This window comes from Podarcis muralis, chromosome 10 (assembly GCF_964188315.1).
Source record: "Podarcis muralis chromosome 10, rPodMur119.hap1.1, whole genome shotgun sequence".
Lineage (NCBI taxonomy): Eukaryota > Metazoa > Chordata > Lepidosauria > Squamata > Lacertidae > Podarcis > Podarcis muralis.
The window spans coordinates 16,324,151-16,428,057 of record NC_135664.1 but is presented as its reverse complement, the minus strand read 5'-3'; the positions used below and the strand labels follow the sequence as shown (position 1 = coordinate 16,428,057).

General features: G+C 43.3%; 4 protein-coding genes across 6 annotated transcripts; 1 reads left to right on the top strand and 3 right to left on the bottom strand.

Annotated features, from left to right (window-relative positions):
- The first annotated feature begins 1,795 nt into the window (after positions 1–1,795).
- Positions 1,796–35,702, top strand: TUBGCP6 (tubulin gamma complex component 6). Of its 2 annotated transcripts, none has more exons than XM_028747551.2 (26): positions 1,796–2,082; positions 3,540–4,377; positions 5,863–6,026; positions 7,346–7,556; positions 8,339–8,512; positions 10,586–10,707; positions 13,637–13,706; positions 14,184–14,293; positions 15,385–15,476; positions 16,450–16,589; positions 18,140–18,289; positions 19,249–19,330; positions 19,428–19,516; positions 19,655–19,770; positions 21,329–21,467; positions 21,577–21,693; positions 23,577–24,813; positions 25,595–25,650; positions 26,621–26,813; positions 28,065–28,233; positions 29,605–29,746; positions 30,040–30,234; positions 30,448–30,580; positions 32,010–32,223; positions 33,431–33,630; positions 35,243–35,702. In XM_028747551.2, the coding sequence occupies exons 2-26, from the start codon at positions 3,631–3,633 to the stop codon at positions 35,332–35,334; spliced, it is 5,154 nt and encodes a 1,717-aa protein (XP_028603384.2). In that variant the 5' UTR covers positions 1,796–2,082; positions 3,540–3,630; the 3' UTR covers positions 35,335–35,702. The 2 variants fall into 2 exon arrangements, with proteins under 2 accessions (XP_028603384.2, XP_028603383.2); XM_028747550.2 differs by having other exon boundaries at positions 3,537–4,377.
- Positions 35,703–35,820: 118 nt separating this feature from the next.
- On the bottom strand, positions 35,821–46,149 carry LOC114605892 (angiopoietin-related protein 5-like). Its single transcript, XM_077935824.1, has 6 exons — positions 44,241–46,149; positions 43,218–43,242; positions 41,155–41,246; positions 39,787–39,919; positions 38,850–39,035; positions 35,821–37,208 (listed from the first exon to the last, which is right to left on the bottom strand). Exons 1-6 carry the CDS (start codon positions 44,367–44,369, stop codon positions 36,913–36,915), a joined length of 861 nt encoding a protein of 286 aa, XP_077791950.1. The 5' UTR covers positions 44,370–46,149; the 3' UTR covers positions 35,821–36,912.
- A 1,388-nt stretch (positions 46,150–47,537) lies between these two features.
- On the bottom strand, positions 47,538–60,877 carry SELENOO (selenoprotein O). The gene is made up of 9 exons (XM_028747553.2): positions 60,223–60,877; positions 57,528–57,731; positions 56,721–56,901; positions 56,239–56,369; positions 55,250–55,530; positions 54,911–55,061; positions 50,613–50,798; positions 50,038–50,194; positions 47,538–49,745 (listed from the first exon to the last, which is right to left on the bottom strand). The coding sequence occupies exons 1-9, from the start codon at positions 60,765–60,767 to the stop codon at positions 49,548–49,550; spliced, it is 2,034 nt and encodes a 677-aa protein (XP_028603386.2). The 5' UTR covers positions 60,768–60,877; the 3' UTR covers positions 47,538–49,547.
- Positions 60,878–64,532: 3,655 nt separating this feature from the next.
- On the bottom strand, positions 64,533–99,844 carry TRABD (TraB domain containing). Of its 2 annotated transcripts, none has more exons than XM_028745935.2 (10): positions 99,621–99,843; positions 88,356–88,418; positions 86,893–86,971; positions 84,667–84,833; positions 83,482–83,622; positions 80,320–80,430; positions 78,156–78,295; positions 71,767–71,939; positions 70,040–70,151; positions 64,533–67,635 (listed from the first exon to the last, which is right to left on the bottom strand). In XM_028745935.2, the coding sequence occupies exons 2-10, from the start codon at positions 88,377–88,379 to the stop codon at positions 67,458–67,460; spliced, it is 1,125 nt and encodes a 374-aa protein (XP_028601768.2). In that variant the 5' UTR covers positions 88,380–88,418; positions 99,621–99,843; the 3' UTR covers positions 64,533–67,457. The 2 variants fall into 2 exon arrangements, with proteins under 2 accessions (XP_028601768.2, XP_028601770.2); XM_028745937.2 differs by having other exon boundaries at positions 67,499–67,635; positions 70,025–70,151; positions 99,621–99,844.
- Between the last annotated feature and the right edge of the window lie 4,063 nt (positions 99,845–103,907).

The window sequence follows — 103,907 nt, the reverse complement described above, 5'->3', positions numbered from 1 at the left end:
TGTGGTCCTACCCTGTCTTTTATCCGCACATATCTTCTCAGCGGAGGAACCAGCTTCATGAGTCACGGTTATAAGCCAATTTATTATGAAACCACTAAGAATTTCTTTTTAAACAAAGATCTCTGCTTGGGATGTAGTGATAAGTAGAGATGCTTTGAAAGTGAAACAAAACTAAGCAGTTCTCCCAGCACTGAGGCTCATCCACATGGAGACTAATTCTGTACATAAGATTTACAGTATGTTGTCTGCTTCATGTTGCATTTGTGATGTTCTGCTATGTCACTGTTATTTATTGTTTGTAAGCCGCTTTGCGATTCATGCGAATGAAAAGCAGCATAAAAATATACTTTATTGTGCTACAAAACAAACAAATAAATGGGGGAAAGTGCATCCATCGCCTCCACTGCTTGAGTTACACTGCTTGAGTTATCGCGTTTGAGTTACACTGAGCTGCTGGGTCATGTGAATAGGCCTAGGATCCTGCCTAAGTCACAGCCTGTGGAACCGAGCAGGGTTGAGTTGCATCGCGACGCGTCCCCTTCCCAGCGATCGGCCAGGCTCTCCCTGCCCGTCCAGTCTATGTCCTGCCCTTGGGGAGACCTTGCCTTGCCTCATGAGCAGCAGCACAGCTTTGAGCACGGCCGCACACACACACACACACACACACACACTGAAAGGGGTGACATTCGGCGCGCTGCCCACCCGTGACTGCCAATACATGGTCGGTTACCTTTATTACAGTGGTGCCTCGCAAGACGAAAATAATCCGTTCCGCGAGTCTCTTCATCTAGCGGTTTTTTCGTCTTGCGAATCAACCCTATTAGCGGCTTAGCGGATTAGCGCTATTAGCGGTTTAGCGGCTATTAAAGGCTTAGCGGCTTAGCGGCTAAAAGGCTATTAGTGGCTTAGCGGCTTAGAAAAAAGGGGGGGGAGCGAAAAAAAATCACAAGACTCGCAAGACGTTTTCGTCTTGCGAAGCAAGCCCATAGGGAAATTCGTCTTGCGAAGCAACTCAAAAACGGAAAACCCTTTCGTCTAGCGGGTTTTTCGTCTTGCGAGGCATTCGTCTTGCGGTGCACCACTGTATTCCAATTTCTGTATTTGTTATTTTAGATACTAAGTTTTTTGAAACGAAGATGTAATCGATCCTTGAGTAGGGCTTATGCACTGGTGAGAACAAAAATTTCTTTTCTCCTCCCCTCATCACTCTCCAAACATCTTCCATCTCTTTCCGTTATTACGTGTTTCCTCTGGCATAGGATTTGACTTATCCAATCGTTTATCTAATACCATATTGAAACCTCCTTTTGAATATCCTCCATTTCGTTAAACACTTTATCAAAAAAGCCCACCTGATTTTCATTAGGAGCATAAATATTAATCATAGTGTGTTCTTCCCTTGTCATTGTTCCCTGTATTAGAATGTATCTTCCTTCCAGCTGTTTTGGGACTACAGTTCCCATCATCCCTGACTACTGGTCCTGCTAGCTAGGGATGATGGGAGTTGTAGTCCAACAACAGCTGGAGACCCAAGTTTGGGAGAGCCTGATGACACCTTTCCTGCGCGCTAGAAAGGGCTACCGTAGGAAAGGAGTTTAATGCTTTCTGGGCATTTGCTTAGGGCGCACGCCTCTTTTAGCTCCAGCAGCCCTGGAAGTTACTTCCCGTGGTCTGGAAGCACTAAGGGCCATGAGCATGCGCACTGCGTCTTCTCCACACGCCGACAACCACAACAAACTCCCCCGCCGCTGCGTTTCCAGGGAGGAATCCGCGCCCGGGCACTTGCTTAGCCCCGCCCCCTTTCCTTTCCCCTCAGGCGGCGAGGCCTCAGCGTTCTAAAAACCCCGCATTCCCGCCCTCGTCGCTCGCCTGTGATGTCACAAGGCCGCGACTCGCAGAGGAGCGCGTTTTCCCATCACGGCGGCGGCGGCAGCTGAGGGCTCGCCGAGCTCCGCGGGGCGCCCGTTTTTCGCGCCGCCCTTCAGCGGGGATGGGGTGAAGAGAGGCAAATACGGACGGGCGGCAGCGGGCGGGCGGTTCGCGTCGCCGTGAAACACCCCGGAGCGACGGGAGGCCTGTTCGGTATGGGGCGTTGCCATGGAAACCGTGATGGGGGGGGAGCGGGTGCGCCAGGCGTTATGGAGGGGGAAGCGCCCGAGTCTCGACCCAAGAAGCTCTTCCCGCCTTCTTCGTTCTAGGTGGTATGGGGGCCTCTCAGGGTGGTGCAGGGTTGGCACTCAGCACAGGCTGAATTGGAGCCCTGGTGTTACGTCCTAGTGAGCCCTGGCTCCTTTTAAGCTCCATTAACTGCCCCTTCTTCTTCTTCTTTTTTTTTTTAAAGGAAGGTCTGTTTTTTGGGGGGGCAGGGGCGCACTTCGGTAATATGGAGACCAAAAGGAGGCAGCTTTTTTCGGGGGGGGACACACACACAAGGAGCCCCTATGTTGCTTTGACTGTATACTTTATATTTGACATATATATATATATATATATATATATATATATATATATATATATATAGTTTTAAAATGGATACATTTATGCCAGGATAGCAAAGCAACCAACCAACCAACCAACATACAAACAAACAAACAAACAAACTATAAATTGACAAACAGACAATAGCAATATATGAAACAACACAATTCTTATAGCTAACATTATTTGTACTCCCAATGATGTGAATGATTGTAAAACTTGTAAAACAAGAAATTACTTCCAATTAGTCTCGCTGTACTTTATCTGTTGATTATCTTATACCGCACAGTTACATATTTCTTATATAGCTTCTGTTAACTTCCCTACAAGCTTATATTTATACAATGCAAGGTTCAGTCTAATTCTGCCAAGAAGTTTCCTTTTATACCGTAATTTTTAAAGTATTCTTTAAAAATTATCCAATCCTTATAGACTATTTGTTTTGTTTGGCCTCTTATCCTTCCTGTCGTCTTTGCTAGCTGCAGGTATTCTACCATTAGGATTTGCCAATCCACCGTGTTAGGTATTGCTGTATTTTTTACTTTCTTCAGTAATGTTTAATTCTGGATTGTTTTATTGATGTTTTAATGTGCTGTAAACCGCTTTGAGGTTTTTCTTAAAAATATAAAGCAGTATAGAAATGAAATTAGTAATAATAATAATAATAATATGGTACCGTGAGCGAGGAGGGCAAACTTCTCCCCCACCCATTTCTTTCATGACAATTCATTTGGGTACCGTTGCTTTTGAAATGGATTATCTCCGTAGGCGCCCGTATAAATGTAGGTATGGTTATTGGGGTATAGATATAGGTAGGGTTGTTGAGGGTTCGTGGCTCCATTCGAATATTAAAAATGTAGAGATACCGAAATTTTGAAATGTAGAGGGTCCATGGCTTGACTTTTGAAGAACAGGGGCCCCACAGTACTTAGCTAATTGGGAACCACTGATCAAGACCTTTAATGCACAGTTGGTAAGGACGTTGCATTAATAAAGTAATTGAAACTTTATTTCAGTAGGGAGAAGATCATTAATTATTCTCCTTTTGCTTTTCCAAGCAGCGTAATGGATCCCCAGCAGATTCTTAGTACTGGTTATACACGATCTTAACTTCAAGAGGATATCCAGTTAACTGCTGCTGCTGCTGCTGCCATGGAGAGTATTACAAAGCTGTTTGGTGATTTGTGTGAGGCCCACATAGCAGGTTTGTCAAAGAAGGTCCATTTGGGCAGGGAAAAGAACAGCAAAAAAGGATCCAGTAAAAGCCTCAAGAAAATTGCGTATAATGCTTTGTTTTCCACCCTTTTTGTGGATGAGACCCAGAAGGCACAGTCAAATGTTTCTAGACTTCCAGTGAAAAACAGAATTCTAATGCTGTCTTTCAACTTGAGAGTTGCTGGAATGGGGAAGGAAGCTGACCGGCTGGAGGAGCTTGTAGATGATTTGGAAAGGTCTACCTGTTTACCATTCACTGAAATTACTTCTGTTCTGGATCTTCTGATTCAGCTTGCAGGAACAGGACCACCTCAGTGCTTACCACCCAAGAAAGACTACTTTGCAAACAACAAATATGTTGGAAGAAATGTAAAATACCAAGGTTATGATTATTATGATGTTAGTGTGTTTGAAGCTGATATGCAGGCTTTAATTGCAAATGAGGAACATCAGTTTAGTGATACAGTTCAAAAGACACTGCAGATCATGGAGGCAGCACCTGGCACAGGTCTTCCTACTGTGGAATTATTTTCACAAAGCTGCTCGGTCGGTGACAAGTTTGAGAGAGAAACCCGTGTCTCGCTCTTTGGGGCTCTTATTCACAGTCGCACATATGACATGGATATCAAGTTGGATTTTCCACCAGTGCCTGACAGTGCAGATTTGTCTGGACTTGCAATCAAGGTATGGAACATTTTGGGTGACCCTTATTTTATTTATATTTAGCATAGATATTTGTTAGAGCATGCAACTTGTAATAAATTGTGGCATTTTCTTCATAAATGCTCTTGTTTTCAGTTAGACGCTTGTGAGCCAAATTCTTTGTTAATACCGTATTTTTCGCTCTATTGGACGCAGTTTTTCCCCTCCGAAAATTGAGGGGGAATGTGTGTGCGTCCTATGGAGCGAATGCAGGCTTGTTCCATAGCTGCGCGCAACCCCTCTGGCAGGGAGAGGCTGCAGGGGGCTAAAGAGGAAGCCAAAACAGTGAGCGGGATTCTTCCCCCTCGTTGCCCTGGCTTGCTCCATAGCTGCGCACAACCCCTCCGGCAAGGAGAGGCTGCACAGGGCTATGGCTTCTTTAGCCCCACACAGCCTCTCCCGGCAGAGAGATGTTGCGTGGGGCTAAAGAGGAAGCCAAAACAGCGAGCAGGATCCATCCCGCTCGCTGCCTTGGCTTGTGCCATAGCCGTGCGCAACCCTCCAGCATGGAGAGGTTGTGCGCAGCCTGTACGCTGCTCTTTGGGGCTGGGGGGGGGATATTTTTTTTCCTTGATTTCCCCCCCCCCTAAAAACTGGGTGCGCCCTATGGTCTGGTGCGCCCTGTGGTGCGAAAAATACGGTAATTTCCTTGTGTCTTCCTTCTGTTGTCTTCCTGGTGTTTCCTATTCTCTCTTGCTTGTGCATCTGAGAGCACTTGCAGCATTCTGACCCATTCAGCTCCTTTGCAAATAGTAGTTTCCACATGTCACATTATTTTTGAAATCCAAAGTGGTACAATCTGTAGCCACCATCTTGTGTGTCAGATTTATATGTGCAGCAGGGCTTTTGTTGTCTTTTTTGCTTGCTTTTCTTCCAACACCTTGTATACAACAGTATACACCATTGTAAACAACTTTTGAAATTTAAGGAGCAGGGTGAGGGAGAAGGCAGTATTTTTGTTTTAAGGAAATGCTTAATGTATTTCTCTCCTGATGTATCCTGATCTGATCACAATCTGTATATTGCAACAACTTTGTAATATAGCTCATTAGCGTTCACATTTTGAAGAGGGGGCGGGGGAACCACGTCTTATTGTATGGCTAAAGAAGGATTTGAACCCACATTCATGGTCAGTATTGTTTCTCTCTATGCCCTTTAGTTCTTCTGCCTAGTAAAAGAGACAGTACAGACCATCTCAAATGTAAGAATTAATTTATCAAGTTGCTCCTTGCAGTTGGGCAATACATGCTTTGCCACACTTATTTCAGAGTAAATAAAAACCTATTAATCTTGGTCCACCAGGGTGTAGATAGAATATGTAGCTCTGTACTAGGAATTTTTGATTAGGAGATGCATCAGGAACAATCTGAGGAACTAGGGAGGCAGGCTAAGAAGTTAACTCTTTTGGTCACAATTATGGAAAATCACTGTGCTGAAAGATAATCGACTGGGTACATGTTTTTATAGGTCCCCCAAAGTATAGATCCTTCAGAAGATGAGGGATTCCAGTCTGCATCCAATCTCACCCCTGACTCCCAGTCAGAACCCAGCGTCACACCAGATATTGATCTCTGGGAAGCAGTGCTCACCTATGGACCTAGTAAGCGGAGATGTTGGGAAAGGATTGGATGGTACGTATTTGTCTTTAAGATTCAGAATGTTGGACTGTTTTTGTTGGAAGCTTCCATGATTTGTATCAAGTCAATATTTGTCAGTAAATTTGAAACACGTTTCCAAAATTATTTTTGAAATAGCAAAACTCAAGGCCTAGGATGGTATTCAACTAAGTTTTTACTCAGTGTAGACCTATTAAAATGAATAGACCTAACTTGTACATTAATTTCACTGTGTTTTTTTCTGATTAAAACTTAGTTGAATACCACCCCTCTAATGTTCCCAATAAAACTGGGACTTGAGAATGGCAGCTGAATACAAACTGGGATCCATAGACACCTAAGCTGCTCAGGCTTCCTGTTGTATCTTCCAAAACGTTACGGAGCCTGGCAGATGGGGAATCTCTAGAGTGTCATCCATTGTACTATTAAGTGAGGGGAATCTGGAAAACCCCCAATGTGCTCTAGGCATTCCCATGGATCTGCTTAGATCCTAAGAATTGGGAGACTTTGCATGTAATTCGGAACCATGGTTTACCATTATGAAAATCAGCTGCAGTGAGCCTTTGGATCCCAGGCTTTCCTTTCCTCCTTGTGACTTCAAGGAGATCATCTTACAACTGTACAGTTGGAAGGGACCTGAGGGTCATCTAGTCCAACCCCATGCAGTGCAGGAATCACCGCTAAAGAAACCCTGAGAGATAGCTGTCCAACCTCTGCTTAAAAACCTTTAAGGATGTGGAGTCCACCACCTTTTGAGGGAGACCGTTTCACTGTCAAACAGCTCTTCCCATCAGAAAACTCTTCCTAGTGATTCTCCTTTCTTGTCTTTTGAATCAATTGGTTTGGGTCTCTCCAACCCACCTAGCAGCAGAAAACAAACTTGCTCTGTCTTCCGTGTAACGGCCCTTCATATATTTGAAGATGGCTTTCATATCTCCTCTTAGTCTCCCGTAATCCAGGCTAAACATACCCAACTCCATCAACCGATCCTCTTAGGCTTGGTTTCCAGACCCTTTATCATCTTGGTCACCTTCCTCTGCACACTGACTTGTTGATATCCTTCTTAAATTTGCTGCACAGGACCCTAGGTGGTGTCTGGCCAAGGCAGAATAGAGTAGATCTGGACACTAGACTTCTGTTGATACAGCCTAGAATTGCATGAGCATTTTTTGCTGTAACTTCTGAATTGAGGCCATGCAAATCCTAGGCTGGGGCCTGGACTTGATGTTGGGTTGGATGAAAGCCATTCAGAATATCTCTCTTCTACAGGCCTAAGTTTTTCAGTGTGGCACTTTATACATTTGATTGTTATTTGTTTTTCCCCCCAAACACAGTCCTCCTGGGAAGAAAGAGGAGCCGTACCTTTCTGAAGCTGGCAGAGAAGCCTTTGACAAATTTTGCAGACTTCGAGAAGGGGAATTGCAGTTTTTCAGCAGTACCAAACTTCAGCTTCCACAACGTGTTTTAATAAAAGAATCAGAACTTGTTAAAGATGTTTTGAATGTCCTTATTGGGGTGGTATCTACTTCATTCTCATTTAATCAGGTATACAGAAGTATGTAAATAGCTGCTGAGGAGCTCTAACCTTTGCTTTTAAGACCCAGCATGCACACTTGTATTTTATGTCAGCAGAAATAATATTATAATAACATTCATTTCACAGAGAGGATGCATTTTACTGAATTTTGCAAAGCATATGAAAACAAGACTTAAGATGCTCTGCAAGTATCATTTATATACCTGTATGCTTATGAAGAGTTACTAAGCAGACATAAAAAACTAATACGGGTTGTATCCATCATAAGAGTATTCATTAAAAAAAATACACATACAAATCACAAACTGGTTTATAGTACAAAATATACAGTAAAACCAATACCTATATAATAATAACAGTAAATCTAGATTAAGAAGAGACTGACATTAATTGCCAGTATGGACCCAAGCACACAATCCAGGCATGGTAGTTCTGGCAATAAAATGCAATTTGCATTGAGCAGAAAGGAATGTTTTGGGAACTATTCACTAGAAAATAAGGGTTTCCATGTGAATTTTCATTTTATGGATTTAATTTTCTTTACAATTTTACCATGTGTGTATATTTCTTTTTTTACCTAATGCTATAATATTTAATCTGCTGATAAGCTATTAGTGGTTTTTTGCATAGTAGGCTCCCCCCCCCCCAAAAAAAAAGATTTTTAAAAACAAACAGTGCACCTATTTAGTAGTTCTAATTTATGATGATGAGGACTTGTGTATCAATTTTGTAACTACTTTGTGTGCTGTGCATTTTTATTGATGCCTTCCTCTTTTATACAACCCTGTAGGCAGCCGTGCTGTTTGTGGCCAAGCAGGGTCTACATGTATCTGGAACGTCACCTGAAAGCATGAGCAGTCTCCTGTCAGAAGTTGCTGAATATGGAACTTATTACACACGACTCAGCCGCTTCTCTGTCCAACCAGTTTTGGACTCTTCGTACAGAAAAGGACTTGTTTTTCAGGTAGCATGCCGGCAGTTTTGCTATCACTAATCTAGCTTGATGTCCTGCTATATTTGTGTCTTTATCTGATGTCTATTGGTTATATCCAGTTGCATCCTCTTGGTCATGAAAGCAGCTCGGATGCTACAGCTTCACCTCCCAAGCTGTACTGTAGGGTCCCCAACACTCCCGAGCAGAGTTTTGGGAGAAGCAAAGGGGAAAGAAGAACAGAGCACCCTTTTCTATCAGTAGAACCCAGGGATCTCTGGAAAGTACCCAAACTTTTTCAGTGGTGTCCAAATTTTTTTCAAAGAGGGCCAGATTTGATGAAGTGAAGGGCCGTGAGGGCTTACCAAAGGTCTGGCCAAAGTTGTTAACCTTTTTTAAGGAGTGAAGTTGTTGAGTTTCTTTTAGGATTGAAGTAGGTGTTTTTTTTAGGATTTTACCCCAGGAAATAAACTGCCACAGGGGCTGGATTAAACCGTCCAGCGGGCCAGATTATGCCCAACTGCATAATCTGGACATGCCTGCTTTATGAGTGGAAGTGGGGAGAGGTATAGTCTCTCCTTTGTTATACAGCTGCCTAGAAGCCAGTTTGGTGCAATGGATTTGGAGTTGAAATTGGGTCCGGGAGTTGTTGAAATCCTCTTTCAACCCACTGGGAGCAACAGTGGTTTACTACATCGAGTTTTTGTGACGATAGAGGAAGGAAATAAATGTGGTGTGCCTTGGGGCTTAGTGATTAGGTGGGTGGGTTGTGGATAAGAATTACTAGTCAGATCTAGTTAGATTTCCCAAGGTGGATTGCTGGAGTTTGGGACCCGGTTGTCGGGGAGGGAAGTTGATGAAAGGGGGCTACAGGAACAAGTAATGAGAAATGCTGTGTTTATCCAAGCAGTGAGGTCAATCAGTCCAAGTTGTTTTGTGGACAGTTGTTGGCATCTGTCTGTCTCAAGAGATAATTCACCACCTCCAGGGGTGAAGTCAAACTGCTGTGGCTGCAGAAACCTCCAACAAAGATGTACAAAAGTGTCCCAGGCGATTGCTGGAGATGTGGAGAAAAACCAGGCACTCTTTACCATATGTGGTGGCAATGCAAGAAAATTAATGTGTTCTGGGAGGGCATCCATTTAGAATTGCAAAAAATGCTAAAAATCTCCTTTAATAGAAAACCAGAGCCCTACCTTCTGGGGATTACAGATTTGGATATACCCCCCCAAAAAAGGGGGGGGGAATATCTTTTTATATGCTACGGTTGCAGCAAGAGTTTTGATTGCTGCAAATTGGAAATCTGACAAACTAAGATCTGTGCAAGATTGGATCCAAAAATTGACTGAATATACAGAGTTAGATAACTTGTCTGAAAAAATAAAGAATAAACCAAAACAGATATTTGTTTCAAAATGGGAAGTCTTTAAAATATATTTGAAAAACAAAGTTTAAAAAAAATTTAAACTTTGTTGCAGCATTTGACTAATTTCAGTAGTAGCATCAATAATGATGTGAGATCAAAGAAAAACTAAGAATCAGTTAAACCATGTAAATACAAGAACAACATATAACTACAGTAACTTGTCCAGTGGTACATTCTTATTAAGTTTCATATGCAGTACACAAGCTGTACGTTTGTTTGTGCATTGTCAATTCAAGTATCCTCTCCACAGAGATTCTTGTGTTGTGGGTGGAATGAAAGCATATTCTGTCTCATTTATAAAGGGAAAGAATGGAAGCCAAGTCTTGCCAAAAGTGTCTTATCTCCTCTTTTGCAGGCTAAACATACCCAGCTCCTCCAACTGCTCCTCATAAGGCTTGGTTTATTTATATAAATCTTTATTTACCACAAAATCATAAAAAAAATCAAAGCGGTTTACAGCATTAAACAGATAAAAGCTATACAGTGCAAGTGAAAAAAAAGTTAAAAACAAGCGTCTGCTCATAGGGTGTAAATTGGGCTTGCACAGATCCCAAGCATCTGAAGGAGGCTCAAAAAGAATAGTACACCCAGTTGCCACTTTCCTATAAAGCATACACTGAATGTATGCCGTGCACAAACAATTTTTGTAGCAGATCTTCTTCTCACTTCTCTCCTGTCAGGCATTTACAAGCGGACTGAGAAAATACCTGCAGTACTACCGAGCGTGTGTTTTGTCGACTCCTTCCACTCTGACGCTTCTAACCATCAGCTTCCTCTTCAGGAAACTAGGACGCCAGCTAAGGTAATACCATGGCGTTAAAAGTTAATGGAAAGGAAGCCTTGACATCTTACATGCTTGATCCAAACCACAAAGGAATCAAGAGACGTGCCCTTTAAACTGCTGATAGCATTGCTGTAGTTTAGTCCTCATTGGTAAAGCAATTTCAGACTAGATTAGCTAGCATTGCACTGCTTCTCCTATCGTCTGTATTCTGATGAACAGTTCTCTGTCTCCTTCGCTGTTATACCATCTGCTTATGCAGCATAGTTGTAGCATAATCTTTTTAGTCAGTTAATTTAGACGGTGGGTTCATAGGTGAGACATTTTAGGTAACCATAGGGGCTTAGGAAACTGCCTTATACTGAGTCATGCCATTGGTCCATCTCAGCACAGTATTATCTGCCCTGATTGGCAGTGGCTCACTAGGGTTTCAGCGGAAGATTTTCTATTCCTACCTGGAGATGACGGGAATTGAAACTACGACCTTTTGCATGCGAGGCAGATGCACTACCGCTTTATATATATTATTACCTTCCTCAGTAACCCATACAGTGGTACCTCAGGTTACAGACGCTTCAGGTTACAGACACTTCAGGTTACAGACTCTGCTAACCCAGAAATAGTACCTCGGGTTAAGAACATAGCTTCAGGGTGAGAACAGAAATCGTGCTCCGGTGGCACGGCAGCAGCGGGAGGCCCCATTAGCTAAAGTGGTGCTTCAGGTTAAGAACAGTTTCAGGTTAAGAACTTACCTCCGGAACGAATTAAGTACTTAACCCGAGGTACCACTGTATTACTTACACTAAAACCAGGGTTTCCAGCTTCTGTACAGGCAACTCTCCACTTACATGGGGCTTTCGTTCCCGGGTAGCCCTTGGATACGTGAAATTTCGTATAGTGGGGGGAAAGCCTATAAACACCCTCTAAACCCCGATAACCAGTAAGTAGCAGGTACCAGATTGGCATGAATGGCAGCACTGGTGGTTCTCAGTCTTCCTCATCGTCTCCTTTCTCAAATACCAACTTTCCACAGGCCTCAGTGGTTGGTGCAAAGGCTCATGGGATTGCTGGCTGATTTCCCTGCTCTTTTCACCCCCCCCCCCCAGTTTTCACACTTTTTTGGGCTGCTTTTGCCGTTTAACTTGGATTATTTCTTTATTTTCTGGTACTGCATATATATCTCAAATACCAACTTTCCACAGGCTCATGGGATTGCTGGCTGATTTCCCTGCTCTTTTCACCCCCCCCCCCCCCGTTTTCACACTTTTTTGGGCTGTTTTTGCCATTTAACTTGGATTATTTCTTTATTTCCTGGTACTGCATATATATGTGGGGAGCTGGATACTGTTCCAGAACTGTTCTTAGGCAAATTGGCACGTGTTGGAAAGCTGAGATATTGATAGAAAATGTATTGCATTGTAACTGTATTGTAACTTTTGAATAACAATAAAGTTGCTATAGTGTAGCCATAACAACTTCGCAAGTTTGGAGCATATATACACAGTCGTACCTCGGAAGTCGAACAGAATCCATTCCGGAAGTCCGTTCAACTTCCAAAATGTTCAGGAACCAAGGCGCAGCTACCGATTGGCTGCAGGATGCTTCTGCAGCCAATCGGAAGTCCCAGCAGACGTTCAGGTTCCAAAGAACATTTGCAAACCAGAACAGTCAGTTGATGGAGTTGAAAACAAGGCCATTAATTAGACAGTGAAGCTGAAATTGAAGACGTTTTTAAGAACAGCTTGGATGGTGTGGTAAATGTTAGTGTTAGTCTTAGAGTAAGAGTTAGTGTTGATATGGTGTTGCCTACTTGCTTATGTAGCTTTTTTAAAAAAGGATTAGGCAAAAGTATGTAGGCTTGCGACTGGGACGAGGGTGGCGCTGTGGGTAAAAGCCTCAGCGCCTAGGGCTTGCCGATCGAAAGGTCGGCGGTTCGAATCCCCGCGGCGGGGTGCGCTCCCGTTGATCGGTCCCAGCGCCTGCCAAACTAGCAGTTCGAAAACACCCCCAGGTGCAAGTAGATAAATAGGGACCGCTTACTGGCGGGAAGGTAAACGGCGTTTCCGTGTGCTGCGCTGGCTCGCCAGATGCAGCTTTGTCACGCTGGCCACGTGACCCGGAAGTGTCTCCGGACAGCGCTGGCCCCTGGCCTCTTAAGTGAGATGGGCGCACAACCCCAGAGTCTGTCAAGACTGGCCCGTACGGGCAGGGGTACCTTTACCTTTTATGTAGGCTTGATAGCTAAATGGAACCTTCACTAACAGACTGACGTGGGTGACGCTGTGGTCTAAACCACTGAGCCTCTTGTGCTTGCCGATCAGAAGGTCGGCGGTTTGAATCCCTGCGATAGAGTAAGCTCCCGTTGCTCTGTCCCAGCTCCTGCCAGCCTAGCAGTTCAAAAGCATGCCAGTGCAAATAGGTACCGCTGCTTCAGGAAGGTAAACACAGTTTCTTTACACTCTGGTTTCCGTCACGGTGTTCCATTGTGCCAGAAGTGGTTTAGTCATGCTGGCCACATGACCCGGAAAGCTGTCTGGACAAACGCCAGCTCCCTCGGCCTGAAAGCGAAATGAGCACCAAAACCCCATAGTCTCCTGTGACTGGACTTAACCATCCAGGGGTCCTTTTACCTTGCTATACATCTCAACACCAGCTGCAGGGGCCAAATACTGAAAAACAGATAGTTTGTGAACTTCTCAGAAGCATTTAGTTATCCACTGGGGAAGACGGAATTCTAGCCTGAAAGGTCCAGTAAACCGATTCTTAGGCTCTTAAACAGGAAGCTGTGGCTCTCCGGGTCTTAGATTCCACCTCCTATCAGCTCCAGCCAGCATGGCCAATAGCCAGGAGTGATGGAAATTGTGATCTGGGGGCCCACAGGTCTTCCTCCCACCCCATGCTCTTAAAGGTACTACGCAAGTGTAATTTGCTGCTGTTGTGTTTTGTGAAGGTATATAGCTGAACTCTGCGGAATAGGAGTGACTGCGCAGGGAACTGCTGCTGCTACTTCATTTCCAACAGTGAGTATGATTGCGCTTCTCTTTGCAGTCGCAGCCAACCGAGTGGTGTGCATTTTTAAGCATGAAACGACTAGGTGTGATTCAAACATAAGCAAGCAATCTCAGAGCGCTTTGGGTGCTGTTTCTATTCTCTATGCTTCCATTTCTAAGAAAAGTGATTTCCACCACTGAATCAGCTTGTAATGTGTCTCCTCATCAGTATTTTTAAAAAACCATGTCAGATTTTATAGATGTGCCAGAATGTATTGGTTTTAAAAGAAATGTAGTTAGGAAGAGCACACTTCTGCTTTCATTCAGCATTAATAGAAAGGTATCGCCAAAAGTCAACAAAAGGCTTGGATTTTTCCAGCCAAACCAGCACTTCCAGCTGAGTCCTGCCAATGCAATAAAACTATCAGATGAAGCTGAGTCTCATCAGAAGTACCTATATGTGTTTATGGTTTTCCTTTCAAAGAGTGGCTTATGCATTTATTTCAGGGTGTGAAACTACTTTCCTATCTATACCAAGAAGCTCTTAATAACTGCAGCAATGAACATTACCCAGTTCTTCTCTCCCTACTAAAAACAAGCTGTGAACCATATACACGGTAAGTATTTCAGTTTAAAATTGTTCATTGTGGAAGTGCAGTTACAAAGGTGATCTAATGCATTTCCTGTAGATGGAGTTCCTGTGAGTTCTTAAAAGGAGCTGGAATTTCTGGATGGCAGCAGCCTTATTTTAGTGTGCTGAAATAAAGCTAGCAATTCATTCCTATTTGCATATTCTCAGGTCCTATTGATTTCAGTTGACCTTACTTCTTTCATTCAGCATTAAGAGTCAGTGGGTATAGGTCAGTGGGTATAGGATTGTAGCAAAACTCTTAAAATGGTCTATGCTTACTAAATATGTTCTGAGACTTTTAAAAGTTTTTTCTTTTTGCACATTAAAATAATTCTCTGTCTATTTCAGAGTGGCATATTATTATTATTTAAATGCTTATTCAAAGATAAAGACACAGAGATCCTTCTGGAAACTCACTTAAGTATCAAAGCAGAAATCCCAATTAATATGAGACTCTTCTTGACATGGTAGTTAATTTATCTCTTTCAGTACCAGTGTAAAACTGAGCTGTTAGAGCATTCAGGTATCTTCTTTGGGGACAGTTTTGAAGCTGAGCCATAGGTCTTTACAGTTGCTATCTAACCTGAATAGTTATTTTAGTGGTAGTATTTTTATCAGATCTGTTTTCTGTTTGGACAGCATACCCTTATTTAAGAGGGTGTTTATAAAATACAGGGATGCGGGTGGTGCTGTGGTCTAAACCACTGAGCCGAGGGCTTGCCGATTGGAAGGTTGGCGGTTCGAATCCCCACGATGGGGTGAGCTCCCGTTGCTCTGTCCCAGCTCCTACCCACCTAGCAGTTCGAAAGCATGTCAAAGTGCAAGTAGATAAATAGGTACCGCTCTGGTGGGAAGGTAAACGGCGTTTCCGTGCACTGCTCTGTTTTCACCAGAAGCGGCTTAGTCTTGCTGGCTACATGACGGGAAAAACTGTCTGCGGACAAACGTCTGCTCCCTCAACCCGTAAAGCGAGATGAGAACTGCAACCCCAGAGTCGTTCGCGACTGGACTTAACTGTCAGGGGTCCTTTACCTTTTTATAAAACACCTTTTTCAACATTCGACCTTTTGCCTTTAGGTTTATACACGATTGGGTTTATAGTGGTGTATTCAGAGATGTGTATGGCGAATTCATGATTCAGGTGAATGAGGATTATCTTGGCTTTAGAGGTATGTTACAAATGAATTGTCTTCTTTTGAAATTACCCTTTGGCTAGCAGGGAATGGCAGGAATGAAAGCTTTGGAAGCTGGTATCTCCAGTGATTCTCAAGGTCACTTCCTGCCCTCCTTGAATCCAGGCATGATCACTGTGGCTCCCTTGCTTTTTCCTCTGGCTAGTGACTTAAGGGTCTATGCCGGACAACTGGAAAAGTTATGGTTGATTTATTCCATTACCGTTTCCCTGGGAGATGGCATTAACTTTCTTTTAAACGTGACACCATGTTTGTTTTCTTTTTGTGTGTGAATTTAGCTGTTTCTGTGTGTGTTGTTCAAAACACATATGTATATTGTGCCTATTTCCCTTTTCACCACATGCACTCTTGCTTTGTGGACTTAAGAACAAAGAGAAACAAAGAAAACCTTTTTAGAACTAGTGCTAAGTAAATACAGTGGTACCTTGGTTTACGAACTTCATCTGTTCCGGAAGTCCGTTCTTAAAGCAAAGCATTCTTAAATCAAGACTTTCCCATAGCAGCAGGGAACTCAGTTTACAAATGGAATACACTCTCAACAGGAAGTGGAACATGTTCTGCTTCCAAGGCAAAGTTCAGAAACCAAAACACCTACTTCTGGGTTTGCAGCGTTCTTAATCCAAGTTGTTCATAAACTAAGCTGTTCTTAAACTAAGGTACCAATGTATTCTCAAGCAGAGGTTATACAGCTAACAATATCACAAGACACTAGCCAGTAGACATCAATGACACTAGCGTTACCGTATTCCTGATGCCAGTCACAAGGTGCATCATCTGGATGAAGTTGTGGATTTTGCTTGAAATGAAATAGAGTGATTGCAAAGTAAGTCATTGGGTACTGTTCAACAAATAGATAATAGTTGCACTTTTATTGCATTAAAAACTTAATACACCAAAGTACTCTTTATATGCCTCACTTTCTGACCTCTCTGTCCTTTTGGCTCTCTAGACAAACACTACTGGACCCATGGGTACGTTTTAATTTCCAAGGAAGTAGAAGACTGTGTGCCTGTGTTTTTGAAACATATTGCCAATGATGTCTACATTTGTGGGAAAACCATAAACTTGCTAAAGTTGTGTTGTCCCAGGGTAAGTACCCGTTGCTCTTTAAAATCATGGAGTAAGCATTGTTTTCAAGTACATTTGAAGTCATATACCCTTGGAAAAGTCACTTTTAGCTGAAGAGACTATGACTCCCCGATTAGCTGAGAACACCTTCCCTAACGATGACATTCATGCACCACGTCCATATTTTGGGTTAATTTCTTACATAGAAATTTCTTGCTCCTGGACTGTAAGCCACTGCCCCATCCAAATGTATTATAGGACCTTTCTACCAAGATTATTCTGTTATTGGCCAAGATCAAGCTGCTGCTGCTATTATTATTATTATTATTATTATTATTATTATTATTATATATTTATATACTGCCCTATGCCATGAGGTCTCAGGGCGGTCCACAGAAAAGATCAACATAAAAACTGCAATACATATAATCAAAATAAAAACAACAACCCAATTACATTCCCCTCCCCCAATTTACTGGAATCTTTTAGTTTAGAATGTTTCTTAAATTGAAGACTAAATGACAGCTAATTTAAATAAAAAGCTGAATTCTTTGCTTCCCCCTCATTTTTCATACAAAGATAGACTTCCAAGTAGAGCATCTCTTCATAGGCTTAATTATGATTTGATTTTTCTTTTTTTTTTACCACAAATCATTCTGTGCTTGCGCTCTGTCATATCATGAATATGTTGCTTGTCTTCCGTATCACGTTATCGTGGAACGTAAGTTTAAAATTCTCACTTCATAATTGGCTGCCTTATGTTTGATCTAAACTAACCGGACGAACCTTTCACAATGAAACAATCTGAAAGAAACGACAAAGCATATCCCATGGAGGTGTTCACGACTAAACATTCCACAAAGAACATCAGAAATGGTCACTATACAGTCATACCTCGGGTAACAGACGGTTCAGGTTGCATTTTTTCGGGTTGTGGACTGCCAAAACCCAGAAGTACTGGAACAGTTTCCTTCCGGGTTTCGGCGGTCATGCATGTGCAGAAGTGCTAAATCGCGCTTTGCACGTGCGCAGAAGCGCTGAATTGCTACCCGCACGTGCACAGATGCGCCGCTGCGGGTTGCGAACATGCATCCCGCACAGATCACGTTCGCAGTCCAAGCATCCACTGTAGTCACCACAGCACAGCAGTTAATGGAATAATATTATAAATACTGTCACAAGGGTGGGGAACTCTCTTAAGTCCAAAGGCCACAATCCCTTCCAGGGAACCCATGCCAGTGGCACATGGAACAAGAGATGTTACTCTTATATTTGACTAGGGCCAGCTGCACATGCATTTCTACACAAGCAGTACATCTCTGTGGTCAGGCAGCACAACTAGAGGAGAGAGTGTAGCCTGGACAGGGAGGGGTGTGGCCTGGGGAGATCCCTGAGGGCCATTTAGGGAGGCCTGGGGGCCACATTTGTTCCAGGCCCAGGTCATGAGGATTCCCACCCCCAGTCTACAACAGACTTAAGACTGAACGAGACCTTACCAATAGGTTTGCCGTTCTAAAGTGCATGAAAGCTTGGACTGCATTCTTCAGCTGTTTGCTGCCACTCTTTTGCAGCACTACATCTGCTGGTCTGACATCCCCGTTCCTCGGATTTCTGTCATCTTCTCCCTCGACGAATTGAGAGAGATTGAGAGAGATTGTGCAGTGTACGTGGGCCGAATGGAAAGGATCGCACGCTATAGTACCATCAGCAAGGAGGAAAAGGTAAACGGACTCAACCAAATAAACCTTTATTTGTATCAGGAAAGTGCCATTGCCCAGAACGTGGACTCTGCCTTTGTATGGTGCATCGAAAACAACAGTGTGGTCCTTGCGCATGTGTGTTGAAAATAAGTTTCATTAATTTCACTGGGACAAGTGAGAAAGCATGCTGCCTTGGCGTAGGCATTAGTGTCCTACTGGTGCAGCAGATCTTAGGCCCAGACAAATGAAAAGCCAAGCTTTATTTTACCCATCAAATTACAATACTGTAATTGTTTCAGTTAAGACCCTGCATTTATAGGTACGATAGTTTCTTTAAGTTGTTTGCCTGGTAACTTGTTCTTCCTTCATGAAATTGCATACCTGAATACATGCTTTGGGTTTTTGATGCTAGGTTTTTTTTAATCTTGTGCTGTTTTGTGTGTGTGTGTGTGTGTGTGTAGTACTGAAAATTGACTGTTCCATATTTTTGTGTTTATTTCCCCCCACTGTATGAAATAGGAACGCGGGTGGTGCTGTGGGTAAAACCTCAGCGTCGAGGACTTGCCGATCGTCAGGTCGGCAGTTCGAATCCCCGCAGCGGGGTGCGCTCCCGTTGCTCGGTCCCAGCGCCTGCCAACCTAGCAGTTCGAAAGCACCCCTGGGTGCAAGTAGATAAATAGGGACCGCTTATCAGCGGGAAGGTAAATGGCCTTCCATGTGCTGCACTGGCTCGCCAGATGCAGCTTGTCATGCTGGCCACGTGACCCGGAAGTGTCTTCGGACAGCGCTGGCTCCCGGCCTATAGAGTGAGATGAGCGCACAACCCTAGAGTCTGGCAAGACTGGCCCGTACGGGCAGGGGTACCTTTACCTTTACTGTATGAAATCCAAATGTTTGAGGGTTAGTGGATTATTAATAAAGTTGAACTGAACCGAGTTATGCTTGAAAACCACATTAAATCCTGTGAAATTGCTTCCTAGGACTTGCGCATGGAAATTGAAAAACAGGAGCTAATTTTCCACGCTCGAGAAACAGCTACCAAAGCTCTAAAAGCCTTTACTGGTAAGCTACAGGTGTCTTTGCAGTCCAGTTGGTTTTTCTCAGCGACTGTTTTCTTTATTTCTTTTTAACATTGTTGCATCTTAAATTTTTGTTTCAGATCAACAGATATCAGAGAAAATGGTGCTGGATGCAAAGAAGCGTGAGCAGTTTCAGAAATTGAAAGAACAATTTGAAAAAGATAAAGAGGTATTTGCAGCACGCATTATCTGCTAGCAACGTTAAGAGACAGAATCTTTATATAGAACTTGCTTGGATAAAAATATGCAGAACACAATGTGTGCTTTTGGAATGTGGTTTCTAAAGCTTTCTTAAATGTTTATGTAGCGCCGGCGTGCTCTGAAACAGGAGGAGACTGATGATGATTTCAGTTATGCTCGGGAACTGAGAGAGAGGGAAAGAAGACTGAAGGCTTTGGAAGAGGAATTGGAGAAAAGGGCAAGGTAAAAGTGTGGAAAGAAGGAAGGAAGGCTGTTAAAATTGCACATTCAAATTTTTGTACCAAGCAGTTGTATGTTTACAAAAATAGCTTCCAAGCTGGAAAATGGATAGTCCAATTTCTCATCTTTCAGAATGGAAAGTTTTTCTAATAAACTACAAATTCCCCCTTTTGCCCTGCCAGCCTAGCTGCTGTGTATGTTGTGCCAGGAGTCTTTGCATTGTCTTTGTCTTGGCAGCCCCGCTGCTGCATATCATAGTTGGAGCAGTAAGGTGGTTGCGAGTGTAGATACACTTTTATCGGCTCTGCTGATGTGCCTGAACCATGCCAACCTCACCCCGATTTGCAGCAACAATGTGGAAGGCAGCTGAGAGCTGCCACCTTGCTAGTCTAAACTCAGCCCTGTTATTGACTCACCCGTGTGCTGCTAGTTCTGAATGAAAAATGGTATAACTTTGAGTACGTTATAGCCATTGGTATTTAGTGAACAGCCAAAACAATACAGCTTTAAGGTGCTTTTCTTGTGTTTGATCTGTGACAGAACAGCATTAAGCTTGCACAAATATCTGACTGCACAGCAAAGTGTGTGTATCATTTGAAAACACAACAGACACAAAGCTCCCAAATTTTCACCTGTTTAATTTATAATTAAAGGTAAAGGGACCCCTGACCATTAGGTCCAGTCGTTACCGACTCTGGGGTTGCGGCGCTCATCTCGCTTTATTGGCCGAGGGAGCCGGCGTACAGCTTCCGGGTCATGTGGCCAGCATGACTAAGCTGCTTCTGGCGAACCAGAGCAGCGCACGGAAACGCAGTTTACCTTCCTTCCGGAGTGGTACCTATTTATCTACTTGCACTTTGACGTGCTTTCGAACTGCTAGGTTGGCAGGAGCAGGGGCCAAGCAACGGGAGCTCACCCCGTTGCGGGGATTTGAACCGCCGACCTTCTGAACGGCAAGTCCTAGGCTCTGTGGTTTATCCCACAGCGCCACCCACGTGCCAAATAAACAGTACATACTTGCTCATCTCGCTTTATTGGCCGAGGGAGCCGGCGTACAGCTTCCGGGTCATGTGGCCAGCATGACTAAGCCGTTTCTGGCAAACCGGAGCAGCACACAGAAACGCCATTTACCTTCCCGCTGGAGGTAAACCTATTTATCTACTTGCACTTTGACGTGCTTTTGAATAGGAGCAGGAGCTGTGACCGGGCAACGGGAGCTCACCCCGTCGCGGGGATTCAAACCGCCGACCTTCTGATCGGCAAGTCCTAGGCTCTGTGGTTTAACCCACAGTGCTACCTGCGTCCCCAAAATTTATAATTAGGTTTAGATTTATTTATTTTTCAGTGAGCATTAGTTGCTTAGGAACTTCAATATGTTACATGATGCACTGATAAATTATCCGACTTGCTAGCTCACTAAATCTTGAGTTATGTGAGCTACATTTTTACTCTGGATGGTAGCCTAAGTAATCTAAACACCTTCCTGTTGTACTCTGCTCTATCATAGTATATATCCTGTAAAACTACATGGTGAAGTTATTCTACCTTTCTTTTCACTTAGGGAAGAGTTGATTGACCACTATAGCAAACTCTCGGAAGAGGCAGCCCGTAGAGAGAGAAAAGCCCTTTGGAAAATTCAGAGGCACAAATTGGAAACGGCCCGTCTCAAATTTCTGATGGAAGATCAAAAGCGTACTGAGGTAGCTTAAATGCTGCTGCTGCTTTTTTTTTTAGAAAGCACATTGACAGTGGTTATTTATGTATGCACTGGTATGCATAAATCCTTGGTCTTTTCCATTTGATATGTAGGATATGCTTGAGAAACTTACAGATGGAAAGTATAGGAGGAAAGCAGACATAATTGGGGAAGGATGGTGCCAGCAGACTTCTGCCGCAGTTGTGCCAGTCAGAGATTCCAGCATTCAGGTTGGTGTTCCTTTAAGAAAACACCTGTTCCATTATCCTCTTGATTCATCTGTGGCAAGGACTACTTTCCCATTCATTCATTCATTCATTCATCCATTCATTCATAAGTATCCCATTTTTTCAGGTTTTATGATTTAAATAAGGTAATATATTATGTAAATTCTTCAGCTATCTTCTCTGTATTTGTTACCATTAGATTTTTTTAAAAAAAGTGTCACTTCTTAATCTTGTTTTATTTTTTAATGTTTCTTTTCTAACTCCTCTATTTCTTTCATATATGCTTTTCTTAATTCTTTGTTCAGACAGGCTGATATAAGTTGCTCTCATAAAATGGTTTTACTTGTATTCCATTATAGTGGTACCTCGGCTTACATACGCTTCAGGTTACAGACTCCGCTAACCCAGAAATAGTACCTTGGGTTAAGAACTTTGCTTCAGTTTGAGAACAGAAATCGTGCTCTGGCAGTGCGGCAGCAGCAGGAGGCCCCGTTAGCTAAAGTGGTGCTTCAGGTTAAAAACAGTTTCAGGTTAAGAACGGACCTCCGGAACAAATTAAGCACTTAACCCGAGGTACCACTGTATTAACATTTTTGACACATCTGCGGTATTATTTATCTCAAAAACAGTTTTTTAAGTCTGTAACTTTTTTTGCACTATTTCTGGGTCTTTCAGTAAAGAGTTATTTTGTCTCCTGAACTCGAGGTTTATTCCTCAAGCTTTAATCCTATTTCCTTCCAACTCCAGCTATATGGGACTATTGTCTGCATATATCCATGTATTTTCCACTTTTCTTCATGGCTCTTAATATTTCCAGGGATACCAAAAGTAAATCCACTCAAGGGTACAAACTTTTGGGTTAGAGTAAAAGGTAGAGTTCTTCCTTTAAGATTTGGCTGAGTAAAACATTGTATTTTATAGTAAAAGTGGCTAATGTGACCCTCCAGATGTTGTTGGAGTACAATTCTCATCAGCAACATCCTGCATAGTCAGTGGTGAGGGATGATGGGAGTTGTAGTCCCGCAACACCTCGAACTGCTGGTTCGCCACCCCCTGTTCCTCTGGCATTTTGTACTATATGTGTCAGATTTATTAATATTTTGATCACCGTTTAGTCATTTCTGGGCACTCATAGAACTCCCCTTTCTTTTTGCTTTCCTCCTTTTTTGTGATCTGTGCTTTGTAAGATTGTCCTCATGTCACAGTGTGCACAGTAAGACCCACATTTTAGAGCAGGCATCGCTGAACTTGGCCCTCCAGGTGTTTTGGGACTACAACTCCCATCATCCCTAGCTAATAGGATCAGTGGTAAGGGATGATGGGAATTGTAGTCCCAAAACATCTGGAGGGCTGAGTTTGGGGGTGCCTGTTTTAGAGCCCACTAGAACTGCCGTCATACCTGTAAGGAGGGGAGTTTATAAAGTGGCCTGTTATTCCGGTTTCAAATTGGGAGCTTTTGGGGCCATATTGCATGTTAGCGTGAATAGTAGGTATAGAATAGCCTGCCATTTGTTCTCTATGCATATCTTCTTTTTCTTGAGCAAGTGTTACACTGTTGGGTTATGGATTGTGCAATTAAAAAAAAAAATGTAGAAACCAGTGTTTCAGACAGAGGTCTTTGTTTTCACCCGATATCCGAACAATACAGCTGGTTATGCAAGCAAATATCTGCTGTTTCCATAGTGACTGAAGTAGCTACTGGAGCATTTGAAAAGCTTGGTGAAGATGATAATAACCCTAAACTGGTTAAAAAATAAACAGTGATATAAAACTATAAAAAGGTAGTTTCAGAAACTATGGATGAAACAAGGTGAAGCTATCCCAGCTGCATAAGTGGGTTGCATATCTGTTCTAGTAATTAATTTTCTTTCTTTTTTCCATTTCAGTTAACTTCTGCAGAGCCCGAGTGTCCTGATGGTGCAGACATCGGCAGAGACCCAGAATCTCAACTAGTGATATCCCCAGGCTTACTGCAGGCAACAAATATACAGTCTAATGACTATTCAGAGTCCGAAGAAACAGAAACTGCATCTCAGGTTCTCCATACGGAGCAAGCAGCTACTCTGCCAAAGAGTGTATCTGAACTTGGTCTGGATTTTGAAGATTTTTTACCAAAGCCTCAGGAAGAAACGTTTGTTGTCCCCAGTGCCCAAGAGACCAACTTGTTGGATGAAGCCCTGCAGAATATCAGTTCAGATCTTTCCTTGCACGGTCAGACAGATGAAAGTTCTGCGCCGAAAGGTGCGGCAGAAGGGGAAACTGGTACCCAAGTCTCCGAATACGATGGGTATGACTTTAATACTGTTCTCAGGCCTTCAGTCTCGCACAGCCATGTTGCAGCTGGAGAAAACGTCTTTGATGTTGAGGACAGGGTACCTCGCTGGAACATTCACGGCCATGCATCTGATGCAAATATTAAAATTGGAGAATACGTACCTGACGCTGAACTCTCCCATCCGCATTCAAACCCTCATGGCCACTCCTCGGATGCACACATCAAAATTGGACAGTATGCTTCCGAGGTCGAACCTAGCCGCCCACGCTGGAATATCCATGGGCATGTCTCTGCAGCTCATATTCAGATTGGTGAATATGCCTCTGAGTTTGAGCCATCGAGGCCAAGGTGGAATATCCACGGCCATGCTTCGGATGCCAATATTAAGATTGGCGAGTATGTGTCAAATATAGAGCCTGCTAGACCTCGCTGGAACATCCATGGCCACGCGTCGGATGCTAATATCAGAGTTGGGGAAAATACGTCTGATGTTGTGTCCTCGCGACCTCGCTGGAATATTCACGGGCACGCCTCTCAGTCGCACATTAAAATTGGAGACATGGTTTCTGATTTGGAGGTTTCCGTGCCTCGATGGAGTGTCTTTGGCCATGCCTCGCAGTCGAGTATTCAAATAGGAGAGTGGACTCCTTCAACTTTCAGCGATCCGATACCTCATCTGAAAGCAGTCTCTGGCCCCGCATCTGACTCTACAGTTCAGACATTCCTGTATAACGGAGAATTCCCTACAATCAAAGAGCATGATACAGGACAAGAGTCAATGCCTTCTGGTTGTGTGTTGAGCGATAACGTGGATGAAAAGCCACAAAGAAGCCTAGAAGAACAGGGGGGTGAGTGGCAATCAGTGAACAAATCACTTGGTAGACTTTCCCCCCTCCATTATTAAGAGCCCTAAAATAGAAGTCTATTCAGGCCGAGACAAACCAGTTAGGATCCGTTGTCTCCAGTGGAAGTCAGTGGGCTTACATCTGGGCAGGTGCCTCAGTGGGTTTGTGGTCTGGTTATACAGGCCTACCTTGGTTTTCAAACGGAATCCATTCCTGACGTTTGTTTGATATCCGAAAACATTTGAAAACCAAGGCGCAGCTTCCGATTGGCTGCTTCCTGTACTCGATCAGAAGCTGCGTCGGACGTTTGGGTTCCAAAGAATATTTGCAAACCAGAACACTCACTTCCAGGATTATGGCGTTTGGGCGCCAAAATGTTTTAGTTGCAAGGCGTTCGACAACCAAGGTACAACTGTACTGAATAAAAACTTTATTTTAACTTTATTTTAATGGGCACTTCAAACAAATGAATTAACTGTGCATGTTTCCTAAATACTGCTTTCTCTACAAAGGAAACCTAGATCCATATAAATGCAAGAGACCATCGCCATTAACAGACAAAATTCTATTATGGAACAGAAGAAAAGCCTGATAGTTTCTTACTATTACTATATTGGCGCTGAGTAACATGAGTGGGAGACTAAATCATGTATTTGAAATGCTTGTGTTTCTTGTGAGGCTCTGTACATTTCACACTGCTTTTATATTCATTAAGGCTAGACAATATTTGTCATGTTTCTCAGTTCCCTCCAGTAATAATTGCCCTCTTTTGTGGTTAATATAGCAATCATAATGGATGATGCCAAAGATCTCTCCACAGCGCCTTCTCAGGATGTACAGGTGAGGAAACAGCAACTTAAATTTCAAATTACTAGCCCCCTAATCTTAAGTAATGGGACGCGGGTGGCGCTGTGGGTTAAAGCCTCAGCGACTAGGACTTGCCGATCAAAAGGTTGGCAGTTCGAATCCCCGTGGCGGGGTGCGCTCCCGTTGCTCGGTCCCAGCGCCTGCCAACCTGGCAGTTCGAAAGCACCCCCGGGTGCAAGTAGATAAATAGGGACCGCTTACCAGCGGGAAGGTAAACGGCGTTCCGTGTGCTGCGCTGGCTCGCCAGATGCAGCTTGTCATGCTGGCCACGTGACCCGGAAGTGTCTCCGGACAGCGCTGGCCCCCGGCCTCTTGAGTGAGATGGGCGCACAACCCCAGAGTCTGTCAAGACTGGCCCGTACGGGCAGGGGTATCTTTACCTTTACCTTTAATCTTAAGTAGATGAAGCTCATTGTGATACTCAAGTAAAATTACTGAAATAATGGGCACTATGTTCCTTTGAATTATTTTAATTCTCCCCAATGTTATTCCCTATCTTCACTCATTTATATCTTAAACAGAAAATATTACCAGAAAGTATTACTGTCTTTACTCGCTGATTAGCTAAGTGCCCTCTGAATTCCTTATCTGAACCCTGCTTTGTTCTCCCAGGGCCCTCTGACTTTAGGAATTTGCAAAAATCCTGATACCGACTTGACAGATCACTTAGCTAAAATCAAAGTGAAAAGGGCAGATAGAAAAAATTAAGCTTAAGATGAGGATAACTCTAGCCCATTTTCTCATATATCCTTTAACATACATGATTACAAGCAACGCTATTACTAGCAACAACACTAAGGAGGTCTGCTTAAATGACAAGAATCTTGCAGGTTCAGGAAAACCCAAGATGCAATGATAAGTGTGCTTAAGCAAGAGTGCAAAGCCTTCTGGATCAAAAATGAGCCTCCTTTTCTCCAATGTCCATTCCACTTTTTTTCATCAGGTAGAGGAACCTGAAAAATCGACCGAATTGGTTCTCATGACTCAGCAGATTTCTCTCTCTGAAGTCAGCACATCTGAAAGTTCAGAAGGCGTAAGCACTGCTATTGCCAAGTGGAAGAAAGAGGAAGATTATGTGAAAGCCTTATCTGATCAGTATTGCCTTGAAAAATACCAGGACAGCTACGATTTGATGTGTGAGTACTCCTAACAAGAGGTGCATTAAGAGAATGGAACCACTTGATATGCTGTTATCCCTCAAGGAGAGTAGTGCTTGTGGAATTTTGTAGTCTAGAGCGTCATTCACTAAAAACGTTTCTGGCGAGTCTTTTTCCCGCAATCAACTTGGGTCACATTTAAATGATCCAGCCACGTAGGTTGGGGTCTCTTGAGGATGTCAATTCCATGATGGGGATCCGCACAGCAGGCCCCCCCCCCCCTGTGCTGTGGGGACATTTCAACTTTATCCAAGGCACTCAGAGAAAAGCTGCTCACACATGGTATGGGTAACAGAATCATCATCATTATTTATTAATTGAATTTATATACTGTCCTATATCTGTTCTTCTAGACAGAAAGGTTTTTTATTGTGCCATCATGCTGACTTTGCACACTTGGTATCATTAAGGCACACAGAGTTTGTGTCAACCCTTTGTGGATTCCCACAGGTTCAAATAAGTAGCCCCAGACTGCAGCAGTGTTGCGGCACAAGTTTGTGCAGGATTCTGTAGATCTCATTTGGTTAAACTCTAAATTGCATTCACTTGTACCCTTTCCTCATTATTAATTACCTCTGAAATGCCCTGCCTCCAGATATTAGAATATGACTCTCACTTTTCTTTTGGAACATCATTTAAATATATTTTTGTTCACCCTGTTTTGGATTATTATTTTTTAATGGCAGGCACTTCCTTCGCCAATTGAGAGGCTCTTCTGAATGTGTATGGTGTGTGTGATTGAGACAGATATATTTGGGCAGAGTGGGGGGGGGGAGATGTATGTGTGGTCCTGTGTGGTGAGAGAGGAAGGCATGTATATGTCGCTGTGCATATGTGAAGTGAGGGTGTGCTGTGTACAAGAGAAAGTGTGGCCACCACATATTGCACTGGAGGAAGGAATGCTTCCTGTTATTAAACAGCAACAGCATTGTGTGTCAGGGAGATCAGTATTGTTCGATCTCCACAATCAGAACCAGCAGGACATGGGTGGCTTCCACGCATGAGGTTATATTGGGAAATGTGGAGCAGCTGTGACCACGCACTCTCTATTTTTGTGTTTTGCCATGTGTCCCCCTCTGTGACTGCCACCCACCACATTTCCTTAAAATCTGAAATGGGCTCACTGGCCGAAATGGTTGCCTCTCATTTTTATTTTCTGTATAGCGTTTTGTTTTGAAAGTGCTTTAGAAACAGTAATCATTGTTTGTTTTTACCTATGCTCTAACACAGCAGAACTTCCAGTTTCCCATCTTCTGCATCATGTGATACCAAGATCCTACACCTTCCCTGTGGACCCATCAGTGCAGTCAGCAACAGACGAAACAGCTGTACAACTGAGCGAGCTCTTATCACTCCCAGTACTGATGAAACGGTCAATCACTGCCCCTTTGGTTTCTCAGTAAGTAAAATTTAGAAGTGATCGGTCAACATTGAAGTAATAATATAGCTTGTATTGCTGGTCATATTCTTTCCTTAATGGGGAAACACACAGATACAGACATTAACTTTCTTTCCTTTTATTTGGTCAGTAAGGTAAGCAATTCAGTGATTGTTGCAACAAGAAATGTGAACTGATTCAGCAGTATATAGTTCAGATATCTATTACTTGACGGCTTTCTTTAGCGGATCTTTAAACTGCAAATCATATTTCTTTTGCAGTCTTCTCTTTTTTAGGCTGGATGTACCTTGGAGTTCTTATCCAGTGTCCATTCACTTCAGAACGTTGGGGGGGGGGGGAATGTTTTTCAACCTGAGGTCTTCACGGACCCTTCACCAACCTTCTAGGGCGAACCAAAACTCCACATACACGCACAGATACAGTAAAAACTATAAACCCACTGCTGCCATTCACCCGTTATGAAGATCCCCATGTATATTCCTTTTTCTTTCAGTGGAGAATCAGGGTCATACACACAAAGAATAGAGATTTGCTTCCTTCATTGAAACTGATGGCTCTTCAAGTGGGAGAGCTCAGTATGGATTAGTCCCATTAAAAAAAAAAGTGGAAATTAAAGTCAGATTTCAGAGAGTGTGGTGAAAAGCATGCAGAGCCAAGAAGGGACAGAGCAGTCTGAATATAAGGTGCTGGACTGGATAAGGGAGTCTTGTGCTCCATTTCTTCCTCATCGTAATTTCCATGCCCTTCAGGACACTGGGCAAAAAGGTCTGAACTTCTCTGCCTAGCCTAGCCTTGCGCCTTAATGGGGATGCAGATCATTCACTTGATGGAGCAGGGAAGGGAGCAATTTCCATCTGCGTCAAAGCGCTAGGTGGTAGAGGTTTAAACTTCTCTTGTCCAATCCAGAGCCTTGACGGCAACGCAAGTCGCGTTGCCTCTGCTTGGTTCTGCACACTTCCTCTCCATGCACAGTGCAAACACTACCTACCACCAGTGAAATATTGAACGGGGCCTAGTAGTGAAGGTTTGGTGTTCTGCTCTAGAATGAGAAACCGTAAAGCTTCGATTCTGAACAGTGCAGAAAGAATTACTTGCAAGTGTAATGAACAGAGGTGAGAATGGGCAACTTGGATTTCTTTCAAAGGGCGTTTTCTTGACATCCTTGCTGCATCCTGTTTTTTTGCAAGTGACTGCCAAAAGGTACCGGCCCAATAGAAGTAGATTACTTGGAGGGAGCCTATAATTTGATTGCGGGTAGAGGATCAAAACGTTGGCCATTTTTAATTTACCCTATCCATAAAGCTAAAATGCAGTTTTACCTTTTTATTTGCTTTTTTTTTAAGTAACGTGTTTGTTTTCATTTGTTCCTAGTGTTTCACTTGTGAACAAAGCCATTGTTGACTACTATTTTGTGGAACTAAATATTGAGAAGCATTTTGGAGCACTAAGGCATTTTTTGTTGATGGAAGATGGAGAGTTTGCTCAGTCACTCAGCGATCTACTTTTTGAAAAGGTATTTGCATAGGCTTTTCCTTAAACGCCTGATTCTTGACTATATATCCAGTTGCCGGCATGTGAGGAAATCATATTACATGTGTATGTCCTACTAAATATAGGGATTGTGTAGCATTTGGCAGTAGTTTCAATGATCACAACCTGAACAACCTCTCTTGGAAGTTTTAAATATAAGGGACTTTCTGGCTTGAACTGTGTTTGTATTAACATTAAAAAAAATCTTATTATCTACTTTGGAAAGGTTATTCTGACAAACAAATTCTCAGTATCTAATGTGTGTTCTAATTTCAGCTTGGATCAGGACAGACACCTGGCGAACTTTTGAACCCACTGGTCCTCAATTCCATTTTAAATAAGGCTCTGCAATATAGTCTCCATGGGGACACTCACTTGGCTTCCAATCTCTCATTTGCACTGAAGTACCTTCCAGAGATGTTCAAGCCCAATGCACCTGATGCCCTAAACTGCTTAGAACTACGCTATAAGGTGAGAAGACACACAAGAGTTGAGAAGTGAGCCAGATTTTAAGATTCCCCTACATGCATTGCAGTTAATTGATCCTGCTTGTTCTCTGATGCTTCTTAGAAATGCATTCTGTTCTGCTAACTGTGACGTAATCCTCATCTTAAACAGGCAGCGGAATATTCTGATGCCTTGGGAGACATGCAGTCATAATAGGTTTTTTTTGTTTTTTTATAGGTTGACTGGCCCATGAACATTGTCATTACTGAGAACTGCATGAATAAATACAACAAGATTTTCTCTTTCCTGCTGCAATTGAAGCATATGGTGTGGACTCTTAAGGATGTCTGGTTCCACTTAAAGCGAACTGGTAAGATAAAATCTGACTGCTTTTATTTAGCCTGAAAGCTAACCTGTTCAGAAGATTCAGATAAGTGAGTTAAATCTAAAGTCACTGTGTTTCCTATTTCTACCGTATTTACTCGAATCTAATGCTCACCTTTTTTGGCCTAATTACGTTGTGAAAATTGAGGTGTGCATTAGATTTGATGGCACATTCACACTCATCAGCAAATACTTTATTTGGTTTCAAGACTCTGAAAATTGAGGTGCACGTTAGATTCGATGGTGCATTAGACTTGAGTAAATACAGTATATTCCATGAGAGTTTGATTATTCAACCGCAAACCCATATAACTGAAGGTGAAAGCGGTTTGCTTTGACACAACAGAAGAGGTTTTGGATTCTCATCCAAATGGAATAAAAGAAAGGCAAAATGTCTTCCAAGGGTGGTATTCCAGTTTGTTCTGTGAGCTATTAATGCAATAGCAAGAAAAAATAACTCCTGCTTCACCTAGTACATTGTAGGTATTGCACAATACCATATTTGAAATAGTAAAGAGGAAAAACATAAGCAAGCACAAAAAGACAAATGGATATATTGATTGAGGGTGAGTTTATGAAAGCCTGTTTCAAGGAAGATCTATCTGATTTCTAATCTGGTCTCCTAGTACAGTGGTTTTCAACCAGTGTGCCGTGGCACCCTGGGGTGCCTTGAATGATAGTCAGGGGTACCGTGGGCAACACTGGCTTCTGTCCCTCCTCGCATCTCTGCCTCCCAAAGGTTTCCACAGCTGTTTGTTGCAGTGGCCCTGGCTTCGAGCTCGCCAGGAAAATATTACCTCTTGGGCTGGCCAGGGGGTCCTTCCCAGGCCCCTTTGTGGCACGGGGGGCGGGGAGGGGGGACTCAGAGACCTGGGGCTGCAGCTGCCCAGAGGACTCCCAAGGGGCGAGGAGGCTGAGAGAACACTCCACAAGGGAGGGTATTCGAAAAAGGGTGAGAGGCAGCCGGCAAGGGGTGACGTAACTGGGCTCCTGAGCCCCACAGGAAGAATGTAGTTGGTCAAGGGAGCCGTGGACTCAGAAATGATTGAAAACCTCTGTCCTAGTCTTCTTAAACCAGGATGGTGAATCCGTGGGCTACATACTATGACCCCCACGCTAAAAAATCTGACAGCTGCTGTGGGTCACCTACTGTGATGCCATGCTAAGTGTTTTGTGATTTTAAGAACAGTTTAGATTTCCCCCCAAAAAATGTAACTTAAAACATTGGTTTTTTACTGACTGCCCCCATAGGCCACCTGCTACACAACATATTTTTGTGGCTCTTCACAAAATTAGTTAGTAAAAACTGACTGTGCCCGCTTTGCACCTTGGCTGCTTCTGCTTTGGCATGGGGGCCAAGAGTGGCGGTCCCTTTTCCGGCGCTGCGAGCCATCCTTGTCGTTTTGGTTTTTCAGCCCTGGTGAAGCATGCATCCAACTCAGTTCAGTTTCGACAGCTCCAGCTTTATAAGCACGAAATGCAGCACTTTGTGAAAGTTATTCAAGGCTACATTGCCAACCAAATCCTGCACGTGACGTGGTGTGAATTTGGAAATAAACTGTCTTCTGTGGGGAACTTGGAGGAAATCTACAGAACGCATGCTGACTACCTCAACAAAGCCATCTTCCGGTAAGAAGATTTCTTAACAAAGCGTTGCACATTTGCCTTCCCTTGGCTGCATGTAGAGATGGACAATTCTCATGTAACTAGAAAGTTGGGTGGACATGTCTTTTCTTTACGTAGGCTTCTGCCACCAGTTCTGCTGCCATTGTGACGTGGACAGCGGGAGGAACTAGCAGGCCTCACCACTTAGCCCCTTGTCCAAGTGCCCATATTTGCAACGCCTAAGGAGAGTTGCACTTTGCTTTCAACATATTAGAAAGAAAACCAGACCATTTCTCTCACAGACTGCACAGTGCCTCTCCCCTCACCCAGCTTATGGACCGAGGAAGGGAAAAGTGAAGTGGGAAGGAACAGGAAGATGGAGACAGAAATGTCTCTGGAAGTGGTCCCTGTCGTCGGGGGGCCAAAGCAGGGAAATTATAGCACAGAAGAGAGCAGAAAGGCCTAAACCTCTAAGCCCAGCCCCTTGGCGTGGATGCATATTGTCCCTCCCCAATTATCGACTGATAGTTTGAGGAGAGGGTGATAAGATTCCACCCCAGCTGGTCTGCATGGATCATTTATGGAGGGTGTATGTGTATGTCTTTGTGCATTTGCTGTGGGTGGAATGCCACACCCCCCCACTAGCAGGGCTGGGTGATAACTGTGAGCCAGAGGGACAGGGGGTTTGTTGAAGCAGAGGTAAGAACAAGCTATATCGCTGGGGAAACGTCCACCACTTATGAGTCCCAGCACCCAGCTGCCGCTTGTTTTCCCCTCAAGGCACTGGGCTCTGGTAGCAGAGGGACTCAGGAGGTGGCAGTTTCACCAGCGATATACTACTGAGTGAAGCTGTCATCGCAATCTGCCCCTAATACCGGTCGTAGGCGATATATAGGCCAGGCCCACCCCCTGGGCAAATGCATCTCTGACTTACAGTAGCAATCTGAAACAAGCTAAGCCTTAGTAAATGCTAGTAACCTGACTGCGTCTAGTTCACTAAAATGTTATTTAGGATAACTATATCCTAGTACTGAAAGGTAAGAAGATACAAAGGACACAAATTCACTATATAACTGGCATGTTGTCTTTCCTATCCGAAACAATTCAAAAATTGCATCTGCAATCAAACCTCAGCAGGCATGTTCTTTAAGATGCTCCTAAACATTGCTGCAGATGAAAAGTATTGTTGCTTGTTAACTTAATATCAAAACCATCTTTTTTCTTTTGACAGAGGATTGTTGACTGAAAAGGCAGCCCCTGTAATGAACATTATTCACAGCATCTTCAGCCTCATTTTAAAGTTCCGTAGCCAGTTAATCTCTCAGTCGTGGAGTTTCGATACCAGCAAACAAATGGCTGTTCATCCCAACTTTGGCTTAATGCAGCAGTCTTATAACACGTTCAAGTACTACTCCCATTTCTTATTCAACGGTAAGACTTCTGTTGTTGCAAGGATGGGAACCTGGGGGCTCTCCCCAAACTCCCCATCAGCCTCTGATAGCATGGCCAATGGTAAGGGATGATGGAAGTTGTAGTCTAGCAACTTCTGGCGGAGGGGCACAGTTTCCCCAACTATATTGTGATGGTTAACTGGTGATATTTCACGCCCAGTCCTAGTTGTGACTGTGTTCCCATTATTTTAAACCAGCCCTCCCCAACCCAATATGCTTCAGGTGTTGTTTGACTGCAATTCCTGTCAGCTCTGGCCAGCAGGATCAATGTCATGTCTGAACCAGGCCATTGTGTAAAGCTTGCATGATCTTCAACAGGAAGAGCTGCACCTATAGAAGATAACATAGGTTACCTTATATTGGGGTCAGGCTACTTGTCCGTCTTGCCCAGTGTTTGTCTCCTCTGGCTGGCAGTACTCTCCAGAATTGCAGACACAGCTCTTTACATCGCTAGCTTCCTGGATGCCAGAGATTGAACCTTGGCCTGTTGGCATGTAGAGGATGTGCTCTGCTATGGTCCTTCCACTCGGTGTTCTGCTTTCAGTCCTTTCAGTATTTTTCGCACCGTAGGACGCACCGGACAATAGGATGCACCTTGTTTTAGAGGGGGGAGAACAAGGGGAAAAATTCTTCCGCTCTCTGCCCAGCGCCCCTTCAGTGAAGCGGCAGGAGGCGCTGCGCAGAGAGTGGGAGAATTTTCCCCCTCTTGTTTTCCCGCTCTAAAACAAGGTGCCGTTTAAGGTGCGTTCAGGCGGCTACCTTGGAAGCCTGGAGAGCGAGAGGGGTTGGTGCGCACCGACCCCTCTCGCTCTCCAGGTTCCTTTCAACCTGCTCTTTGGGGCTGGCGGGGGGAAGCCCACCACCAGCCCCAAAGAGCAGGTCAGGGAACAGCGGAAAGGCGCAGCAGAGAAGCTCCTGCCATAGGCGCGCGTCACCTCTCCAGCCAGGAGAGGGTCGCGGGGGGCTTCTTTAGCCCCGCGCACGCTCTCCTGGCTGGAGAGGTGACGCGCGCCCATGGAGGCTCCTGCCATAGGGGCGAGTCACCTGGGAGAGGGTCACGGGGGGCTGCTTTAGCCCCGCGCGCGCTCTCCCGGCTGGAGAGGTGACACGCGGCTATAGAGGCTCCTGCCATAGCCCCGCGTTACCTCTCCAGCCGGGAGAGGGTCGTAGGGCTATGGCGTCTTCGCTCCATAGGACGCACACACATTTCCCCTTCATTTTTGAAGGGGAAAAAGTGCGTCCTATAGAGCGAAAAATACGGTATGTTTGCTCAACAGACCTTGCAGCAGTTGTAAGCGAAATCTGTAGAGCGCTGTGCTTAATAGAGTTTGTTAGCATGGGCAAGCGAAATAATATTTACGATAAAAGAGAGAGCAGATGCCTAAAGTGTTCTTGGTTGGAACCTGTAAAAAAAAGGCTCAACTGAAATGAAACCTCTGCTAGGATAAATAAAAGAGGGTAGCAGTTTGCGTACCTCATTGAGCTTGTGCACACTGTTAAGAGAGGAATATCAGAGGGACAGAGATTTGAGGCTGACCGATCTGTATATCTCTTGCCATATTAAACAAGTGTTTTATTTTCTCTTCTTACAGTAGTAACTAAGCTTGTAAACAGGGGGTACCAGCCTCACCTGGAAGATTTCCTGTTGCGAATCAACTTTAATAACTACTACAAAGATAACTGAGCTTTCTTAAAATGCATCACAAACTAGTGATAGAACACAGACTCAGCAACGTGTTTTCAGTAACTGGCACATTGAAAGCTGCCAGTGCCAAGACGCTTCTGTAAAGAAAAGCATGTTTATCAAAGACAATTGAAGGACAGAACGGGATCCATGGAAAATATCATCATAGCTAGGAAGATAACGTCATTCCGCCCTGCTTAGCATGGTAGAAGTTTTTATTCTCCTCTGTGCTGCAAAGCATGCTACCAAGTGCCGATACAGCAATATGTGCATTAGTGTAAATTTGTTAATGTGTATATTTTTCCTAGTAGCATTGTGAAATCTTCTCATGTAAATGTGTAAGAAATAAAAAGCAAAGCAGAAACATACCACTTGGTCGTCAGCAGTGTGTATTACTAACATCATGCTCAGGAAGCAGAGAATAAGAGCAGCAAACCAGTGGAACAGGAAGTTAAAGCACAACTAGCGATGACCACAGACTCAAGGTTATAACTGGAATGAATCAAACGGTTTATTGGTGTACAAAGCTTAACACCCTTATGAAATCTGAAAAAAAGCAAATTGCACATTCTGAAAATTGAAGGAAATAAAGCAACAAAGGAATGTGATATAAATTGCATTGCATAAACCAATTCATGTTTAATGGATTGCGCTAATCATTGCATTGACAACAGCAATCAGAGTTAATGACATTGTCTCCTAAATTCCTCCAGCCCATTTAGTTGTAAAACCCAAATTCTAAATTCTCTTAGCTTTGGTAACAACACACTTTTATTCTATCTAGGGGCAGTAGGTGAGGATTTTGTGGCCTCCCTTCAGCTGGGCAAATCATACAAAGCTGAGCAGATATCAAGCAACAGTAATAAAACACCCCTACCCACTTAAAAAACACACAAAAAACTAGCTTGTGTGCAGTTCTTGTGTGCAGTCCTAGCAGCAAAGAAGCCTGCAATTCTTTTGCCCAGGAAGAAAATGGTGGGGGAGCGAGATGTTCATCCAAGCAGCACACAAAACGGCTGGTTTTTGCCAGGAGGGGAAATTCCATAAACTTTGAAATTTGGTGCAACTATTTGGGGAATAATCAGAGAGAGAAATTAACTGGTGGGGAGCTGTTGCACTGCTGAGGCACAGATGACACATCTCTACTGTCTTGCCTGTTACTAAGCAAGGTCTTTAATTTTACTTCCCCCTTTTTCATCCTCTTTGCATTGGGGTTTGATGGAAATATGGGTGGGTTCCTATCTAATTTGTTCTACAGGGGACAGTAGAAGTACGTCTAGGATTATGACTGCACTAAAATATATGTTCCTTATTACTGAAATGGTTTTGGCAAAAAGGGAGGGGAAGGGGGGACTACGTCTACTGAAAAACTAGAAAGACTTCAACAATCAATTAGCAGAAACTTCCTTTCTTAGATCAGTCAGACTTGCTACTTGATTATATGTTGCATACGCAGCGATTTGCTTCTAAGCGGTTGACATTCATAGTAACACAGGGATGGTTTAGTACTAAAATTGCTGCAGAAAGGGAAACGAACTCGCAAGCCATCTCAGGCTGGAGAGTCTGACATTGTTACAGCTAAGCACATTTTATCTTGAGTTCACTAAATAGCAGTGAATCAATATTACTCCATGTTTTCCAGTACACACCAGATACCCAACCTCTACAGCTGTCTTTGGGATGCCACATCCCGTTGAGATCCGCCATGCCGCAGTTACTGAACCACCACCCAGAACCGTAGAGCTCGCCAGCGCAGCTGTCGAATGCCTCATCGCCCACAAAACATGGGCCACAGTCGTCATTGTCACTATCAACCGCACTGAAGAAATTGCCATCTTGATTCTCAGAGGGTTCACGCCCTCTGAATGCATCTCCTAAACCAAGAAAGAAAAAAAAACACCTAAATTTTAACTCGTTAATTGCCTGCATCAGGGCATTTGGGGCAAACAGAGGCAAATTCTTATTGGCTTACTGGTATAATTTGTGTTTCTTCAAGCATTGTCCACAATACTTCTGCTTTTATATTTTTGGTAAAATAAAATTATTCTAACTGCCATAACCCTGGGGATGTCAACATGACAACACACCAAAACAAATACGTTTTTAAAAGAACAGCAGGCTGTTCTTGAAGCTTTTACAAATTGTATTGAACTCCTTGGTGATTTAACACACCTTTTTACAATCTTAACCATGTTGCGATTAGGAGGTGTCAGTCTAGAGCAGCTGCCATTCTCCACTTGGCTCTGAAACTGCCTCATGGTAACTAAAATGCCCTTGCAAAATATAGTGTGAATCAAATTACCAGGTATTTGCTTCAACGCAGGCCTAAATTTGTATTGTTTGGTTATCTGAAGAAAAACAACAAGAAGAGTATGGGCTGAAGGAAGTGTGGGGAACCTTCAGTCCTCCAGAAGTTACTGAACTACAAGGCTCATTAGGTCAAGCAAGCATGGTTATTAAAGGTTGATGAGAGATGTAGGGAAGCAACATTAAAGGGCCAAAAGCTTCTCACACATGAACTGAAGGCGTAGAAGTGGTAAGATGTCCCTTATCAACTGCCAGAACCTGTGTAGCATCTAAATGGAAGCAACTGGAACAGTCACCTTCACGATACTGTATACCCACATTCTTTGTTCTCCCCCCTTTAAAATAATTGTATACAGTGGTACCTCGGGTTAAGTACTTAATTCATTCCGGAGGTCCGTTCTTAACCTGAAACTGTTCTTAACCTGAAGCACCATTTTAGCTAATGGGGCCTCCTGCTGCCGCTGGAGCACGATTTCTGTTCTCATCTTGAAGCAAAGTTCTTAACCTGAGGTACTATTTCTGGGTTAGCAGAGTCTGTAACCTGAAGCGTATGTAACCCAAGGTACCACTGTAATTCTTATTTTTACCAAATATAAAAACTTCGAACAGATAGAACCCAACTGGGGCCATTGGACTCATTGAAGTATTTTGATCCAGAAGATGATTTTCAGAGGGATATCCCTTTTTACCCTGCAGACCCTCTCCATTTTCCACTGTGTCCTGGGGAGGGGGGGGTTCCCCAGATCATGTAAGCTGTTTTTCTAGGGGGTGTTAGGGGGAGGGGGAATCAGCAAAAATTACCTCTCCCATTAGAAGAGGTATTCCCTGGATCAAAATCGATTTTGAAAGAGCAGTTGGGTAAGGACCATATATGAGTTACATGTACATGCAAAATGCACTGATACTTCTTTTGACGTATTGCTAAAATTATGCTTATATCCAGCCACTACACACCTATCTAAAGGCAGCTGTATTTATTTAAAACCATGAATGCACTGCTGCCAGGCCAGTGTGACTAAGTGGCTACAATGGCTCTGGAAGGTTAATCCTGCCTGAGAAGCTGCTTCAGGAAAATCAGAATTTTATTCCAGGGGTGCAACCCACCAATAATGCCTTTGTTTTCCAGCTTACTTGGTTCTGGACCTGATTTTGAGAGATGCTAAACTGGTAAACATGGGAGTTGTTGCACACATCACTGAATCTCTTACCCACATTCCCTCTGTATTTTCCCAAAGAAAGGCGGTATTTTTCATCTTCGTTGCCAATTTCGAAGGTCTTGTATACAGCATAGCCTTTCTTCCCTTTGCAGTTTCTCATGTCCACTCGGAGCTCGCATTTTTTGTCTGGCTGGTGGGTCAGAGCATGAATGTAGACAAGCCCTAGCCAATGTTCAACTGGAAAATATAAAATTGCATTTTCATGTATCCATCGCCAACTGTACATCATCTTGAATACAAGGAAATAAATGGCTGCAGTTTTGAGAGCCACAACAGTTTCTAGCTTCCTACTTTCTACTTAGGGACACGGGTGGCACAGTGGTCTAAACCACAGAGCCTAGAGCTTTTCTATTGGAAGGTCGGCAGTTCAAATCCCCGCAACGGGGTGAGCTCCCATTGTTCAGTCCCAGCTCCTGCCAACCCAGCAGTTCGAAAGCACATCAAAGTGCAAGTAGATAAATAGGTACCGCTCTGGTAGGAAGGTAAATGGCATTTCTGTGTGCTGCTCTGGTTTGCCAGAAGCGGCTTAGTCATGCTGGCCACATGACCGGAAAAACTGCGGATAAACGCCAGTTCACTCAGCCTGTAAAGCGAGATGAGTGCTACAACCCCAGAGTCGTCCGTGACTGGACCTAACGGTCAGGGGTACCTTTACATTTATTTTCTACTTGTGCGTACATGGGAAAGGATCATAGCAGAGGCTTTTGAATGTGGAAGGTCCCAGGTTCAATCCTTGCCACCTCTTGAAACTAATCAGGTGGCAAAATGGGACGGGGCAAAAGACCTCTGCCTGAGACCTTTGAGAAATTCTGCACATGTAGGTTGGTTGTTGAAATCAATCAATAAGATCCATTTGTGCACATATTGTGACGTCTAAAGGTAAGTCCACAGATCAAAAGATTTTAGTTGAGGGGAATAATTTACTTACAATCAACATGGCCAAATCCTTTTTCGTATTCAGACATCCACCTCCGAAAGTCCTCCGGTCCACCATACACCCCTTGTCCATTGCGTCGCTGGATAATAGTCCATCCACCATCGTATCTCTTTTCACAGAATACCTAGAAATTTACGTTGGTCGGTAACCAATCTGAATTATAGGATCCTAAACACAATTGACTATCAAAAGTGGGCAAAAGGAGCCAAATGGCTTTCCTTAGGTGTGAGCTGTGGCACCACCATCCTGGCACTCGCCCATCAAAACTCCTGCAAAGTCTGACCAGAGACAACAGTCTAGGGCTCACCTGTATGCACAAAGGCAGGCCTTAAGGTAACCTGAGGCTGTTTAGGACTTTTCAGGTTAGTTTCAGCACTTTAATCTGAAGCCAGAAACCAATAGGTAACCAGTGAACCTGGTGTTGGGTCAGTGTAATATGATTCAGCCATGCTGTACTAACCAACAATCTTATGACTATTTTGAACCACCTGGAGTTTCCAAAATGTCTTTAAATACACCCCTATGGAGAGAACATTGTAACCAACTTGGATGCAATTAGGGTACGAGTCAGAATTGCCTTCACCAGGTATGGCCAGACCTGGCAAACCAGATGAAATTTATAAAATATGGCCACAAACACAACTTGAATATTCAAGGACAATGGTGGTTCCAGATGTACACCTAAACTGCACACTTGACCTTTCAGAGGAAGTTTGGAGGCAGGTTGTACATCACCTGCCAGATCTCTCAATTGACTGAATTAAAGTTCTCCTTCCTCCCTGCCAAGCCCAATTCCGGACATTAGTTCAAGTTTCCAATGCCTCTCTGGGATCAGATTATGGAAGTAAGAGGTAGAGCTGTGTGCATCAGTATACAGTGGTGCCTCGCAAGACGAAATTAATTCGTTCCGCGAGTTTTGTCGTCTTGCGATTTTTTTCGTCTTGCGAAGCACGGTGTCGGGAAAGTTTTGGAAAAGCTTCAAAAATCACCAAAGTCTTTAAAAACCTCAAATAAGGCTACCACATCGCGTGCTACGAGTTGCTCCTCGAAGTCAAGTCGCAACTGTATTAACGGTGTTAAGAAAAAGGAAACAAACTTGCAAGACGTTTCCTCCTTGCGAAGCAAGCCCATAGGGAAAATTGTCTTGCGAAGCAGCTCAAAAAACCAAAAACCCTTTTGTCTAGCGAGTTTTTTGTCTTGCGAGGCATTCGTCTTGCGAGGTACCACTGTACAGGCCCAGACCTCCAGATCATGCAGGTGTTCAGAACACAAGGCGTATGTAAAAACGGGTGCTCTCAATAACACTTCATCATAAATGGAACCTGCGGCTCAGAATGTAATTGTAGAACCAAACCTTACCTCAAAAGACTTATGATAATGCTTTGGTTTGATCCTGTAAACTCCGCTGGGGAGAGATGCATTGGCAGCAAATATTGCTGTGCAATCAGGTCCTGTAATGGAAAGAATGAGTAAGGTTGATGAGACTCCTGCGGCTCAGAATGTGTGACCAGCAAAATGGAGCCCTGGAATTAAGGGCAGAAGCCGGTTGGTAATAAGGCGGAACCGGATGGAATAAGGGCAAAGCTCAGTGGTACCTGATGAGAGTCAAGAGAAGTGGGTTAGGGATGTGTAAATCTGTCAGTTTCAGTTTCTCTGGGTTTCTTCCCATCTTGAGTTCAGTTCTCTACATTTTTATATCAACTAACAAAATTTCTTTTTAAAAAACCCTTATGAAAATGCATCAGCGTTTAAGTGTTAATTTCTCCCAGTATACACACTGATATGCTGTTTTGCCTAATACATACATTTTAGTCAATCAATTTCTCCAAATATAACCTATAATTGCATGCTATTTTGCTAATACATACTTTTATGTACACCGAACCTTAGCGTATGCAGTTTTGCACAAATTACTAGGCACTGCAAAATTCATAGAGTGCAATTTTCAAAGGCTGGACGTGTTTCAGTTCCTCTGTTGTTTTAGAAATTGTGGTTCACCTTTATATGTGAACTGAAGATAAATTCTTCCCCATCCCTAGCTATGCTTGAGGGAAGTGGGGTGAAGCAAATGACAAAAATTACTAACTGCATCCAATTATATAAGTACCTATTCTGGTATGCATATGGGTTATTATGAGCCAAGCATGATTTGTTTCAGAAACATGGAAATTCATGCATTCAACTGAACTTCCAAAGACTCTTCTCCAATAGTGTAGGTTTCTCAGTTAGAAATATATTCAGCCAATGTGTGCAGAATCTCCTGCCAGACCTTCCTGTTAAAGATGCAAAGTTTGGGGATGAAGCTGGCAAAGATGGAGACACTGGAGGCTGAGATAGCATGTGTGGGCCCAATTCTTCCTCCATGGGTTTTCCAATGAACACCCAAATAAGGTTTAAAGTGTGAGAGACCAGTTTTGTAGCCTCCTCTTGCTCCTAGTTTTTCAGCTGTCACTGTATCTAGCTCGGATAAGATCACAGGCCCAAATGATCCACCTTGTTTTCTTAAGGCCAATGATACTTAAGCAAAAACCTGAGCCAGGAATTTTGTGAATTGGCCATATTTTGTCCTTCACACAGGCTGTGTCAGGGTGTGTTTCCTCCCCAGTCCTTGAAGGATCAAACAGCGGTACTTAATTTCAGAGTAATGCAGCACATAGGAATAGCTTCCATTAAGTGCTGTTAATGAAATGCCATTCATCTGCAGCAGTACATGCAAAGAAGAATAAGAAGTCATTCTCCAGCTATTTTCCCTTCCTTATTACCTCTGCTATCAGCTGCTTTTCTGACTGAAGTGTACATCAATGCAAGGAATAAGACCTCTAGCCACCAATGCTTGCAAAGGCCATCAAAACCACCAAAACACTATATAACACTTAATTAAAAAACAAACAATCCCGCCACCCACTATGTCACATCTTGCCCTGTTTTTCGCAATAACCAACCTCTCCTGTGTTTTCACCACTTAGCTTCCTCTTAAAATTGGTTACAGGAAATAAAGAGGCTCTGCACTGCAGGGGTTAGGCTAGATGACCCCTGGGGTCCCTTCCCAACTCTACAAACAATTATATAACTCTCCATTCAGTTTCTTTTATAAGACATCTGAAGGCAGCCCTGTTTAGGGAAGTTTTTGATATTTAATGCTGTATTGTTTTTAACACTCGATTGGAAGCCACCCAGAGTGGCTGGGGAAACTCAGCCAGATGGCTGGGGTATAAATAATAAATTATTATTAATTATTATTATTATTATTATTATTATTATTATTATTATTATTATTATTATCATCATCATCATCATCATCATCTATTGTGAATCAAGGCCCCAGTCACACACTTTATCAAACAGGGATGTGCCCCCACATTGTATGAAAATAAGGTTAATGATCATTAAAATATGAACAACAACAACAACAAAACACCTACCTTGAACTGCCCGCCGTGGTTGTGCCTGCAGAGATCAAATTATGTTTATATTAGACCGCTGGAAACACTACTGTCGTAAAAACGAAATTTTCTAACTTTACTTATGTACAAAGTTAAAAACCATTCCTGTGTCTTCATGCAAAAACATCTCCCCCCCAACCCCCCCGACTGCTGTACAAAAGTTTATATTTGAGATAAGCAGACCTTACACCAGTGCTGTCTTTCATTTTGCAAAAAGGTGGAAATCTGCAACTCCCTTGCACCTTTTTGCCACAGGACTGCTCTCCTCTCTCTCTCAGCTCAGCCTTCCCCAATCTGTGGCCCTCCAGGTGATGTTGGACTCAAATTTTCAGCAGCACAGGCAATGGCCAGGAAGCTGTAGTTCAACAGCTGGAGGGGATCAGGCTAGGGATTGTTGCTCTAGCAGTTTCACCTGGAGGACAGCCGGCAAACTGAGTTTTTAAAGGGGTATTTCCAGATGAAAAGAAGTTATTTCCACTCCAGTTAGGTAACTTGCGAGGCAGTCTTTAGCGAAGACTGGCATTCAGAATAAACTCCTTCTGCCACATTTCCTCATTCATTCTCTGCTGTTTCCATACTGCCAGAGGCATCGCAGCCAGACAGTAAAAGGGAGGCCCAGTCAAAGAAGTAAAGCGTCAATATTTGGTTTTTCTGCTTCAACCTGGGGTGGGGAATCTCTGGATCGGGGATCAGCTGTGGTCCTCCAGGCCTCTCTATCCCACTCTCTCTCACCCTCCCTAAGACACATCCCCTCTTCCCAGACCACCTCCTTCCCCAGGCCTGTTCCACACCCTCCTCAAGTGCCTCCACCTTGCTGGAATGTGTCCCTGAACCATGGTAATGCCTCCTGCTTACCTGGCTAAGAGCCACGTCCTTTGCTCTACCTGCTTTTGCATCTGGCTCCAGTCCCAGAAGCTCCCCCACAACAATGTGACCCTCAAATGGACAAAAAATTCCCTGCCCTTGGGCTTCAACAAAAGTGACAATGTATTTGTTTACTACCTTTGTCCCGGCTTGCTGAAAATCCAGAATTAATAAAAACCCCGCAATGCTCTTGATCTGGAAACACAGGTTCATTCTCGTAACTGAAATAAATAATAATAATAATACAGTATAGCTATTGCTTTCCATAGCAAAGTTCAGCTTATATTTTAGAAACCATAGAATCACTACAGCACATACTTGTGGTTCCCAGTTAGCTAAGTACTGCAGGCCCCTTGTTTTTCAAAAGCCAAGTCATGGACCCCTTTTGAAAATGCTGATATCTCTGTGGTAGCTTTTGGTTAATTTACTATGGCAGTTCCCTAAGAACAGGGTTGACAGTTGTCGGAGGAAACTTGGTTATCAAAATACGGGTACCTGAATGTCTTGCTCCTTATGGCAAACATACACAGTTTTAATCTGGGGGACGGGGACAACACTGGGGGGAGCTCTAATTTCGCCTTCCTAGTGCCAGGATGGAGAGCTGGTCCAGTGAGAGTCCAGGCTGGTCCAGTGAGAGCTGGACCATAAAGAAGGCTGACTGCCAAAGAATGGCTTTTGAATTATGGTGCTGGAGGAGACTCTTGAGAGTCCCATGGACTGCAAGAAGATCAAACCTCTATTCTGAAGCAAATCAGCCCCGAGTGCTCACTGGAAGGACAGATCCTGAAGCTGAGACTCCAATATTTTGGCCACCTCATGAGAAGAGAAGAATCCCTGGAAAAGACCCTGATGTTGGGAAAGATGGAGGGCCCAAGGAGAAGGGGACGACAGAGGACGAGATGGTTGGACAGTGTTCTCGAAGCTACCAGCATGAGTTTGACCAAACTGCAGGAGGCAGTGGAAGACAGGAGTGCCTGGCGTGCTCTGGTCCATGGGGTCACGAAGAGTCGGACACGACTAAACAACTAAACAACAACAACAGTGCCAGGTGGGTCTAAGGCGAGCCAACAGCTAGGAACCAGGAGCCATGAGGCCAGCAAGCCAGTCAGGACCAAAGAAAAGTCATAATTGTAGGGGAAGCTAGATGGCAAGAGTCAAGGATCAAGCCTAGACTGAAGTCAGAGGCAGAGGATCAACCTGGAAGTGGGGTTAAGGAGCAAGCCAGAGACCTTGCTGCTCAAGCAAAGCTCAGGTGGAACAGAGAGCTCTATTACAATCCTTCCAATTCAGGTGAATTCAGCAGTGAGCATAGAGGGCAGTCCAGAGCCTGACGCTACATTTTAAATGTGGTAAATGCTGCTCACAAACTCCCACATCACATTTAAATTAGCCCTATGGTAAAAGCCCCAGATTCACAATACTATATCCACAAGGAAGAATTCTGTCAAGGAAACAGAAGGAGAGTCACAGGGGACATTAACGGCAAGTGAATAAAGAGGGGTAGGACATCTCCATTAATTGCAAGAATTACATGTTTATAAAAAGAATCAGAGGGATGCTGCAACTATCACATCTAGGATCATACAGAAGCGTTAACCTCATTTTGTCTCTGAAATGTAAGACTGGTCATGGATTATCCAGCAACAACAGAGGCAAATAACAGTCATGACTGCTCTTATAACATTTTACAGTTATAAATTTGCTGGTGTGATGAGTGTCTGTGTATGCCTGTCTGGTCACCGATTTGGCACAGACAATGCGAGTTACACTGCGTCAAGAACTAAATGGGTAGAGGAGGAAATAAGAGACCAGATCCTATGTATTTCTCTGCAAACATGTAATCCACTTCCCACTTACCTGGAAGTAAACTAGACAATGGGACTTACTTCAGAGTAGGTATGTGCAGGATGGTGCTATGAAGTTCCTTCTCCCCAACGCTAAGACTAAGAATGGCTATTAAACAGGAAAAACGACAGACAGCAAATACTCTCCACTATGCATAAAATCCCTCCAGATTCACATTAGCAGAACAAGATTTTTGAACAACCCCCCCAACCCCCCCCCCCACAACCTTGTTGGTGAAACCTTTGTCTCAGGTTCACACCCAAGCACACTTGATCACCTTTCCAGTAGGATTTCCAGAAGGGGAATGCTGTCTTACTTTGCTGCTACAAACCCAACAGAATGTCTAACGGCAACTTAAAGACTAACAAATGCATTATGGCATAAGCTTTTGTGGACCAGAGCCCATTTCAGCAGATGCATTATCCTAAATTAGCAGATAAATTGGCTGGGTGGGCAGCAGGGGGAGGAGCGGAGAAGGAATTGAGGTTATAGTGAGGTTATAGGCAAACACAAAAAGTGAGGTTATAGGTAAACACAAAAAGTACAGACTGTGACAATTACACTTAATGTAATTGTCACAGGCTGTACTTTTTCTGGTTTCCGCTAATCTCATTGTTTACAACCTCTACCTCTCTCCCAAAGCATCTGTATAGACCTGCCAGTTTAGCCTAGCAACATATCTGTACAAAAACAAATGCCTTAAGTAAATCATTAAACTTGGACCCAAACTTAATCAACTTAGAGTAAACGTACTGGAATTCATAGAGCTGAATAGTTACAACTAACTTCAATCCCATTGATTTCAATGGGTCTACTAAGTGCCAAAATCTGGATCCAAACAGTCTCCCAGGTAGTTCCACAAATCTCTATTGTCATTTCCTCCAGTAGATGACAATAGATCTTTCTGAGACAAGCAGCTCCTAGATATGGTACAGATGTGTGCAAAGGAGACCCAAAATGCAATGACTGTTCTTCACATACAATGTATTTATGGCAATATATGGCTAGAACGAAAGGAAATGTGGCTAATTGGAAAATACTAAGTTTCTACTTATGTGCCATTTCTGATCAATGTCTCTTTATGAATAATGGGGCGGGACCATTTGTTGCAAGGCAAAGGTACAAATGTGTAAATAATTACTGATATTTTAATGCTGATGTCCAATTGTATTTCATTGCATCTGGCACTGCAGAAGCAAAGGGGAAAGGGCCTCCATTGGGGAAAAGAAAAGAGCCAACTGCTATGCTGGCAAAAATGCCAACAAGGGAAGATCAGCCTGACCCCAACTGCATATAAACACCCATTCATAACTCACCACCTATAGAAACGCTCTCTTCCAATCTTTCTCTTTTTTCCTGCATGTCATCGTGAGCCTGATTGTCAGTGCCTATCTTTCTCTCTCTAAAAAAACGGCACAAGCCTCTTTTGGGAGACAATCCTCTGAAAAGTGGGGTGAAATACAGTAAATAAGTAATTAACAAAGATCCAGAAACTTCAGCATTGGATTTTTCAGAAATATCATGACTGTGAGTAGTGAACATTTTAATCATTTCTCGGATTTCTTAGTCTAAAAATAACACGGTACAAACTTTTAATATAAGCATGGTTAAAATAATTTATTTTCAATGAACACAGCTCAGGGTAATAAATTTCAGATTTTTGATATTATTTGCAGAATGAGTAAATGTCCACAACATCCTTCAAAAGGTATAGAGTGCAATACTTAAAAGTATCATAAAAAACATTCATGCGGCGTGTTTTTATTGCTAAAACTGGATAAAAAGTAAGTAATTTTGATTGTGGGCAATACAGTGGTACCTCGCAAGACGAATGCCTCGCAAGACAAAAAACTCGCTAGACGAAAGGGTTTTTTGTTTTTTGAGCTGCTTCGCAAGACGATTTTCCCTATGGGCTTGCTTCGCAAGACGGAAACGTCTTGCAAGTTTGTTTCCTTTTTCTTAACACCGTTAATACAGTTGCGACTTGACTTCGAGGAACAACTCATAGCACGCAGTGTGGTAGCCTTTTTTGAGGTTTTTAAAGACTTTGGTGATTTTTGAAGCTTTTCCAAAACTTTCCCGACACCATGCTTCGCAAGACGAAAAAAATCGCAAGACAACAAAACTCGCGGAATGAATTAATTTCGTCTTGCGAGGCACCACTGTAGGTATTCCATTTACAACAGCTGAGCTGAGCACTGTTTTTTAAATTTAAAACTCTACATAAGATCCTTAGAAGCCACAGTTAAGATCTGCTAACAGCAAGACCAATTAATAATAGCCCTATTCATTTGTGTGTACAGAACTCTAAATTAAAAGCAAGAAAAGTATAGCAGTTGTTTGCAAAAATTCCTGTGCCTGCCATTTGTCAATAACTCACATCAACGTATTTTTATTTTCCAACTGCTAATCTACGTTTACATTATAAGGCAGAAAGATCACGATATGTGAGAGGTGCGTTGACACTCCAGTACATTCCTACTGATTTTAAAGGGATACTAACTGTAAAGAACAGTCCTTGGGACTACAGTCACAGCCATCAGGATGTATTGGAGCAAAACCTCTTTTAACACACCTCTGAAGAACAGCCATGTTTTCATGCAGCTGTTTCGCTGAAGCTGAAATAAGCTAAAGTTAAAATATAACTCAATTGCCACAAAAGGCAAAAAGTGCGAGAACGGAAGACTTTCCATGAGGTAGCAAAGTTGTTTACATAGGAAATAAATAGGTTATCTGAGATGCAAGAGTGAAAGCATACATCATTTGAAGGCATTGTTCAAATACAAAGCAATTTATACATTATAAATTTTGGCAAAAATTAACCTGTTGACTCATGCTCTCTACTGTCAATGCTGAACACCTACAGGAGGCAGAGGGGAGTCGTTTCCCCACTATTCCAACAATTGGTGCTGTCAGCGTGGAGCCTCTTTTTGTGGGATTGCATTAAGACCCAGAATAGAGTCTTGAACCATATGCTTAAGTATGGTTATGGCCCTAACTGAAATCAGGCCACTATATGTAAATCATTTACACTGAAACTAGTTTTCTTCTTCATTCCATTTTTTTAAATATACACCATCATCTTTTCCCTACGACCCAAAAATAATTTCTCTAAAAACCTGATTTAAACACAAAGGTTCACAATAAATGAACTATTAAATGAAACATAGCTTAGAATAAGCAATGATGAGCTTCAACCCACTCCCCATTGAGAGATATCCCTGCATAATAATAAAAAACGTTACAAATATATTGCCAGGAAGTACTATTAGTTCATTTTCAGACAAAAATAATTCCAGCATCTGGATTGCTATTTTTGTCTTCACAAACACAGATTTCACTTGGATGTTCACAGATCAGGGCGGAAAAAATATAACTGCACTTTGCGATGAATAAAAGATAAAACTTTGGTCTGTCTTTCAGCAGTGTGCGTCGACAGTTGTGATGGTCACAAGTTGTAAAATGAATATGGCTCAAGTGAGACTGTGAAGACATCCGACCCATCTGTTTGAGACTTAATAGCACTTCTATACATACACCTTGCTACACTCTCCACTCGGGAAGATCACTATCCCTTTGTGGAAAATACAAACAAGGCAGTTAAGAAGATCATGTAACACAGAGCTCTGAAGCCCAGAGTGGAGGTTTACTGCTATAGGGAACTCTTCTCCTGGATGCTGAACTGCACTCAGCAGCGGCAGCCCCCACTTCTTCTACTTCAGGGTCCTCAGTTGCCTCATTGTAGCATTCCAAGTCTTCTTCATATGGCTTTTCTAGGAGCCTCAAAACTTTCCTTACCTGGAAAAGGAGGAGTACAATTATTACTGCCAAACCTCAACTGTATTTTTATTATTTTTGTCCCCAGTTTGGGGATTCCATATCTGGTGAATACCTCTCAATATTTATTTTGCAACGTTTAGCTCAGGCATCCCCAAACTCGGCCCTCCAGATGTTTTGGGACTACAACTCCCATCATCCCTGACAACTTGTCCTGTTAGCTAGGGATGATGGGATGATGATGTTTTTTGTAGTCCCAAAAAACATCTGGAGGGCCGAGTTTGGGGATGCCTGATTTAGCAATACTGCTTACCTCCATGAAGTCTCCATTTTCTGCTGCTTCTATAGCATTTTGAGCAATGTAATTTCTCAATATGTATTTTGGGTTATTTGAGTTCATAATTTTCACATGCTCAGCACTCCAGTTATCAGAATTGCCAAATTGCTCCATTTCTTTTTCTAGCCGAACTCTGAAAGGACACAGAAAGCTTCACATAATGGGTGAGTTTTAAACAAACTAACAAACACACTGCTTCTGTCACAATCCTGAGACTCAGGAACATACAACGAAGAATCATTTAAGAGGAAAGGTCTAAAAAGGCACTCTGATAGGACATCCAGAGCACAATGCTGAGAGTTCATCCTGAAAACTTATTTGAGCATTGTATGCTACGCAGCCAATACAAACAATTCATTTCAAGAAGGCAATTTTAAAGATCTTATTTGGAATATATACTGATAACAAATGCTGCAATATGAAACCCTTAGGGTGCTTCCATGCACTCATAGCCAAATCCTTTACAACAAACATTTATGCACATATGTATTAATAGCATATAGAAAAATACAGAAATAGAAATATATTTGGTACATAACCATTAGTCTCACCTGTAGTTCTGAAGCCAATCTTTCCAGTGTCCTTTATTTCTACTAACCAGTTCAGATGCTGATAACTGCTGTAGCTTAGAAAATTGCTCTATGCGTTCCAGTTCTTTATTTATGTTAGATTTTGTCCCAATTAAGGCAAAAAGTTGTGGGTTAGACTGGGCTAACATCAGCATCATTGAAAGCTGTCTAGAAAAAAGGGAAGGGGGGGGAATGAAGAATTAGAAGAAATTAGTTACTGTGAGGTGTGTTAGTTATGCTTAAAAAAACATACAATTCCTTAAATTATGAATTAAAAGGGTACAGACAAAATATTTGACTTCTAAGGGGAATTTTGAAAAAAAATTAGCAGACATGTTTTGTCATACATTTCAGCTGCGCAACTCTGCTGAATGCCAGGGTGAATTTCTGTCTTTACCGCCTGAAATCGCTAAACATGCACAAGGGCAGCATGTTTCCACTAAGAATGAAACAGTAAAGCAGTCAACAAAGAGAATAATGCTGGAAATCAATTAAAAGCTAATTAATAGAAAGCAATAGAAAATGTTTTTTAAAACGTGAACTTCCCCACATATTATCTTTTAACTTTCAGCTCAATGCTATTTTTGATGGCTAGTTTATATGGTTCTCACTGTAGTGCAAATTTAATAAGTAGTGAGCTGCTCTCAAATACTAAGACTTATTGACAGCTTGGATGGGTGGGCTATGTATGACAATAACCACAACACATGCAAGTCTTCAGGGATACTGATGCTTGTAAGGAACCAAGTGGTACGTTGGGTATTAGTTCTGCAAAACAGGTGATATTAGGCAAATGGTATGCCAGAGGTGTGAGGGTGAACAAGTACACATTCCAAAATACGTTGACAGTAATGTTCTAGTTGTGGAACTTCATTTAACTTGACGATTAAAGACTAAAAGTTATACTATGTATTGCTTTGTGCTGTATTGTCTGCTGTATTGAATTTGTATGTAGTCATCTTACTGCATTTTTAAATTTAAAAAAACACCACAGATTAAAGGCTAAAATAGTTGCATGTGGTGATGTGAACAGTTTAATCTCATATCTAGCTAGTGATCCAGGACAATACATTCTTTCATAACAGACAATATCTTTTTAATTTTTCTGTTATGGTGGGCATATATGAACAAGCACAAGGAGGTACTTAACGTCTTGATTCTTTCCAAGCAATGTCACCCTTCTTTTTATCATATTACTTATGCAACATTTATTATTACTTATTATTTTATCATATTACTTATGCATGCTGGAGAACCATACACCTGTGACATTTGCCAGGTACTGGATGAAATTAAAGAGGATTTCAGAAAGGGTAATTTTCTTGTCAAGAAGTCTCCTGGATCCTGACAGTCAAATATGGTTGAAATGCTGTTGGCAAAACAGCAAGTATCACTGGCATCACCACAACTAACTATGAGAAGGTGGGACCTACAGCAAAGAGTCTCCGATTTCACTCCAGCTACTCCGCAGGACAAATGGAAACAAGCTTTTAGTCATGTTAGTTGTTCTGAACTCACTTCTGCGTACTAAGATCTTAAGACAACAACCATTAAAAGTGTTTGTCAAAACAAGGCTTTGCAAAAAGAATGAATGACGATAGCATCAGGTTCTGTGACACAATGGCGAACAATGCCTTGACATTCAGATCATTGCAGTTAAAAGGACAGTAATATTCTTAACTGGGTAACAGGTGGAACTCAATGATGCAACACACCATTGTCCTAGTAAAAATAAACAGAATTCACAACACAAAGCCTAACACCAGACACACCAATTTGAAATGTTGATTGTCCTTTATTTCTACTTGGCACTAATGCAACCTTAATTAATGGTGGACAGGCACCAATACAATGCAACACAGAAGCAACAATGAAGCAGTAGCAACCTTTGGAGACTTGCTAGATGTATAAATATCAGACTGAACAACAACATGTGCAGAGTGCCACTGGAGTGCTTCATGGGAAGGCTGTTTCCAGCTACCCCACCCTTTGGCCTTAGAAGCCTTATAAGGAAGAGGAGAGCTGCTGCAGGAGAGCATCATGTAAGGGGGTTTGTAGGACTATGGTGAAACTGTGAAGCTCCCTTGTTATTTATGCTACTGGATGCTGCTGTTATGTTGTTTATATAATCTTGTGTTTTATATATATAGTACTGAAATGTGTTATTTTTGTATGTTATTATGTTTTTGTTTTGCTATATTCTGATGAAATTGTTGCCATGTTTTGCTATGTTTTTATGAAATTGTATTTGCAGTGTTTGTTTGAAATGCATCCCTGTTTCTATGTTGGAAGCTGCTTTGATCACCATTTTTTTGGGAGGGGGGTAGAAAAGCGGTATACAAATATAATGAATGAAAAAATGAAAAATCCTTCACTTTTCTGAAGAGTGGTGCAAAACATCTCTCTCATTACTGGCAAAATATAAAGACATTAAAAAATGCAGCTAATAAAGCAGGTTTTGTCAGATTACAACTTTGTCTTAATTGTTTAGGAATTGGTGGCTTCTCTATGTTGAGTCAGCCTATTTGGAAAAAGAATCAGAGAAACTCATGGAAATGCATGAAGATGACAACACCAGAATTGCCCGCCACTATCTAAACAGTAAATCACCATGCACTATTGCAGGCATGTCCAAAGTCTGTCTCGGGGGCCTAATATGGCCCGCTGGTCGATTTAACCTGGACCCCGTGGCACTATATGTCCGGGGGGGGGGGGAATCCTTAAAAAAGCTCAACAATTTCAGCTGGTCCTCAAGCATATTCACTTCATCAAATCTGGCCCTCTTTGAAAAAAGTTTGGGCACCCCTGCACTATTGGAACTCCTCATAATACCAATGTTATGATATCGTTCGTAGAAAACAGTGAAATACCTTGCCTGTATATGAATTAGGAAAGGCTTCAAGACTCCAACTGGTGTGAAGCTGGCTTGAGAAATCATGCATCAAACAATAGTACAGTGGTACCTCGGGTTACATATGCTTCAGGTTACATACGCTTCAGGTTACAGACTCCGCTAACCCAGAAATAGAGCTTCAGGTTAAGAACTTTGCTTCAGGATAAGAACAGAAATCGGGCTCTGGCGGCGCGGCAGCAGCAGGAGGCCCCATTAGCTAAAGTGGTCTTCAGGTTAAGAACAGTTTCAGGTTAAGAACGGACCTCCGGAACGAATTAAGTACTTAACTCGAGGTACCACTGTATTTTATAACAAAGTATAGGATTCATGTGCAATCTGGATAATGTTGGATGAACATTGAAAACCCAGCCTAGAAACATTGTGAGTGCACCATAATCAGGACTGAACACATCCCTTGGTTATTAACAACATGGACTTCAGAGATTTTGTCTCAATAGATCTGTCTCCTAGCACAAACTTGCTACTGCTAAATTGTTTCATAGTAACAATGTCATGAACAGGCAGATTGTGTGTACTGAACACTTTAAAACTATTGATAGGTTCCTATATTCTGTTTGTAAAGTAAGTTTTTAAAAATCTAATTATACATGGAATGTTTTGCATGCCACATAAACTTCCATATGTGCATATTACTAAAGCAACCATTATTTATGTTAGTTCTTGACAGTAGGACCATGAGCAAAACCCATCATGAGAGCAGGGAAAAAGAAACCATTTCTCTTAAACTCCAAATGTAAAAAGTTGCCTGTGTCTGAAAACAGGGAAATGAACAATGAAATATGCAACAGATTGAAAGGAACTACATGAGTGCTTGGTATTGTATTGCTGTATTTTATACTATTATTTAATGTTATGGAAATATTCATTAAAAAAGAAAAAGAAAACAGGAACATGACAAAAGCTAAATTAGTGGCCATTTTAGATCCAAATATTGCAGCTACACATCAGTGCTGTATTCCTAGATCTCAAATGTAATATAATAGGATGATACCCAACAAATACAATCAATTTCCAGCATTTAATTGCCTGCAGTCTGATTCTCAAAAAGCATTCTTTCATCCTGTGTTTTTTTTTTAGTTTTTAGACTGAAGTACACTATGGCATAGAACTCAACATACCCAAAACATATTAAAAACATGCCTGTCACTTAACTAAAAAATGCATCCAGAAGTTGAAATACAAATCTCCAGTTTTCCAGATTAGAACTACTAGCACATTAATCTGGAACTAGAAACTTGCAGAGAACAAAAAATAAATATCTGTTACTGTCCACATGCAACCTGTCAAACATATAACCTGTCAATCTATTATTTCCTCTAATCCTAAAACACACAGGAACTTTGCACAATATCACAGCTCAGTATACCTGGGGTCCATTTGAGGCTTGTATGCAACTTTCAGTTCTTCCAAGGATGCACACTGCTTTGAAATCTTATCTAAGAACTCTTCCAGGTTTAAAGGATCAGAATCTGCTGGGAAAGAGCTCAGCAAGCGGAAAGTATTTGTAAAATCTGCACCTATGAAACAGATATAATGGGAACTTTATTTAGCTGTTTCTATAATTCAGTTCAAACTGTTTTATCATGTATTGGCATTATGTCATTAATTTCAGAGTATTAATGTATATGATTTGAATTGTTTTATGCGGAACATCAAATGAATTATACTTTGATGTTTTAAATATTAATATACAATGCACACTAACCTGTGACCCGCATAGTTTCCAATAAATCAGAAACCAATTTATTATCATCATCCAACTGGAGCTGAATTAATCCTAGTTTTTTTCTCATTGTTTGCAAATAATGCCTCTCAAATTCTGCTTCATATTCTTCTTCCAGGATGGGTATACCGATTTCCAATGGAAGTTCTGGGACTAAGGCTTCAGCAAGCTTGCCTAGGTTCCACTTACAAATCTCTGGTTGCTTATTATAAGCATAGCGCCCGGCGTTATCAGATCCATTGCAAATATGTTCAGGATCGTATCTGCAAAACAGGAGTATTTGGTTTAATATTTAGTTTATATGAATGAATAGTAATATTGCAGTAACTAGATAATGTACAAATACAATGCAGACTGCTTCCTCCTCCCCTTGTAGTCTCCCACAGAATTTCCCAAAGGGTTCCCCCTCAGCCCACTACTACAGCAGTTTTTTTTTTGGGGGGGAGGGGGATGTGGGAAGCCTCAGGGGGGACAGGCAACTGCTGAAAAGTGCCTCAATCCCCATTTTGCTGGTGGGAAGCTCTGCTAAATCAAACAGCCTTCTGTCAGTGCACACCAATTGGATACAACTCTACATCTTTAAGAATTATTGTGTATCACCATGTCAAACAAATACTTTGTTTCCCTCTTTCCTAGTTTAATCTTACTCAAGTTAGTAAATTACTGAACAAGGAGAAACTACAAGGTAACCAATATAAACCTTCAACACCAATAGATCTAACAAGGTTGATCACATTGCTGCTGCACTATACAGCAAAATTATCCTGGATTAATTCCATTAAGACTAACAAGTATGAGTGAGTACAAGGGTTTTGCCAGTTCACCTGAAAACATATTACCATACATTTAAATTTCTTCCACAGTTCACTAGAAATAATTTTTTAAAAATGAAAGCAATAAAGAGATCCTGGTGCCATTTGATCCAGTCAACATAACTAATCTATGTTTTGAAGTTACTGAGATACACTGACCTGTCCATAAATCCAAAGGGTCCATAGTCAATTGTAAGTCCAACAATACTCATATTATCCGTATTGAGCACACCATGACAAAATCCAACACACTGCCATTCGGCAACCATCCTTGCTGTCCGCCTTGTTACCTTAAAAATACAACCTGATTTTCAGTTTCTTTTCATCTATGAACTTTATGCTTGCATACACACTGCATATTAAGTAGAGTAATATTTAAAAAACAGGCAGTTGCAAATGTGTGTTGAACATTTTCCATCCATGTATGCCATTCTCCACAGATCCTATGGAGAATAAAAGACTAATATTTGCCAACCCTGTGTGAATGAAAATTCTCTTGTCTATGTTAACAGGATGTCAATGAGTATCAAAGGGTGAAAAACCAACCCACTTCAGAACATGTAATTTGGAAAAGAATAGCTTTCCAAGGAGTGGAATGCAAACATATTTTTAAAATAAAAATAGTAAGAATTAATTATTACCTCCCGAAAGAAAGCAGCATTCCTCTGGACATTATTGTCTGAGTGTGCTTGTAGAATCTCTGGGTAGAAAGTGCTGATTACATAATCAAGCATTTGTATTCGAATATCATTTCTATCAACACTGGGGCCTTTACGTCCTGTATATTCATCAGTAGCTTTAAAAATTTCAAATGATCCAAACCTAAATAAAAGGATTGTCAGTTATTGAGCTGTATCACCCACCCGTATAGTTTATTTTTATATATTTTAAAATAACAGAAAGTAAATAAACTGCTATTTAGCTCCATGTATTGCAACAACAGGAAATGCTATGGTATAGTTTTACTAGAGAAACAGAATATTTAATTAGTAAGCCCCAATTCTGAAAGATGTGCTTTATAAGTATTTTGAAACCTCATAGCTTTCTTGGCTATTAGAGACAAGTGACTGAATTGTGTTTCAAGGATGGAATTGCCATTGCAGGGGGCTGGACTAGATGACCCTTGGGATCCCTTCCAATTTATTTCTGCAATTCTATGAGATATGGAGCTCACTGCTGCCCCAAACAAGCATTTGGAGAATGACGACTTCTTCTTTTTTTTACATAATACTAGGGCTGCAATTGCAACTCGGTATTGGACGCCAAACCACTTGTCGAAGGCCAATATTTTAGTCTTTAGATCCAAATATTAGCAATCAATATTTACAATTTTAGTAGGCAAAAGTCACAGGTACCTGAAATGTCTATATTATAGACAGTTTATCTATAACACATCCAAACTGTATATAATACCTATTTTAATATAAAACCCAAAGCAGGATATTTACCTAATAAACGTGGGTGCTATTCTCAGGACAATTGTGCACCTTTCTTTTTTTGGATTTCCATCGTAAAAAATGTCCCGAATAACTTCTGAATCAGATGTTACGCATGTTCCAGCTCTGGTTGTAGGTATTCCTAGGTGAAACATTGCTTCGCTGCACAGGAATTCTCTTATGCTTGATCGCAGAACTTTACGACCATCTGCTTGTCTGAAATTAAATTAATAAGATACTAGAATAAGGTTTTTTTAAAAAAATAATCTCCAAAATATTTTAAAAGCATAATTTACAGATGAGAATGGTCAAATTCACTCAGTATCAATAATTAGGCCTTTAAACTGCATTTTATTTCAGAAGAACGAAGTATACTTGCTCTGTAGTAAAAAATGAAGCAGGGAGTAAACTACCGGTACTTCTGCTCACTTTATAGCTCAATTCTAGACATGTCTCCTCAAAAGTCCCAATTACTTACTCTCAGTGAAGTGTGTATAAGATTATAGCCTTAGTGCAGGGTTTCCCAAACCTGGTCTCCAGCTGTTTTTGGACTACAACTCCCATCATCCCTAATGAGTGGTCAGGGATGAAGGGAATTGTAGTCCCAAAACAGTTGGAGATCCAAGTTTGGGAAACTCTGCCTTAGTGTGTCTGCACGTACCAAGTCATGTTATCACCTCAATACAGATATTTTATGAGAGCTCAAGTAAGTCCTCAGGGGATCACACTTAAAGCCAAAATCACATAGTGTATAAACAAACACATTGGGTGCAATGGCTTGAGAGATTGCCAGTCTTCCCACACAAAACCCTGCCCCACATTTTTAAACAATTTTTTTCCAATGCACATAAAGCTGAATGGGTACAAGTTAAATGTGTGTATGTTGCGGACTAACTGTACTTTATTTAGGGGAAACTTTTCACATGTTCTTCTGCAGACTGCTAAATGATGCAGCACCAAGTGGACATGAACCAGCCTTTAGCAACTGGGGCGGGGTCATGAATTCTGCTCATACTTTGTTATTCATGGTATGCTATGCATCCTTGACAATAGCTAACTAACAGCTCAGTTAGTAGAGCATGAGAATCTTAATCTCAAGGTCACGTTGTGCAAAAGATTCCTGCATTGCAGGGGGTGGACTAGAGGATCCTCAGGGTTTCTTCCAACTCCTACAATTCTGTGATTTTAATAAAGACGAGATACGGATCTGAACCTTGATTCAAGTTGTCAAGGAAGGGAGAAAAACAAAAGGCTGCATGAGCCAGTGACATGGGCGTAGACAGGATTTACGTTAGGAGCGGCAGGTAGCCAGCATTTATGTTAGGTGGGGCAGGGCCATCATCCCGTCTGGCTCTGTCTAGCAGATCTGGAATGAAACTTCTCAACAAGAAGTTTGTTTTAAATTACTTTCTTTTGACCTCAAGTGCTCAGAAAAACCTGTCGAAAACCTTTCTACATTTTTTACTTTTGAGTAGTTTTATTTATCATTTTATTTTAGCTGCATGAAATTCTGGAACCAATGCTGTAATCTCTCGCTTCCAGGAGTAGCCTGGACCATTCTGAACTAGAATATTTTTATTTATTTACTTGATTTCAGGGGGAGGGCCTGCCCACACCTCCGCTCACATCCAAGGACATTAACAGGCCCGACCCAACACACTGACTCAAGAATAAGCCCGGCTAAACCAAACTGGGTTTCTTGTATTTTTTAATCACACTGCCCAACACAAAGGCCTGCTGACGGTATGGTGCGCTATGACCTTCTCAGGGCCGGACTTAGGTTTGACGAGGCCCTAAACTACTGAAGGTAATGGGGCCCTTTATATGTCCAGCAGTCCTTTGTCAACAACAAATTGTCACTGTTTTTTGTGTTGAATATATGCTATAACCGTTGTGGGTTAAACCACAGAGCCTAGGACTTGCTGATCAGAAGGTCGGCGGTTCCAATCCCCGCGACGGGCTAAGCTCCCGTTGCTCGGTCCCTGCTCCTACCAACTTAGCAATTCGAAAGTGCGTCAAAGTGCAAGTAGATAAACAGGTACCGCTCCTGCGGGAAGGTAAACAGCGTTTCCGTGTGCTGCTCTGGTTCACCAGAAGCGGCTTAGTCATGCTGGCCACATGACCCGGAAGCTGTACACCGGCTCCCTCGGCCAAGAAAGATGAGTGTCGCAACCCCAGAGTCGGTCACAACTGGACCTAATGGTCAGGGATCCCTTTACCTTTAATAGGTATCTAAAGCCATTTGCACATAACAAAATATGTATTTTATCAAAGTAATTGTTGAACTGAAATACAATTTTGAAGAAGTATATTAATAGTGAAATACATTTCAATTTTTTGGGGGCCCCCAAGAGAGTGGGGCCCTAAGCTATAGCTTGTTTAGCGTACAGTGGTACCTCGGGTTACATACGCTTCAGGTTACATACGCTTCAGGTTACACACTCCGCTAACTCAGAAATAGTGCTTCAGGATAAGAACAGAAATCGGGCTCCGGCGGCGCGGCAGCAGCAGGAGGCCCCATTAGCTAAAGTGGTGCTTCAGGTTAAGAACCGTTTCAGGTTAAGTACGGACCTCCGGAACAAATTAAGTACTTAACCCGAGGTACCACTGTATACGTAAATCCGGCCCTTCCTGGATTAAAGAAGGGAGCCGGTCTCTGCCACTCCCCTCTCCCTCCTCTCGCTGGGCGTGCGCCTTCGCGGTTTACCGGGAGAAAGGGGTGAGGCCGGCTCCCTTGAGCTGGATCTCCCAGCGCTCGCCGCGCAGGTTCAGCACCTCGCCCAGGTAGACGGCCGCGCCGTCGCCCAGCTGCCCGGCGAAGCTGCCGAACTGGTGGCCGCAGTAGCAGTGGGCGGCGGGCTCCGCGCCGGGAGGCAGCCGGTTCCCGCTGAAGTAGAGCGCCGCCTCGGCTTCCTCGTCGGCCGCGCGAGGCTCCCTCAGGCCCAGCAGCTCCAGCGCCGGCGCGGACGCGGCCACCAGGCGAGGGCCGCGCACCGGGGTAGGCCGCACCCGCGAGAAGCAGGCGCCCGACACGGGCCGCGGCACGTTCTCCTCGCTCGGGTCCAGAGGCAGGGCCCGCAGCGCCCGGTTGTCGAAACGAAGCGCCCCCAGCCACAGACCAGCCTCGGCGGCCGGGCCTGAGGGAGAAGCAGCAGCAGCCGCGGCCTCCATGCTGCCGAAAGGGCGAGAAACAGGCACCGGCAACAAACGGCTGAGGCGCCGGCTGTTACTACGCAGCAGCGCCGTTGCCATTCGCTTTTCTCCGGCCTTAACGGCCACCGTCCGCCAGGGAGGGCGCTCGTAACGTCGGCCCCGCCCATAACCGCCTTCCGAGTCCCGCCTATAACCGCCCACCCGCTCTCTGGCCTATCCCAGCTCGCCCCTGGGCGCGAGCCTCCTGATCTCCACCCAATCAGGGAGGGGGCTCCAAGGAACCGGCCAATGGGACGAGGGGGGAGAGATATTAATCGCCTTCCGCCTCCGCTTGGGAGTGACTCCGTCGCGCAGGCGCAGCTGCCTCAGCACCGTGGGAACCGTTATTTGAACAGAAGTATTTCTAAGGGTGCGGGGGGGGGGGCTCGCTCTGCTAAAATCGATCCATAATATCGTGTGGCTTATGATAGGTCTGCCAGTCCCTGTATATTTTAATTTCATAGAATTGGGAGGGACCCCCAGGGTCATCTGGCCCAAACCCACCGCAATGCAGAAATCTCAGCATTTATTTATTTATTTTAATTTCTATACCACTTACTCACTTACTTACTTAATTTAAATAAATAAATAAATAAACAAACAAATAAATGCATGCTTCAGTTGAGATTTCTGCATTGCAGTGGGTTTGGACCAACAAAGGTCCGTATAGCTAAAGCTATGGTTTTCCCAGTTGTGATGTATGGAAGTGAGAGCTGGACTATAAAGAAGGCTGATTGCCGAAGAATTGATGCTTTTGAATTATGGTGCTGGAGGAGACTCTGGAGAGTCCCATGAACTGCAAGAAGATCAATCCTATCCATTCTGAAGGAAATCAGCCCTGAGTGCTCACTGGAAGGACAGATCCTGAAGCTGAGGCTCCAATATTTTGGCCACCTCATGAGAAGAGAAGACTCCCTGGAAAAGACCCCGATGTTGGGAAAGATGGAGGGTACAAGGAGAAGGGGACGACAGAGGACAAGATGGTTGGACAGTGTTCTCAAAGCTACCAGCATGAGTTTGACCAAACTGCGGGAGGCAGTGGAAGACAGGAGTGCCTGGTGTGCTCTGGTCCATGGGGTCACGAAGAGTCGGACACGACTAAACAACAAAATACCACTTTATATTTTTAAGAAAAATCTCAAAGCAGTTTACAGCATATTAAATCAATAAAACCAAAATAAAACAATCTGAAGAAAGTCAAATATAGAGTATACAATCAAAGCAACATAACAGAAAACTAAAATATTATCTTAAAAGATTTCAAAATAAAACATTGCAAAGGAGGTCAGCTACAGACATCCATGACAGATGGCCATCCAACTTCTGCTTAAAAACCTCCGAGGAAGGAGAGTCCACAACCTCCCATTCCACTGTCCAAGAAGAGTTCTTATCGTCAGAAAGTTCTTCCTGATGTTTAGTCTGAATCTCCTTTCTTGAAGCCATTGGCTGGAGAAAACAAGCTTGTTCCCCTCTTCCATGGGACAGCCCTAGAGATACTTGACAATGGCTATCATATCTCCTCTTTTCCAGGCTAAACATACCCAGCTCCTTCAACTGTTCTTCATAAGGCTTGGTTTCCAGACCCTTGATCACCTTTGTTGCCCTCCTCTGCACACGTTCCAGCAGCTTAAATGTGGGAGAGTGCAGTTTATGATTTTGACCCCCCCCCCCCAGTAAAAAAACATGGCACAGAATACACCTTTCAGTAGCATTGCCTTTTCATACCTTTTGTTTTAATGCTTAAAAACCACCAACACAGCTAATGCTGCAGTTGGGTTCCCACTTACTTGGTAGTAAACCCCTTGGAACTGAAAGGGATTTACTTCTTTTTCACATGAGGCAGGAACCGAATTAAAATAGGAAATCTTAACTAGATTTGGTGATACTTTGGTAGATTAAGAGGACACCAGCCTGGTCACAGCTACAGTAAGACCCTCCATTTTTATAAAACCAGAATTTGGGTTGGGCAGCTGTCATGTCATGAATGATGGAGAGAATGTCCACAGAAGCCCATGTTTACTCAAGTGAATCTCACACCAATTTCAACACAAGGACAGACTTCAAATATGCAAATATATATTTGTTTACAGCACTGTAGTTGCCTGAAATCAGTGTAAGTCTTGCCTCCCAAAAGTTATGAACCTAAACCTGCCCAAGAAAGATGTTAAATTATTTTTGTATGCCACAACTGCGGCTCGTATTTTGTTAGCTAAAAAGTGGAAAACTCAAGAACTACGAACAGTAGAAGAATGGCAGATGAGGATGATGGATTTTGCGGAGCTAGCCGACCTAACTGGAAGAGTCCGCGACCAGAAGGAGGAGGAATATCAGGAAGAATGGAATAAATTTAATGATTATTTAGCTAAATTTGTTAAGTTAAACTAGCCGGAAATAGTTTCCAGATATTTAATGGGCTTAGGATTGTATTTATGTTAAGTGATAAAATAATATGTTTAATACTATAAGGAGAAGATTTAAAGATGTAAATGTTTAAGTTAAATTTTATAAAAATTGGGATTTGGAAAACCGTTATAAGGACATGCAATGAAATTCAACTAAGGGGAAATGAGGAAGTCGCTCTACAAAGTTAATACCTGTTATTTTTAATAAGGTTATGATTTATGTTTGGTATGTTTGTTTGTTTTGTGTGTTTGTTTGTCTATAATATTGTAAAAACCAATAAATATTTTGGGGGGGGAAAGTTATGAACCTAAACCAGGCATAGGCAAACTTGGCCCTCCAGATGTTTTGGGACTACAACTCCCATAATCCCTAACTACTGGTCCTGTTAGCTAGGAATGATGGGAGTTATAGTCCCAAAACATCTGGAGGGCTGAGTTTGCCTATACCTGGCCTAATTCAACTTGTATAAAGGAAGATGGGCAATTGTGTCAATAATGGATGCATCTAAACAAAATCAGTTTCCACATTTACTTGGGAACAATGTTGACAAGCCTGTAAAACTTCAGGTGCAATGCAGAAGAACATTTTCAATTTTTTGCCTGGGATGCCATACTGGTTAAGGCTAATCCTAAGAAAGTGAAGGGTTTGTTTTCCTCTAGTCTGATAGCATTAACCTAGGAATTGGTTACCCGTTATCTACAAAGGCTCTCACTGGTGTCCCTGGGCAGACTCCAAAATTTCATTTTTTAAAAGTATCTCCCTAGCCTTCCTGCAAAGAGAATTATGGTGCAAAGTGCAAGATCCTTCTGTGCAATTTCTGTGAAATGAGTATGATGTGGCCACTTCGTACATGATGAAGGCCTCCTTTTGCTATTGGACGGCAACAGCATCTCAGTGTCTGTAAAATCAATATTGTGATCTTCAGCAGCAGCACATCACTGACTTCTCATGGTTCAGTGTAAGGTTGCTGCAGGCAGGTGCCTCTCTAACTTTTGTTATACCACACCCCACAGCGCTGCTCTTTTGTGATGGGCACGCTCAGCACACTCTCAAAATTCAAAACGTGCCCACTAGCCCAAAAAAGTTGGCAACCCCTGCATTACACTATAGCTATGTTTGAAATAGGCTTATAGAATATGCTGTATCGCCACAGTAAAAACAAGCGACTTGATAATTCACTTTTTATTACAAGTTGGTTTTGCATTTTTCAGGAAGTAAAAAAAAATTTCTATGAATCATCTTTATTCAGCATCCATGGGGCATATTTAAATCAGGCATTTTCAGTTAGGTCAAGCACTAAGAGGCATTCAGTATGTATCAAATACTGGTAGCCCCATTCAGTTGCATTGTGCAGAAGTCTTTGGGACATGGAATAGCATATTCTCATTTCATACACTCTTGAAAGAACACACACACACTGAATTGGTAAATATGAAGTGCTAGCTGACGGGTAGACCTTTTATTCTATTTCTCTCTTTTTGGCATATGGAAATACATAGAATACAGTATGCCTCAAGTCCATTGTTTAACATTAGTCCATTCAAGCTTAAGGCTGACTCTTGCCATTCATCTTGTTTTTTGTAACTCTTGTGAAATTTACCTGAGTATGAATACTTTAAAGTAAACATAATACAGTTAACCTACAAAATGGGACTGGAGGAACACAATAAAGAGATCCAACATATTTGGTAAGATGTAAAAGGTAATTTAATAGCTCATTCAGCTGATTATCTAACATATTCCCAAGAGGTATGATAACTAACAAAAAAAAATATCATTGGAAACCTTTTAAAAGGTAAAGGAGAAACCATCAAAATAAAAATAATCATTTCAATTGTTGAAAAGTTGCTTATAACATGGTACTTTCCAGCTCACTCCTTTTTCTTCCAAACAGTTATCAGGAAAGCAGTATAAGTGGCAAAGACCAATGACACAAACCTTTCTCTCTTGCATCTTGTGTTGAGCTGTACCTGTAAAAATCAACCTGTGCACCTTCCTCCCATCATTTAACAAATTTCCACTTTCTTGCGGATAAGGTATTCAAGAGGTTTGCCTACGGAGGGTGTGTGGAAGAGTACCCCAACTCAAACCAATTAATTGTATCAATATACTTAACTGTTGCGGTTCCAGAGCAAATTGTCTCAAGTGCTATTAACAGGCAAGCACCACCATTTATATTTTTTTTGCAAGATTTAATTGCAATACATGAAGCAAAAACAAAAAAAGCAGCATCAAATTTCATTTAGGGATATTTGTTTTCATTGATGTTGGGGAATACAATCTGTTGGGCCCTGTAAATCTATCGCTTGAATTTAGTTAACTAAAACTTTGGAATCCATCATAAGTCTCATCAAAAGATGTAGAATTCCCCACCAGCATCATATCATCAGCAAAAATACCAAAGAAGAAGAAGAAGACTATAGCCTCCTTTTGGTAAGAAGCAAGAACTAAACCCAGGCACAATCATTACCCAGCTAATTGTGCATATTTCCTGTTTATCTCCCCTTCCCCGCAACTGGACCTAAGTGCACTTATCTGTGCTGCATTATGTCCAGTGAATGGAAACTTGCAAAAGAGCATTTTGAAAGACAGGCTGTAATGGTATTAATCTGGAAACGTTTGCTTTGCTAAATATGCAGTCAGGTTGTGGACTATGTCAGCGTTTAGTTTCTGCTCCTCAAATGCCACCTTCTCTAAAGAAGAGGGAACAGGGAAGACTAATGTCAGAAATTGTCTTTACTCCAGCCAATGGACAATTGCATAAAAGGCAAAAGGCTTTCCACGGGATAGTTTAACAACCGCATTTTTACGATTAATATTCTGTTGAGATGGCAACAAGCAATATGCACTCCAAGGCAATCTTAAGGGCATATAAATGTCTACAAAACGTACATGACAAAATGTTTCTTTAAAAAAATGTGTATGTTAAAAAAGTAGAATTGTTGAAAAGGACGCATAAAAGCTACACAAACAAAACCTAGGTAGTTTCAAAAAATACTGATTGAAATCTGTTAAAACAACATTCCACTGATTTTTTCTTTTAAATCAGCATTTTATTACATTCCACTGGAATTGTGATAAATAGCTTACATGGCATCCGAGGGAGGGTAAATGGGTAAATATGAACATACACAACAGTTCCAGATTTGTTTTCCCCCAAAAGGAGAAGTGAAAAGTCATTAGTAGGAGGGATAAGAGTCTCAATAATTTTGCAGTAGTGAAATTTATCCTGACAAGGATTTGGTTTACTAATTATCAGTGACATTAATCTAACCTAGGAGGAACTGTGTGTCTTGTAAACATAGGATATTACCCAACAACAACTTAAGGAGAGAGAGAAAAGAAGACATATTGCAATGCTTCATTTGAGACAGAGAAAACCTTGGGAAAGCCTCCAAACGACAAAGCACGATCTTGCTTGTCCTTCCCCGACTTTCCCCAGATGATTCTGAATTTAAAGACATCTGGAGGGCGTCAGGTTGGGCTAACCAAACATAAGGACTCTTGAATGGAACTTGTGAGCTTTCCATTGGGGTTTTAAAGTGATCCGTTTTGGCGGGATACAATGTTGAAGGCAACTTTTTCTTCTAAAAAAAGTAAGGCTTGTAAAAGATATGTAGAGGTTTCATCGATAGCAGCCAGCACGTTTCTGATATTTCAAAAGCTTTTTAGCAGTTTGTCTTCTTTTAAAAAAAGCCACTAAGTATAAAAGTTTTCCAGTAATAAGAGGTCCTTGTAAGTCATCTTATAGGTGCTTGGCACCAGGAAGGATAGCCTGGTGTTTATTTACCTGTACCGAACGCACACATACTTAATGGGCCACTGTGCTTTCTAATAGGAACACAACTAGCCTATGGTTTGTTCTGTTCCTCTGGGGGAGAAAACAGATCGTGGGACACAATGCACCAGCAAGTTCTCCTGTGCCAGCTTCAGTTAAATGAACAGCTGCACCCTTGTACAGTCTCATTCGTTTCAAAGGTGCTTGCATAACGGAAGTTTCCAGTGAATTGTGTCCAAGGATGCTAGATTCTATGTTGTTGATCTGTTATATCACCATCTTTATAAATGCACTATATACACATAAATAGTATGATATATATGTGTACATACTTTAGGTACCCTATACTGGCATGTCATTTTATGCTGCCCATTTCACCAGGTTTGTGGGCAAATGCTTAGGTCGCAGCTGGTGTGGCGTTTAGTACTGATCCACTGGTTATGCTCCAGGCTCAGCATCAAGTGAGACCTCTGGACAGAATTTGGTTAAATTTGACAAGTCACTCCTTTCCAACCTAGTTTTATGTATGTTAGATCTTGCCCCAGCTACTTGCAGAATCTTCTTCCAATTCAGTGCTGAGGCTTGACATCTGCCAGTTTCTGAAGATAGTTCTGTGCAACGGGCATGGAGAGAATAAACCGAACTGTCCTTTGTCCCATCCTATAGCAGCCGTAGCCCACTAGTCCAAATACTGTGGCCTTTATAACAAACTTGAGGATTTTACTTGAGGTTGATGGAGGCGGCACACTGGAAAAAGGAGAAGGGGGGAGGAGAGACTTACCATTTCACTTATGTTCAAATACTTAATACTTAACACTACTTGCCTATAACACTAAAATGTCTGCCGTTACCTTTATTACTTGGGTGGGAATCCAGTATGCATTATGCAGGAATATTGTGTGTTTTGTTTAATTGTGCCAATGTAATAGCTAATGAGCTTACACACACACACAAAACCACCACCACGGGCCATTTTGCCCTATTCTGGCCACTTATCTTTTGGGTAGCAGAATACATGATACAATTGAAACATTATCAATTGCTTTAAATGAAAATAATCTTTCACAGATCAGGCCATGAGCTAACAGTCCACATCAGCAGTATTTGTTACATACATCTTACGATTTATTTATACTATTATGGATTTGATTTTTGAAATTCTTTTCATTTTACAATGAGTCTTGCAATATATAAAAACGATTCCGTAAAATTAATTGATTCATGCATCTTGGAGAGGAAATCACAGATGGATTTTTCTTCCACCACTACCTTCATCTAAATGAGCATTTATTGGCTACATTCACATGCCATGTCAAAACTGTATTTATCACGATGAGAATGAGGCTGCAGATAATTTCAGGCTCTGCATTCCCCCCCATCATTCTCAGGTGTGGCAGCTGACACACACCTGGTTCGAAAGCTTTCAGTTCTGCTTTCCATTAACCACAGTTGAGCTTTCCATTCAAACTCTTAATTCCCAACTTGTTAATAGCAGCAAGAGTATGCTATTGCATTTATATCCAGATTGCAAGCTTCCTAGAGGCACCTGGTTGGCCACAGTGAAAGACAGACAGGATGCTGGGTCAGGCAACTGTTTCGGCTGATCTTATTATGCTCTTATAATATAATCCATGACCTGAAGTCGGTTTGTTTCAAACCAAGCATGGCTAATGTTAAGCGACAGTTTACTGGTTCCGATAATATGACAAGCTGCATTTAAGGAAAAACGGAAGTGGAAGCCTTTATTTGACGCCAAAATGGCCTCGTTCACATGTACCGTATTTTTCGCTCTATAGGACGCACTTTCCCCCCTCCAAAAATTAAGGGGAAATGAGTGTGCATCCTATGGAGCGAATGCAGGCTCCTTGGCTTCAGCAATAGCAACGCGAAGCCTCTGAAGCACAGAGGGAGCAGAGGGAGCCTCCACGCTTCGGAGGCTTTGCGTTGCTTTCGCTGAAGCCTGGAGAGCGAGAGGGGTCGGTGCGAACCGACCCTTCTCGCTCTCCAGGCTTCAGGGATAGCCGCCTGAAGCCTTCGGAGCGCAGCACAAGTTCCCGCCGCACTCCAGAGGCTTCAGGTTCCTTTCGCTGAAGCCAGGAGAGTCTTGTGGGAGGTCCTGCTGCGCTCTGGAGGCTTCGGGCTCCTTTTGCTGAAGCCGGGAGAGCAAGACTCTCCTGGCTTCAGCAGAGAGGGAGAGCTGCGCAGCGCCCCTTCAGCCAAGCGGGAGGAGAAATGGAAGGGGCTCCGTTTCTCCTGCGGCTTCGCTGAAAGGGCGCTGAGCAGAGAGGGGGAGATTTTTTCCCCTCTTGTTCTCCCCCTCTAAAACAAGGTGAGTCCTATGGGCGGGTGCGTCCTATAGAGCGAAAAATACGGTAACTCCAAGCCAAACGATGGTTAAGTATGAATGGGCAAGCAGGCTGGTGCATAGAGTAAAAACTTCTCTGCTTTGCTACTGGTGGCTAAGCCGTGGTTTGGCTTATGGTTACATATGAACTGAGTCTTGTTGTTCGTCTCCCCCAAATGAACCACAAGCGACAAGTCAAGATGTAATCTTGGTTACAGGTTGCGGTTTGTTTGGCTTCTTCCCATCACTCTCAATAGTGACTCAGCATAATGTCTGAATGTTACCATTATATCTACTTGTGGTAGTTTCCAGGTTTATAATTTTGTAATAGGAACATTAATTTTTATGATGGACTTTTAATTATTTTCATTGAAATATTCACCCCAGAGACCCTTTCAAAAAAAACAAATTGGGTGCTCTCTTCCCGTTTTATTTATACAGAGCATCAAATCTCAACCTTTAGATCACAGGAAACAATCTGTATCTCAGGCCTCGGTACTGCGTAGATAAAACAGAAACCCAAAATGCAGAGCTACTTAATCTTTGTTTTCAGTCATTTGTTCCATAGGGAAAACTGCACAACAAGCTTTCTCCCAAATACTCATTTCTCAGGAGATACTTCCTGCCTAACCAAGGAAATTTTAGCATTTTAACATCTCTGGGAGTTCATCCTGTTTCACCTTTAGTGTCATTAGCAGTCTGCCACTATACCTATTCACTGCCTTTTATTTACCTCCTGCCCCCAGGCTAACTGCAGAAATCGTAACATATAAGGAAAATGACCAAACCTACCAGAGAGAGAATTACCTCATTATTTCCTGGATATTCAAGTCTGTATTCCAGTTCTTTTCGATCCCAGGCACGTGACCCATTCCAACCACCCCAACTACAATGGACGGGACGCATCTTCTAGGTTCAGCTGAGACAGCAGAAGAAACATAAACAAAAAGTTCATGTTCAATGTGTTTATTATATTTATTACCACTATTTTTTGGATTCTCTTCAGCCACAGCTCTCAAACAGAAACAAAGGGATACAGTGGTACCTCGGAAGTCAAACGGAATCCGTTCCGGAAGTCCATTTGACTTCCAAAATGTTCGGAAACCAAGGCATGGCTTCTGATTGGCTGCAGGAAGCTGAATACTAATTTGGCCAGTTCTTCTAACAGGAACATTATCTAAAAACGTATGACCCCTTTATAAAAGGTACCGTATTTTTCGTCCCATAGGACGCTCCGTCCCATAGGACGCACCTAGTTTTTTGGGGGGGAAATAAAGGAAAAAAAATTCCCTTTATTTCCCCCCGAAAACCAGGTCGGGGAAACCGAACCAGGTCGAGGAACATCGGGATGGCGGCGCTGCGCCTCCTTGCTCTCCCCTGAGCTTGTGGGGCTGGCCGATGTCTGTCCGGCACGCGGGGCTCTCTGCTTCAGGGCACTCCGCGCGCCGGGCAGCAGGCTGCTATCCGCAGCGTAGGGAGCCCTGCGGGGAACTCCTGCAGGGCTCCAACACGCTGCGGATGTCTGCCTGGCGCGAGGGGCGCCCTGAAGCAGAGCGCCCCTCGCGCGGCGGCAGACTGCTATCCGCAGCATGGGGAGCCCTGTGGGGACCTCCCGCAGGGCTGCCTAGGCTGCGGATGTGTTCCCGAAGCCTGGAGAGCAAGAGGGGTCAGTGCGCACCGACCCCTCTCGCTCTCCAAGCTTCAGCGAAAGCCTGCATTCGCCCCATAGGACACACCCAGATTTCCCCTTCATTTTTGGAGGGGGAAAAGTGCGTCCTATAGGGCGAAAAATACGGTACATAGAATTACTAAATGGATAGTGTCACCTCTCTCATTTCAATAACCCTGCAAATCAGAATACTTTTAATTCCCATTTTGCAGATAGGCTGCAATATTGGGCCCATTCACATGTCTTGCTATGTTGGCAAAGTCACTAAAATTATGAAGTCCAGAGAGAAAAGTCTTGGCTGAGGAAACTGAACAAAACTGTGTATAATTTGAGGGGAAAGGAACAGGGAGCTTTTGTCTTAGTTCAAGCCTTGAACACAGCAGGGAAATGAAGCATACAGAGGAAAATTCCTTCAAATCTTCACAGCCATTTACAGTGGTACCTCTGGTTACGTACTTAATTTGTTCCGGAGGTCTGTTCTTAACCTGAAACTGTTCTTAACCTGAAGCACCACTTTAGCTAATGGGGCCTCCCGCCGCTGCCGCACGATTTCTGTTCTCATCCTGAAGCAAAGTTCTTAACCTGAGGTACTATTGCTGGGTTAGCGGAGTCTGTAACCTGAAGCGTATGTAACCTGAAGCGTATGTAACCCGAGGTACCACTGTAGAGCATTTGCTACCTCAGTGAAGAAAAAACTTAGCAACCAGGCAGAGTGGTAACACTCTCTTGGCTAGTTGGCTAACAGAATTAATCCCTATGTTGCACATTAATCTACAAATATGTGCCTAGATTTCCTGAGAGGCAGCATAGTTGAAGAACCGCACCGCTGGAAGAGTGCAATTCCTAGTCATAAATGTTAACTGACCTTCAGATGCACGAGGTAGTTCTGTTTGCTTTGCAGCTTGCTTCAACATGTAAGTCAAGTAAATATCTCTTTCTGAGACGATTGTCCGATGAAGATCAGGAAACTCGCCAATCATCTCAGCCATCATTTGCTCCAGCAGATCCTTTTGTTTACACTTCTCCACATCATCTTTACTGAAACAAACAGTTTCGACGTCTACATTATGCTCTCAGTGATGAACGAAAGCAAAAGGATAAAGAATAATAAACCGAACCGATGCCCTTCGAGCCTCAATAATGCCAAAAATTGTTTGTTTTTAAAAAAATCCGGATGGGTAAAGGCAAGCACAAGGAGGGATTTCTCCACTCTTTCAACTTACTATTTCTTACAGAAAAAGCCGAAAGTGTAACCTGTTATTACTGCCTGTCTCAACAGGCTAGCTACTAATGTAGAAGGTAAGGGTACAGTCTGGTATAGCTACTAGCCTTCAGCAAGTTGGATTTCCTGGGTTTATTGCAAGTGAAATAACTGCAGAGCTGATTGGTATGTTAGATTCCCATGGAAAACTCCCAAGTGACTTCCACTCTGAAGGTACTGGGGAGTGTGGGCACAAAGTTGGTTACTTGAACCCACCCTCAACGAACCTACAAGCACGCTTGGAACAGAACCAGGACGTGTAAGTTGCAGGAAAGAAAGTGCTACTTAACCTCAGAATGGGGTCAGCGATAAGAACGGAATTCGCAGATTGCTTTTTCTGCAGAAAAGACAGCTCACAAAGACATATAGCAGCAGCAGCAACAACAACAGCAACACACACACAATTAAAAAGCACTGCATAAAAATTCAGTTTAGAATTTGGCACAGAACTCTTTCTTCCCAAGGAATCAATTTTCATTTCTGAAAAAAACAAACAAAAACAAATTGGCAGGCATCTGCGCTGCAAGCACAGTGGAAAGAAAAATCAAACCGGTTGTTACCCCTTTCACACTCAAGTAGTGAGTGGGAGGTATGGATGTGTAAAAGCATATAAACCTCATTCTAATTATAACATGTTAATTCCTTGGAGAGAGAGAGAGAGAGCTTCAGCCTTGCTCTGATGTTATAACTGTGTTGCGCTTCTGCCTTGATGCCGCCGAAACACAACACCAAGAGCACAAACCACACCTTTTAGTTTGTTAGACTTCACTTGATAACAATTGTTCCAGCACCAGCTGCAACATTCCGGTCCAACTTACTACTAGGGGATAGCTTCTAAGCATATTCCCAGTTTGATTATTTCTGAACATGCGGCTCTTGATCCTTATTAGAGAACAATACATTTTACAATAGCCAAGTCTTAAAGCACTAAACCATGTCTTAAAAATGCACCTCTACTCCTGTGATAGTTGAACTTTTATTGACTCCCCCCACCAAAAAAACCCCATTTGGTTTAGTTCAGGGGTCTGCAACCTTTAAGACAAAAAGAGCCACTTGGACCCGTTTCCGAAGGAAAAAAACAACTGGGAGCCGCAAAACCATTGCGACATTTAAAACAAATATATCTCCGGAGCCGCGATCTGACAGCGGGAAGGTGACGTCGGGACGGTGCGTGACTAACGCACACACCGCCCCCATGCGACGTCACAGCCAGTACAGCGCCCGCCACAGTGGGGAGTGTCGGGGCGCACAATGCGCCTCCTCCCCTCACTAGTATCCGCCCCGGAGCCGCGGCAAAGGTGTAAAAGAGCCACATGCGGCTCCGGAGCCACGGGTTGCAGACCCTTGGTTTAGGTGATCCATATTGTATAGTATTGTGGCGTGTGGGTTTTTTTATCCGTTTTGTTGTATTCTCTTTTCCTAGGAGTAACCCAATCCTGGAAAATTATGGTGGGGTGGGTGGGGTAACCAGTACAATAAATAATAATTAAATCTGCAGCCAGAAATGAGCTGCAGGGTCAATTCACACATTCATGTTCATCACCTAAGTGTACAAAACAGCCAGAGATAGAACTTCTGTTCTGCACCTTTTCGAGCAGAATTCACACCATGATGCATTTTCTGTGTTCAAGACAGGGGGAATATTTTCTGCAGGATCTTGCTATTTTGATTTTTTTAAGTTTTTGGATAAGATCCAAAGGTACACAGCTGTAACATTATTATTCGGGCTACCCACATAGCAGATAGCAAAGCAACCATGCACCCTATTTTAAACATTCTTCCATACTCCGAGGTTCAGAGCAGAATCAGGCAAACCCAGGATTATTTTTTATGTAAGCAGTTTTGGGTTAGCTTACCTAAATGACATATTTTGCAATGCAACCCTATGCATGTCTACTCGGACGTAAGTCCCAATGAGTTCAGTGGGGTTTACTCTCCACTGAGAGATAAAAGAACTGCAGTATTGCCTATTCCCACCCACTACCCATTGCTCTCAACTGACCAACTGTTAAGACACAGACTACACCTGTATTTCTGACTACTACTAAGTATCTTAAAGTGGAGCGCCACTTGAAACTGTATACAAAGGTCAAAACGTACAATAATGGGTCACAAGTTGACCAACCCTGGCCTTCCCTGCCTAGTAGATGTAAAACAATACGTCTTGTGTTAGTAATTCACTGCCATGCAGTTCCAGAAGCAGCTACGGTATCTCCCACTTGGGGAGTATTCCAACTCCTTCTGTTCTTATTAGGTTCCTGGTAAGCCCTATGGAATATCTTTCAGACTGCAGTCTCTTTTTGGATGTGTTTATTTTCTCTAAATGCAACGTTTCTGAAGGACACAAAGCTACCTTGTTTGCTCCAGCCACAGCCTGAAACAGGTACACTATTGCCTTCAAATGTAGGGGAGGAAAAGCAGTGCAACTATATTACAAGCAGAGGCAATTTCTTGTGGGGGCTCCATCCCCCCCCCCCCATGTTGGCAGAGTGCATATAAACATGCACAGCCCCATTACGGCCTCTTCTGGGTGGAAAAGGACCCAGGTGCCAGCGATCGCGTGTCAACTGGACGCAGTTAAAACAGCCGCTGCCTGTATTGTGGAAATAGTGCATTCTCTCCATCAATCTCCCTGCAGGCCACAACTTAACAACCGAAGGGCTTTCCTAGCATAAACCAAAGGCAGCCCCCATTTGCGCAGGGGGGAAGCTAGGCAAGAAGGAACTGGGGGGTCACCCACCCAGCACACTAGGGTAATAGCCACTTAAATTGCACAGTCCCCCCTACTGGGAGGAAAACCCACCCAAGGATTCTCTCCTCCATTTTGTGCACCTGATGTATTCTGGTGTCTACAAGAAATATGAAGTTGTCTTATACTGAGCTACAGAACCCTTGCAATGTTCTTGCATATAAATGATGCTAATACACAGTTTAAATATGCAACGTGACTACAGCTCCTTTTCTCTCTGTCTTTTCTTTTTTTCACAGCTCTGTAGTGCTTGCTATATTTCTCAAACAGCCCTTCTTACCAAACACATTGCTCATTCTATTGCAGACGAGATCCACTTGGGCACACGACGGCTACAAATGGTAGAAACCTACTACTGCATATAATGCAATTTTTTATACATGGCAGCAGAAAAATAGCGCTGCAAGGCACTGAAGCGTCTACATCACACCGAAATGTAAACATGCAAAGAACTGCTTATGGTAAAAGGACATCTCACTGCTGTTGCTGTGATGGATAAAAATAACCTGAAAATTGCCACGATAGAAGCACTTGTATTAGAAAAAAGCTCTGTAGCCATGCATGAATGTATCAAATAATTCACTGACTACCAACACAGTGTAAACAAAGCCCTAGTTACATGCTACTCCCTCGTAGGGCGATGGCATGATGACTGGGGAGTGGGCCTATGCTTTCAGCCCCACCAATTGCGTTCAATTCCAATCATCATCATCATCATCATCATCATCATTTATTATTTACACCCCACCCATCTGGCTGGGTCTCCCCAACCACTCTGGGCGGCTTCCAACAAAACACTAAAATACAATAACCTATTAAACGTTAAAAGCTTCCCTAAACAGGGCTGCCTTTAGATGTCTTCTAAAAGTTTGGTAGTTATTTTTCTCTTTGACAGCTGGTGGGAGGGTGTTCCACAGGGCGGGTGCCACTACCGAGAAGGCCCTCTGCCTGGTTCCCTGTAACTTGGCTTCTCGCAGCGAGGGAACCACCAGAAGGCCCTCGGCGCTGGACCTCATTGTCCAGGCAGAATGATGGGCGTGGAGACGCTCTTTCAGGTATATTGGACCGAGGCTGTTTAGGACTGTGCATTGTGTACAGCTAGCTGTAAAGACAACCAAGCATAAGAACTCTTGCTCATACGCAGGGGCAAAACTAGACTTTAATTCACCTGGGTCTAAACTAGGCTTTAATTCACTTCCCACGTCTTTGAGCGCGCGCGCACACACACACACACACACACACACACACACACACACACACAGGCTGGGAGCCTCAATGGCACCCCTCTGGAAACTTCACATGGGACAAAACCCCCAACTAGTACCCCCCCCCCCGACACCGTAGCTACGGCTCAGTCACATGTGTGAGCTCTGTAAACTTGGGGCATCCACACAACCAGGCACCCTGATCATACTGACCCTTTACATGTGAACTTCTCACAGACAACAGCACGACGTTTACAGGAATCAGGGGTGGGGCTCAAAGTGCACCCCCTTTCACCACACAATTGCTTGATGTGCGGTACAGAGGGTACTGAACACTCACTGACCCTAAGAGCTATTTGGCATAGCTTAAAGATAAAGGGACTCCTGACCATTAGGTCCAGTCGTGACCGACTCTGGGGTTGCGGCGCTCATCTCACTTTATTGGCTGAGGGAGCTGGCGTACAGCTTCCGGGTCATGTGGCCAGCATGACTAAGCCGCTTCTATCGAACCAGAGCAGCGCACGAAAACGCTGTTTACCTCCCCACCAGAGTGGTACCTATTTATCTACTTGCACTTTGACATGCTTTCCAACTGCTAGGTTGGCAGGAGCTGGGACAGAACAATGGGAGCTCACCCCATCACGGTGATTCGTACCGCCGACCTTCTGATCGGCAAGCCCTAGGCTCTGTGGTTTAACCCACAGTGCCACCCACGTCCCTTGGCATAGCTTAAGAGCACTTAAATAAAGAGCAGCTTGTAGGATCTTGTCCTTTTTATCAGGCGTTTTTACACAGGCATCCCCGTTTATGTGCAGGGGTGGGGTTTACATTCTGAGGCACTGCATGCATCAGTGAAATTGCATATACAGTGGTACCTCTAGTTATGAACTTAATTCGTTCCGGAAGTCCATTCTTAACCTGAGGTACCACTTTAGCTAATGGGGCCTCCCGCTGCCGCCACGGGATTTCTGTTCTCATTCTGAGGTAAAGTTCTTAACCCGAGGCACTACTTCCGCGTTAGCGGAGTCTGTAACACAAAGTGTTTGTAACCCGAAGTACCACTGTAATTGAAACCCATGGAAAAAGCCTGCAGATGTCCTGCTCCCATTTCTCCCTTTTAGTGATGTTTCTGGGTCACCTCTGGATTCGGCGTGATTGGTATACACGGCTGGGAACATACTGAATGCGTGTAAATGGGGGGGGGGGCTGCCTGCATTTCAACGGGATGAATGTTTATGTATTAAATTTACATCCCACCCTTGTTCCCAAAGGAACCCAGGGTGGCAAAACAGGTGATTAAATGTATTTAAAAATCCAATACATATGGGAAAGGTCTCAACCAACCAAATTCCTGCATTGTATAGTACAGACCTCCAAATAAGGTATGTGCAGGAAGCCCTCACCTGTAGGTAACAGTGACCAGTTGGGTGTAAAAATAAAAGGTAAAAAGGTAAAGGACCCCTGGATGGTTAAGTCCAGTCAAAGGCGACTATGCGGTTATGGCACTCATCTCGCTTTCAGGCCAAGGGAGCTGGGGTTTGTCCGCAGACAGCTTTCCAGGTCATGTGGCCAGCATGACTAAACTGCTTCTGGCACAATGGAACACCATGAGGAGTGCCAGAGCGTACGGAAATGCCGTTTACCTTCCCGACACAGTGGTAAATATTTATCTACTTGCACTGGCGTGCTTTCTAACTGCTAGCTGGCAGGAGCTGGGACAGAGCAACGGGAGCTCACCCTGTCGCATGGATTCAAACGGCCAACCTTCCGATTGGCAAGCCCAAGAGGCTCAGTGATTTAGACCACAGTGCCAACTACACCCCTACAGTTGAGTGTAAAGGGCTTGGACGGGAAGTTTGCTGTTGACAGGAGCTGAAATCCGAACAATATCCAGAGAGCCTCTAGTCTACTGTTCCAACGGTTGCCCTTTCTTTTGTTGTTACTGGCACAAGAAATATTTGCCAGCACCATCAGGAGATATACCCCAGGGTTGCCTCAGGTCTGAGCACCCAACCACGAGTTGCCACACTCATTCCTACCTGATTGGGTCAGAAAGGAAGCAGAGACCCCAAGCAAGCTTGACCTTTTGCCAGAAAGAAAGTGCAGCAATGGCCCTCTTGAAGGTCACCGGGATTGGCCTGTCCCCAAGATGAAATTTGCAGAAAGGTACTTTACTAGCCTGCAAGATAAATATGCACATTAGCGATTAGGCACTACACAGGGTGTGTAACATAACAATAACAATAAACAAACAAATCATTTTCAGTTTAGCTATCTTGCACAAAGGCTTCTTGCACAAAGGTTCTTTCAGGGTTTCATAGCTTTCATCAGGCTATTAAGCTGGTTTTCAGAAATGATTTGGTTTCTCTTAGAGAAATTGTTGAAAGCAGAAGAAAAAAGGGACACGAGTAGAAGTAGCAAAGTCTGCAGACCTCTCTGAGATGCAACACTTTCACTGTTCATTTCTCAGCACAATTCAAAGTGCTGGTTATAGCCTAGAAGGCTTGGGGGCAGGCTACCTCAAGGAGACTACATTTCCTCTACAATCCCAGTTGAGATCTTGTCCTGCCAATGGAAGATGAGCGTTTGGGCAAGAATTCATGACAGGGCCTTCTCTGTGGCTGCACCCAAACTTTGTTGATGTTGGCAGGTAAAACAGTTGTCTCTTAAGAGATGTTCAGATTACTGAGTGGATTTGTCGTGTTTTGCATTTTAATCGTAGTGAGTGGTATCTTACTAAGTTTTCCTCAATAGCAGATGAACTGAAATTAACGAACTAATGGATTTCAATGGGTCTACCCTGGGCAAAACTTAGTTGAATGCCACTCAACATGTCTAACTAGTCGACAGCTGTTGTCTAATTTTCATCTTCTCTAATTTGATTATTCTTTGCTCGTTACTTATCATTTACACTAATTACTGCTTATACTTTATTGACTGGTCCCCATTTTGCTATGTATTTCATTGCTAACTGTCATTAACCGCATTTTGCATGAAAAAGTGTGATAAAAATAATAAATAAGTGGTTACAGGTTAAAACTTATCATGGCAGCATTTATAGCTATATTGAATAATTACAAGTTACCAAAGCTGATTGGATACAAGAGACTCCTCAGACTAGCATGGCTAAGAAAGCGCAAGTGCTGTTATCACAAATCAAATGCAATTTGTGTGGACAATTCACATGAAAAAAATCAAACTCAATCAGTCAATCAATATAAGTTTATTGTTCTAGCTAAAGGCCATGACAAACCCTCAGAAACAGCACCAATAAACAATACAGATTATAATCCATAAAGATGAGCCAACAAACAAAATTATCAACTGCAATATCCATTGAGGAAAATGTTTTAATATGCAGTGAGAAAAAAATGCTTTAATATTGGTCAAGGGTTATGGTAATAGTTCTAACACCTCTCTCAAGAAAAATAAATTCAAATTTATGAGATGATTTGCGCGATTATTGACAAGGGGAATCAGACAAAATTTGTTACGTAAAACTGAATTGTTCACAGATGCTCACCCAACTTGAAAATATTTAAAGGCTCCAGGATGGAAGCCAGAGGAAGGGCAGCTGTTAGTTCAAGGGGGCTTCCTTCCTTTCCCACCCCCCATGCGCCCCCAAATCTGGAGGTTCAAAACAGCATTGTAGGAAGAGGAGAGGGGGGATTGAAGCAATCAAAATAGCGCAATGTTGAATTCCTCCCCCAGTTTTCCCCTTATGAAAACACAAACTTTCTCCCACTCCCACCTTTTTTTGTTTTTGTTCTTAAAGAGAGATGTATCTGGCTTAATTGCTATCTAAAAATCTATTAGCCTAGCAGCCGAGACATGGGACAAAATGAATCACACACTCAATTTTCTGATACGTTTAAAGTTCCCTCGGCAGTCGCAAAGGATACCATTCATATTACAGCTTTCATTATGTTTTGTCAGCGTTAGACAATCAGACAGAAAACGGTAGATGGGAGGCCCAGATTTTTAAAACCAGATGTTCTTTGAACCGGTAATTATTATTTTTTCCCAGATTTTGATTTGTTTTTAAGAGACAGAATACAGCACAAAGAATTTGGCCCAAGTGAAACCCACACCGGTTTCTGGCATTGCCAGCCTCCCACAGTTCACATCAGCGTTTTTTAGCTCAGGGGCGAAATCGCACACAAAAACCACACACTTAAAAGAAGAAAGAAAGAAAAGTCTCACCTCTTTGAAAGCCTCCCTGAACTCTCCTCCGGGAGCCATTCCCAGCTGTTCTGTGATATGTGCAGAGACTTTCAGTAGCAGCATTTGCATCAACCCAGACATGACTCCATTCTATCATAAGAAGAACCATTAAAAAAGAACGAGTTAACCTTTTACAGATTACTAGAAAAGACAAGATGCACGGTGCCATTAAGAGCTGTGATGAAACACAGCTGGCGAAGGAGTAAAACACCAAGTCCGCCTCTGGGAGCTGATTTATTGCTGAACACAAACCCCCTTATTTCAACATGTATATATACAGGATCGTTGCTAAGAAGCCTTTTAGACATCTGCTAATTTGTTTCCTTGTGGAGGAACAGAGTAGAAAATAGCACTAAATTAACCCGTCTGGCGGCGTAATATTTATTATTTCTACCCACCCACCTCTGCCTGAGAGAAGAAAGTGATTTAAGTATGCAAATAGCAAGGGTAATTCCTTGCATAGGTTTGCAATTAAAACAGACTGGCATAGACTTATTTACCTATTGCATAAAAAGGGGGGGATTGCAACATTTGAACAATTTAGAAGCGCACACACACACACAGAGTACAAACAAAGCTTTACACTGAAAGTGTAGAAAATACTTAAAGCATGTACGTAATAGTTTCAGAGATGAGGGTTTTAAAAATTATTTTTAAACCTGTCAACTCAGCTAGCCGAGGAAGTATATACAGTGGTACCTTGGGTTAAGTACTTAATTCATTCCGGAGGTCTGTTCTTAACCTGAAACTGTTCTTAACCTGAAGCACCACTTTAGCTAATGGGGCCTCCCGCTGCCACCGCACCGCCGGAGCCCGATTTCTGTTCTCATCCTGATGCAAAGTTCTTAACCTGAGGCACTATTTCTGGATTAGCGGAGTCTGTAACCTGAAGCGTATGTAACCTGAAGTGTATGTAACCCGAGGTACCACTGTAGATGCAAGAAAATCTCATGTCATGTTAGTTCTTGCTACTCCTGCAACTAAACAGCCTTCCCACTGTGTCCTCCCTCACAAGCAGATAATCACTAGGTACCAGCCTCCTTACTTAGTTGCCAAAAATGTACATTTGGTTTCAGTTTGATATTTACAGAAGACCTTTTTGCCAGATATCTATTATCTACTTTTACACAAGGAATGTGGAGGGTGTTTTGGAATATTAAGCAGGTGACTGTATTGGATAAAAGCATTGGACCAAGTATCTTTTAGGTTCACACTGAGAAATATGCCGGAAAACAATTCTAGCTCACCCCTGGAGAAAAACTAGAAACTCCCATGTTCCCGCTTTCTTTTGTGTGGCAGAGTTTATGTCGCAATGCTGTGAAAAATGATCCAGGAAGGAGAAACCGTTGCTTTCGTGCTGAGTCACAAGTCAATGGCTAACCATTCTCCTTGCTCAAACTTAGGCAGTAGTTTTCTGTTAGGCGGACAGCTTTCCGAATGCCAACAGATCTGCTCTCAAGCAATGGATGTTCCCGGGACAGACAGAAGCATTTGCAAGGTGAAGTCTTGCTTGCCAAGGGCACTGAGAATACTTCATGGTGTTGAAGATGTGCAACACACATCGGTTGTAATTTTACAGCTTCCCTGACTGTCCAAATCCATCTGATTTCTGTAATCTACTGTACATAAGACGTAACCCTTTGCTAAAGACAGAACGCGATGGCTTGCTTTGGCCGTCTAAATGTCTCTCAGTTGCATGCAGAGTTCCCTGGGAAGAGGTACTGATTGTTAACCACTCTGTGAATTGCAGCTCTGTGTCTCCCAAAAACTCTCAGCATCCTTTACAAACTAAATATCCCTGAGCATTTACGAAATTAGTCACCTAAATGTTTTATTTCTAAGTTGACCTCCTTTGTAATGTTTTATTTTGAAATCTTTAAGATAACATTTTAGTTTTCTGTTAATTATGTTGCTTTGACTGTATATGTTTGACTTTCTTCAGAAATGTTTGATTCTGAATTGCTTTATTGATGTTTTAATATGCTGTAAACCGCTTTGAGATTTTTCTTAAAAATATAATGCAATATAGAAATGAAATAAATAAGAATTGGTTTTTTTAATGTTATGACTTTTTAAAGAGAAAAGTGTTATCCTGCAGCAAAATTAGACATAAATAAACAAATTTTAAAATAGAAACAGATTTTCTGAAATAAAACAACAGAATATATAAATTGACTAAGTAGAATGGCAATTGTGATATTATCATTTACATATCTTCTACAGGAAATTAGTGGCAGTTCAGGGATTTATTTTTACATCTTGGAAAAGCTTATTGAAGAGGCAACAAGAAGTTCCAGATACCAGTGTACCATGCTGGACTAGAGTCTTGCTTTCAGAATGTATAAAACAAATAAAAGTCTAGCCATTTCTTGCCACGGGGGGGAGTCTCTTTATTTGGCTTTTGATTAAGAGAAGATTTTCTGCTGTTGCAAAGGACCTTATTTTGTTGCACCATCCTCCTTTAGCCTCCCCCTCTAGCTGTTTACCTGCATGGGATTTTTGCATGGGTATCATAAAGGTAAAGGTAAAGGTACCCCTTCCCGTATGGGCCAGTCTTGACAGACTCTAGGGTTGTGCGCCCATCTCACTCAAGAGGCCGGGGGCCAGCGCTGTCCGGAGACACTTCCGGGTCACGTGGCCAGCGTGACATCGCTGCTCTGGCGAGCCAGAGCCGCACACGGAAACGCCGTTTACCTTCCCGCTAGAAAGCGGTCCCTATTTATCTACTTGCACCTGGGGGTGCTTTCGAACTGCTAGGTTGGCAGGCGCTGGGACCGAGCAGCGGGAGCACACCCCGCAGCGGGGATTCGAACCGCCGACCATGCGATCGGCAAGTCCTAGGCGCTGAGGTTTTACCCACAGCGCCACCCGCATCCCATATGGGTATCATACTGGACTTTAATCCTGTTATTTGGTTTTACATAAACGTACAGTAGAGCTCTGCTCCACTGAAAACCTAGTCCCTGCATATCCCTGCTTTTAGAACACTCCCTATAGAACAAAGCCCTGAACGGGATGGCTGTGCAATTAACTGCATGTTCATACAAGCCTTGACTGCGCCAGATTATAAAAAGTTAGGAAAGCGGTATTTCAATTTCGCATACAGACAGACAGATGATTTTGTCACTGAAGAACTCCTACCTGTTTTATAGCTTGCTGAAGTTTCTCCAGGTTGATTTCTTTGGCTTCCTTTAGCAATGTCTTTTCATCCATTTTTAACATAGAAACTCTGTATTGGCACAGCTCAACCACGACAACGTCAGGCTGCACTTCTTGTATTGTCTGAAAAATACGGATTCAGTTGCATGCTTGCAGTACTGATGTTTTCCTGGGAGAAATCTCCCAAGCATATACAGTGGTGCCCCGCAAGACGAATGCCTCGCAAGACGAAAAACCCGCTAGACGAAAGGGTTTTCTGTTTTTCGATGCGCTTCGCAAGATGATTTTCCCTATGGGCTTGCTTCGCAAGACGGAAACGTCTTGCGAGTCTTGCGATTTTTTCCACTTCCCCCCCTTTTTCTAAGCCGCTAAGCCGCTAATAGCCTTTTAGCCGCTAAGCCGCTAAGCCTTTAATAGCCGATAAGCTGCTAAACCGCTAATAGCGCTAATAGGGTTGCTTCGCAAGACGAAAAAACCGCTAGACGAAGAGACTCGCGGAACGGATTATTTTCGTCTTGCGAGGCACCACTGTAGTAGCAGAGTCCCAATCCACAAACTATTTTTTAAATAAAACTGTTTTTCATTTCTGTTTTGGAGGAGGATATAAGGTTTCACATCTAAAAAGAGAAAAACTCTCAGGAAAGAATGTGTTTGTTTATTTATTAATTACACATTTTTTTGTATTTTGCTGTTATCAGCTCAAGGACTTTAAAATATTTCAGGAAAAAGAAAGAATATTGCCAAACAGTAAAAACAAACAAATTCAAGAGATTTTTCAGTGCCCTCCTCCTGCCAATTTACCCATATCAGGTCTCTGCAGAGAAAACAGGAAACTGACCTCCTCGTTCCCCATAATTTCTCCACCTCTGCAAAAATTCTACCCAACTCCTGGCCTTTGCAGCTTTGTTCGAAACATGAATGATAAGATTATCTCCTCACAGGTTTATAATCAGGATGAATAATATGGGAGAAGACTACAGTATACATGATAGAACCTCTGCACAAATTGGTTCTATATAAAGTTATCCATGACTGCAGCTACATTCCCAACCCAAATTGTAATCCTTTTCCGTGTTAACAAAAATAGTCAAGGTTTCAAAGATGCACTTCCGGCCCCAAGGGGGGGGCGGAGCTTTTAAGGCCCCAATTTTTTAAAAAAAGATTTACCTTCACTACGTCTCTTTTGCTGCTATCACTGAAGTGAGCAGTGCCAACAACATATACTTTGGAGCCCTCCTCAGTGGAAAGTTCCGTCACGGTGCTTGGGAGGGTGGGCTTCTGCTTTCTTCTTTTCATCTTCATCTCCAAGAGTATTTTCAACGCATCTGCATCAGCTGCATATAATTTGAATAAACAAACTCATGGTTAGTTTGCGTATTCATCTCTCACTTTGCCGCAATACCTATGAAAAGGATATGAATCGACCACGGTCGTACCTTGGGTTCTCGAACGAGATCCGTTCCAGAAGCCTGTCTGTATTCCAAAAACATTTGAAAACCAAGGCGTGGCTTCCGATGGGCTGCAGGAGCTTCCCGTACTCAATCGGAAGCCGTGGAAGCAGCAGTCGGACGTTCGGCTTCCAAAAAAACGTTCACAAACAGGAACACTCACTTCCGGGTTTGCGGCGTTAGGGAGCCAAAACGTCCGAGTCACAAGGCGTTCAAGAACCAAGGTACGACTGTATAATGTTTAAATGGAGCCAAAACGTTCAAGTCACAAGGCGTCTGAGAACCAAAGTACGACTGTATAATGTTTAAATGGAGCCAAAACGTTCGAGTCACAAGGCGTTCGAGAACCAAGGTGGGACTGTATAATGTTTAAATGGAGCCAAAACGTTCAAGTCGCAAGGCGTTCGAGAACCAAGGTACGACTGTACAATGTTTAAATGGGGCCAGGTCAAAGTTTTGACCATAAACATTCTGGTGGCAAATGGGAGGGTTTCAGGATAAGTGTGTGTGTGTTTGAAAAATATCCCCAAACCACCACCTTCCTTGCCCTTTTTTTGCCCTGCTCACTTCATGTTTGCAGCAATGTTCCCCCCTGCCTGGCCCCAATCCAGAGCTGGTGCCAATTAAAAACGAAAACATAGCAGGAGCTTCTCATAGAAGCAATACTGTCACAGTGCTAATCAGATCTGGCTGCATGAAGTCACCGAGCCATACCAGAGGGACGGCGAGGCTTGCTTCCTTGACTCTGAATAGGCAGGCATTGTCAAGATAATTCTCAGCCTGCTCCCCATCATCAAACTGGGGATGGCATGGGGGTGGAGCTGAACTTTGCAGAGGCAATTTTTTCACAAAATACTTCCTGCTTTGGCGCCGACACAGTTTCTAATTCATGTGTTATACAGCATTAACCTTTGTTTTAGGAACAGTCTGTTTTCTTACAAGACCTCTACACAGGATAACATTAATGCTATTATAAATATGGCATTATATATTTATTTTTTTGGGGGGTAGGGGAATGTAAACTGCCTTCAGAGGACTGTACGGCCCTAAAAGGCAGAACACAAATGTCTGAAATAAATATATGGATTAACTATTTGTAGCTGTTTTATCACATTATTTTATAACTGCCTTCCCTCCAAAGACCTATTTTGTCCTCACAGCAACCCTGTGAAATAAATTTAGCTCAGAAATGCTAATGTGGTTAGCATCCTTGGTACCTAAGTGCCCAGAATCAGCAACATCCCATCAAGAGAGTAATTCTCTACCCAGCATACTGGGTTCTCCATAAGCAGCTTGATGATTCCATTGGAGCTGAAAATATTGCTCTACAGATCTCAGCTCAACTGTTTTAAGTAGACCATGAAATTTTGTATCGAAAGGCAGGGCAAAAATATTTCAGCTAGTCATCTAATTAAAATAGGGTCCAGACACATTGCTGGCGATAATACTCCGAAGAGCGGTACCCAGAGAAGATGTGGTGCCCACGGTGCCCTGCCTCCTCATTAACTTAAAGCACAATCCTATGCATGCTTTCTCCAAAGCAATTTCCAGGGTGCTCAATGGGGTTTAGGCGGGTGGTGCTGCGGTCTAAACCACTGAGCCTCTTGGGCTTGCCGATCAGAAGGTCGGCGGTTCGAATCCCCACGATGGGGTGAGTTCCCGTTGCTCTGTCCCAGCTCCTGCCAACCTAGCAGTCCGAAAGCACGCCAGTGCAAGTAGATAAATAGGTACCACTGCGGCGGAAAGGTAAACAGCGTTTCCATGAGCTCTGGTTTCCGTCACAGTGTCCCATTGCATCAGAAGTCATGCTGGCCACCAAGCTCTGCCACTGCATAGGTAGACCAGACTTAACCCTCACCCACCCCAAACTCCAGCCATTAACTGCTTTAAACCAAGACAAGACGTAGGAGGCAAAATGGCTTTGCTATCCACAACTATTACATACAAATATTTGACGCAATGCCCGCAGCTTCCTTCGGCCCATCTCCTTGTGCCTCAGGTGAAGGCGCTGGTTCTGCAGCCATCTGTGTTGGATTAAGAAAAGGGGTGAATGGTGCGAGTGGAAAGAAGAGCTTGAATAAAGCATGTTCTGTGCACGGATAAATCGACGATTCTAACAAATGCTAGAAGGTGATAAACTTAAAACACAGTCTGGGCTGCAAGGCAAGTTTGTTTTGCATCTTGTAGCACAATTACTTCACTTTGTGGAGATCTATGCTAGGATGATGTGGCTGTGATTTCAAGTCACAAGCAGCTCAAGATACATCTGTGGGGTTTGTGTGAGGGCTCAGAAAAACAAGCACACTATCTCTGCTATCTTGCTGGGCAGAAATTAAGCCCATACTGCTTTCTCCATAGAAGACAATGGGTGAGTGCACATATTTGCTCACTGGGGTGTATTAGTGGTGTTAATAATAATAATAATAATAATAATAATTTTATTATTTATACCCCCCCATCAGACTGGGTTTCCCCAGCCACCCTGGGCGGCTCCCAACAGAATATTAATACCATGATAAAACAGCAAACATTAGAAACTTCCGTAAACAGGGCTGCCTTCAGATACAAAGTAGCCATGAGACATGTTGGGTTTTTAAATAAAAATAAATAAATAAAATTCCCCATAATGCAACACACCCATAGATTCACAAATTACATAAGGCAGAAATGGGAGCCTGTGAACTTACAGATTTGAAAATAAGGGACCAGCAGCCTCGAAAGTAAGGGATCAGCAGCCAAACTAAGGGATCAACAATTACTTTGATAAAATACATATTTTGTTGCGTGCAAATGGCTTTAGATACCTATTAGGTCCATAAATTACCATATAGCATATATTCAACACAAAAAAACAGCAACAACTTGTTGTTGACAAAGGACAGCTGGCCATAGAAAGGGCCCCATTACCTTCAGTAGCTTATTTAAGGGACATCAACAATAAGGGACAGCAGCGGGACATGGCGCTGGGATAAGGGACTGTCCCGCCAAATAAGGGACGCTTGACAGCTATGCACTAGGGGTTATTTTATAGAAATATGAGAACCAGCGTCGCTTATCTATCTCCAAAAGAAGGACCGGCTCCCACCATCCCTGACCATGCTGGCTGAGGCTGGTGGGAGCTGGAATTTAACATCTGCAGGGACACAGGTTTGCCCTTTCTACCCTGGATAAGGCAGAAGGCTGCAGAGCAAGCAACACCATACGTTAAACTTCTTATCGGGTTAGTTGCTGCCTGCAAGAAATAAATGCCACAGTAACACAAGCTTCCCTCTCAAAGATCTCGGCGTGCTTTGGTTTTCTGCTTCTGCAGCTCAAGCACAGCAGCCCCTCAGAAATTTTGTTAAACCAAAATGCCCAGTGAAGCATTTTCCGGTCTCCACACAGGATGTTGCTGTTCCCAAAATTTACTTCCTGCTGCTGTTCCCCCTCCATCGCGAGAATGTTCTTTAAATTCCACCAGCCAGATCAGACCTGCAAAACATTAAAAGAGGAGTAGAGAAGTTCAGGGGTAATAATTATCAAGGTGCGAAGCATGCATTTAAAAGATTTAACGATTGGCTAGTGTTTGGCAGTATAGATCTGCACAAATGTTGTTATTGAAATACGCAAAAGCGGTGATACACGACGTAACGATTGTCTCTGTTGCCAACCTGGCTTTTTGTGCCTATTGATTCATTCAAAAAGGTGGAAAGATAAATATATAGGGAAGGCTGAGGTTGAACATTCTGTCCAGAGGCAATTAGCAGGAACGTGAAGCTTGGTCAAACATACTTAAAGGCCACATTTCATTTACTTCCTCTCCCTCCTCCTCCTGAAAGAGAACCCATCTTCCCCATGTCAGAAACACAAGAATACAAAGAAAGCACTCTCATCTGCTCAGCTGGTTCAGTATTGTTTCATAAACCATTTCCTACCAACAAACCCCCACAGCATAAGCCAAAGCACACCATCCATCTGGTTAAAAAAAGACGATTCTGCAATAAACGTGTTAGTCATTAGGATGCTAGAAAAGCTATTTGATGCATCTGAAGTATCAGACTAACCCAGCAAGTTTTCTGAAAGTTGCCAAGAGTTCAAAGGTGTTTGTTTTTAAAATATATATAAAAGGCACATCAGAACAACTTCTTTAAAGCCAAAACTTTCACCAGCGGCCTGGGTGGTATGTGGGGCTGGGTGATATATCGATACATTATCTAAAACCGGTTTGAAGTCCATATCGTGATATCAGTTTCATTTTTTTTTTTAGAAAATATATTTATTAACCCATTTCACCATAACAATTTGTCAATCCTCATAATCAATTACATTATTCCCCCCCTCAACCCTCCCTCTCTCCCCCACTAAGGACTTACCTCAGCTCCCCTCCCTGATTTTTTTACATATCTTGTTTTCTGCATGCTACAAAACTATACCATGCATGTGCTTGCTTTATCTATCATATGTTCAACTAATAAATTTGTGAATGTTTATTCAAAACCTGCCAAAGAGCCCAGTTCATTTTGTTGTCTTTTTAGATAGTTTGTAAAAAGTTCCCATTCTTCCCTGAAGTCACAGGTGTCCTTTTCACTCAGTTTATATGTCAATTTGGCCAGTTCTGCATAACTCATCCATTTTTCTTGCCACTGCTCTTTCGTTGGGATTTCCTCATTCTTCCATCCTTGTGCTATCAAGATTCTTGCCACTGTTGTAGCATACATAAAGAAGTTCTTTATTTTTCATGGCAGGTCTTGTCCTATAATCCCTAACAAAAATGCTTCTAGTTTTTTTACAAATGTCAATTTAAACATTTTTTTTCAATTCATTTTATCAGTTATATTAGTTTCATAATTTTTGACCTTGCAATATATTGCAAACATGGTGTGTGGGTGGGTGTGTTATGCAAAAACCATGAAGCTAGCCAAAGCCTCTATATAGCTCCATTCTTATTTCAGGTATCGTGATATATCAGTATATCACAATGCTTAGCTGGTGGTATATTACGATGTTGAAAACTAGCTATCACCCAGCCTTAATGGTAAGCTTGTGGCACATGTGTCATTCCTAGAATGTGTAGTATTCTTGGATTGGAGCAACAAGGGTTATATTCCTACCTGTCTTGTCTGTGCAGTTCTACTCCTAGTTCTCTGACATAGTAGGCAGCAGGCAAAAGTTAATCCAAGTACTGCACATGTACTTTAGCTTACAGTACAACGGCACACCCATTTTTAACCTCTTCTTTTTGCACACACACTCGCTCATCAGGGATGAGCTGTAACAGTCACTCAAAGTAACCCTCTGTATGAGCACCTTGTGGCAATCTGTGACCAGCAGTTAAGCCCAGGGTGATTTGAAGTCTTTGCATTAATAGAGAACTTTGAATGAGCGCAAAACCCGTTTGCAGCCAACGTCGCAAAGTTGTCTTTGCGCAAAAAGGGCAACTCATTGAACTGCCATGTGGTAGGGCCCTCACAGGTAAATTTTTCGAAAGCAAGGTTATCCAAATTTTGGTTTCCCGTTACCACTGAGTATCCTGAGCTTGCTGATGAAGCCTTTATGTGTTGCGATCATTTGGGCAGTGCGTATCTTTGCAAGAGTTTTTCAGCAGTGACTGCTATGAAGGTGAAACAGAAAAGCAGGCTATGTTATCAATAACGAGACTACCTTTGACATACCCTGCAATATGTAAGCTCAGCCATCCCACCGATATGTGCCATAATGGCCTTTAACATGAAAAGGAAACTATTAAAAATACTCGTAGTTTGTTATAACTTACATGGCTTGTGCAACTGTACACTTTAGGGCTGGGCGATGTTGGGCTTTCAACATGGCGGTGTTTCGTCAGCCAAACATTGTCGCTTGGCAATAAACCGAGATGTTGAAAAAAGCTGCACTGGCCCCAGCCAGGTGAAACTGCTGCAGGCAGTTGAGGCGCCTTCACCATAGTGCCTCTTGGGCTGCGGCCAATACAGCTGGTCCCAGCCTGTTGCTCAGCTGGAGGGCGGAAAGGCTTCCGTCCCCAGCTGAGCGAGCCCTGAGGCACCTGCCGCTTGTGTGCGACCAGCAGGGGCCTCAGGGCTGCTTGGCCAGGCTGCCTCTGCCTTCGCTGGCATGGGGGGTGGGCGAGCTACCTTGTCTGCTTGCCCCCCACTCCCGAAAGATGGACCAAGTGGCAACAGCCAAGCGCACAGAACCTGTCAGGCTCGGTGTGTTTGACTGCCTTCGCCTGTGCAGGTAGCTGTCTCTTTCCTCGTTCACCCCAGGAGGAAAGACGCAGCCCACCCTCCCAGGCGAAGTCTGCAAGGCACAGGCGAAAGGACACCCTATCCAGTGAGAGCCAGTGTGGTGTAGTGGTTAAGAGCGGTAGTCTCGTAATCTGGTGAACCGGGTTCGCGTCTCCGCTCCTCCACATGCAGCTGCTGGGTGACCTTGGGCTAGTCACACTTCTCTGAAGTCTCTCAGCCCCACTCACCTCACAGAGTGTTTGTTGTGGGGGAGGAAGGGAAAGGAGAATGTTAGCCGATTTGAGACTCCTTGGGGTAGTGATAAAGCGGGATATCAAATCCCAACTATCCACGCCTTGTGGAAAGGGGCTGATGGAGAGCGCTGGGCCAGCCAGCAGCACCAAAGAGCCCCTAGACTGGGAGGAAAGGCGTAAGATACCCTCCCAGAGGAAGGCAGAAGGACAGCAGCCAAGCAAGGCCGCAGCCCCGATCCCACTCCTACTCTCATGCAAGCAGGTGTGGGGTTGGGGCTCTCTCAGCTGGGAAGGGCAGGCTTCGCACTCCTCTCCCTTAACCAGTTCTGGGTTCCCCCTCCAACCCTCCAGAGGAGATTTGGGGAAGTGGGATGGCAGAAGAGGGAAATCTGTCTGCACTGGCCCCAAACTGCACTAGTTGAATGCCACTTGTATAACTAACATTGATATTTCAAGGGATTCCACATGGACCAGGGCATTACATACATTTCTGCTTGGGATGCCTCAAATAATGGTTCTAAAACAGCCAAACGTGCAGTTAAAATGTATGAAACCAACAGCTGCTGAAGACCTGGTCCAAGTCTACCTGGGAACGGCTGTGGGCAGGATCCGTGCATTGCAGGCGGCTGGATTAGAAGACCCTTGAGGTCCCTTGCAACTCTGCAACTCTACTATTCTAACCTAAGGTCCAAAATTTACGTGACAACAAATCAATGGGTCACCACACCAGGTAAATACGGACTTGTTCGTCGCCGTATCAAAAAGGTTGGGAACCGCTGTCCTAAAAATCAATAATTCTGTTCCCCATGTTCACAATGGCTCATTTTTATTGCTACTTACTTTTGGGAGTGATGTGTGAGGGGATATGCCTTCTAAGAAGGCAACACTTTAACATAACTATAGAAGTTAAGACTTGTACACAAGGAAGATACGCATACGTACAACTATGCTTTGTCAACTGCATCTAGTGCCAATAATTTTAATGTATTTTTCAGCCGTGGCAAAGGCAGGAAATCCAAGTTTTGGTTAAGTTTTCCCGAACGGCAGGGATATTCTCAGAAGCTTTCAGTAGTCAGCACTTACGACTACTACTCCCATGCAGAAGGATGCTATCTTAAGTGCAAAGAATGGAAAGGAAAGCTGTGTATTTAATGCAATGTGTAGTTTGGCCCTTGTTCTTATGGCTTTGCATAGCAGCACCTGCTGCACCAGTCTCTTGCAGACGCACACATCAGGCTCATCTAGATCTAGACAGATAATGAAGATAAGAGCTGCCGCAATGAGCTACATGAGATGGGTATGTGGCCAAGGGGGTGGTGAGTACTGGGTGAATCAGCGGAAGCTTCTCGGAAGCAGAACAACTGCAGCACATGCCTTCCTTTGCTGGAAATGGACCAAGCAAGATTAGGAATTGCGATGAAACATCACACCAGGTTGATGGGAATGATGGACCCACATTCAATGAGCTTCATGGCTGAGTACGGATTCAAACCCGGCTCTCCCAGGTCCTAGCCCAACCCTCTAACCATTACGCCACACAGGCTCGCTTGTCGAGGGGATAAAAGGTGAGGAAGGCCATTTTTGCTGACCGCAGCACATTGCAGAAGGACAGTAAAAAAAAACAACCACACACACGCAGCAAATGAAAGCAACGAAATCATTATACAGGTACAGTGGTACCTCAGGTTAAGTACTTAATTCGTTCCGGAGGTCCGTACTTAACCTGAAACTGTTCTTAACCTGAAGCACCACTTTAGCTAATGGGGCCTCCCACTGCTGCCACCAGAGCACAATTTTTGTTCTCATCCTGAAGCAAAGTTCTTAACCTGAAGCACTAGTTCTGGGTTAGTGGAGTCTGTAACCTGAAGCGTATGTAACCTGAAGAGTATGTAACCCGAGGTACCACTGTATATAGTTGTTCTGAAATAAATTACTGTATTTTTCGCTCTATAAGACGCACCAGACCACAAGACTCACCTAGTTTTTGGAGGAGGAAAACAAGAAAAAAAATATTCTGAATCTCAGAAGCCAGAACAGCAAGAGGGATCGCTGCGCAGTGAAAGCAGCAATCCCTCTTGCTGTTCTGGCTTCTGGGATAGCTGCGCAGCCTGCATTCGCTCCATAAGATGCACACACATTTCCCCTTACTTTTTAGGAGGGAAAAAGTGAGTCTTATAGAGCAAAAAATACGGTACATCCTTCGTACAGTTTCATGCCTAATATTTTGTAGGCAACACTTCTTTACATACCATGTGCTTTGGGTTCTCCTTATGCCCTATTCTGAAGTTAAAGTGACATGTGTGTATCCACAGCAGTAAGGAGAGGAGGAATGGCTGCTGGGAGGAGAGCAAAGAGAAGAAACGCCATGGTGCATCTGCCGCAGCAAAACCAGACGCCTTTTCTGCCCCAGCTGCAACAAAACATGTCTCTCCCATATCAGTCACATCAAGCGCTGTAACTCTCCAGCTGTTTGTCCCCGAAGCAGCACTCTCCCATGAGATTATAGAATTATAGAACTGGAAGGGATCATCTAGACCTTGCAATGCACGGATATGCGGCTGTCTCTTATAGGAATTGAATCTGCAACATTGGTGCAAGCAGCACATTCTTGTAACCAAGGGGAGATGGTATGGATGCCAACAACCGATGTGTGAGATCAACACACGCTCTGCCTCTGCATGCATATCTGCAGGACAGCTGCCTTTGTATGTACAGTTGAACACACACCTATGCACACTAAACCTGTGGACACTAGGAGTGCTAGACAATATGCACAACACCAGGGAGACTTGAAGCTGAGACCACCTGCTTTCCATTCACACATTGATCTTGGTCTTACGCCTGAGTATAACTTCAGAAAAAGGATCCACTCTAGCTTACCACTATTGAAACCCATGGCAGACTGTGCTACATTTAAGGTTTCAATGACATTCAACATCAACTGGTTGAATATAACAGATAAAAGAAATCTCTACAGCAAACAAATTTTTAAATCTACCTTGCCACCCAACCCTGAAACTTGATTTTTTTGCTCTTATACAAAAATTGCAGCCCTGGAATCTACCAGGGCAACTGATTACACATTTGTCTTGCTGTTTTCTGAGAAATATCAGTGTCTGCTCTTCTTTTATCTTAATACAGAACCTATTGGATAGATAATAGTAAAAGTACTTTTCCAACTTTGTTGAGAATGAATATTTGGTTCCGAAATATTTTTTCGCCACAAGCATTAAATCAACCAGAGCAAGAAATGAGATTTCATCGTCAGACCAGTCACACTGGTTTTGAACCAATGGAAGTCCTTCAAAATACTCGACGTTCACTAATGCAAGCCAAGACATAATTAAGAAAGTGGAACGATCATCCTGTCGTCTCCCATCAAACCAGCTTGTCTTCCCAGCCCAAGATTATCATTTCATGTGCTTTCCAGTCCTTGTGAAACCTGCTGAACTAGACCAAGGTCATATTTAAGGGGAGGAGAAGCAAAAGCTACTTAAGGATAAAATACATGCCACTGATCCACCATGAAGGGTAGTAGGATTGGAAGGCCCAGTCCAGAACAGTTCCACCACAGCTGTCTGATGGTACCACCACTCTGCTGGTGCAAAGCTCCACCAAAAGTGTGGGTGAGTGGCAATATTGCTGGCAGGAACTTGGAAGCCCTGAAATGGAACATGGTGTACTGTCATTATTTGATGGCGTAAGGCCTGAGCACTATGGCAGTTGAAGGAACAAGGAGTGGGACTAGGGATGTGGATATGCCAATCCTTCATGTCCTGCCAGGCTTTGAATTGCTCTGCTAATTTGTAGCGCACACATCAGATAAACGTCTGGCGTTCTGCATGATGGTGCAAGGAGAATATTGGCATTTATCTCATCTTGAGGACATTGGAGTACAGTGTGTGCTAGCGGCAGATAAAGGTGTGTTTCCTCATGCATCTGCCTTGAGTATTATTGAGTACAGTCATACCTCGGTTGAAATAGCTTCAAGTTAAGCATTTTCAGGTTGTGCTCCGCGCGACCCGGAAGTAACAGAGTGCGATACTTCCGGGTTTCGCTGTTCGCGCATACGCTCAAAATGATATCACACATATGCGCGGAAGTGGCAAAACGCGACCTGCACAGTCGCGTGTTACGTTCTACTCAGGATGCGAACAGGGCCCCCCGGAACGGATTCCGTTCACATCCAGAGGTCCCACTGTACATGGACTGTACCTGCTCATATTCAACATCTTAGTTAAAAGGCCTGCATAATTCACTGCAGTATATCATGAGTGACCTCCATGTGGCCTGCACGTCACACAGAGCCTAATACCACTTCCTGGAAGGTTAGGAAAATGAACAAAGTAGAATTTACACTTTTCACAACCCTTAAGAATTTGAAGCATTCGCTTTAGATGCCTTTCACCCAATAACTTTATGTTGGCTCCTTGGAACTGGAGGCATAGAGTATTCTCCGGGGGGTGGAACAGCTGGGCATGTTTCAACACAACAGCTTGCCAGGTCTCAGCTGGCAGACGAACCCAACTGACTACCCAGAAGCTACATATGTTGGGAAGCTGAATTTTTGCAAGCTCAACCGTCTCCTAAACTGGGCTGACCTGCACCTTGCCTTTGGGTGAGGCGATAAAGAGCGGCTTCTAGAACAGGGTTCCCCCAAATTTGGGTCTCCAGCCGTTTTTGGACTACAGTTCCCATCATTCCTGACCACTAGCTAGGGATGATGGGAGTTGTAGTCCAAAAACAGCTGGAGACAGCAATTTTGGGAAACCCTGTTCTAGACTATTCAGCACACCAAGGCTGACATCAAGGTCAGTTTCACTACAGTTGGCACGGTCACCTGAAAGCAACCTGAAGCCTTTGCGAACCCAGGACTCTCCAAATGTTTTGGACTACAACTCCCATCAGCCCCAGTCAGTTGTAAAAAGGTAAAGGACCCCTGACCATTAGGTCCAGTCGTGACCGACTCTGGGGTTGTAGCACTCATCTCGCTTTATTGGCCGAGGGAGCCGGCGTACAGCTTCCGGGTCATGTGGCTAGCATGACTAAGCTGCTTCTGGCGAATCAGAGCAGCGCACGGAAACACTGTTTACCTTCCCGCCGGAGTGGTACCTATTTATCTACTTGCACTTTGACGTGCTTTCGAACTGCTAGGTTGGCAGGAGCTAGCACCGAGCAACGGGGGCTCACCCTGTCGCGGGGATTCGAACCGCCGACCTTCTGATTGGCAAGTCCTTGGCTCTGTGGTTTAACCCACAGCGTTGTAGTCCACACTAAACAATCAAGTTCTTACAAATGTGGGGTGGGTATTATGTGGCACCTGTAGTAGTGCAAGTTCTGCAAATCTTAAGAGATTGGCATGCCTAGGATAAATCAATTTTGTAGGTAAACTGCTCCCAAATTGTTAAGGCCTTATATACTGATAGTAACACCTTGAACTTGGCCCAGGAACAAATTCGCAACCAGTGCAAACTCTGACCACATGTGTTATATGCTGACTCCCTTCTATCAGCAATTGTGCTGCAAGATTCTGCAATAACTGCAGCTTCTGCATCAAGCACAAGGGATGCCCCATGCAGAGTGAATTGCAGTAATCCAGCCTTAAAGCAACCAATGCATGTGCTACTGTTGAACCAGTCACAGTTGGTCAAAGGCACTTCTAGCCACTGAGGCTACCTGAGCCTCCAGTGACAGAAGAACCCCCCCCCAACTGCAAACTTGTTCCTTCAGGGGGAGTGCAACCCCATCCAGGGTAGGCAAAGGACCAATTTCTCAGACACAGCAGCTACTCACCCACAGTGCCTCCTTCTTGCCAGGACTGAAGCTCAGCTTGTTTTTCTCCTCCATTTCCCCCCTGCGTCCAGGCAATGGCCCAGCGATTGTACAGCCTTTCCTGATTCAGATGTTATGGAGAAATCAAGCTGAGTGTCATCGGTATACCGACAGCACCTTGCCCTGAAACTCCTAATGACGGTTTCATGTAGATATTAAATAGTACTGAAGATAAAGCACTACTCTCTGGACTCGGTCCTGAAGGTAGGATTGGAACCACCATAATACAATGCCCTCAGTTCTCCACAGCTGGTCCAGGAGGATGCCATGGTCAATGGTACCAAACGCCGCCGAGAGGTCAAGAAGCGGGAGCAAGGTCGCACTCCTTCTGTCCTGCTCTCATCCATCAGGGTGACTCAGTTCCATGGACAGGCCTGAACCCTAGAATGGATCTAAATAATCTGTGACCTCCAAGAACACCTGTAGCTGCCCCACCACGGTCCTTTCCACTGCCTTCCCCAAACAGGGGGTATTGACAACTGGCCAACAGTTGTCCTGATTCAAAGGGTCCAGAGCTGATTTCTTTAGAAGTGGACATACCACTGCCTCTTTCAATGTAGCAGGGACCACCCCCTCACACAGTGAAGTGTTAGCCAAACTCTGTACCCAACCATATGGTAACAACTTTTGCTGACTGCAAGGTATAAGCAAGCTTTTAGGCATAACACAGTACAACTAAGTCAAAACTTAAGGCCACATGGAATTGCCTTCAATCCAACATAGGCTTCCCCAACCTGGTGCCCTCCATATGTCTTGGACTTCCATCACCCCTGACTATTGGTCATGCTGGCTGGGGCTGGTAGGAGTTGGGGTTCAAAACATGTCAGGAAGACTGATCCAGTGAGCCATTTTGAGTTTTGCTTAAATTTCTGCAACAATTCTGAGTTACCTTACTGCTAAGATAATACAGTGGTAGCTTGGTTTAAGAACAGCTTAGTTTATGAACAACTTGGATTAAGAACGCTGCAAACCCGGAAGTAGGTGTTTTGGTTTGTGAACTTTGCCTTGGAAGCAGAACATGTTCCGCTTCCTGTTGAGTGTAAATTAAGTCCCCCGCTGCTATGGGAAAGCACGCCTTGGTTTAAGAATGCTTTGGTTTAAGAACAGACTTCCAGAACGGATTAAGTTTGTAAACCAAGGTACCACTCTACTACTATCGTATTTCACAAATGCCTCAATGTTTGCTCTTACAAAAAACCCAATAAGAGATCGCACAAAATTTCCCCATTCTATTCCTCCAATAAACCAGATAGTTTTAGATGAATCAAGGCTGTATCACGACAACGGCGGGGCTACTCCACAATTCCAGTATAAATTTATTTCCGAGACAAGCTGACCACACTGCCTGTATGAAGCCAGATGTTCTCTGTAACATGACATTGGTTATGACACGAAGGGAAATTGACGTTTTCATTCCAAGTGGCCCGCTGAAACAATCTCTCCGGTTTTTGTTTGAAATCAACTGCATTTGCAAGGCAGCGTCATCACCAAGTAACACACGTGGCCGAGCAATAAGCTTTGCTCGCTAGAAGAATAGTTAGTACAGGACGACCTGCGATCTAATCAAACCATGCACATTGTTCTAAAATAAAAGTCCAGAAGCACTGTGTCCCCAGTTAATTAAGTTCCTCGGGCATGACATACCACCCTTCTAAGTCCCTGGAAAAACAATTTAAAAATAAAATTTAAAAATCGGAGGTGGCGGAGGAAGGGAAGTGGTGGTGGAAGACACATATCCATCAGACGAGGCCGCATTTTCTCTGCTCTCGCCACAAGTATGACACATACTTTTCAAAGCAGCATTGTTACAGCTTCTGCCTTCGCTCGCACCAAAAAGCAGGCCCACCCAGGAAAGTTTGCGCGCTTTCCAAGCCAGCGAAAAACTTAGACCTTTGGGGCGAATCTGCAACCTTTCAAAACAGCCTCACGAGGCAACACTTGCTAAGCTGGGGGGTGGGGTGGGGCAAAAGGGAAAAAAAAGTTAAAAAACGGACAGCATTTCAAACTCCCACCCCAAAATGAAAAATGCAAACACACGCAAAATCCCATTTGCTAGGAAACTCCCAAGAAGTAGGAGTTCCTCTTGCAAACTCCTACCCTTCCCCTCTTGATTCCTGGCCATTTTGAAGAAAGGAAGGGGAGAAAAAAGACAGGGAAATGTTGTTGCTGTTGCTGTTGCTGTTGCTGTCGCTGCTGCTGTTGTCGCCTGACCCCCCCTCGCAGCAGGACTTGGGTCGCGGTGGCACAGCGACAATGAGGCGCGCGCTCCTGGGCGCGCAAGGCGAGGCGAGGCAGCCGGGTCTCCTTCCCTGCGCGCGCCCACCCAGCGCAGGAAACGCCAAGGGTCTCTCTCCCTCCTCACCCCACACTTCGCCCCCCGGACTTACTTGGCAAGCCGAGCCCCCCTTCTCCGTGCAGGGTGCTTTCGGTGGGGTGGGGTGGGGGGGAGGAAGCTACCAGCCCGAGCTTGGCGTCGGCGCTTGGAGAGGACCCCAACTCGCTCCAAGGAGACCCGAAAGGGAGGCGAGCCCTCCAGGTACTCGCGGCCACATTAGCCTGACAACATGTTGGTATTAGTCATTCATAGAGGGAGGGGAGGAAGGCGGAGAGGGAGGGAGTGGGGGGTGGAGGGTGGAGGCACCTCCGCGGTGCATTCTGGGAGCTGTAGTTCGGCCTCGCTTCCTGCCCCCGGCCCCGTGGAGGCCAAGGGCGGAGGGAAGGAGAGGCGACTACATCTCCCAAAGTGCGCAGCGGGAAGCGCACGTGCCTTGCCTGTCTTGGACTGAATGGGGAGGGGTGCTTTGATAGATAGATAGATAGATAGATAGATAGATAGATAGATAGATAGATAGATAGATAGATAGATAGATAGATAGATGTGCCTCTGTTTCCCCTGTCGAACAAATAAATAAGTACAGGAACCAAGAGGCCAAAACTTTTTTAAAAGAATGAGAAAAGAATGGCCACTGTAAGCAGATGAAAACATTGGCAGGATTTTAATCTCGCTTGCCACGTAACAAACACTATGGATAATATACCAAATATAGATTATGGGATAATGCACAGTTGTAAATGTTGACAATAGGACCCGTGGAGGGGATGGGGGGGAGTTTTGAGATACAGAGGCACCTCTATGCGTACGGATGTGCATTTGGATTGTTATAAATTTATATTTGTGAAATCAAATAAAAATGATTTCAGAAAATGAATGAATGAATAAATAAATTTATATTTGTAAAATCAAATTGTTGTTGTTTAGTTGTTTAGTCGTGTCCGACTCTTTGTGACCCCATGGACCAGAGCACACCAGGCACTCCTGTCTTCCATTGCCTCTTGCAGTTTGGTCAAACTCATGCTGGTAGCAATGATTAAAAATTAAAAATAAAAATAAGTAGAGGGGTAAGGGGTAAGTAAGGATGATGATAAACTCAGCTGGGAGCTTCCGCAACTGGTTGTGCAAAGTTGCCCCAGAACTGCAGCGTTCGAGTGTTGGATTTTTCCATCTTTCCCAATTGCAACAAAAATGAGGGGTGCCAGAAAGTTGTAACGTGGCTTGGGCACTTGAAAGGTGCTTCGGTTAAATTAATGGGACTTAGTTTTGCTTGGGAAGTAAAATGTGTGTAAGACTGCATAGAAATCATTAAAAAATGATTGCCAAGTACTTGCAGTTATTATTGTTATTGTTATTTAGCATTTCCTGACATTTTCAGAAGGTAAAATTAAAATACGTTGGCTTTCCGAAAGCAGTTTATTTGCTTCTTCATCAAACGTAAACTTACAAAACTAAAAGTTGTCCCGTCACTAATAGCAGTAAGAATAATTCCACTATTTGTACCCCGCCCATCTAACTGGGTTGCCCCCTCTGGGCAGCTTCCAACATTTACAAAAACATAATAAAACTTTAAAAACTTTAAATTTTAAACATTAAAAAAATAGCAGGTTTGATTTCCTCACACCTGAAAACGTATTTTAAACACCCCTCGCTGAAGAAACTTGCAGAAATTGTACCCCCCCACACCCTACAAACCTGTTCCAGTCTGATCCTTTGCGTCCTGTAATTCCAGCAGAGCTTGCTCCTGAGTAAGCGCAGGTTGGATTGAGGCTTTCGATCAGCAGACAGCAAGATGGCAAGAGAGGGAAAGTTGCAGGGCGAGGGGTGTTTGTGTTTTAAGGCTTCAGCCTTTAAATAGGTATGGTTTTGAAGGCTACCTGTCAGAATGGCAGCAACATTGGTCCACGATGAACCTCAGGAGGGAAGTCATTCCATAGGCGTAGGGCCACCACAGAGAAGGCCCTTCTCACACTCCACCCCGGACCTCACTCAGTGTTGAGACTATAAGCAGGGTGTCCTTTGCTGATCTCAGTATTTCCTCAGGTTGATACAGTACAAGGGCATTCTTTCAAATATTTGGACCCTAAATCATTTGGAGCTTTCTGTGTCACCTGAAGCACCTTGAATAGGACTTGAAAGGCAAGTGGTAACTAGTACAATTCTTTCAAAACTGATGTTACAGGAGATCAGCCTGTGGGGCTTGTTAACACCTTGGCTGTTGTACCACTTGTCATTTCCAAACTCTTTTCAGGGGTAGCCCCATGTAGAGTACATTAAAAAGGTAAAGGTACCCCTGCCCGTACAGGCCAGTCTTGACAGACTCTAGGGTTGTGCGCTCATCTCACTCTAGAGGCAGCGCTGTCTGCAGACACTTCCGGGTCACGTGGCCAGCGTGACAAGCTGCATCTGGCGAGCCAGCGCAGCACATGGAACGCCGTTTACCTTCCCGCCAGTAAGCGGTCCCTATTTATCTACTTGCACCCGGGGGTGCTTTCGAACTGCTAGGTTGGCAGGTGCTGGGACCGAACGACGGGAGCGCACCCCGCCGCGGGGATTCGAACCGCCGACCATGCGATCGGCAAGTCCTAGGCGCTGAGGTTTTACCCACAGCGCCACCCGCGTCTGCAGAGTACATTACTATAGTCCAATCTGGTAGTTACCAAAATGTGAGTACAGTATCCAGGAACAGCTGTAGTTGATGAGCTACAACTACTGACCACTGAGCCTTCATCAGCAACGTTGGTAAACTGTAAAGAACCCTTGGATGGTGAAGTCCAGTCAAAGGGAAGTATGGGGTGTGGCGCTCATCTCACTTTCAGGCTGAGGGAGCCGGCATTTGTCCCCAGACAGCTTTCCAGGTCATGTGGCCAGCATGACTAAACCGCTTCTGGCACAACAGAACACTGTGATGGAAACCAGGGCGCATGGAAACGCAGTTTACCTTCCCGCCGCAGCGGTACCTATTTATCTACTTGCACTGGCGTGCTTCCAAACTGCTAGGTTGGCAGGAGCTGAGACAGAGCAACGGGAGCTCACTCTGTCGTGGCGATTCAAACCGCTGACCTTCTGATCAGCAAGCCCAAGAGGCTCAGTCCAGGAAGATCTTGATAGGTGACATCTCCCTGCGTGGAAGATGCACACCCCCTTCTTCTCTGCATACCAGCAGGAGAAAGAAGAAAGTCTGTTTCATCTACGGTTTATTTCTGCCTGTACAACTGTACAAAACATGTCCGTTCACTCAGACTTCTCTCCGAGCAACTGCAAAAGACTTCCTTCACAAGAACAACAGGAAGGTCTCATATTACACAAAGAACAAAGCCCTGTGAATTCACTGGTGCTTCCAGTCTCATGGTCAGCTCCACCATGTGATGTAAACATCGAGCTGTTAGTTTGCAGCTGCGTAGTACTCATATCCCAACAGGTGCCACCCACATCCCACTGACCCTCCTTTGACAACATTGACACCAGCAGCACCCCCAAACAACAAACCTGCTCTTATCAAGATTGCCACACCATGGAGAACAGGATGTCCTACCAATTTCCTGATTTGAAATCTCACTGTCGACAGAACCTCCATTTATCTGAATTCGGCTTCAGTTCATTGGTCTACATCCATTGGTTCAGAACCTGTACTGCATCTTCTAACTCATCCGGAAGTATGTCCCATTGAACTCTGTCCTCAAAGCTGTCTAGGGCATGATTTACTCCCAAGAAGACCCATTTATCCTAAATAGCACCCAATATGACAGACATGTACGTACATTTTTTTAAAAAAAGAATGTGATGAAATTCTGCAGGAAGCTCTTAGAAATATGAAATGATCAATACTTGGGGGGATTTTTAATCATATTGACTTTTTAAAATACTTTTCAAAATGTGAAGTTTTATAACTTTAACTTTTAAAGTAAGTCCCTCATGTTTCATATCGTATTAAAGCCCATGAAGTTCTGAAGAGATTGGTATTTTTAGCTTTGAAATATCACAATTCTGGGCTGAGCTTTTAAGGCTTCTCTGCCGTCCAGCAAGGCCAAAATTGTCCGTTTTTTTGAAATTCCAGTTGGTCATTAATGCAGGACATACTCTTTTTAATGCTATCTTCTGGATAGCATCACAGTCAGTTGGAGACTGGGGAGCTTTTGGAGTATACAAAACTTTGCATGCTGTTTTCTGCCTTGTTATATTTTTATGAAAATGCGGGTTATAAATACTTTGAAAAATAAATAAGAGGGAAGAGATTTTTCCCAGGGTTCTGCTAGTAGTAACACGGAGAGGCCTAGCTGCCCAAAATGCAATTAAAGAGTCTCTAATTGTTTAGTGGATTAATTTCAGCTTTTCCATAGCT

Excerpts from the sequence above, each read along its gene's own strand:
- TUBGCP6 (XM_028747551.2), top strand. The coding sequence starts at position 3,631 with ATGGAGAGTATTACAAAGCTGTTTGGTGATTTGTGTGAGGCCCACATA. Across the intron at positions 15,477-16,449 it reads GGATTATCTTGGCTTTAGAG|ACAAACACTACTGGACCCAT; the intron begins GTATGTTACAAA and ends TTGGCTCTCTAG. Across the intron at positions 30,235-30,447 it reads GCTTAGAACTACGCTATAAG|GTTGACTGGCCCATGAACAT; the intron begins GTGAGAAGACAC and ends GTTTTTTTATAG.
- LOC114605892 (XM_077935824.1), bottom strand. The coding sequence starts at position 44,369 with ATGGAAAGCAATAGCTATACTGTATTATTATTATTATTTATTTCAGTT. Across the intron at positions 39,920-41,154 it reads ATTATCATAAGTCTTTTGAG|GTATTCTGTGAAAAGAGATA; the intron begins GTAAGGTTTGGT and ends GTAAATTTCTAG. Across the intron at positions 37,209-38,849 it reads AAAATACAGAGGGAATGTGG|GAGATGCATTCAGAGGGCGT; the intron begins GTAAGAGATTCA and ends TTCTTGGTTTAG.
- TRABD (XM_028745935.2), bottom strand. The coding sequence starts at position 88,379 with ATGGAGGGGGAACAGCAGCAGGAA. Across the intron at positions 80,431-83,481 it reads TTCAGCAAGCTATAAAACAG|AATGGAGTCATGTCTGGGTT; the intron begins GTAGGAGTTCTT and ends TTCTTATGATAG. Across the intron at positions 71,940-78,155 it reads TTCCTTTCTGACCCAATCAG|TAAAGATGATGTGGAGAAGT; the intron begins GTAGGAATGAGT and ends TGTTTGTTTCAG.